The sequence below is a fragment of the Tinamus guttatus genome, unplaced genomic scaffold (genome assembly GCF_059628265.1).
Source record: "Tinamus guttatus ecotype Peru unplaced genomic scaffold, ASM5962826v1 Tinamus_guttatus_pri_ptg000509l, whole genome shotgun sequence".
NCBI classification, from domain to species: Eukaryota; Metazoa; Chordata; class Aves; order Tinamiformes; family Tinamidae; genus Tinamus; species Tinamus guttatus.
In genome coordinates this window covers 2456664-2597032 of record NW_028289043.1, presented here as the reverse complement: position 1 = coordinate 2597032, position 140369 = coordinate 2456664, and the positions used below count along the sequence as shown (strand labels likewise).

The following is a 140369-nucleotide window of genomic DNA, read 5'->3' as shown; positions in this document are numbered from 1 at the left end:
CTACTGCAGTCAGCGTCAGCTGTGGAGCAGATTCACTGTGCTACATAAATTCTGTTCTAGGCTTTATGCCATAGCTGCAGGAAGGTCCAGCTTCCCATCAGCTGTTGTGGCGATAATAGGATTGAGGTCTGCTCCCTTTTGGAGCGGCGAGGGCAGATGGATGCATCCGTGAGGAGCTTTTGCTGCAGAGAAGCTGCCTTGTTGGTCACACTGGGCTCCTTTGGGGTTTTGCTGTAATATGGGAGGTTTAACTGTAAGTGATTGCTTCACATGAGCATCAGGGACAGACGTTGCTGAGGCCACCCTGAATCAGCATTGCTCCACCAGCCCTTTTACACCCCGTCAAACAGATTGATGCTTTGCCTTGCAGCCCCTAGAGAAGCCTCAGCACCGGTGAGGTGTCCCCTGCCAGACAAGGCCAGTCTTGGAGCACACTAGGAGCGCAAAACTGCATCATCTTTATAAAGCATTATCTTAATTTTAGATCTAAATATCTAAAATTATCTTAATTTTAGATGTGCGGAAGACTACTCTTATCCAAATCAGATTTTCAGTATAAAAGGTATTCAGTGAAATATTCTCATACTAATCGGGATGGGGCTTTTTTTGCCCTGGTTATGCATTCGGAGTGAAGATCAAGTAAGCACTTGCTCAGGAGCTAACCTGTTCATGCATGTGCTTCCTTGCACATGCTGCCATGTGCATGCAAGGTACAGTCAGCACGGTTTCACATACCTGTGTACACTGATTGCCACTTGTATCCTTGTCTTCCTCTACAGCTCTTGGCCATTAACTCAAAGCTCAGCATTATTTCATTGGTTTCATTGTCAGCTGAGCTGAAGGAAAACCACATCTTCTAGTTTTTTTGCACCAAGGTTCCCCTTATAGAGTCCCAAGCTGGACAACTAGATTTTATCCATGATAATCTATAATAATTCCTTTTCCTGACAGAATTCGGTGTTCACTTTCTCAGTTAAGGTCTGACAAAGTGGTTTTATTTGCCCTAAAATTGCAATGATTCTTTCAATAACTCATATTTCTGTCCAATTCTGATGTTTATGCTGTATCAAAAATGTTACCCAGTCCCTGCATCCATGTTTGCTTTGTGTAACATTTCTTTTTGTTAAATCTGGTTTGAAATATAAGTGGGCCAAGTTTTAAAGGGAGAGAGGCCTGCGGTGGCCTTCATGGTTTTGTTTTGTTTCATTTTTTCTGTCGAGAGCTGAAACTTAATTTAGCACCCCAGGAAGTGGGAAGACTTTGGTTTTCTAGTAGCAATAGGAAGCCGAGCTTCATGATGAAGCCAAGCATAAGCGGTGGGCTCAGGCTCTCTTGTCCAGCCGTGATGAACGCTGGAGGGGACCAGGCACTTGCATAGGCAGCTTCAGGAGATCTCGGCAATCCCTGAGCACGGAGCTGATCGCAGCTTGGCTCTTGGCTCGAGTTCGAGCTGGCTGTTCTCCTTCTCTCAGGGACTGAGCATAACAGATGTGAGAGACCTTCGCATAGCTGGATGTGGCCCAGCAGGAACAGGTCGGATTCAGGGTGAGTTGGGGTTTTGGCTACCCAAAGATGTAGAGCAGCGCAAAGCAACTGCAAAAAAGGCCCAAGATTTGCTACTGGAAATTAAGACTGCTAACTAATGCCTCAGCTAACTAACGCCAATAGGTAACCAAAATGAGTGCAAAGATGCCAATTTATTGCAGCCAGTTCTGGAGGACAACGTGTGTATTCTAAGGCACAGACTCAGACTGCTGCCCCCGTCATGCTTTGTGCTGGGAATTCTCTCCTTCCTTGTAGTGGGTATTTTATTAGCTTAAGAGGCTCACAGTGGTCATTTCTTTCTACCTTTCTGGGGCTTCCAGCTCTGTGGTAGATTATTAGAATGTTTTCTCAGTCTACAAGTTTTGTTTGAGTTTTGGGTCTTGCAGCAGGCCTAAAGGGTGACTGCTCTTTTTAAAGCCCAAGAATCCCAAGAGTCCCAAGCTGGAAAACAGTAGTTTATCCATAATAATCTATAATGATTCAATTTTTCTGACAGATTCTATATTGTCTTTCTCAGTTAGGCTCTGACTCAGCGGTTGTATTTGGCCAGAAGTCTTTAAGTATCTCCCTATATAAATGCATCTGAGCAAAGCATGCAAAGCTGACCACTTCTGTAAAGAGCTGAGCTGTCCCATATTCCACAGAAGGCTGCTCTGCAGCTCAGAGGCTAATGCACAATTGCTTTGATTTTAATAAACAACAAACACTGGTAAATCTTCCTTTGACTTTTATGGGCTCTGGATTATGCACTGCAGTGTTGCTGGTACTATTTTGCTTTTTTTTTGTACGAAAACAAAACACTTTGCAAGTGAATTTTCAGGTAGTCTCTCAGAAATGTTCTCTGTATGGCATCCAAGCCAAATTCTGTGAAATATTCTGCTTAATGGAAATATATTTCCTTGTATTAGTTCTGAGATAAGTTCTAAATTCTAGCTAAAGGTTGAAGATATTACCTCATCTTAGCCAATTTTCCTTTCTAGTAGCACAGAGGCTCTTGAGGTAAAAGCCACTGTATATAGGTAAAATGTCTTCCGCTAGTATTTAATATACATGCACACACGTACACACACACACACACTCACGCTGACAACGGATGTACCTAGAAATATTCATCAGCACCATCGTATGGGGTAATGTGGTTCTTCCTAGAAATGAAAAAAAAACAAAATTCCGATTAGTTTTGTGTGTGTAAACCATCAAAGAAATGAATGGCTTCTTTATTTGTCAAGTTATATTACGGTAGATGCTAAAGCTTGTTTGTTTTGAGGCAGAAATGTTTTAATATCAAAAAGATCACATGTTAAAATAACAATCTGCTAGTGGGTGGTACATGTGGTCTCTCTTCTATAAATAGGCAATTCTTTTCTTTGATGACTTAACTAATAAAATAGTAACACAATCTTTCAATTTTTGCACAGCAGTTAATTAAGCTTACACCTAAAATTAAGACAAATATGAATGAGGAAATAAAATTGCAATTGCCTTGTGTTTTTCATGAGACCCATAACACTTGAGAGCATGGCATTTATATATGTTAAGCCTTGCCAAGAAACAAAATGCTTTCTAAAACCCACTAGGATAGTTTGGTCCTCTTTTAATGTAAAAGGGAAAATATTTTATTGTTGATATAAAAAAGGTGATAAATTTTCTCTAAGAAGCATTTTCTCCAAGCACACCTATAACTGAGATGGAACTAAAAACAGGTTAAGAGTGGAAAGACCATTACTTGGAAAAGAAATGAAAAATATGTAATAGCTTAGAGTAATATTTTCATGGGAAACTAAAGTCCTGTATTGTAGTGATTATTACTGTCACAGTTAGAAGTAGTAATAGCTCTTCAGAGATAGATTAAGGAGAATCCCAGACTTTCTTAATAAACCCAGCATGCTCAGTGGACACTTAAAGGGAAGCAAGGGGAAAATACAGTAGGGCAGTCCCGAGCAAATAAAGCCAGCACACTCCTCACCCAAACCAAGAACAAAAAATACTTTGAAGTCATTATACAAAGGCTAAGTGGGGATGCCCCGTGCCGGAGCAGAGTGGCCGGGGAGCGTCACTGTGCCCAGCTGGGTGTGTGGCTGCCCCGCTGCTGAGCTGAGCGCGGGACTCGCGTGCCTTCACCCTGCAGAAATACCACCACCTCATGCATCCCTGCCGTCCTCTGTGCACTTCACATTGCGCTTCTGCCGTGCTCCGTTACTCGTCCAGGCTGCAGAGGTGGAAACATGATTATGTAATGTAACCTGACAAGAAAAGGCTCATTCTGGTCTTTTCTGCTTTGTTTCTGCCTACTCTTGCACGAAACAAAAGTTGCAGGTACAGGATACAAACCCAAAAGGAATGCTCTTCTCTCTCTTCATGTTGTGCAATTTTTGTCATTGGTTTCTACCTGCAAATTTTAGTGACCTCCGAAGCCACAACTTTTAAGCCCAGGTGCAGCTGGTATTCCAGATTTTCTCCTGGGAAGGCAAAGGGGAAGCAAGCTGCCCGTGAGGCTCGGGCAGGAGGGGCAGTGACGCGTGGCTCTGCCACCACGACCTGTCCCCGTCCCCCCAGCGCTGCCCTCCGAGCGAGCAGCGGAGGGAGGCACAGCAAACACTTCTGTGGAATTTCCTCACACAGGCATGGCCGCTGTGCCACTGTCACATCCCCGCTTCGCCCCCATAGCTGGGCTCCGTTGAAGTGGAGCAGTCATGCAGGAGTGAAAATGTGAGGTAAACAGAGCCTCAACGCGACTGACGCAACACCCTGATGCAGTGAGCAGCTCTTTACCCCTAGTTTGGTTGCGTATCAGAAGTAGGTCACGTGAAGTGGCAGGGTTGAAGCTCCTGGGGCTGCATGGTCTCACAGATCTGTCAGGTATAATAAGGCAGGCAGCTTTATTCTAAAATAAACTTCTGTGTTTTTTTCTTCAGACCCTGGTTGCATCTGTCCATATTTCTCCCCAGGCACTTTTCCATGTTGTTCTTTCAAGGGTCAGGCCCTGCTTTGGCAGAATTTTGCAGATATTCGTTTCTTCTGTAATGACTCTCTGTTACGTATTTCATTTATTTTCATCCTGAAGTACTGCACAGATCTCTTGACATTTGAACAGTGAGAGACAGCAAGCTGCAGCTACTGATATCATCCTCATCTGATATCATCCTATCTTATCTGCGCAGTGGGGACATAAAATGTATGCTGGAAAAGGAGTATATTTTCTCCTTTAAGTCACAGCATGCAAATTAGTCTCAATCTTTTTGTATTTAGATAAATCCATGAAATACAAAATGTCACATGGTATTCCCCCGTGGCCTGGCAGAGTGTCTTGTAAAGCTGGGAGCCACATAAAGGGCTTGATGGCACCAGTTTGGCCCAGAAACATCTGGATGGAGGAGGAAGGAGAAGACGCAGTACCTGAGGCCCCGGAATACAAGGGGTGGCTGGGGAAGGCAAGGGAGGACAGGGCAAGCGGGACACACCGAGCTAGCAGACAGGCCAGGCTGAGGAGAAGGGCAGAGAAGGGATGTTTATTGCGTGGGAGGACTAAAGTACAACATGGTTGCTGAGGCCCATGACCTATGTTGGAGATTTGCATTGGTTTTAGGGTCTCTCTCGACACATAAGCGTAAACCTCTTCTCCTACTGAATAGCCATCACATGCATGAGGTGCATGTTGGATTTTCAGGGTGAGCAGGATTTGAGCAAGACATAACAGTGCAGATGCTTGCTCTTTGGATTATAAAAATGGGAGCTGGTTGTCCAGATGCCACGTCGATGGGCCGTCTCCTCGGTGTGCGAGCCCCGGCGCTGGCGACATGGCTTTACCTACACACAGCACTTTTTCATTCTAAGTCAGGGCAGCGCTAAAGAGGAAGCGATGATCTAGTTGTTCAGCCTCACCATATCCTGTGTTCAGAATAATTTTCATTTCTACTTATCTGCAAATGTTAATGGAACGTCCACAAATATTTTCTTGGTTTCTATGGTAAAAGAAGTGAGTGCGAAGCTCAGTCAAAACCACGGCATCATCTGCATCATCCTATGCTTTTCATGAGAAGACCCCTGGCTCTGGAGGAGTCATCTGTGGTATTGCTTGTATGTAAACTGACATTTAGGACATTTTGATCAGTGTCAGATTCACATCCTGAAACGCATTCTTGCACATTACGAACCATAAGGGTGTACTTGGTCACTTTTATAATTACACAGCAATGACAAAGTTTATCAAAACAGCTCAACCCAAGTTACTTCCTCTCTGACTCTAAAGCAGTCAGGCATTTGCTGGAATTGACTGTCAGCCTTTGGGAATGGCTCTTGCTCAGGTTTAGGTTTCCAAATCACTCAGCACTGAAATCTCCCGGTCCCCGGTGCACGCGTGCATGGAGCCGAGCAGGGTGCGAGCGCTGGGGGAACTGCTCCGGTGATGGTCACGTGGCGGCGGCCGTGGCATCCTGCGCGTTTCCGCAGCCCGGGGAGAGCAGCAGCGCTCCCCGTGCCAGCCGGGTCCCGCAGCTGCAGGAGCAGCTCGCACCCAGCCCATCTCCCTGGAGAAAGGAGATCTGTGGCATACGGGATCAGAGGTGTGAAGCAGGGTGGCTGCACAGATGGGGTTGTGTTTCTGCTGCTGGCAGCTCTTGTTCCTGGTGCTGCACTCTGTCCCCAGCGACTCGTATCTGGCTGGAATTGTTGTAGCTGGTTTCGCAAAGCAGCGTTTCTTCAGTTTGTTGTTGCATAGGTCCTGAAGGAACAAAAATGCAGATCAGACTTTGAAAAATACACCTGCATCATAAAAAAAAAAAAAAAAAAAAGTGTGTCTTTTGGGAGGAGGAATCCTCTCTGGTTCAGACTTCTCTTTGGGCAGCTCTAGTAAAATCCCCCTGACCTCAGGTTACATTTCTCTTCTTTCTCTGGAGTGGATCAGAGAAGAAACTGTCTTTCACAGAGACAGAGATGTCTCTAGTATAGTGTTCCTAGTATGGTCCCACGTGGGGAAAACTGCCATGCTTTATATAATGTCCAGCTTCCATAGGGGAGTCTGCTTATGTGGGCAGCTATCTGCAAGTCTGGGTTGGCTCCGCTCAGCAGTACTTTGCACTGTGTTATTGAACTGTTTCAAAGACAAATTTTATGAACAGAGATCAAAGTGTTTGAGAGGACTGTTAGCAAATATGACCACTTGTGCAAATATCCGTGAACCTCCCTTCAGTCTCCATTCAGTAGTTCCAGAGGCTGTCAGGGCATGTAATGATTGTAATAAATGTTGTATTTGCTTTTGTTTGGGCTGACTTTGACCAGTCAATTTGGCTGATTACTTCTATTGTTATTTTTGCTTAGAAGACCATTACATTGTTAGCATTAAAACAGCCACTCTCCTTAGCCTTGTCTCTGGACTGGTCTTGAAGCTCAGAACTCACTGTCATAGTTAACATATTTTTTTAAAACTTATATTTATTCTCACCTATATCCTTTCGCTTCATTTCATGCTCCTCCTGAGTGCTGCCTTCCCCAATTCTTACCTTCATGCTTATCCAAGAAACAACACAGACAATGTCGATATCCTCCCTACCCCCAGAGTGATGTCAGGGGTTTGAGCTGTGCCCTTTCACCACCGATCCTGTGTTGTTATGGCTGGGTTACACTTGTGTTCAGGAGCAGGATGCTCTGAGATGATATTCCTGAACGTAACAGCTCACGTAGGAATCCAAGGAAGCTCCTAGTGTTCTTGTGCAAATATGCCGAAGATACAGTCAGCCACATCTGTATTTGGTCTACTTGTGGGAAGCAAAAGGATGAATATAAACTGTCCCGTCTCTGCTGTGGGTCCCACGCACAGGACGTGCTCATTAAAGTACATCTATGGACCAGTGCCAGTAAAATGCACACTGGGTCCCCGCTGCAGGTTGTGACATGGCCAGGAGGACGGGGACAGCCAAACAGCAGCTGCTCTATGTGGTACATTCCCCAAGGAAGGAGGGTATCATTTGGAAATAACTGGAGAATGAAGCTGGGGCTGGTCTAACCACCAGCATGTGGGCAGAGATGGCCACTTATTACAAAGGTCAGGGATCTGCCTGGCAGCCTGTGTTCTGCTGCTTCCTTGAAAGTGCCAGAAGGTCAAGGTATCTCCAAGAGTGATTTCAGAGGAAGACTAACCTAGAGCCTCGCTGCCCACAAAGCTACGCTGGAGAGCACTGTGTGCCCCTCAGGGCGGCGGCTTGGACTTGCTTTGTATCCAGTGACAAAAAATAAGCTAAAATGTCTCCCACATAAGCAGAGAGTGTTTGAGACAGGTAGGACACATTCACTGAGGCTGGCTGAGGCACTTCAGTTAGCACCACTGCGTTCTCGTACACAAAAAAAGCCTAACTAAAGGGCTCAGGACAGACATGGGCTATGGCTCCAGGCACTGATGTGTCCTATAGGACAACATGCCTGTAGGACCAGCCTTACTGGTTTCCAGTTTGGAGGCCTGGTGACTATATTGAAGGGGTCCAGAGAGGGTGTTTAGAGAAAACAGACCCTGTTCAATAGCCTGACATCTGCGCTGCAGGATCCGAACCTCCATCAGGAATGTTTGGGATCCCCAAGCTGTGGATCTTTTCCACTGTTGCAAAAGAGGTGCTGCCTACTGTCCTGGCGTAGTACGGCAGACACCCGCGTGGCACCTCGCTCCACACGTTGTCCAATACTGTGTTACTGTGAACTGCAAACTTCTTCTTCAGAAGAAGTGACCTGACGCCCTGACTTACCCTCACTGCCCTCGTCCACACTGATCTTTTCCAGCCAGGATCCTTTTCTACTCACTGACCAAAGCAGCTTGCCTCAGTCTGCGAGATTTTACAATGTGGATTAAGATAATCTGGGGCTGCACACAACGGCTCCGAGGAGGTTGTAATTCAGTAGATAAGCATGTTCTCTCTTATGTTCCTTTTTGTTTTGCAGGTTGTTACTTTGTGGTATAGAGCTCCTGAAGTTTTGCTTCAGTCCAGCTATGCAACACCAGTTGATCTTTGGAGTGTTGGCTGCATATTTGCAGAAATGTTTCGTCGAAAGTAAGAAACATTAGTTTTCTTTTTTTTTCCATGAAATTTGAAAAAAAAAATGTGCAATAGCATCTAGTACAATACATAAGGTCATTTTTATGTTGCAGAGGACTCATAGGATGTTTTATTTACAGCACAAAATGTAAATGTCCATTGTGTATCCTTAAATGTTGCCATCAAGGAGTTTTCTTGTTTTTGTTTTGGTGGGAGTTTCGCTTGGCTCCTGGTAAAGCCTAAATGAGCTTTGTTGCACTCCCGTTACGCGTGACTCCGCATGCAGATAAGTGTGGGCCAGAGGGGCTGCTGACCAGGTTGAGTAGAGCTGGCTGCTGTGGAAGGCCGAATGTGGGGAGGGCAGGCGCAGCGCTGAGCAGTCGTCCTGCTCTGGAGTTTGTGCGTTAGAGCACCACGTGTTTGCTCCCTGTCCTCCCTTGGCATATTTGGAAAGTCACTGTAATGCTGATTTCTACAAAGAGGGGTAGGAATTTGGGGAGAAAAAGCTATTTTGACAAGGTGTAGAGTAACAGAGGTAGTAAAAGGCAGGCAAAGAAAACAGATATAAGACATCTCCTTTTTTGACCGATTCAGTGAATTTGGCTATCATCAGAGTTATTTTGCTGTGAAAGATTCCAGCTGGATGCAGCTGACTTGTGAGTGAGAGAGCAATGCCTGTCAGTGGAAGCTGTCATGGAGGTTTTACCATGCCTACGTGGTAGGTGTAGAGAGGAGCAAACCCTCAAGAACTTTGGTGAGGTAAATCTGCCTCAGTATCAACCCAATCACATGCAGTCTGGTTGGGATTACAGCAAAAAGTGCTGATGTGTGATCGTCTAGTTTGAAGTGATCTCCACAGAGAAACTGTATATATCACTTTGCAGCAGCTACCGTGAAATTATAGAACGTACATAAAGAAAATGTGAAAGAAAATGAAAAGACTAAGTACTCTAAAAACAGTCAGAAAGACTGAGTGGTCTAAAAAACAAAACAGATATAACTTACAAGAAATAGGCGTTCTGCAAGGGCCTTGAGAAACAAGTAGTAGCAGCAGATTGAGGTGAATTTATATAATGTGGAGTTCAAAATACTAATTGAAGTCTTGCAAAGGGACTTTGTGATTCCACTACTTATTAATGTTAGTATATGGAAAAATCATTTTTATTGGGCTTTTTGCCTGGTCAAATGGCCTGAGTAGAATTATTACACTCCACCCTCTGTGTGTCTGACTCAGAAATGAAGTCAGAAAATGAGAGAAAAGAAGAATGTGGATTTCAGGAGTATTAGTTAAGCCCTCCATTGCAAACTTTTAAGGATTTCATCTCATCCCATGTACTGCCAGGTTCACAATGGCATCAAGCCACTGGTATTTTTTGTATTTTAAATTGCAGCCAACAAGTTAATTTTAGCATTTGCAATAAGAACAAAACAGAACAAACAACTGATGAGAGAACTTTATTATCTTCTCAAAACTCATTATTTTTTTTCTTGTCTAATTTCCACGATTCCTGCAGATGAGTATTGCCATATACAAGCCTACCAATTTAATTTTATTTTTCCTATTATGACATTTGAGTCTTACTTGCTCTCCAAATCCCCAGATCCAACATATTAAATTGAATTAGAAACAGTTAAATTCTCTAACGCAAATATTACATTAATATCACAAAATCAGAGATTTTTTTTTAGGAAAACAAGAATTGACTGGAAAGAGAGTTTGATAAAACCAGGACTTCTATTGTCCTTGCCAAATGTAGGGTCAGTCTGACATTCTCAGTCCTAAGTTTGGGAGACAGTCAAAAACTGCAGAGGTCAGGAATCTGCCAAGTTTGTATGTACTATGTTGTTTCATTGCAAACAATATGACTTTTGGATACTTCAGTATACAGGCTGGTTTTGGAAGACTGATCTAAAGTGCCATTGCCACAAAGCAACCGTGAGCAGCACTGAGTGGTATCTCCATGGAAGGCTGTATAGGGGGTTAATTCTGCAATACTCTCTGTGCGATATATGTTGTCTTTCTGATTTTCTTGGTGAGTTGCAAAAGAAAACCCATGTTACTGTGACCTTGGTAGCAATAAACTGTAAAATTTTGCAAACTCCATGGAATATTTCCATAATATTGAATAAATGGAAGAGCCATTTCTGCTGGAAAATGGTAGTGCCCTTAGTAATCATCCATCTGCTTTTCAACTGGTGTTGATAGGATAAGAATATGAGAATGCAACTAAAGCTTAGAAGTGGATGTTAATTTGACATTAAGACAGTCTTTCCTTTTTACTGCATTCCTGAGCACTTGTTCCTCTCCTTACTCTATTTTGCCTTTTCTCTGAAAGATTTTAAAGCTCTGTTGCTTTTAACAAATTCAGTGAGACACTTCTGGACCTTTTTTGATCACAGAGATTTCACTGGAACTAGAAATAAAATGCTTCCAAACATCCCAAAGCTGTTTATGCCAGGCAGAAGGTCAGCAGTGTCTATACAGATTTGTGCAAATGCAGTCAGGGAGCTCTAGGTTCAAGCAAGTTACCTCCTACCTTGCTCACTGCCAGAAAGCTTTTGGTTACCGATAGGCACCAAATGGCACTTTATTCACACAGCCTTCACTCCAACCCACACATTTCTGTATTCGACACTATTCTATTTCTCTGTTCTAGACTACTCTGGAGGAGGAGTACACTGGGAGAGAGCTGAGCTGGAGAAATGGTCCAGTAACCCAGTGTTACAGAGTGCCATATCACCTCATTTAGTCTAAATCATCCTTAAGGCAAGCCAGTTTAAGACAAATGCAAGCAAAGTATTTGTTTAAAAAATGCATCTGAAATAAGTCTGATTGTGTATAAGAATTCTTTAAAAAGAAACAAAAAACAAAATTAAATAAATCTCTATGTAGAGTAAATCTGAAGGTTTCTCTCACCCTGCTATCCAAATGACACCTCTCACCTGAGGACTCCAGCTCTCCTGAAAACTGGGGTTTGAATAGCTTTAATTATAGCTATGTACATTTTACTCAAGCATGCACATTTTAAATCCACATCAAACATGCACATTTTAGTTGCGGTACAGATTTCCAGGCTTCACCCCTTGTGCATGTGTACCTACCACCACCCCGGCCTGGTGGGGTCGGTGGTTACCAAGCTGGGGTGTGAGGCTGTATCCTGAAACTGCCTTCATGTGTCCCCAGGATCTGCATTTACAGATCTGCAAGAAATTGCTCAATAGCCAGCACATGGGTCATACAAGCAGAGAATATCCTGTCCTGAGAATGCTTTTCTGTCCACATGCTCTGCTGATGAAAACAGCATCAAATGAAGGATTGTGTGAAAATGGCCTTATATGACAGTTTCAAATTTAAAATCTTTCTTCTAGTTAAATAGGCTGCAGTCCCTTCTAGCTACATTTGGATGGACTGTCCTTAACTAACCAAAGTGTAAATGGATTTGTTCCAGTGACTCCATTTTATTTTGATTAAAAGATATGGTGTGTTGATCACAATAACTAGTAATAAAAATTATAAGATGTCCTATTGGTTGCCACAATGTCACAGAATCCATCAGAGATGCAGCTGGCAGAGCGGACAGGGACGCAGAGGCAGGGGATACCCAATGGCAGGGGATACCCAGTGGCACGCTAAGATCAGCAACTTTCATGTCTCATCTCAATCAGCAGCCAGTACTGAGCCAGCTGCGTTAATCTCATGTATATAGTTGTAGAAGGTACCTCTAAGTAATATGATTAAGTAAAAGTAAGCATTATTTATAAAAAGCCTTCACTCCAGGGCTGAACATTTTCCTGGCCAGTGGGAAAGGGCCTTGTACCTCCAGTCTTTGGCAAATCAGTCTTCACAAACCTTACAGATGTCCACTCTCACCCAATACTTGAAAGAGAGCGCTCTCCCTAAAACCTTTCCACCTCCTCAAAACAAAAATAAAGAATTATTATCTCAGTGCCCCTACCTTCACTCAGACAAGCAAAAAATTAATTCCAAACACGTGGACTTTTACTGAGAATGGCCATGCACCAGCTCCATGGTGCTGCAGTCAGTCTGCTGTCGGTACAATCATGAGTCCCGCGAGACTGGCACAAATACTATGAGGTTATTATTTGTTCAGTTTTAAATTTTATGACATTATTTTAGTCATTTGTCTCATTTTTCAGCTTTCTCCACCAGCACTTAACATATGTGAGAGAGTTATTGCATTGCCAGCTATGCTTGAAAACCTCAGCAGAAGATAAAAGATGTGCGACAGCTAAAATACCTGTGATGGGACAAATTCCCTGTGATGGGCGAGCACAAGCAAGATAGATAAATAAGCTGGAAGAGCAGAAGTCATCTTTATAACAGTATAAATGTGTCCAGTTAGAGTAGTTACATCATTGTGTGCAGACAGCCCAGGCCTTTGTTGCTCTTGGTAGTGTATACAGATGTGATAAAATCAAAGCTTAGAGCCTAGTATGGTAACAAGGCTGTGACATGAGAACTGCATTTGGGACCTACAGGCTGTCTTTAATCATGCACAAAACATTTAACAGTTAAGTGAAAAAAAAAACTAGCAAAACATTCATATTCATTCTTAGATACAGTGTTTTACAGGATAGAATAATTGCAACAGGTCTTCCACAGCAATATCTGCTACGCATTTTTTCCACTTCCCAGACAAGCCATAGGTTATCAGCTCAGCCTGCAGTGCAGCTGTCAGATCCACTGCACACTCTTTCTCCAGTTTTCTGGCTCCAGGACCAAGGGCTGGAATGCCAGGCTGTGCCAGGAGACAGGCCACTGTCCACTTCACCATCGGATTGCACATCACTGTTGAAGAAAGGAAGAGCAGTGGGCAGTGAAAACCATGTGGCAGTTACTGCCTCGTGAAATAGAGGATGGCCTAGTGGTTTCAGAAAAAAATAGCCAGTTATGATGAAAACACCTGTTTTTAGGCTGTTTCCAAACACTGAAGCTGGATGGGAAAGTTTGAGCTTCTGTCTCAAAGTGGAAGGAATGGCTCTTTTTAGCTGGATCATATGAGACTGTAAAGCCTTGGCTTCGCTGAAATCATTGCTGAAATTAACCTTGTTTTCAAAGGGCACTGTAGTGCCCCCAGAAACAGCTCGGCATGGCAGAGTGGCACAAAGCATGGCAGAGCTAAACTCTCTTCCTGTGCATCATGCTGCACCTCAGAGGACTATTGCCTCTGCAGGACCGCGTTGCAGGGCGGAGAGGGAGCAGTCCTGGCTGCCAGGCCCTGCTCTTCCTGCAGCGACACTGTACAAGCTCTCCATTACCTTATCGAGGAAATAAGCCTTCATAGTTAACTCCCCAGGACTGTGGGACTTTCGTTCAAAATAAGATTGCAATGTATGTGGGAGATACTCAGAGCTGTCAGTTGCAGAGCTGGTACTCACAGGCCCTCCACTCTGTTCTACATGAGACTCTGCGTAGCAGAAGCTAAACTCACAAGAATTTAGACCGCTCTGTTGGTGTGATTATTGTTATCTGGCTGCCAAAGAGAAAGGAAAAGGTAGTTTCAAAGGAAATTAGGTCATCAATATTTGAGCTACTGTGTGTATGTCCTTGCACAGAGCAGGAGGTCTCTTCTCCCGTATCTTATCAGTGGACAAGGAAGTGATAACTCCTAACAGATCCTACAGGTTCTCAGCTGCTTTGAATGGGACAGGTGGCTTTTATCTCGGAGGAGATCTGCAGTCCAGAGTCCAGTTTGAGTCTTCAAACTAGCATCATTTTGGTCATGCACGCATGTGGTTTGAATTAGCTGTTCTTAAAGGTGCTAATCTCTCACAGATGTAGTCCTTTAAGGTTGCACTTTGAAAAAATTAGGTGTACATCTGGCAACACATGTTCAACAGCAGAACCACAGACTCTGAACTATCCAAGCATGCTGAAGAAGAAGTAGAGGGGACAGTGAGCTTTGGGGGAAAAAAGACTCATAGAAATTCTGCTATTACAGAGAATTGCCTGGCAATTCACCATACTATATCCCCTACTCCTGGTGTATTTTGGGTTAGCCATTCCTTGGGATTAACTGTCTTGCTGCTGAACGCTTTCAAGGAACATCCAGTCGATCTGTAGCCTTCCAAATGCACACCTGCCTAAAGGCTATATATGCATTAAGTGGCCTTCAGCTCAAACTGTGCCACAGTATGTCATCACTTTAAAATGTTTATGTTAATCTCACTGAATTATTCAAAGCACTGGAGGCACAGAAACGTTTCTTTAAAGCCTGTGATCAATACAAAATATCAGATACTGGAACAGTAGGAACAAAATACAATGCAGCTTAAAACAAAGGTGGTTTTTCTTAGACCAATCCCTAATCTTGCCATAGACCAAGTGCATCAGTATGGGCAAAGGTGTGACTGAAGAGCCTGTGGTTTGGGCAAGACTAGAAGGAAGGAGAGACCACTTATTACTATGCAATGCTCTAGACGAAACTGTCTCAAACTGAAATTAATGGGAAAACTTATAATTTACATAGGGCAGGAAATCATGGAAACATTACCACAGTTTCAGTAAGGTAGGGTTATATTCTCTGGCTTTCTGCACTGATCTTTATTAGCAGTTGTTTGGCACACAGTTATGATCTTGCTGACCAAACTGGGTTTTTAACTTCTTCCTATGTGGACAGACATTACAGATGACATACTGGTCATACTGAACACAAGCAAAAGAAAGGTAACTATGATTGATAGGGATGAAGACTTCAATTTCATTTACCTCTCTGCACATACCATATGTCAGTGCTACCACGGACAGATTTGTAAGGCATATTTCAGTGACGTTGTTTTGTCTCATATTACTTGCCTTTTAATTCTTTGTCAGTTATATTCCTGTGCTTCAGCATATCTGAGCATTTAGTACTTACAGTTTTAGGCTGGCTTTGCAGATGTGCAACAGTTGGAATATTCATTTTGCCTACTAGATCTTGTATTTCTCCATATGGTCAAGTTTCTATCTCTTTTTCAACTCTTAATCAGACCTTTTTGTGCTCCCTTCTCCTATTTTCAGTAAGATGTTTCCCAATCATCTAAATACTGAAAAGAAGAAAGAAATAGATGAAGCAGAAAGGGAATCCATAAAAGAAAAAAAAAAGGGGGTAATGAGGTATAACGAGAGGGAAGGAGTAATAAAACCAAGACGACACAGACATCCAGGCAAAAGCCACCAAAGGAAGACATCTGTGAACACTGCTTATAAGTGGAGTTTCCCTTGTAAACTGTCAAACTTCTTAAATGTGGTTTGAGAGACAACTGTTCTATCTATCACTCAGCAATTTTAAACACAGACTTTGCAATCACATTATCTGGTGTTTTCCAGTGAAACTCAAAACAACATATCTAGTGGACCAAGACCTTGAAAACATCACCATTCACTCGTCTGCCTGATCTCCATTGGATTTTGGTAGCACAAAAATTAAAACAAAGCTCTCTCCTTTCTGCTTTTTGTCTTTGTTTTAGCAAGCAAAGGTGAATGCTGCCACTCATAACTGTAAAAACTACACAGCTTAATTTGCACTCTTTGAACCAAGGTACTGTACAGTTTTGGCCTGAGTTTGTTTTTGCCATTTTTGGATATTAACTTGTTTTGTTACGAGAATGATTTAAGTTGCAAGTGCCGTAAAAGTTCACCACCGTCCAGACTGACTGCACTGGGAGAAGGTTCATACCTCGGAAAGATCTTATCAGTGTTCAAAATTCTGTGCTTTGCAGTTTTCCTCCTTTATTCTTCTGCCATTCATGTACATATGGGTGTGTGGGAGGCTGATGGTTTTTCCAAACCAGACCTAATAAAATAGGATTTTTTCTTCCTCCCCAGATAGGTGGCCAGCCTATTACAGATTTTTTTGTGTGTTACTTAAGCTGAATGGACCCAAGCTACAATTTAGCTTAGTGACCTTAGTGATCTGACAGAACACCAGTGACTTTTTGCTTCAAACTTTGCTCTGAAAGGGAGGCAGAAGACGGCACTGGTTCGTGTTATTCTAGTTTTCTGATAAGCAGAATTGTTTTCTGTTTAGTCCTATGTCAGTGGTAAGGCTCCCGTTGGCTTTGGGCAGAGGACAAGCACACATTAAGGGAGAGAAGGGCAAACAGTCACAACAATACCCATAATTACTGTGCACAAAACAGATAAGAGATCTCAAGGCAGTATCACCTCCTTAAAAATAAAGTACCTCTTTGTTTTTCAGCTCACATTTTCCTTCAAGGCTTTCTGGCCAATATCATTTTAAGTGTCTACGGTTGGGCTGACTGATAGCCGTTAGTCAGATCCAGTTACTGTATCAGCCTGTGGTTGGCGAGGGGCGGTGAGCGAGTGCCAGGCCATTCACTTGTGGTTTTCCTCCTAGTTTCCAGCTGTGCCAGACTTTCAGTGAGAGGAATAGATCTGTTGGTAAGGGAAACCGTTGATAAACCATAGAAACCAGAAACTGTCATTACCCATAGCAGAAAAACAGAAGGGAGCCGTGGGGTAGGGGCCAGGAGACCATCAGAAATGATGTTTGCTGAGAGGGCTCAGTGTGAGTGTTAAGTTCAGGTGTTGAACTGGGAGGGGGAGGTTTGGACGGGGTGTCCCAGGCCGGAGAGCAGCAGTCGTGCTCCAGCAGGGCCAGCCTGGACAAGCTCTCACCAGGATCCTCCATCCTGGGGGTGGTTCTTGGAGCTTCTGCACAGGTAGATGCTCCAGCAATAGTCTGCAATCCTCCTGAATGCATCATCTTTAAAAAAAAAGGGGAGGGAGGCAAAAAATCTATTAGAGGGGTGATGTCCCAGTCTGTGACAATGATGTGACTCATTTTTTTCCTTGGGAAGAACCTGCTGCGCACTGCTCAGTGCTGCCCATGCCGGGATGTGGCCAGGGGATGCTCTGCTTCTCGAAGCCTGGCCTCTGGCTGCAGGGAGCTCTCTGGATTTTGTTTGACTCAGAATAAACTAAGTGTTTCTTTACTGGCTTTTCTCTTCTATAAGAAAATCCCTGTGAAAGGTATTTAAACTCCGAGGTGGCGGTGACTTGTTTTTGCACTAGTGCTTCTCCATATGTAGGTGCCCACAAAAGCTGTTAGGTGTTCTTTCCATCTAAAACAAATCATGGATCTGCAAGAGAGTGGTAGGAAGTGCACCTAAAGGAGCAGCACTTCAGAAGCATCTTAGGACAGCTGAGCAAAACCTAGCAACTTTCTGCAACTTCGTGCTACCTTGTACCAAGTGAATACTTGCCTGCCAGAGGAGAGCTCGAAGTGTCAAGGAGAAAACAGTAAGAAGTTTGATATTTAGAATTCCAGAATTGCATTTCTGAGTGGGAGCCGCAGCACCTGGAGGTGGCTCCGCGCGGCCTGGGCTATGCCACAGGCCTCGGGCTGCACGGAAACGTAGAGCAGGGACAGAGCAGGGAAGCGCCGGCCCTTCCTCTCCCTGCGGAGGCAGCGCTCGCCCGGGAAGGCGCGCGGCGTCGCGGCGCCTCACGGATGTGCTCCACACAGCGCCTGCGGCGTCGGCCGCGCGCAGGGCCGGGGACGCAGCGGCCTGCGGCTGCGACGAGCCCGGCCTGCCCGTGACAGCTGCCCAGCCACCCGCACGCCTCGTTCTGCAGGGACCGCAGCCTGCCTCTGCGTGGGCAAAGCGTGGGACTTCTCCCAAGCCACGCGCGATACCCTCCGCTTTCCTTTTATAGCTGCGCGGAGCGCGCGCGGGCCGGAAGCACTGCTAACACACGCCCTGGTGCAGTGCTGCTTCTTTTGCTTCAGTGCTCTCCACATTCATGGCTTCTCTCCTCAAGTGTCCAGGCTTGTCAAAAATAAGGGCTGTGGGGATACAGACATTTGTCAGAGAGGAATTCCATCCGAGAGGGTTACTTTGTTTGCACTCATTTATTCAGCTGAGCTGGAATAAATTGACATGAAGATTCATTTACTATTGATTTTGACTGAGTTTGAATCAGCAACTAGATCAGAAGATGATTGACTCAGTCTGCTATATCGTTCAGAATTTGTCCAATTATTGTCAATTATTGGATGATTTTTATTAGATTATGCCCATGAAACGTATTTTTTATTATATCAGTACTGTATACATGCTGTTTTATACAACTGAATAATTTTAAAGTGCTTTTTATATTCGTATAATTGGAGTTCATGCTTTCAGTATCTAAATTAGTATATGTAGCAAAAGATTTTTGCAGTAATGTTGCTTTTTATAGCTTTTAAATTGAGCCTGCTTGGCTGTAATGAATCATACCCTGCTGCTGTAAGAATGAAGATGCTCAGTTACAACTAGAAGACATAGGGCCACTTCACAATGAAAGAGTGTGTATATATACGTACATGTATATATGTATATATACATATATGTATAAAGTCAGAACTCACTCCCTGCTGAATGTCCTACGCAGAGATACAACAGGTTGGCTGGCTTCTCTCCTACCTGGACATCCGTTTTCCTTTACTGGAAAATGATTGCACAGAGAGAGGGATACATTGCTCATGTGCTAGGTCTGTTAAGAGGTTGATGGTGAGGGCATTTTCTGGTGCATCAGCTCCTAGCTGGGGACACGGAGGTGGTGAGCAGCAAGTGATGTGTGGATGGAAAAGTCCAAGGGCCGGAGTGCCACAAGCAGAGGCAGGTGTTCAGCACAATTCACTCTGTAGAGATAAAGAGTTGTATCCTGTTCCCTTTGAAATAATGTCAAAAAGCGGTGGGGATTGTGCCAGTGACAGAAGCAGGTTATTTTTTCAGTAATGGCAAGAGCCAATAGCAAGAGTAGAGCAAAAAATGTCCCAAATTCATCTTGGAATTCAAGCTTTGAAATGCAAGGAAAAATCTGCAGTGGGATCTACTCATGTCAATGCTACACAGGCAGAGGGGAAGACAGCATCTGGGTAGTATTACCACAGAGAAGTTCTCTTTTTTTTTTTTTCTGGTTGGGAAAATGGGAAAGAATAATCAGTAATAGATGAACAGGATAAATAACAGGAGTGTTCCCAGTAACAGCCTGCACAATACTGTGCACTTACATGGTCCATTGCCTATAAAACCTGAAACTTGTACAGCCTGAGTATGTTGCCTGGGGAAAAAAAAGTATTATTTAGGGCAAAATTATATTTAGGTTAAGTGGCCTTTGAAAGCTGTATCAGTTTTCCTTGTATGGTTGCTATAAATACTTTCCACCTTTAATGCTTATCTCAAGTTTTTCTGCAGGTGTTTATTAATTCACCGTAAGCCAACACAGCTGCTACAAATTAAAATATTTTTTTTCACTTCATCCTTCTAATCCATTTTCATGTCTTTTGAGGCTCAACCTCCACAGCTGGAGAAAAGTCTGGAGTTGAAATTTCACCTCTGTTCACATAATAGTTTGTTGGTTAGTACTGGAAATGTTTTCCTGGCCTTTCTTGTCTGAAGGGTTGTAATCCCCTTGTGGAGATTCTTTTCTGACCAACAGTATTTGATTGCAGGTGAAGGTGATGCAGGGTATTAGTTTGCAGTGGGGAGGGCTTTTCTGATGTGTTGGGTTTGTCTGAAAAGCTCTGGGGAGGCTTAGAGCAACAGGTGCCATTAACACCTAATACGGGTAGCAGACGTGACCGTAGACCCCAGCCCACATTCCCTGCCACCTTGGAGCAGCTCAAGCCCCTTTGCAGAGATAGTCCAGCCATCCCTTCTGGTTTTTAGTGCTTTCCCAAAGAAGAAACACCTCGTTGTGGGATTTTTACTCTATATTGAGAATTTGATCATCTAGACTTTGTGAAACATTTTCAATTTGGTAGTTACCTTTTGGTGGTGGGAATTTGACATCTTTTGGATCTCTCATTTCTAAAGTCTCCGAGAGTGCCAATGTCCAACCGCACTTGCCTCACTTTCACCTCTGTCATCTCACTGCTACAGGTGACAGAAAAGGTTTTGTCTTTTGTGTTTGTTGAGCAATAAAACCCCAGAAAACCCTAAAAACATACTCTGAAGTTAATTTGCTTAGGGTCTTTGAGCAGATTGAATTGAACCAATTGGTTCAAGTGGTTGTAGTGTATGGATTAGTTTTGCATTGTTTCTCCCGGGATTTAGAAGAATCCCTCTTTCTTGGCTTGACAGTAGGTGCCTCACTGCAACTTGAAATATGGCATGAGCAAGCACCTTACGGTGACACGACCAGCTCTGAAATTTTGTGGTGATGTTTGCTAGATGCTTAATTGATGCTTAATTGAGAAGTAATGTATGAGCTGGAAAGGTGTGAAAATGCAAAGAGTGCTGGAATACAACGGTGCCATGCTCTGGGAGAAGCAGTTTGATCTTTCCAAAGCCAGGGCCTGTGCACAGTGCCCCACAGATCAGCTCTGAGGCCTGTTGCTTCAGTGGGTGAACTGGAGAAGAAGGAGCTTTCTCAGCCCCTGCCCAGCCTAATGGGGTAGCCTTAGTCTAATCCTGAATTCAGTTATTGCTTTTAAGCACTAAGACACAGCTGCACCACAACAGTGAAGAAGCGTGGCAGTTTTTGAGAGCGCAAGTTTAAAAAGGGGGATATGAAATAGGCTCATGAGAAAGAAGAGAATACAGAAAACTAAATAAGTATTTGTGGGAAGAGCACAACCATATTGTATTTGTCATATCGGTAGTTCTGTCTGGGTGCTAAAGAAATGCAGAAGCCTGCAGTTCAGCTGTATAATTAAACCTGAAACTACTGACTGACAGGAGAGAGTTTAACTGTGTGCAGCGGTGGTGTATTTAACACACACAGAGTTAAATCATCTTGCTGGTGAGAACTGTCTGTACAAATGAGAGGAATGCTTCTGGGTCTCCTCTAAACAGAAACATTTTTTTAGCCTTTCCCTTTTTCCAAGGTCAGTTGTGTATGTATTTCCAGAACTTGCTTCAGATGATGGGACGGTTTTCAAAATGCCGCTGTTGTATCATGCTCGTGAGCTGAGATAACCGCTCTAAAAGCCCTGCAACAAATCTTCTGGAGAAGCAAATGTCCACAGATAAGAGAACTGTGACGTGTGTGCTTAGGGAATAAGTGAAGGACATTCAACCTATCAAGGCTCTTCCATAAAAAAAAAATAATAATAAATGTGTTAAATGATGAATACTGAAGCAGTTTTGCCCAGGAACAGAGGAGATCTGCCCATGGTAGAGCATATTATGGATGAAGATAAAATCTACACTCACCTCACTCAGTTTTTATCAGGCATGCTATATCCTTCTGTTGAAAGACCTTTTTCTTTCTTATGAGAGGTTGTGAAACCAGAGCTTACTTAGCTGATCCTGGGGTCACTGGTGCCTGTGCTAGAGCTTTTTGAATGTAGCAGCAAGGGATGAGGCCCTTCCTTCTGCTCCAAGGCCACCTGGGACCTTGAAACACAACACCTACCTAAAGTTAGTGTTACGTTATCGCGCAAACACTAAGCATCCGGAATAAGGTCTTCCTGTGCCCACTTTCTGAGGGAGCTTTGAGAGTGCTTATACGCTTATATACTTTTCATTTAAACTTTCTCTTTTTCTGCTATATTTTTAATCTGAATCTACGCAGGGTCTGGCCCTGTTTTGCTCTTAAGGGTGCACATGGTGCCTCTGCTTGGCTTCCCTTTTACTGACCTTTCCTTTTCAGCTGGAGTTTCAAGGGAACATGTATGTCCCTCTGCAAATTGCTAGTGATTAATCCCTTTGCAATCCTGGTTCTTCACAGGTTGCCAGCCTGTATTCTAAAAGCCGTTCAGCAGTTGAGCATCTCCACACGGCATAAACCCTCACACCAGAACAGTGCAAACTTCCCACGATGAGAACCCGCACCAGGAAGCTCGCCTCTGAGCAGGAAACTTAACCGAAAGGGGATTGCCGAATTTATGCCCCATTTTAACCTGCCCTCTCTTACTCCTAACATTATTTTCCATCTTGCCTTTTACCTCCTTTTGGACACTGCTGGCTTCCAGCCGCGCGTGCAGCAGCTTCAGTCCCAGACATGATTGGAGTCCTGGAGCTTCACGGAGCTGCCGGCTGCGTTCTCCCGCCTGGCTCATCTCTGCGGGGAACGCGTGGCTCAGAGAGCATCCGGCCTGCTCAGTCCAGCCTCATGTGTCTTAGGAAATAGTCTGTGCATTCGTAGGGGAACTTTCATATTTCTTTTGGGAATTCATCTCAAATAGCACGGAGCAAACTCAACACGCTCCTGCCCTGGGAGACTGCGAAAGCCTTTCAGAAGCCACTGATTTGCCCTTCTCTGCCACTGCCTCGTGAATGAAACTTGGCAAGTCCGTGAGAATCTTCACAGGAAGTATTAATAATAATTGTAATTCTTTTAATACACTAGCTCAGATTCTGATAACAGTTTAATGCTGATATTGCCCCAATAATCTTAGAGGTGTTATCCATAATTATGATACTACCCTGCTTGAAGAATAATAGATTTGGGATAAAACTTTTGGGGGTATTAAAAACTAAAATAAGAAACTCAAGATGGCTGATCAGCTCTTTCTCAGATTTTAGCACCATCTATTTCCTCAGTCCTAACATTTACCCATGTCATTCTTCTTACATGTAGGAGAAGAGAAGGTATGTTTCTTAAAAGCCTTGAGCGATTTGTGATCAAGTATAATAAGCTCTACATGAAGTAACTTCTTCCCTGTGCTGCGCCTGGCAGCCACCCACACAGAGATATTATTAATGGGAGCGGAGAGGGCGAAGTACAAAAAAATGTTACGTTAAAATGAGAACTGGGGATTGCACAAGGGCTGAGGCAAGGCGCGTGTGACTGGAAGTGGGTAACTGTCCAGTGCGTGCAACGCTCTCAGCTGGGGCCTGCCTGCTGAAATGAGTTTCATGCTCTGCCCCACTCATGTTGCTAATCAGAAGCGGTCAAGGACCTTTGACACGTCGCAGGGATTCATATTTCTTCCTTACACCCTCCTTTAGTCTCCCGCTTCACGCCCGCAGCGCAGACGTGTCCCAGGGAGCTGTGGAAGAGAAGCAGCGGCGGGAACACGAGTGAGGAATCAGCTCAGAAATAATCCCTCTGAATAAAGGTTTCCACAGGACAGTCCAGATCATGTTATTTCGAGTCATCTCGTGATTTTAGTTTTAGGTCTTATTTGTTTTTAATTCAGAAAATGAAAATATTTTCTTCATAACAAGTAACTGAGAATCTGACAAAATTATTTGCCAGCTATTCACATTTTGTAATATGAAAAGAAAAAGAAAACATCATTTAAATATATCTCTGAGTCACAGACTATGTAGCTTGGCAGCTTTCCCGTGGCACGATGCAGGATTCCTTGGCAAATGTTTCTTGGCCTTAGTTTTCAAGTTTCTTCCCCATCACCTTGTTGCTCCCTCACACACACATACTCAGACTCCAAAATTTAACTGCTGTAGCCTTACCGATGCCTAAAATTCCCTCTTCCGCTTCCATAAACTGCTCCTTTACTCTTTTCATTTGCATTTTTCCCTCCTGCGCGTCAGGTTACCAAGGGCTTTCTCTTTGACCGTCTGCCCTGTCTTGCCTCTCCGAGGCCTTCAGCTGAGCAGCTTCCTGCTCCTCTCTGTGGCGCTGCCACTCGCCACCTTTCCAGCCCGCCCACCTCGGCCTGGCGTGCCCGGGAAAACCGGCTGCGCCTTCCCCATCCGAGCTGCTCTTCCGAGTGTATGTGGGTCTTAGGTGACTTCGTTGCCGCCATGGGAATTGCCGATACGTGGACTTTTCACCAAAAGCCCTGTCTCTATTCAAGTCAGCCACTGGGAGATGATCCGTATTGTTTTTCTGCGATAACAAGGAAGGCGACGGGATTCCCAGCTGCTGTTGTCACCACACGGAGCAAATGCGCTAGTGGACAGACTCCAGATAACTGTTTTGGAAGTTATTTCTTACGTATCTGGCTCTCTGTCTAGCCTTGCAGGCAGTTGCATTGGCAACTCTAGAGTTGTTTCTATGGCTTTGTAATATGTTTGGATTAGAAAGAATTTCTTCACTGCTTTTTTTCTTTGTTACTCTTACTTTTTCCATCTTTGTTACTATATCCTTTACCTAAGCTTTCTCCATTATCTATATTACCTGTAGTTCAGTAGCTCAAGGTCAGAAATTAAAAGGCAGTTTCCAATGAGAATGGAAGTAATTGTTTCGAAATGCCTGTCACCATCAAGGCATCGAGGAATCTTTTTCTGTACCTCCCTCCCTGATTATATTGCTAAGCAATTTTTCTCCTGTATCTAAACTGCAGTATAGACTACAGCAGTGTTTCTCAATGCCTTTTATTCCAACTTAGGAATAAATCAAAACTTTGTTACAATTTCTTCCAGAGACTCCGTGCTTTGTGGACTGTAAGCTGGAAGTAAAGTCTAGAAGTTATAGCCCAGTTTGCAGTTAAACCTCATACATCTTTTGTTTGGGTGTCATTGCATTGTCTTTGTGCACACTACTTTTAGAATTGCTTTGGCATGTTAGTGGAGTTGCACCAGGAGGATGATTTTTGTTTTCATAGAGACTTGCTTAGGAAATGTTTATAGCTCAGTTTGTACTGAGTAGCACAGATATGAAAAAGAGCATCTGAAAAATAGAGTACTTAACCTTTCGGACACAGATACCGGTTCAGCTAGACAGAACATCCAGTGTAGGTGGAAGGCAGCATGAGACAGCAACGTGAGCCGAGTATACTCCTTTGGACAAGATAAAAGAGAAATCTAATTTGTTCAGCTGCATATAAGCATGAGAGCCTTTCAGCCAGAAGATTAGTGGTGAAAGTCCTTCTAAATTATAAGCAGATGCTAACTTGTTCAGGATTTGTGTGGTTTTACATTGCACTTTTTAAGTTGTGACCTGTATTTTTATTACAATGTTATATTTATCTTTGTGTTAGATTGCCATATAAAAAGGTAGTTAGATTTATCCTGTGGAAGTAGTCACAATGCAGATTCATAGCTAATATCCACTTAATTGTGTAGCTGCATATTCTGTACCTCAGGAGCAAGGACTTGTTCCAGTATAGCTCCATGTTTTCAAAAATATATACTCTTTGAGGAGAAAATTGTGTTAGCAGGACAGAGTAGTAATGTTGTACCTCCAAATATATATGTTTTTTTTTTTTTCTGTAAGCTAAGGGCATTCTGGCCCTACAGTAGAAATAAATCTCCATTCCCTCCATCCAGTGACATTGTTCAAGAGGGACTGGCTAAAATTCTGTCTCCAAGGCCTTGGGAAGGAATTGTCATCAAGGTGGAAGGCAGGATCCTGCCAATCCCTTGTAACACTTCCCTCCTCTCTTCTCCCTAAAAAAATAATAAAACAAAACTACAAAAGTAGGAAAGCGTAGGCATGTGACAATATTTGGGACCTCTTGAGCAAACGGTTAGATTAAATTGGTCTCATCTGCACTGGAATCCTTTTTGTCCCATCTTCTTCCCTGCTCAAGTGTGTATTCTGAGACAGCAATGATGTGGGAGGCCTCAAAGCGTGGAGTTTGTAGCAGGCAAAGCCAGGGAAGGTTGAGAGGATCAAGGAGCCATAGAGAAGGCAAGTGCATCCCCAGATGCACCCCCTTTCCTCCACCAGTTGCCCCCTCTTTCCTGAGACAGACACAGATTTTTAGGAGCTCTTTGAAGTCAGAGGACAGATTCCATCTGCTGCCACACGAAGCGGATCTAGATCTAAATGAAACTCAGAGTTTAACCAGTTTTGCAGAGCTCCCCAAGTAAGGACTTCTGGATTCAGTCTGCAGAAATAAACCTCAGGGAACGAGTGGGTGAGTGAGTCAAGTAAAAGATAGGGAGAAAAAAGGTGAGATTTTACTTTTCTGCGGCTGCTAAGAGTACTTCCAGTTCAGTGGTACTGGTACCCACCCTTAAGAATGAAATTAAAAAAACAATTCCTCAAGATAAGAGTTCCCATATAAGTGTGCTGGACCTGCGGTGCTGGCAAGTCATTGCTTAAGAACAGCTAGTGCCAAAATGCGCGATGAGATTTTCGTTCAGCTGCTGATTAAGTGGATCTACTTCCCCAATCATCCGTCCAATATTCCAATTGAACCAGCAGCCAAGATTCGTGAGGCAAATTTCATTAGCTTGGCGGTGCCGAGCCTGGAGCTGGCATTCTGCTGTAGTCGCGATGGGTGGATGGATGGAAGTCTGCAAGCTGAATTAATAATGCTTCATTATGATGAAATATCAAAGTGTGCTGCAAGGTTACCTTGTGTTGTGTAATTCTATATTCAAAATAATTTAAATTCTTGCTTCAGCTCTTAGTAAATCTGAGACAGCAGCAGCGATGGGAAAAACCTCTCTTAAAAATCCCAAGAATCACACTTGTTTTGGCATGACAGTGCCTAAGGTGATTTGAGAGCAAGGCTGACTATGCCAAGCTTTCACATTAACACAGGGATCAGCATACATTTTAAAACATTAGATCTGCTTCCCGTCCGCACGGATAGGATTATTTGATTGTGCACATTTTGTTAGCTTAAAGGGTCCCGGTATTGTAATGCTGGAAGCAAAAGTGAAATGGTTGAAGTAATGGAGAAGTCTGTATGCTAATAATTTAAAGCATTAATTTAAAAATTATCTAAGGTTGTCATATTACCTGACTTTGGAAGCTATGGAGTGTGTCTTTCACCACAGAAAATAGTAGGATTGTAGATACTGAAAATCTTGAATATCAAGTTCAAAACAGACAGTGGAAGTAGATGATCATGTCAAGTTAAGCTTTGCTGGGCTTTTTATAAGCCAGTATTACTGGGTTTCCTAGCCAGTTTTCCTACCTAAAAAGTACAGAAGCCTCTAAGTGTAAGTTGAAGCAGTCTTGTGGAAGAGGCTGCAATAAAAAACATAGTGTATATCTGGGAATCCATGCATATTATTATTATTTATTTCAGAGTGAAAATAAACAGTACGTTATGGACAAGTACTAGGCTGCCTCATCTCGCAAGTTCAAATCTGGTGTCATGCAGTTTCAGATTGAACTTGGTGAAATTGTTCACTCAGTGGCCTGTGCAAAGCAGTTTGCACTGTAAATTGGTAGGACATAACCTGGCTGGCAGCAAATATGAAGAAAAATAAATGCATGCCTAGTACCTCAAAGAGCCAGCATGTGTTCCAGTTATTGCTTTGCTCTTTTTCTTGGTAGCAAAGGTTTCTGCAGAGATTGTATCTAGAGATTATGTCTAAATGAGATCTGTCCTAGTGCTCTGAACCTGGTTGGGGTATTTGATGTGGCCCTGCAAGATAGTGAAATGGAGCTGTGCTGTCCCACTGAGAGTTGCAATATGTTCCCCTCATTTTGCAGGAATAAACTCATAGAATCATAGAATCATAGAATCATAGAATGCTTAGGGTTGGAAGGGACCTCTAGAGATCATCTAGTCCAACCCCCCTGCACACGCAGGGACACCTAGAGCACGTGGCACAGGACTGCGTCCAAGCGGGTTTGGAAGATCTCCAGAGAAGGAGACTCCACAACCTCTCTGGGCAGCCTGTTCCAGTGCTCTATCACCCTCACTGTTAAGAAATTTTTCCTTAAGTTCCTATGGAATTTTTGGTGTTTCAGTTTCCGGCCATTTCCTCTAGTCCTATCAGTGGCCACCACTGAAAAGAGACCATCCCCGTCCTCTGCACTCCCTCCCTTGAGGTACTTATAGACACTGATTAGATCCCCTCTCAGCCTTCTCTTCTCCAGGCTGAACAGGCCCAGCTCCCTCAGCCTCTCCTCATAGGGCAGATGTTCCAGGCCCCTGATCATCCTTGTAGCCCTGCGCTGGACTCTCTCCAGCAGCTCCACATCCCTCTTGTACTGTGGGGCCCAGAACTGGACACAATACTCCAGATGCGGCCTCACCAGGGCTGAGTAGAGGGGCAGGATCACCTCCCTCGACCTGCTGGAGATGCTCTTCTTAATGCACCCCAGGATCCCATTGGCCTTCTTGGCCATGAGGGCACACTGCTGCCTCATGGTCAACTTGTCATCCACCATGATACCCAGGTCTTTCTCCGCAGAGCTGCTCTCCAGAAGGTCGGTCCCCAGCCTGTACTGGTGTCTGGGGTTATTCCTCCCCAGGTGCAGAACCTTGCACTTGGCCTTGTTGAAATGCATGAGGTTTTTCACCGCCCAGTTGTCCAGTCTGTCCAGGTTCCTCTGAATGGCAGCGCAGCCCTCTGGGGTATCAGCTACTCCTCCCAGTTTCGTGTCATCAGCAAACTTGCTGAGGGAGCACTCTGTGCCTTCATCCAGGTCATTGATGAATAAATTGAACAGGACTGGACCAAGGACTGACCCCTGGGGGACCCCACTAGCTACAGGCCTCCAACTAGACTCTGCACCGCTGATCACCACTCTCTGGGCCCTCATGTTTAGCAAGAGGTGATGGGAGTGCTGTGCCTGCTTCTGATAATGTGCAATGAGGGGGAGGATCATAGCTGGGTATTCCTTGCTGTCCCAGCATAGATGGAAGAGTTTTCTTTTAAGAAGTGGGACTGTGAAGCCATGGCCTTGGCGATCGCTGTTGTTCAGGGCCTTTGTCAGAGAGGAGAAAGGGAGGATGCAGGAAGAGGCAGGAGAAATGACCTTCCTAAACAAAGGATGCCAGTGAAAAGTTGGGAATATGCAGCGTTTTTCAAGCATTTCAGTTGAACAGGTAGGAAAAACGGAGCAGTAAGTTCACAGCGTGCAGCACTCTGGAGAGCTGTGCTTCAGAGAAGAGGGGCAGCCCACGCAATATTGCAGTTTGTGTGAGCCTGAATTGCCCTTCTTCAACTGATCTACCAGGTCCACCCACGTCTTACTGCACCAAAGTACTGCTCAGCATCTGAGGGCTGATCTTCACAGGCGCCCTCATTCCTGGCTGCGTCCTTTGTCATCCACCAGGAAGATGCTGGAACTCTTTGGAGTTTACACATACGATTGCACTGTGGATCACAGCTTACTGGACTACAGGAGTAGGTGGCAGTATAGGACACAAATCTGAGTTTTATATTTTACTGATTAGTCACTATGAGGTGATAGTATTTTACAAATTACAATAGTAGAAATATATTAAACTGTACTTTGAGAAGGAAAAAGTATGTACCACTCTTTTAAAGTATTTTTAGTCTTTTTTTTTTTTTTCTGAAAGCCTCTGCTCTACCTATTGTAATGTTCTTCCTATTAATTTGTTTCTTTCCTGAACATATCTTTATCTATGCAGCAGAAGTATTCCTCTCTTTCAAGGTAAATTCTGTACTGTTTCACATGCCATTGTTCACAAACCTTCATAAATCCACTGTCATTTTATACTCAAACTTAGGAGTGCCTTTCCAGTACAATATGCAAGGAATTTAATTTTCAACTTATATCCTTAATAATTCATCTTTGATTTTATTATATTAAAATGGATTGCATGACATTCACTCATTTTTTCTTTCTAATGAGCTCTTTGAGTATGTTCTTTCTAATGAAATCTATTTTGTATTTCATAGGATAATACTAGTTGAGAGGGAAAAGGTTATTTCATTCCTATTAAAGGACACAATCAATTCCCTAAAGTAACATATTCAAAGATATGTTTCATCCATCTTATTTTTCACTGATTTAAGCAGAAACTTAAAAGACAATGCGCTCACAGGCTGGATAAAACGTGAAGCAAAAGGAGTGAGGCCTCAAAAAGTAACGTATTTTCACCCTATGACTTTAATTAGAGGAAATCATTTCCTAAAAAATATTTCTTTATTCTTTCAGGCCACTCTTTCGTGGAAATTCAGATGTCGATCAGCTAGGAAAAATCTTTGAGTAAGTAATAGCAAGTTGCACTATGTCAATATCCTTTTAATACTGAAACACTGTGAAGTTTCTTTGCTCTTTGCTATGTTTTTAATGCAATAATGTGACTAGAACAAAGTATTCCTAGAACATATTTCCTATTGCTACCGAATGCAACATGATATTTCCGAGTATTCTGGGTCAGAGTGGGAGGAGGAAGCAACATGGAATATAGTTCTGCAGAACTAACAGCCATCAGCAGGAAGTCAGGAGAAACTTCTCTTTGGGGCTTTTTAAAATCTTTTAAACACATTTGCGTGATGCATGCATTCGCGCGCCTTCCCAAACAGTTAGAGAGACTCAGGAGATTCGCTTCATTTATAAACAGAGTTGTTTTCTCTGTGATTGGTATATTTCAGGAAACATTAGAATCCCTTAGATTGTTACCAAAATGAAATCTTGAAGGTGCTAACCAGTGACTTCTGTACAGAAGAAGATATTTAAAATATGTTGTGTAGCCTGTTAAAATGATTAACAATCATATTTTTGTAGTGAAAGGAACTGTGAGAACAGAAGGAATATCAGCATTATAAATGTATATTTTGTTGGAGATGGCCTAATTGGCTTTATTTTAAAACCATTTTAAAATATTCAAAATTCATATTTGTGTTCTTCAGGTATACACTGAACATTTTGGTTAGAATAATTCACTTCCAAAATATGGTTTTAGTTTTAAGAAATCACTTTAGAATGACTGATATTATCAATATGATAATTAAATGAGAATAAATCACCTCTTTTGTGTAAAAGCTCGTCAGAGCCAGGAATGTTTCTGAATTTTTAAGAAACATATGCACGCACCTCTGTCTTCCCTTCTGGTACCAGAGGGCTGCAGGGATCCAGGTGTCTGGAAGACAGAAAAGGTCAGTAGGCAAAGTGAGAGACAGACCTAGACCGAAGGTTGAGGCAGTATTCCCCTGAAGATATTCCAAAGAGAAGAGAGTAAAACTTCCAGTTAAACTGATCAAATAATGAATTTCTCTGTTTAGCCATGTTTACCACTTCTCAAATCATAACAGATCTGTTTCTAAGCATTTTCATTATTTAATATGGGGTTCCTAAATTGCAGGTCTTGATTTCGCACAGTTGACTTCCCTTTCCTGCATACCATACCAGTGTATGTGACTCACTTGCGTGGTTAATTTGTCATGCGCTGAATAGCTCTTCCTGCCCAATCCAGAAAAATCAGCCCTTAAAGTTTACTTTTTCTTCTTCTGGCAAAGCTGCTCTCCTGGTGCTAGTATATGCTGCTTTAGTAAATGAAGACAGTTCCAACACACGCAGCATGTTCTGTAAAAAAAAAAAAAGGAAAAGGAAAAAAGAAAAGAAAAGAAAAAGAAACAGATTTAGCTGTGACTTTTCTGAAGATTTTCATTTGTAATATGACATTTAAAGAAAAAATTCCAAATGATTGGAGATAGGATTAAACACACACCAGCTAGCAGCAGCCTCCAACAGGGATCTTTCCATCCCTAGGGGGCAGGATTACCTGTACAGAAAAGAATTCAACCCTTAATCAAGAAGAATAAATGCTGTGCTAATTTTAGAAGAAATTCCTCATTACACATCTACTTAAAGAGAAAGTTTGCTTCTGCTTCTCTTTGTGCAACCCCTTAAATAGTTCCAAAGTCTCTTTCCTGGGTTTGGGGGGGATTTCATGCTAAATAGTGTTTATTTTGGTGTTTTCACAGCTGGAGAGTTAGGCATAGCTCTTTTTGTAGGAGGATTGTTTCTCTCTGCAGCAGTGAGTCATTCTCCAGGCTAATTTGGACAGAAAGCTGCTCGAGGATTTTTGGGCACACCGGACCGATGTGCCCTTTTGGCCCTGAGGGCTGTGCTCTACTTTTGTTTCCCACGTGCTGCCCTTATTTGCATCAGGTAGCTCCCACGGAGCGCAAGGGCAAATCCCGAGGACGTGGTCCAGAACAATTTCCTGCTTTCCAGGGACCCTGCCAGCATGCGGGATGTCCTCCCAGATTTCAGGCTGGCTGCTGCCATGCCATGAGCAGACTTGTCTCCCCATGTGATCAGCAGCAAGGAAGACACTCGACTTTCCCAAGACCAGGCCTGAGACTGTGGCAGGAGGTGAAGCTCCTCCTAGCTTCTCCCAAGCTTAGTCCCTGACGTGGCTGTGCTACCAGAGCAGAACAGGGGCAACTACTCATTATTAAGGGTATTTTTTTTACGAAACTCCTTATTATGATTTTAAAATAGTGTGTGTGGATAACTCAAATGTCTTTCTTCTCCCTTCCTGGACTTGTCCCTGCTCCCTGAGCACCAAGCTGCCTCATGGCTCTCTGCTCGTCCTGCCTGTGCCTACTACACTTACCCTGCTCCGTATGTGTCTCTCGTGTAATATAAACAGACCTGGGACTAACAGGACCTGTTTGAATCGCAGGTTAAACGCCCTTGTCATTTAGAATATTTAACTCCCACATGGTCCTGTGATGCTCTCTGTGTGATGTTTAATCTGGGTCCAGCTCCTCACGCCGCTGATCATATGGTAGCAACCACTGTGGGCAAGGGAGTCATCCCATTCCCCACATGCCTGTGGTGGCAAAAATCACATTTAATTTTTCACGCGGCTTTAGCTCGTCTTTTCCCAACAGTGCTGATGTCTTTAGAAACTGCAAAAATAAATTGCCCTGAGACTGTAATTGCTTTGCCCTCCTGGTCATGCTGTTATTTTGAGGACAAGGTATTAGCTTTCAGAGGCATTTTAAATGAAGCAAATTTACAATCTAGAACCCATGTAAATATGAAATAATTCCACTAAGTTCAGTGAGGTGGCTTATGTTTTACATGAAAATGTTTGACCCTTGGCCTCACCCAGGCAATTATCAAACTCAATTAATTAAAAAAGGACGATGCTGCTCCCTAGTGGCATTGGATTTAGTGCAGACCTAAGCTTTTAATGCTTTTTTTTTTTTTTCATCTTCCTACCCTGGCAACATTTCTAATAAAAATCTCATTTTTACAGACCATAGAAATTGATTTTTCCCTAAAACTTAGCAAGTAACACACATATTCTTTTCCAGAATTTCCATTGAGAAATGGCATTTTATCACCACAAACATTAACATCAGACCAAAACGTGAAATGTAGGAGATGTGATGCAGAAACATTGGAAGTTTCTGGATTAGAGTTCCCCTAATGATTCGTGTATTTGGGTTTTCAGGCCTTAGCATGATTATTTCATAAATGTAAGTACCTTCTGAAATGAAAATAAAAGAGAAATAAATGATAGAGATTTAAAATACTCTAATAAATATTCTAATAAAATTGAAAGTAAAAACAAAATGGCCCTTAGCTCCTATGCCACTTTTGAACTGAGACTTTAGAACCTGTATTGCAAAGCAAATAAATTGTTTAACTTTGGGCAACAATTACTGCACACAGCTTTGAAGCATTATGAAACTTCCCTTTTATTGCCTTACCCTCATCCTGACCCATAGTCTTCTCTCAGTCCTTATTCTTGTGAATTAAGATCCTTGCATGAGATTCCCCTTTGAAGTTTCCTGCTTTTAATCATCCTGGAGTGACATATGTTGCGCCATCCAGACAAGAGCTGAGCAAATTTCTTCCAAAACATTCAACCCTTTCTCAACTCGAAGATTTAGAAAATTGAGAGCTAAGCCAGAAGACTAGGCTGGACACACAGTAATTTCTACAAAGCATGTGGAGGACCTACACCCATCTCCCTCTCTTCACAGTCCTCAGTGCATTGCTGTACAAGTAATTGCAGCTAAACTAATAGACTCACTGATAAAGCAAACTGCTGCTTCATAGAATCAATATAAAGGAGAGAGTTGGATAAATATCCAGAGTTAACGTTATATTTTTCCTTTCACAGTGTAATCGGACTCCCAGAAGAAGAGGACTGGCCTAATGATGTTGCCCTTCCCAGAAATGCTTTCACTTCCAGGCCCGCACAACCTATTGAAAAGTTTGTACCAGATATTGATGAACTGGGCAAAGATTTACTTCTGGTGAGGTTCTGATGTGCTTTTCTAAGTTCTAGGTGCTGGAAAGTTCTAGAAAGTTCTAGGCAGGTTGGGAAAAGGCTGGGATAAGGACCTGGAAAGAAGACAAGAAAAACAACTAGGAGGAGGAAGACAGGGGTTTATATTGAGGGGACACTGAGGCTTTTAGAAGGGCTTCTTAGAAAGGGAGTCTAGCATAAACAGAATATGAACACTGAAATTGATACAAAAAGCCTAAAACTGGAGATTGCAATTTAGTAAGAAACAGAAATTGATCTGATACAAGCAGATAAGAACAAAGCAGAAAATGGGTAACTTGGGAGAATGAACACAGTAGCTGTGATCATTTGAGGGCAGCTCTGGGAGAGCTGGGATGAAAAGCAAAGCAGAGAAGGTCACCATTGCTCCTGTTGCCTGCAAAAAGTGAAACCCCCTACAAAAGTATTTATCTGTCCAGGAATGTTTCCACAAGCAGTGACCAGCTTGTACTGCTCTCTTTACTGTGACAGAAAACCACGATCTAAAGGCAGCAATAAATATTCAGCAATAAATCCTGCAGCTCTTTGTGCTGCCCAAGTGCACAGGAGTCATCGTAAGTGTCCAGGACCACACTATGATGGGTCCTGAACGGACACTGAAAAAAAGACAGTATAAGCCCACATAGCTAGCACACTACATCCTGACACAACAAAACTATTGCATGCACTGGTGAAAAGACTACTGACCAGCATGATGAGCTGGGCTTTCTGCACTCTTACAGAATGGCATAGGTTAGATTTTTAGTGTACTTTTGGATTTTTTGTTTTTATTTCAACATGATGGAATCTGTTTTTCTGTGTGTGTGTTTTTTTTTTTAAGTAGGAAAAAAATGAACACAAAATCTTAGAATATAAAGGGAATAAAGTCAAGCACACAAGACACACTGAGAGAATTCAAAAACTCTTTAGGAACAGTTGTTCCCTGCAGTCTGTGAGACAGATGTCCTGTGCATCTGAATTCCAGAAAACCTGTTTTCTGGGATTTCCTAAACTAAGGATACTGGAATGTTCTAACTTGCTGTTCTCTATTAGCTTGTGAGAGGTCACATTTGTATCCTATGACCCCATTCCTTTAATATGAATGGTTATCACACAGCACCTAGTGAGATTCTTTTGTGCCTAAAACAGTTCAATATTTGACAGTGACATGCATTAGTATGCACATGCTATGTTAGCAAAGTTCACTGCACATTTTTGTTAAAACCAGCTTCTTTTCGTACTTACAGAAATGCTTAGCATTCAATCCAGCCAAGAGAATATCTGCCTATGTCGCCCTGTCTCACCCGTATTTCCACGACTTGGAGAAATGCAAGGAGAATCTGGACTCGCACATGTCATCCAGCCAAAACTCCAGTGAGGTGAATGCATCCTAATGCTGACTGAAGACAAACCTGTAAATGAACCAGACACGTAGCTGACAAGGCCACTGCCCCATATAAATCACATAGCTGTTCCACTGAAGATCATTATTTGGAGGTTTTACACGCCTGGCTCTTCTTTTGGGATTGTGATGAGCTTATCTAAGGAAATCCGTATAGTTTACTTTCATCAGAGCAATGCAAGGGCCAGGGCTTTCACCTGTTCCCATTGCAGCTTTATGTTTGTTTTGTTTTTGTTTTGTTTATCTACCTGGGAAAACTCCAGATGGAAGAGAAGCTGCTGACCAGTTTTGCTGTTTATTCTTTTAATATTGAATGCTGCCAGTGTGGAGTAAGATAATCGAGTCACTGCCAAAACATGATGCAATAATCTCTCTCTCTAGCCGGGAAACATGATTTGGTACTTTATTATTATTATTATTATTATTATTATGTGATAATTTACAGTGATATTTAAAGAATGGCATTGAAAGATATTGAATATCATATCTCTGCAACCTGCAGTTAACTGATACATATGTTAATTCATCCAGCTACTGTTTATATGCTGGTGCTTTCCCACTTGAAAACTGGGATAATTTTATTGTTTCTCTGCTCTATAAAAAATAACAGTGATAGTAGTCATCATAATAAATGTCTCAACTGTTTGTTAGGGTTTTTTTGCACACAAACAAGTCATTATCTAGCTAAGTTTGTGTGCGTACAGCAAAGAGGATTTAAAACATTTTCTAGGATTTTGTTCTCTAAAGACCCTTTTGGTTTCCAAATGCTTGGTTTGTGTTGGAATCCAGGCACATGCTACCCCATCCTCCAACCTGTCATTGCTCTCAGAAAACAGCTGCAAGCACATTTTCTTTCTCTCGCTCACAATTTACTGATATGCAGCTCAAAGATATGAAGGGAGACAGTGAAAATCAGGACAGGTTTTCCCCTTTAACCTGTTCTCATTTTCAGCCAAAAAAGGAACATAGAAAAGAAATAAAAGCATTACCAGTTTAGAAGCAGAGAATCCTCTACCTGCAAAGAAGCACAGTTACACATTTTTGCTGTACTGTATGGTGTACACTGCGCTGCCTTACCTTCACCACCTACCATGCATCACAGTGCATGATCATTAGTGTCACAAAAGTCCCTTAGATTTCACTTTTTAAGCAGATATGTTTTCTATGCAGAAATGCATGAGCTTCTCTCCTAAACCACCATGTGGGTATATTGGCACATGCTTCTCCACTAGGGTTAGTGTGCCATGACTGAATGTCAAAATACCAAGCAATTCACCTGTCTTTTTAGCACAGTTATTTTAAATATTGCTTTTTTATATTTAGTATTTTTACCTTAACTAAAATATATTTTCAGTATTTTAAAGAGACGCTTTTATTTTTTTAGTACTGTATGGGTGAAAAAAAGCGGAAAAGGAAGTATTTTAAATCCATAAAAGCTGTTCCCTACCATAACTTCAGTGCATTTACCTAGATGTAACTTAGGGGGAATTGGTGCGGTGAGTGGACCCTTGCTGTTAGCACAGAAATACTGTGCACTACTGTGATACAGCTAGCCTAAGTGCGCTTGCTAGCCCTGCCTATTCCTCTTATAGCCCTTTAGGTTGCTCTTCCGTATCGCTGTCTGGTCTTCACTAGCCACGGGGCTAGCAACACGTGCTTGCTCGCTGCAGCCTTGGCAGAGGCAGGTCCCCAGCACCAAGCTGAGCGACACGGTTTCCCCCGCTGTGACTGGAGAAGCCGGGGAGCAGCCACAGCTGCCAAGGCCTGGTGGCTGGGCTGGGCCGGGCCGCCATTGCGCTCCTGTGGCACCTGGCAGGCGCCCAGCCTTCTTCCTCCACAGCCTGATGGAGCTGAGCGCCAATGGAGCTTTAATATCGTGGAAGAGGATGGGCCCAAGTGGAATTGGCATTAACAATTTTAATAGATTGGAGCAACCATGAAAGCCAAAATTCAGGCCTGGCAACAGTAACAAGGAAGTCTTCTCCAAGCTTAGCACTTTTGAAAACCATTCTGCATTTGCGCTAGCGCCGAGCTATGGCACGTACATTATGGGGCACTCGGCTCCCAGCAGCCATCAGGGAGCTCTCCCAGAGCTCTCCAGGTGCTAACCAAGACTGATAATGTAAGTGTTGGGGTGTTTCTTTTTTCCAAATGAGCCTCAAAGTCTGTCAGACAGATAGGTGCAGCTGCTGCCTGGTAGAGCGGCTTGCTGTATTACACTCCACTAAACTAAGGCTGGAAGGAGTATGACTGCTGACTGTGAGCACATTATGAGGGCGAAACAATATGGGGGACAAGAACAATTTAAGCCAAAGGTTAGTGTTGACCCAGGAACTACTGAGAATCATTTGGGTTTGGAAATCACAGGAAACTTCATTACGGGAGCAGCGTTTCCAAAACTGTAGTATCCCAACCAGCGCTCGGGAGAGCAGCAGGGGAAGGTGCAAACTGGCGTCCAGACTCGGGCGCGAAGGTGCTGCAACATGGTGCTGCGTCCAGGCTAGTACAGGGCCAGGGCATAACCGGGGGTTGAGGAGAAGAGCCGGCCAAGGGCTGGATTCACTGTCCTGTTCTGAGCATCCTCCCAGTGGGAATGGCAGGAAGGGAGAAAAAAATCTGCCTTCTGCCTTGACAGGTTTGTTCCCAAAGGTCTATGGAAAAGATTTCCATAATCTTTGGCCCTTGTGGTAGCTCTTATCTAACCCCACATCTCTCTGGAAAGAAAGCCCACTTGTTTTTCTCCTATATGTCATAGGTCTACTCTTATTCCTTTCTCCCCCTACCAACCCATGAAGCTTCACTTATACTAGTAAAGGGAGAAGGCCTGCTTGCTGGCTGGGGAGAAATGCTGGGAGAAATGGCTAAAACCATGTCAAGGGTTGGGCTCATAGACAGATGTGGGACAGTGCCTAGGCCCATGCCCTTGCTCTTTTTATTTTACTAGTATATTTTACTATTATAGGTGTAGTCTTTGGATACCTTCACCCTTTACTGTCCTCTGTATGACATGCAGGAACAGTACATGCGGAAAAGAAAGTGCTTTTTGACATATTTCTTCCAGATTGTAATGAAAACTTTTCACACACCCTTTAAATGAGGCTTTGGAGTGCAATTCTTCTGAACAATAACTATGCTCGCATGTGTTCTGCAGGAGTGTTTCAACAGCAAAAAATGCATTAAAAATAAGCCGAGACCCTCGGCTCCGAGGGCCACGGCAGCCAGGCGCTGTGCTCTTCTCAGCAGAGAACAGGGCGTTGTGAATAACAGAGTTTCCCACCAACCTTTTGTTAATCACCGCTACATAATTCCACAGAAAAAAACATATCCAGTAACTGACAGGAAAAGAAAAGAAAAAAAAAAAACACCAAAGTTAGCTAGTGAAGTGCTAAGGGCCAAGCCACAGCCACACAGTCACACATCCCTGCAGTTGCTCTGGCCCCAGGTCCTCTCCTTCATCTGCCTTTCTGAATACAGGTTTCAGGGACATCGCCAGGTGCTATTTCCAACATGTTTCTTCCAAATTTCCAGTAGCAACCCAGCGTCAGTGTCTCCTTACCTCTGGTCCCAGGTGTTGCTTCTTTTAGCCTAGCAGCCCAGAGGAGAAGGTCAGAAAAGACACTCTGCTCCGAGCAGATCCCTAAAAGGAGGCAGATTGCAAAAACTTGCACAGATCTGTGCCCACGCTGCAGTTTTCCTTCAGCCTGTTAGTCCACACATGCTTGAGCACCTTGATCTCTCATTCCTGTCCTGAGAAACGCCAAGAAATGAGAGGGCCATGTCTGGAAAGTGCAGAAATTTGGTGCTATGTGTGTGGAGCCTTCCACATGCAAGGAAACAGTAAGTGGCAACATTGGGGCACCTTGTGTGTGAGCAGAGGTATCCAGCCTTGTGATTCTGTTGGTTTTTTTCACTTGAATTTTTTTTTTTTTTTGATGAATAAGATGAAAATTCTGTGCCCAGGCGACTTCTCATAGGTTTACTCACTCTCCTTGAGAAGCATATTTTACTAGACAAGGGGTCATTCTTGCTGCTGTTAAGTCCTGGGCGGATTTTAATATGGAAAAGAGAAAACGTGCTGGTTTGGTGTTTTCTCAAAGAAACTTACAGCACTTACCCGACGCACAACTGAAAGCACATCAGTTGGTAAATGTGTACGTGAATCATTAACCACACAGTTTGGCTTAAAAGGCCACATAAATTAATAATGTTTCATGTATAAGACACAGTTGAATAATGAGGAAGAAGTGTATTCTAATAACTCTGTTATGTAGAACCACTTTGTGCTAGTATTTTTCTTATGCAATAGTTTCAAGAATAGATAGATTTAATATACAATGTGAATTAGGAGATATTAGACTATTTGATTTTGTTGCATTGTGCGAAGCTTGAATTGATCTGGAGCTTAGGGACCTAGCATATTTATTGCATTGCTGCAAAAGTGTCTGTGCTTCTAAATATCAGGATCTTTTTTGATGTTAACAGTTTTTCACACTTCTCTTAATGTGTAAATGATTTTCTTAAAATTAGTATTTTAGAAAAACATTTTTTTCAAAACTGCCATTGTGGGGGAAAATTTAAATATATTTTTAGATTACCAGAGAACATTTTATATACTAAAGTCTTCAGTAATGTTAATAAGCTAAGCTTTATTTCTTTTTGATTATTAAATGTTAGAAAATACAGATTACTTTCGCTGAGGGAAAAAAAAACAGAAAGTATCTTTAGAAAAGTTGATGTTATTTTGTATGTCTGCTTTTCCAAGTTTCATTTTCATATCCATTCTTTTGTGCAAATACACTTCTGAGTATGAAAAAAAATATCACCATGGTTTTAACAGTATAACTCAAATAGGGTTTGTTTGTGAGACATTTATTTTATTATATCTCTATTTTGCAAATTGTTAGGTAATAATTTAATGTAATTCCAGTTTCTGGACAGACTGTAACCATCAAACCCCAGTAATTTCCTTTAAAGGAATAAGAAGCTTTTTCATTGATTTAAACAAACTAGATCATTAAAAGAGAGAAGATAGGGACATATTAACTGACAAAGGTACCTTTGCCAAGGGTTATTTCTCCTCTTTAGTTTGTAGCTTAGTATTTATTGCATACTGGTATGCAATACATGCGCAGTGAAAGAACCATAAGAATACTTAGGAACAGCATGCACATATAATATCAAAAAATTCTCAAAAATGCTCGCAGAAACTTGTTAAATTTTATTCTTTTAGCTGTAACAAATGTTTATGGGTTTATGCTTTGAAACTGGTATATTTTCCATGAAAATATCCTTCAGAAGTTATGTATTTATTTTTTATTCAGACAATGATTATCACCCAAACAGAACTGAATCAAATAGGACCTTGTTCTCAGAAACGATTCTGCAAGGCTGGGTGACAGCAGCCGGGTGACCCTCATGCGCTCAGGCGAGGCTGGCAGGAGCGAGCACCGCGCTGACACGAGCCCCTGTTCTCGGCAGAACAGCCCAGCGTTGCTGTGGGTAAAGAGAAAGGAGAAGCTGCTTTGGCCAAAACAAGGTGGGCTTTGTCCAAGGAGAGCTTCTGCAACGTTCAAATAGGTTAAATCCCCAGCCATTGTAAAAGAACTCTTCCAAAAACCTAACAACTCTGATCTCTCTGACCATATGGCATTTTTTTCCTTTGAATGGAATGTTTGGTCTGTTAGAAAATCCTCGATGGGCTCCATCCTGCTTTCTGCAGGCGCACTGAAGTCAGACTTTTGGATGGCCGGAGAAAGCAAGGAGAAACTCTGGTATGGCTCTTTAATGCTGGGTGAGCATGATAGCGTAGGTTTTTTGCTTCCAAGAAAGGTTAGGCAGAAGCTGTTGCCTTAAAAAGAAAAGTTATTTAGTGGAGATTGAAAAGAGGATTTTAAGGAACTACTGGAAAAGTGTTGTTGGGATAAGAGAAAAAGAACGTATTTATAAAGTGAAAAATGTAAATACAAAGAATGTGTATTAAATATGCATGGGAACTTGTAACTTTTCACTGAGCTTACAAAGTTGATAGAGATTTATGAAGAAAAGGATGCAGGCATGAACTCTTTCTAACTGGTATCTTAATGTTCATCAGCAGTAGAGCAAGCTATACTATTTCCCTGAAAGGAGAGAGAAAGCAGGTGATGCTAAACTTGCCGTTTGCTTTGGTGATATCTACATGGACATGCTGTAAGACTCTCAAGCTTATTGCCCATTTTTGAGAATGCAAAAATTACATCCATGCTGTTTAAGTTCTTGCACCTTAAATCCATCCACCTGCCAGGCAGATTTTCTGGATTCACACTGCTATTTGATCCTGTTGAAATGCTTGTGTTAAGCACAGCCAACCATCAGCTGTCTCTGCCATCAAGTGGAAAACGAATTTTCAGTTACTTGATTGTCAGCTTCCTTCGTGCAATTACTTCTGAAGAGTTTGCAATTAGCATTCTGTATTAGGCAGCCTTTCCTCTTATTGCCTGTTTCATACATAATTTTATACTGCATTCCCTAATAAGTTCTTCAGATCGTCAGCCTTAGAGTAATTGTGTCTTATGTTATTGACCTCCCAGCACGCCGGGCTGCAGCCTTTCCTCTTATTGCCTGTTTCATACATAATTTTATACTGCATTCCCTGATAAGTTCTTCAGATCGTCAGCCTTAGAGGAATCGTGTCTCATGTTATTGACCTCCCAGCACGCCGGGCTGTGCACAGTGCTGGCCCTTTACACTCCAAACCAAGCTGTGTCCAGCCCCGCCATCATGCCACATAATAATGGTGGGAGGCAGATAACTGCTCTCTGTTTTTCTTCGCTTTTGTAAAACACTGTCTGTTTTTCTATTTAACATACTTTCATTTGACGATCTATTTGGAGTAGCTAGATGAGGGAGGAAAATTGCTAAGTGCCACAAAGTCAGGAAAAAATGGCAGGGATTAGCAGAGTTCAGGACAGCTTGGGGGAGTAAATTTGAACATTTGGAAAATTATGTATGAGAAGTGTAGGGTTGGAGAAAGACATTTTTTTCCACATTTTGATTTCTCCTGTCATCCACTTTCATAAGAATATAATGACAAGGCAGTATTCTTGCACAGGATTTTAATCCCAGCTATTTGTTATGCCACTCAGGTTTTGAATTCAGCGCAGTTTTTCAATTCAGCAACAGCTCAGTTTTTTACATCAGATTGTTAAAGAAGCTAGAGAGGGGTTTGTATGTGTGGGTGTACAACAAGTTAATGCTGATCAGCCAGTTTGAGAGCAAGTTCAGCTGTCCATGCAGACAGACACAGCCCGTATTTCAGCAGCAGCAGCAGCAGCCATGGAGAAGTCCAGCTCGAATGCACAAGTCCCTGTGAGGGCCCATCCGTGTGCAGCCCTGACGTGCATTTTTCTGCTCGTGGGGTCAGCTGTAAATGCTGAGCCCTTCCAAAAGGGCACGAGCCACTTGGGTCTGGGTTACCCACACGTCTAGGTGTTTTGCTGGGTCCGTCCAAATGGGGCACCCTCTTACAGAGTGGAAGGGGAGAGCTTAGAGCTCTGTACGGCAGTCAGCACAGGTAGTGCTGCAGACTGCCGTGCCGAGGAAGGAGGTGGAGGGAGTCTTCCATGGGCTGTGCAGCAGGAATGGAGCTTTCTGGGCTGCTCTGCCAACCTGAGAGCTACCATTAATGACTGTTCTGACACCGCCAGGAGTACAAGACCTGTGTAGCATTTTGTTGTGATTGTCCCTGTGGGTGAATGACAGGACCAGCAGCAGAGCTGGGCTAATCTTGGTTCTTCCATTAAACATGAGCCAGCAGAGAGCAACTTTGGAGCAGAGAGCAACTTTGCGGTTCCAGGATGGGAAACCTTCTCTGGTTCTACACAGTGCTCCTTTGGCATTTGCAAAAGCATATGGTGACATCTCCCAGCTACTCCCACTGTCCTTTCCCTATCCCGCGTCATCCTACAGTGACACTGTGAAAGGAGCCCTTAACAGCCTTTCAGCCCCCTGCTTCCTCACTGCAGCAGCACCTGGAGCCTTGGATCCACATGGCAAATACTTCTAGAGCCACTTCAAAAGCTGTGAAGGAAATCGCCTCCTTGTGACTCTGCAGCCCCCAGGTGCAGGCCACTGCTCTGGACTATTGTTTTCCTTGTTCCACATTAGGAAAGGGGGATCAATAGACTCAGACCACACCAAAGTGGTTTCTATTATATCCTTTGGCTCAAGCAAAAAATTAGGAATAGTTTAGACTGAACATAATGTGTTTGATCATAAGGTTATTTACTAAATCTAAAGATACCTGGCCAAACTCCTGTGATATAAGATGTTTACAGGAGCTGCCAATGATTCTTCTGCTGTACTGAATTTTTTAACAGATTCACCCAAGCCTGGCTCTGCCAGCCTCTCACTGCTGCTCCCTCTTCCCTTCCACTTTCCAGATACCACTATTCCTAGGTTTTCTCCTACAATGAGTCAGAGCGAGTATGAAACAGATTTTATACGAAGTCTCCACCTGTCAAGCTAGCCTAGGGGCTCCTCTGGAACAGATAATACCCCCTTTTCTCCTGAAAGTCTCTACAAGATCTGCAGGGGACAGTAGGCTGCTTCTATGACAGCTGATGTTTGGCCATTTTAAACACCAGTGGTGTAAGGACATCTGGGAAAAACCTTTCTCACCACACACAGCGATGAGTGTGAATTCTCAACGTGCGCCTTTCCTGCAGAGGTTGGTGATGGAAAACAAAGGAAGTGGGACTAAAGTAAAGCTTGGGTCTGCAGCATGCGACTGAAATACAAAAGACTTTTCCCAGTAGGACTCATTTACTTACTTATTTTTTGCAGGGACTCTGTTTTAATAAAGTCCTTTTCAATAAAGGATAGTTGTAACCACGGCCCACAGGAAGAGGCACATCAGAGTTTGGATGCTGGCAAGAAATTTGCAGCTGTGCTGTTGCTGAAGATGTCTTATTGGTGAGGGCTTGCTTGGGAATAGGAAGCTGCCCATCTCCAAATACTAGGTGCCCTGCACAGGCTGAGGTGAAGATCCCTGTCACTGCACAGTGGAAGAGCTGCAAGGTCAGGAGATTAGAGGCTGAAGGGAGAGAACCAGAAGTGTGAGCAGCAGAGACTGAGCTACCCCTTTCTTTTCCTCTCTTTAGATTACATTCATTTTAGATTAGATTGCATTAGATTCCATCCCTGTAGATTACATTCCTTTAGATTACTATCTCAAAATCAGAGTGCACCAGCACTGTCAAGAAATGTTCCTCCCTCTGCGCTGGTCAATATTAGGTGCATCAGCTTTCTCAGTTTTGATTCCAGCAAAGAGAACCCAAATCTTGACACTTTCCTTGTATGCAGCACTAGTTCTGTCATTCTCTGCAGTCAATTCTCTGCAGTGTTCAAAATCTCTTTTCCTGGCAATCAAACTCCCCTCCTACAACCAGTCAGAGTCATGACAACGTGGGCAAAAGAAGTTTACACTATGGTGGTGCTTCTCGATAAAAAGCGTGAGCCAGTTCCAGCTGAAACAGGGCCGAAATGAGTCTCTAGGAATCTTAGCCACGTGCTTTCATGGGCAGGACAGTGACTTTTGTTGAAGCAAGAAACACATTACAAAATAGTGATGATAGAGAAAATGTAAAGTTGCCATTTGATTTTTCTGAAGAAACCTGCTTTCTACACAAAGCTGTATGATTTTGGCACTGAACTCAAGCCCAAAGGCACCCATTTATTCTTCCTTTGCCAGTCTTTAATTCCTTTGTAAATTCCTTTGCAAGTGTTCGGATTAATGTATTTATGGTCCACCTTGATGCATTTTTAAGTGGTCTATTTCTGACACTGAATCTCTTATGGATTTTATTTTTTATGTAATATTTAGCTGCATTACTTTGAACAGCTTTAAAAGTATTATGTCTTTGAGTGTGCTAATTAGTGAAAGATTATAGCTGCAAAACGATGTCTTAGAAGTAGGCCTGAATACGTTGCAAATGATGTTTATGGTAGAACTGCTGAAGGCCTCACAACGTGCTCGCACCCGTACATCCCTCTCCTACTTTGTGTGTAACAGTGTATTTGTATCTGCATTTCCCCATGTGCTTCGTATCAGCCTTCACCCTGAAGGCCAAGTCTGCAGACACACGGACACTGCAGCTCCCTTGAGCAGTCCCCCGGCCTGCACCGGGGTCACTCACGGCAACAGAGCTGCTCACAAGAAGTATTTGCAGAAAAAGGCTTTCACGTAGTAACTGACTGTAGTTGTGGGGACACGTGGTTAATAATAGCACCGAGTCACCAATAAGTGGGGTCAGTGTTTATTGCAAATGTGGACACATTTATTTCCACGTTAAATTCACATTAACGTAAATTATTGCTATTATAGTTCAGTATGATATTTGTAATGAAACACACTAGTCCTGTGAAAGGGTAGTGGCCAGAAAATGTGTTGCGTCTTATGTTTATTTGTATTTAGTATCCCTTTGGGTTGTTGGATTGAAGTTAGTGTCATAGAGGCAGAAAGCTACATCAGTCAAAAATTCATAAATAAGCTTCATACTGTACATTGAGTTTGCAATTAGAATACTATGCGTGTTCAGATGTATTTTTTATGCTTTGGGGTATTTTGTTTATTTTAATATGTAAAGGAATAAGGGATTACTTTGAAATGCTGTTGTAGAGCTAATCTTACACATAGTGGGGGAACATTGCCTAAAAAATGAAACTTAGAAAACATTACATAGGCTGCCTTTGGCTTTGTTTTGTTTGTAGTAGTTCCAGCAGGTATCTCAAGCCCAGATGCTTAACCAGTGCACAAGTTTGTCTGGCATCTTGCAACTTGCAAGTAAGTTTCTTGTAAGGATAAAATTGCCCTTCTTAGTTTTAAATAAGGTTGTTGGCTAAACAAAAGCTTAAAGGCAGCAAATTTAGGTATTTTTGTGCATGGACAATTGCATGAAATAGGTTTGGAGTTTCAGAGTATTTTAAATGATTTAGTGTTGTTTACTCTTGTTGTGACTCCACTGACTACAGTTAAATTAAATCAAGATTCTGACCCTGTAGGTCTAAAAAATTCAGTGTCAGGCAACTCAGGTCTGTATAACGATAATTAAGGTTAGTAAATCAACAAGAATATTATACATATGGTGACATATGACAAAAATCTTAACTCTTTTTTCAGTTTTTCTGATCATTACTTGTTGATACAAAAGCTCAGAAGTGCACTTAGTGACATTGGAATAGGTGGAGAAAGGCAAGATGCTGGTACAGAAATGTATCAGAAAGAAGCTTCAGTTCTTACTGCTCCAGACACTCCATGTGTGCCTACCCTACACGTTACAAATTCCACTCAAGTTAACAGGGGAACTGTGTAAAGCCTGTGTGAACCCCCTACAGGATATTGGTTCTGAAATCTGTATTCTCAAAAGGCATTACTAAAACCTCTCTTTTCAGGGTTACAGAGTATTCAGAACAGTGGGGCCACCATCTGGGACACATCCAGAGTAACTTTATTAGTTTATGTTACTTCAGATTAATATCCATTAGCAAATCAAAATCTGTCTCAGTATCTTTATTCCTCGGTATGATTTTACAAAGAATAACGTGGAAAGCGTTTAAAACATTGCAACAGCAGGTAATGCTGGACACTTGACTTTTTTTTCTCTTCTTTTTTTTTCTTGATAATATCATTTGCTCTGGAGATGTCTAGGATATGGTAATCAAGGAAACCATGAAAAGTGGTTCCAATTATTTAATTCACCTTAGGACATAGACTCAGTGAGTGAATATCAGTGTAGACACCATTATATCAGCTCACACCAGCAAAGCAGCTGGCACGGAGAGTTTTAGCATCACAAGTCACTTTACCTACCCATGCAGTAGGATATTATTCTGCAAAGTGGAAGGTTACCTAAGGTGCAAACTGTACTACCTAGACTACCGTTGATACCTATTCACAGGACATGATTTCACTGTATCACTTCATACTTGAAATTCATGATGTTATTTTAATCAGGGTACAAACATGAAAAGGTGCGTGTGTTACTGTCTCTTTTAAAGGTGCATCATTATTTTTTATTCTGTGTGCTTAATAATTACTATTCAGTGTTCTTTATATGCTTTTCATTCATCATTAAAATCGCCTATGCGTGAAACACAGTGTCTTTATCATCTACAGAGGTACAGAGAAACATAAAGTGATTTATTGAATTGTTACTTAAACATGCTGGTTTACTGTTTAATCATAAATATTGCGCCAAGGGGCTACAAAATGCAAACTGTGGTATATAAAAGTATTGCACCATTGCTGTACATGAAATCTTGCAGCCTCGCTTCTCTTCTTGCACAGCTGCTGGTTACCATATATGCATTGGTGGGAAAAAAAAATGTTTCTGCTGTACAGAATGGCTGGGAAATAATGCAGACACTCTGGAAAGCCTACAGCTCCCTCGGCGAGCTTTCCAACAAAGCCCTTTGAGCTAAGTGCATGCTTGCTCGGTGTCCCAAATGCCACCCTGCGAGGCTTTCTGCTTTAGGAACTCCCTCAGCGGGGGCTGCTCTACATTGGCTGCATTGAAGTTCATCGGAGCATGCACTTTCCAGCATGCACCTTACCACATAGCGTGTTCTTTAGCTTTTACAAGTTTGTAAAGACGATGGACTGCAAAAATAATCACGCATCAGTACGGCAACATTAAATTAAGGCACACGGAGAGTTATCAATATTGTATTATATCAGAATTACAGTCCTTTGGAACTGAACGTATTGCTGCTGGCAGTGCAAGAAAAGAAAAGTTGTGTATTTATTGTTGGGTGCTGAAGGTTTGGTATGAAAAAAATCAATATAATAAAAAGCTTCACAGTGTCGAGTTCTTTTAGTTGTTCTCAAATGATTGGAAAGTAAAAAACAAACAAACAAAAGTTTTGTATTTATAACTGCTTGCCTGAAGTTTACTTCACTTTTCTAGCTATACTTTTATCAAAAAATGTAAAATGAATACAAATGCAGTAAGTATTGTATATTAAATACAGAAAACTAGCAATGTTGTTCTCTAGTTTTTATGTTTACAAGTGTTTTTGTGAACGCCCTATATATTGTAAGAAAACAGATATATACCCCAAAACTGACCCAGAAACATAAGCACATGTATATGCTTTCAAGCCCCTTACCAAATAACTGGGGTTTTATAATCATTTAACCTGACTCATTTAACCTGACTGGTCATTCTCATTCATGAATTACTTTATTGCTTACTTGGGATGAATGCTGTTCATTACCACAGTGGCCACGAAGGCCGAACAGCTCGGCACTAGCCTGTCTGTACTGGGATCTTCGTTGTCTAAGTTAACTTCATCAGATAAATCGTGCTTTAATTCAGCTACGATGGATCTCAGTCATTCATGAAATGTTGTATCTTACCCATATGTTATTTCACAGCATCACAGAATGGGACTTTAAAGACCATCTGTTCAAGTGGGGTCACCTAAACCAGGCTGCCCAGGACCACATGCAGATGGCATCTGAGTATCTCCAAGGATGGAGACTGCATAAGCTCTCTGGGCAACCTATTCCAGCGCAGTCACCCTCACAGTGAAAAAGGTGGGGGGCTCAGGGGGGTTGTTTGTTTGTTTAGATTCAGACAGAACTTCCTGTGTTTCAGTTCATGCCCCTTGCCTCTCAACCAGTCACTGGGCACCGCTGAAAAGACTCTTTACACCCTCTCTCCAGACATTTAAATGCATTGAAATGGTTTCTCTTGTCTTCTATTCCCTAGACTGAGGAGTTGTTGCCGTCTCTGCCTTTCCTCACGAGGGATGCTCCAGACCCTTTACCACTTTAGTAGCCCTTCGTGGGACTGTCTCCAGTACTTTCATCCCTCTCTTGTACTGGGGAGCTCCAGTATTTTCGTGCATTTTTGAACATCTGATTTTGTTACCTAGGTTTATCTGGCTAGTGCCTCAAATCTCCTCTACAGTTGACAAAACTAACAGAAACTTAAATAAAAATGTCTGCAATGCCCACTAGAGGACTCCCTTCTCCCCATTCCTCACTGAGGAAGCTGCCACAGGGAGACGCATCAGCCACGGTTCCATGGTAGGTCTAGTCCCAATATTGCAAGAAGGCAAATGCCAGGTCAAAAATGCTGCAGCCACGGGACACTATGCGTTGGATGGATACACTCTACTGGTTCAAATTTGATCAAAACATTTTTAAAGTGCAATTCTGTCCTTCAGAAGTTGACGCAGATTAGGTATTACCTAGCCCATTGCAGAGTCTGCAGGCTCCACCAGCACCATCTTCTCTGCTGGCAGAAAAATGCAACCAGGTCCTCACGCCTGGGCAGGTCAAACGCAGACCGTGCCTTAGTGGTATAGAGAGCCTGTGTTCATGTAAGGCAGTGTCTGGTGCTAACGTAAAGGAATAGCTTTAATTGAATAAAACTACATGACATGAGTACCTGGGTACAAAGTGACACTTTTTTGAAAATAGTGCTTTGGGTGACGGTGTTACCACTTTTTGCAGCAGATATTGTGGTATTTTAGTAATACTTTTTATGTATCTCATTGCAATTTGCTGCTTCTACTTTTGAGGTTCCTCAGTGACAACATCTGCCTGTTTTCCCAAAGTCGTTATCCATAGTCTAGAATGTTCCTTTTATGTCCTGAGGAATTAGTGCTACTTCTATTTTACCTTATCTTGCAATTCCCAAGAGCTACTTTCTTTTTTCCTCCAATTCTAGTGTATTCACCCTTGCTAGTTTGTTTCTCATTTTTCATAGCCTTGGTTAGACTAAATAACGTCTTTTCGCACATTTCTGTGGGTTCCTGAGCTTGTTTCTTTCCTTTTCAGGAGTTGCTAAATATGATAAAAACAGCACTGATGTTTTTATAAAACTTCTTGTGCTTTTTATTATGAAAACATTAAAGGATCAGGGCTTTATTTTTTTTTTCTTACCAAGTTTTAACTAACACACAGAGCTTTTTTAATGGTAAAATTCTGAAAGGGGAGTTTGAAATCCAAACAGAGGGCCGATAATGGTGACTCCTGGCTTTCTTACTGCATTTGGGTTACGCTGCTGGTCATTAAAACCTTCCTGATTTCGCCAGGAGGGCGCCCGGCTGGCAGGTGATGAGCAAGCACCTTCCTCTTGGGTAACCAGGCCCCGTTTTACCGAATCCCGAACCAGGCGCGCTTGCCGTTTCCCAACACGAGGTCTTCCCAGAAAAACAAACCAACACCGCAGGCCCTCCCGTACCCGCCCGCTAGCCCAAAGCGGCGGGAAACGGCAAAGCGGCCCCCTCCGGCGCGGCGGCCGTTGGAGCGGCGCTTTCCCGCCCTCCGCGCGGCCCCGCGCGACGCTGCGCCGCAGGCACCGCCATGTCCGCGCCACGAAGCCCGTCACGAAACCGCCCCTTTCCGCGCTCCTCTGTGCCCTCGCTCTCCTCACTGCGCCACCCCGCCGTGGCGGCCGCCCCTCGCTCCCACGACGGGGGCGGCGGAGCGCTCAGGGCCGCTCCCCGCCGCCGCGCGGGGCTCGGCCGGGGGACGCGGCCCCGGCAGGCGGCGCTGCGCGGCCGCCGCCATCGCGGCTCGGACGCGCTCGCTGGCTGCGGGGGGCCGCGCCGGGCCTGGCCGCCTGCAGCTCGTGCTGCCCGGCGGCGCGGAGGGCCCCGCGCTGCGCCGGCGCCATGGGGAAGCGCGATAACCGCGTGGTGAGTGGCGCGGAGACGGGGGCCAGGCCGGCAGCGCCGGGAGGGCCGCGGGCGGGCGGCGGGGGAGCCCCGGAGAGCTGCGGGCGCCGCCTCGGTTCGGGCAGCCGCCCTGCTGCTGCGGCCCGCCCGGGCCTGGTGTCCGGGCCGCGGGCGGAGAGCGGGCGGCCGAGCAGCCCCTGGGCGGCAGCCGGGGCCGCCGCGGCCCCGCGGGGAGCAGCAGGGAGTCCCCGCGGCCGGAGCCTGCGCGGGGCCCGACAACAAAGGCGGGAGGCGGCGGCCGAGCCCCGGGCTGGGGCGGCCGGGCCGGTGCCCTGCGGAGGGGCCTGCGGGAGCCCCCGGGCGGGCCCGGGGCCACGGGCCGGGCCTGTAGTTGCCCCGTAGGATCCGCAGCCGCCGTGGCTGATACCCGCCCTGCGGCTGCTCAGGTGGCCGAGGCACCAGCCTGCTCCCTGCTGAGAAATGAACTACAAAATATATGTATTTCCACTAGTAGTTAATGCATTTCTTTAAGTAACCCTTAAATGCTTACACGTGAAACAGCCTTGCTGGTATTTTTACTTGAACTTTCCTCCTTTCTCCTTCTTGACTCCTACCAGTTAACCATTCATCTCATATTTGTGTTTTATATAAAAGTATAATAATGTACCAATTACTAATGAGTGAAAAGTAAATCGTAGATTTTTATTTTCCCCCCCCCTCTTTGTCTGTTTCTAGTATAGTCTGGAATGTTTTAAGGAGCTGTCTTTGCTTACTTTGGAGGAGTACTGTATGACACACATGATGGAAATATGCATGATACAAGTGTGTAACAAATTGCCTTTACTTTAATGAGGCACCAAAGTAATGAAGTTGGGGAGGGAAGGGAGAGGGTGTTGGACTGCAGAGCCTGGCCTGTGCTTAAAATGTTACTGCCCCGTTGTAGTGTTTGGATGTGTGTTTGGGTGACTCTTTACTTATTTTTATGTATGTTTTTTTATACTGCAGCAGGGAATGCCCTTAATCATGCTAATAACCGTTTATTTTGCCAGATGAGGCTTTCTGTGCCATAATGGCTGCTAATACAGACAGATTATACTCCTTTACTCTTCTTACATGACTGTACAACTTCCCACCTAATAACTCCTCCTCATGTCCCTTTTTGAAGGCACCATCATATGACTGCCTGGAGATTGAAATTAAACTTGTTTTTTTCACATCTTCAGGAGTCTTGCGAGGCAGTAACAGGTTGTCTTGCTTGCTCATAGATCCCTAGTTGGCTGAAGGCATCTTGTGCTTCTCATGACTATGAAAGATATAAAACAAATGTATTTTAATAACTATTTGAGCAAACTACCAAAGAAAGAGACCAAACGTTTAGACAAGCACTTTCTTTGTTGATAGTGCAATTCTGTGCTCTTTCTGGCTGGTGAAATGTAGTTTGGCAAAGTCATGTAAATACTTCCAAAAAATATTTATCAGTAAAATTGCTGTTCTTTAACAAACCTGTTTGAAATTTTAAGAACGTGTTTTAAGCCAAACACTTCTCAAACACAAAGTAAAGAATAATTTAGTCATTGTGTGCTTGCTGCCAGAAGAGAAAGTGTGCTGCTGGCTAGGAGTAGCTCACCTGGGGGCCCTTTGAGGAGGTAAGAAGAAGGAAAATATATCTAATACATTAAAATTATTCAATGTAAAGAGTACTCAAATACTGATTCCCTGCATTTCTAAAAGAACTCCTTTCCTATTCAGAATAAGTTTAATTCACACAACAATATAATTTTGTACTCCATAAAATAAGAAATCTCATTTGCAATTTTATATTATTTTTAAAAATGCTAAATGTGACTACAGGTCCGTAAGTAGGTGCTACTCAAGTGCATAATACCTGGCTACAGAAGAAAGTGCCAAGCTGAGATTAAACTAGTTCAAATTGAGAGACTTTAGTAGATACCGGCCCATGTGATGTAACCTTGGTGCGTGCCTTAGGAAAAAAAAAAAAAAGCCCCAAAACGCAGCCCTTAGAGTTGCGAAGAATTGAGTCAAAAAGTAGTCCACTTGCTTCAGCCTGGAGCTAATGGCCTGTGAGACAGGTTTGGTGTGAGGAGCGTTTCCTTCGCGCCTGCCGAAGGCTGTGTCGTCTCTAGGATCCTTCCCTGTCTGTTACTGCAGGATTTGTGAACATTTGTGAACATGCAGGAATGTGAAAGAGGCAGGAAGGAAAAAAAATCGTTGAGTGATTAAGGTAGTTGAATGTTGCCCTGGACAAGGAGACCTGGATCTTCTCTTTGTCTCTTCCAGAGTTCCTGTGATTTGAGGCAAGTTTTTCAAAATTTTCAAATTTAGTGACAAATGGTCACTAACTGTGTATTTTGGTGCTTTCTGCACTTTATGGGCTGGTAAAAAGAAAAAGTAGTGCCAGACATGTAAAAGTGACACATACAATTGAATCTTTACTTTGAAATTACGATGTTTCCAATGTTAAGAACTATTTACAAAATCATTTGTCCTCAATAAAAGCTGGTGGATATTTTCACAGTTTTATTTTTTGTTTCTCATCACTAAACTGCAGGCAGTAAAAAGAGTTTATCGTATGTCCTGCAAAAGTAAATGATGAAGTATTGGGATGCAGTAGTGCTAAAAGCCCCTGGGAAAATTAACCGGACAAGTCATCAGAGAAGGGCTTGAATAATACACAATAAGTAGGAGTGATGAGAAACCAAACTCAAGAAAGCTGTTTCTCACGACGTAGGCACTAATTCCATCTTGGTCACAGATGGAGCCAGGGTCTAAGGAAGGTTGTTGGATTATATAATGAATTGCTGGTGAAATGTATCCCGGGAACATTTCTCATCAAGTCATCTTAATTTTGTCGCTTCTGGGATGTGAACCTGTCTCTTCAATTTTCTTAGCCCATTTTTCTAATACTTACAGCAGCTTACAGGATGATAACTTTACTTACCTCTGCCTAAGATAAGAACATATGTCCCTTTTGCTTGAACACAGTATAATTGGCATATCAGGAAATCAGTGTGAGAAAAAATGTACAAACTTTTTCTAGAATAGATTTTTTTCATTAATTGCTGCTCTAGATTATGGATTTTATTTTTTAAATTTTATTTGTACAAGATACATATTTTAAAGTGAGTATGAAGGCAAAGGACAAGCTTGTAATATGGAATGCTTCATAAAATTTGGCTAATAATACTATTACTTTGATCTGTTAGATTATCTTTATTATTCAAAATACTTTTTCCATCAGGGCTTGGGCAAAGGGGTTTCTCATATGTTATCATATGAGAGCACTTATTCGTTCTAGTGTTAAAGCAAGAAACGTGTGAGATATAATTAACGTATTCAGAGTTTGTTCATTCTACTGTCTCTGATTTTCAGCAGAGCTTTAAAAGCCTAAATATAGGCTATCCCGAAGAGTAAGAGAGCTAAAATTAAATCTTATTCCATATCCCAAGAAAGGATATTTCAGCAATCATAATACTGCATTCAGTTTGCAAAAGTGTTTCTCAGTGGGGGGAAATTTTTATAAAAATGTGGATGAGTTTTTGTAGATTAGTTCTTTTTGACAATCTGTGGCTCCAAATTGAAGGTGTTTTCCCAAGTCTTTCTGACAAACTGAATCAGTTTGGTTTAGATAAATAACTTATATTTTTAGAAGCAAGTCAGAAATTCTTTTCAGTGTGTGAGAAAGGCTGTGCGAAGAAGGAAAGGTTTGTGTTTGTTTAGTGTAACCAGTTAGCTGATGGCTTTTGTTTGTGTTCTTTTATTTGCTTGTTTTTCATATTCAGGCTTATATGAATCCTATAGCTATGGCCAGAGCACGAGGTCCTGCCCAGAATTCAGGACCAACGATTCAAGACTACTTGAACAGGCCAAGACCAACGTGGTAAGTGGCAATATTTGTCTGCCTTTCTGACCTTTTGAATAAAAGCTTTGTTCTTTCTCACTAAGATGACACAGTTGCTTCCTCCCCAGAACACACAGTAATACATATTTAAAGATTCATTGTCTCTGACCAAGATGTTCTTTTCAAAATCTGTGTTCAGTCTTGTTTTTTAAAAATAATATTATTGCATTTTGAAAGACATATCTCATTTGTCTTTAGATAGTTGGCAACAGTTCTTCCGAGGAGGAGTTGTTGGTCCTTCTCTCTCTTTCATGAATTTTTATACTTAAAGAAAGCAGATGTATTCTTTTTTTTGCAGCAGTTATCTCAAGGAAAGCAATATGCCGGTATATTTTTAGAGTGAAGCTCACCCTACCCATTTGTCTCTTAACAAACATCACTGCAGTTATTTTCAACAACTTACTTTATATTTGCTCTATTTTATCTTCTTTAATGGAAAACCAGAGCACAATTTACCTAACTGTAAAGTTAGCTTTAGTTCTTAGTTCTTGCAGAAAGATTTATCTGTAGTGCTTAGGTTTTTACGGTTCGGTTTCTATACACATAACATCTAAGTGGCTTTCATTGTTCTTTCTAATAGAATCTCATCTAAAGCTGGACTTCAGGAAAAAAAACGTAGAAAAGCCTAGATTTGTATCTGAAGTGAATCAGAGAAGTATTTTTAATTGTGAAAATAAAAGTAATCCTGGTATATCATCCTTTTTTATATATATAGGGAAGAAGTAAAAGAACAACTAGAAAAGAAGAAGAAAGGATCCAGGGCTTTGGCTGAGTTTGAAGAAAAGATGAATGAGGTTTGTAATATGATTAATATCACTCTAATATTCTGTCCTTCCTATGTGATATATTGCTTTTCTTCCATTTTTGCTAACAACACTAAGTACCCATAATACTGCACTTAAGCTTTTAATGAATTAATATTTTGTTGTCTTTATATCAGATATTAAGATTACCCCTTAAGAGTGGAGAGTTGTTCTCAGTTCAGAGAGACACTTTATATATTTTGAAAAACGCAACTGAATAAAATTTGAACTTTTCATAAATAGAAATGTATGCATGTGCATAGTTATATTAATATAAGTAAATAAAACTAAGTCATTTTCCAGTATGATAAACCCTGGTCTCTTTTTCTAATCCCTACTTTCTTAAGATTACAGTCGAAAGCAGGGCATTACTGGGAGTTGAGTTCTTTGGCAGGGAATGTACAAATACGACCAAAGTAAAAGAAATACAAAGAAGGGTCTTGCATGTCCAAAGAGGAGTAAAAAGCCCTTTTCCCACTACTCTTCCAAGCTGGCTATGTTCTGTGCTGGTTCCTACTATAAATTGAGCCATTCAGTATATGTGTTCAGTACCTACTGGAGATCTGCATGATACAATAAAGTTTAATTTGTAACTTTTGTCATATGCATAGGAAGAAATCGGCGTAGAACAAATTTAGCAGTGCTGGTTTCCTTGGTGGGGTTTGATGTCTTGGAATAAGCTCTAAGCAATGGTCCTCATCATGGTATGAGAGTTTCTGGTTGAGCTCAGTTATGCTCCTTCCATGTTACTGAGAGGACGTGGTACATCTGCTCCTGTGACACCTTTTTGCCCAAGAAGCAACACAAGTATTTGCACAGTGATGGGATGCTGTTCTGGGAGAATCAGCTTCCTTTCAAAATACCACATTAGCACAGAGTGTTCCCACCTGGAGGAGCGTGTTGCTGGAGAGCCCTGAGCCAGCTCCAGGTAGCTGGATGCCAAGGTGTCCCAGCCCGCTGCAGGACCCGCAGGTGTCCCCTGGGGCAGGGGCAGCGGGCTCGCTCCTCTGCCGTGTGCCCTGGGGCACTGCACAGGGGTGATCCTTTCCCTTCAGCACAACGTGTGATTGTCAGTGCTCTGCCAGTACCTGCTAGTTGTGAGGAAAGGGAGAGTGAGAATGCTAAAAATAAGAAAATGGAGAACACAACATCTCAGAGGAGGTGGCACGCACAGGTTGAAACAGCTTTCAGTATGGAGGGGTCGGAAATGTTTCAGAGCCCCTGAAAGTGGGATGTTAAGTAGATCTAGAGAGTTTCTGATGGGCTTTTAACAGAAAGAACAGGAGGAGTCTGTTATCTGTGTGGTGTGCTTGGCCTAATGGAAACAAGAGCCTTTCTATGAAGGGACACACAATAACTTAATACTCTAATAGTTATTGACACTTGACAGAAGCACCCATGCATCAATTAAGAGTCAGGAGAAATAGTGTTTCCATTTTGCTTCAGGTGACTTTAAGACAAAGTACCAATTTTTGTGGCAGTGCCCTCACTTTGCTAAAGAGCTCTATTGGAAAATCATGATGCAAGCAGCAAACATACCATTAAGGATGGCCTTCAAATCCAAGGTAAATGGCCATCTATGAAATCCAAATAACCAGAGCATTTAAGATGCAAGCTAATATGATAAGTTCTATAAAATGAAATGTATCATAACCTTGGTTTACTAACATATGTGGTTTATTTCTACAAGTTTTATGAAAAATGTATCGCTTTAGGTATAAGACAACATTTCAGAAAGTTTCTCACAATAAAACTTGCCATAACGACAATGCCATTGTTTTGCTTTTTTGCTGTTGTTTTGTTTTTGTTTTGTTACTTTTGTTTGTTTGTTTTCAGAATTGGAGGAAGGAACTAGAAAAACATAGGGAGAAATTACTGGGTGGAAGTGAGAGCTCCTCCAAAAAGAAAGAAGTAAGTAATTTTCAACTTAGTACAGTTTATGTTGAACTGGATTTATCATCTATACTACCAATGCAGAATGTCATAAAAGCATTTTAAAAGTCAGTTTTGTAGAATATAAACCGAAATGATGCCAAAATAACTTTTTTTTTTTCTTTTTAAGAAAAAGAAAAAGGAAAAGAAGAAATCTAGTAGGGTGAGCAAAATTTTCAGTTTTCTGAACTTTTTCTGTTTTGGGGTTGTTCCTTTTTGTCATTCAAAGTCTCTTTGAAAGAGAGTGTAACTCTAATCTTGAATTTATATGATAAAATTATTGTTTTTGTTTTTTTAATTTGAGAGAGGTGGCTAACATTCTGTACAAGAATAATGTTACGTATGTTTAAATAAGGGAAAATAGCAATAAATGCTATTATATGAAAAATATTAGTAACTCACATTTTACAGTTTCATTTAAGAAAGCCTCTGCAAGATCAGCTTCTTGGAAGTTCAAATCATAATACTTTGAAGAGATTTTAAAGGGATGTGTGTGGGTGGTCTTCTGACTATTTGCTAGACAAAATGCTGCATCTCACAAGCTTCACTTTTTGTTGTGTTTGGTCAAGTTGTCTTCATCTTCTTCTTCTTCATCAAGCTCTGATTCTTCCAGCAGTGCATCTGATTCAGAAGACGAGGTAAGAACTAACCTATAAGAACCTGACATGTTTTGCATTTGCAGTGAAATTACACAATTGTAATGTTCTCAGCAAGCTAAGCTGAGGTATTTTCTGTTCATTCTTTACTATTACAAAGTTCCTTTCTCGCTCTAGGAAAAAATACAATAGATTTGTTTCAAATATAGAAAGAGCGATAAAAGGCAAATAAACATTTTAACTAATATATCAAAGTCACTAAAATTAAGCAAATATTGACCACAATTTTACATACTATGGACAGTAGGAACAGTAGGAAAAGGTAGGCTTGCAAGGATGGAACTTTAATTCACTTTGGAGTGAAAGTAACCACTCATGGCTGTACTTGTTGGCTGGTAGATCTGATTATACGAGATGTCTGGGCCCTCTCTTCAGTTATTTAAATGCACGGTTAATCCCCCCGCCCCAGGCCTTCTCCAGGCTAAACAGTCCCAGCTTTCAAATAATGAGACTTTCAGTCTCTCTTCTCTACAAAATGGCAGTATATGTGATATATCAGACAGCAAATGGATAGGAGTGCAGAATTCATTTGAATGTCAAAGAACATTTAATAGAAAAATCATATTAAACAGTAGCTCCTTTTTTTAGTGAGACATAAATAACACGTTTTAGCAATATCTTTTATAATATTTTGTGAGGTCCTGGTTTACATAAAAATACTTAGTTTTGATGCAGTTGGAATTTTAAAATTTGTGACTATAAATCCACACACAAATATATTAATATCTCTATGTATATATGTCCAGGAATTTCTAATTATGTCTGGCTGGCCCTTAGGTTGGATCCATTTTTGTTTCAACCCTGAATTGTAGGTTGTGTTCATGGGTTTGTTTGTTTGTTTTGTTTTTTAACAGAATCCCCCATCTAGGCGTGTTAATGCACAAGTAGCACTTTTTAGCGGGAATCTTTGTTGCAGATAATAAGAATCTATAGCATACATCTGTAATAGACTTTAGAGAAGCTGTTTTTTTCACCGCTTTTTTGTTCTTTTGTTTGTTGTTTGTTTTAAGCAGGAAAGTTATGAGTAGTCTCCAAAACAATCAATTATGCTATGCTTTATTCCTCAGCATGATAACCCATAGGAAATTAATCTTTGTGTGTGATTTTTTTTCCCCTAAAATATTTGTGTATAGGATAAAAAGCAAGGGAAGAAAAGAAAGAAAAAGAAGTATCGCTCTTCACGGAAGTCTTCTGCAAGCTCGACTTCTGAGCCCGAGTCGGACAGCAAGGTAAACGTGCAGTGTGAAACTCTTGGGACATGTCTTTTGGTCTGTGATATAAAAACACAAACATTTACGACTTCTGCAAGCGAATGTTTTCTATCTCCAAAATTTAAAGCCATACATTCTTGCTATAGTTGAATTATACATGTAACTTCCAGATGCTGTCAGGCAACTACCTCTATTTGTCATGATGGCTTGCAGAATTAATTTGATCTTTAGAAGATAAGGTTATTATTCTAACAATCTCTGCTATTTTCTGAATTCAGGCATATGCAGTTTTTGTGCTGCTCAAACATTTAACACATTGAATTAACACATTATCACTTCTAAAAATGAAAATACTCTGTGAACATCTTATGAATATGCTATTTTATTGAAAATGAACATACTGCAGGGTATCAGTGATACTTCCTTGCTAAGTAACTGGAAAGAGATGTTGCATGTTGGAGCAAATATTAAGCCATGTTCATTACTTTCTTTAGGTAAGCAAAAAGAAACTCTCAGTTTAGGTAATGAAAAGTAGAAAAGGTAGCTGAGGCAATCTGTCCTTTTATTTTTACTCTTTTTTTTGTTACAGTGGATATTAGTTATGCTTCTTGCCTAAGCATTAATAATACAGTGAGTTGTTAAGATTCCAAGTGTATGCTTAATTCATTTTTCACTGAAGTACCTATACCAGTGTGGTATGATTTATAATGAATCTCTCTTTGCTGCCCCTATTCATTTGTGATAATGAGAGTTTGAGCACTTGATTACAGCAGTGATAGCTGGTTTTGTTTTGAGAGGCTACATGTTCTACCCACAGCAGCTGTTAACCTGGTTCCACAGAGACCTTCGCATACTGCTGGTTCAGGACATCAGCAGTTGCCCCCCAGTTATGTGGTTTCTCTCCAGATTATGTGGTTGCGCCTGCTAACTGCAAGGTAAAAGGAGCAACTTTGAAGAATGATCTTTAGTATAGGAGAGAACGTGTTGGGTCAAATTGTCTTTGGAATTTCTACTCTTTGTTGAAATATTTTTGTCATAATGTACTTTTTCTTTCATTTAGGATGGCATTAAAAAGAAAAAATCAAAGGAGGACCATGAAAAGGAGAAGGTATATCTCCTTTTGAAGTATTTATTTCAGAACTGCTTTTCATATATACATATCTAATGGCGCTTGATTCTCTTTTTCTCTTTTTTTTTAATATTGAATGCCTAAATTTATACATACAGAAACTTACTGTCCAAGATTAGACAATTAGAAGATATTCAGCACCCCACTGTTTGGGCTAGAAATTCAGTTGAGTTCACCTCCCAAGTTAGTGTCTGGTGTTAGTGGAAACTGCAGCATTTTTGTATCACAGTAAAGCATCTGATCTGTAGTAGATCAGTGGCTTTCTAATATTTTGAATTTTAGCTTGAATAGTTACATTGATCTGAAAACAGTAGGTAGCTAGTTTCTTGCTGGGTATGTAGTAGGTAGCTAGTTTCTTGTGTTGTCAGCATTGCCTTTGATGTATCAGTTGTCCATTGAGCAAGGCAGGTGTGTTGATAATCATTTTTCCTTGCTCCGCTTCCAGTTCACCAGCAACTCCTTTAACTTTGGGTAGCTTCTCTTCGAAGAGCTAAGCATCACCCTGAGTGCTTTGACCTTGATTAGCCTGTGATGCCGTCAGGCCTCTTCTGAAGGCAAAAGGGTCTTGGGGGACTTGAGGTCATCTTCTATCTGAGGATGGCTGACTGTCAAACTGTCATTTTCTTATTTTCTGAGTACTTCAGGGAGAAGACTGTAGTACCTATAATAGACTAGATAGGAGAGTTGAGATGTGTGATCACACCTTGCAGAAAGGTGTTCAGCAAGAAATTCCTCTTCTCAGTTTCTGACCTTAGAAATTGGATGGAAGAAAGTAGCTTCAGTTTTGGAATCGCACCTGCCTCCTGCCCCTTGCCTGGTCCAGAGCAAAGGTGGCCTGAAAAGGAGGAAAGGTAAAAAGTCGTTTCTGAGCATAATCTCATATAGAAGCTACATTTTAATATTAATGAAACGGTTGCCCTTTAATTATACTGAGATTATGTAGAAAATGCTGAAGGTACAACTGTCAGGGACAGCTCACTCATTTGGACACAAATATAGAGGGAGCTTTTTTAATTTCATTAGCAAAGCAAGAGTCTGAAGCTGCAAAGTCTGTAAATGCCTGAGATCTTTTTTATTCAGTAGTACTTAAAAATCATGCAACACCTTATTTTCCAATATTCACACCTTCACAATGTTTTTATTTAAAATAAAACTCTATTGGAGCATTCTTTCTCTGATGTACAAAAAATTGTAGTATCTTTGTAAGGAAAAAAGCAATACACAGAAAAATGACTATTCACACATTTTAACAGTTATTTGGGTAATTTGGTGGTGATGATGAGTAATCAGTTTAACATCTGCAATAAAGTGTTTCATAACTTAGAATTACTATTTCCATCTAGCTTGTGAAACAAGTTTTATAAAATCTCAAAGTCTGAACTTTTCTAACAAATATAGTACTTATTTTATTTAGGATGGCAAAAATCATCACAGGAAGAGGAAGAAAGCTGATCGTGGTGATGGACCTTTATCATCAGAATCCTTATCCGAATCAGATCAAATAGAGCAGGTCAGTGTGAAACCTCAATTTCAGATATTATAGTGCTATTAGCATCTGAGTGAACAAAACTATCTTAGGTTAATCCATTGGTGGAACTAGTTTTGACTTCAACCATTAACTTTTGAGATTGCAGCAAATTCAGGAGTGTTCATGTTTTTCTCTTTAAAAACTTGTAGTAACAATTGCTCAGTACAATTCTTAACACCCACAAGTTACTCTGAATTATATTTTTTACTCGAAACTTTTCAACTATTTAGAGGTATTTTAGAACTCAAATGACATCATGCCAACTGCTTGATGGGGTGCACTTCACAAGATTTCTACTTGATGTTTGTGCATAGACAGGGTTGTTAAACTTACTGGCCTCCTTTTTCATTTGATTTTTAAAAATGGCCGTATTAATCTTATTCTCACCCTTGTTTGGCTACTTCGAAGACTTTTATTCCTGTAGGATTACAAAATGTCAGACAATGCTAGGCTATTCTTTATGAATTTTTAATTCATGATTAGCATAGTAAGTTTACATGTCTCTGCTGATTTCTTCCTTTGCTTTTTGCTAAAAGCAGAGTACAATCACAAATTGCATGTTTATAGAGTAATGCTTATTGTAGAAAATAACACAGATAACTTTATGTGTTAATTCTGTTTCTTCATACATAATTGTTCAGAGTGTTTTACCTCTTTTGTGCCATCACTCATTTATGCACAGCAAAAGTTTGAACCCTTTTCAAACCTGCTAGCCCATTAAATCTTACTTTTCTTAGGTACAAGCGAAAAAGAAGAAAAACAATGAGGAAAAAGAGAAAGCAACAGCAAGTATCCTTCCTATTGTTACTGTAGTTTTAGGATATAAATATAGTACAGCTTGTTAATTTCTACTTCCACATTTTTCAATTATACAAATGTCTTGTGGCAAAAGTGTGACTACTATAGTGTGAATTCATAATTTCTCCATTTATTTCCTGAGCTTCGTTTTTCAGTTGTGTAATTAGAAGAAGAATTTGCCCCTATTTTACCTAAATGGATATGTATGAGATGGGCTTTATATAAGTTCAACATTTATTGCCTGAAGTCAAGTATATTTTACTCTGTATCAACTAAACACACCTAGTAAATTCAATGTAATATCTGGTGGGGTAGGTCTGTGTTTTCCCTACAGACTGCAGTGCTGTTCTGTGTCAGAGCATTGTGTATAATCCTCCCTTTTTAAGCCCCCTGCATGAGAGCATGAAAAGAGCCTTAGGCCTCAATCTCTGCAGTGCCTGTCCTAGTGTAATAATAAACAAAAAGCTTTTAGCAACTTGTTACTTGTACTTTGCTGATTTGCTGCTGATAAAAGCGAGATGGAGGTTCAGCAGTGATTTTGCGGAGCCCCGGACTCATCACATTTACCTGAGCTTCTTTGGGTGAGGAGGAGAGTCATTCTGAGATCTGAGTTGCCCACTGGCAGAGATGTCTGAATGTTTCCCTCTCCGATGGCTATCAGAGAGCACCCAGCAGCACCGTTTGTAACTCGGACACCTTAGTTGTCCAATTAGGCTACTGCAAAGAGAAAGTTTACAATAGTCACCCAGCAAAAAGAAGCATAGTAATATCAGTGATATTCCATATTTAATATATTTGGAACTTAAGTGTTTGTGTTTTTCATAATCATGTAAGTTGTTTGCCATAATTTCTAGTGGCTTTCTAAAGAACTGCATGTGTGTATAATATATACAAAACAAATATTTTTTATACCTAGATTGGTTTTTTTTTTTGCATTACATAACACCTATTCAAGAATTCAAATTGAAAATCTGCTTGCCAGAATGCTGGGTTGTATCTCTTGGCTTCTATAGCACAGTGTTCAGAGTGGTAACTTCAGGACCGAATCCAAACAGCCTCACTCAAGTGTATTTGTATATACAATTGAGATGATGTTGTTTCATTTTAAATAGGCATAAGTGCTCGCAGTTCTAGCCAAGTGCACTTGAGCTGTTTAATTTTGCCCCGTAAATACAAGCACTTATTTTTTAATCTGTAAACATTCCAATCAATTCCCATATATATAAGATACCTTTGCTTATCAAAACACTTTCTTGTCTCAGAAATCTATAAAATACTGAAATAATGTAAAAGATTAATAAAGAAAATAGTTACAATGATGAGAGGCATGAAATAGCCAGACCACGATGGAGAAAGTTGAAAGCTGTTTATGATATTACAAAGTACTGGATGAAATATGGACTGTCTGATATTAGTATAACTCAATAGGCTTTCACAGAAGTCTCTTTTGAAATGGCATTGTATGAAAATTCTTTCAATGCTGTCATTTTTCATTAGATGAATGTAGCAGTCTGGTACAATAACTTCTGTTTTAACTTCTTTTTTTAGGACAAAACAAAGAAGAGAAAGAAGCATAAGAAACATGGTAAAAAGAAGAAGAAGAAGATTGCTGGTTCTAATTCAGATTCAGAGTAATATTGAAAAAAACAAGACTATCAACAAAAGTGCAATGACTAAAGGAAACTTAAACTGTGAAATGATGGCAAACTTTACCAAACTGCATGAGTTTTCCTGTGTTTTAGAAATATTCCTAATATTTCAGAAGCCAGCCAGGTGCAACTGTGCTGGGAAAGACCATTGTTGTTGCCTGCTGCTTAATATATGGGGTACAACTTTTATAAAATTCCAGTTAACAATGTTAGATGTTTGAAACAATATGAGATGGTAGTCCAACTAAGATGTAAAATATTGGAAAAATAAGAGTCAACTTTTTAGATACTAAAAGTAGTGTTTTAAAAAGCATATTAGTGATAGTCTTAATTTGTAAATCAGGACAAATAAAATCCCACATTCATCTTTCAGGTTAAGATAGTACATAAACTTTTACAAGCTGATGCCTGCTTTTGGCATTTACAAAATGAGAACTTAATGATGACATTTAAAATGCTATCTTTGTAGAAATGTTGAGCATCTGCCCCATTACCATCTTTATGCTTGTGGGAAAGGGAATGCTACCATTTTGGCTAACTGAATAGGGTGCCTTTGCCTTTGATCCTTGCAAATCTCTGCTATTTTTAATCCATGCGGCATCTCTGATTCTAGGGAGGTCACAACTATTGCTAGCAGGCTTTTTCTGAATAAGCAGTTCCGAGCCTCTAAGCATGTGCTTCTGCATTAAGCAAAAGCAATGACATTTTGCAGCATAACTGACGTTCAAAAACTAAAAACTTTACCTCTGCTTCTTTGAAACAGATCTCTGCTACTAAATACACGTTTCGTTTAATGTAATTTTGGTTTAATTGAACACTTCTGGCAAACACTGGTTGCTTTATTTCTTTGCTTTATTTTTAGAATTGTTTTGCATGTTTTGTACCATTTTTAAATTAACAAAATACAGCTAATCATTTGTTGTAACCAGTTTTATGAATTATGTTCCACATGCAGAGTTTCACATATGTATTTAGTTATTCTTAAAGTTAAGTTCATTGCTGTGTTTAAATGCACACTTGCTGAAGATATTTAGCATGTAAAAAGCGGGATTTTGATATCTAACAGCTTCATATTGAAGCTGATTTTACTCTAAGCAAGTTCAGTGGCAGACCTGTTACGTGATGTGTCTTGTTATATAAAAATACTGCCAGAATCTCATTAAAGATACTGTTTAAACAGTTTGTATTTATATTTTTGTACTTGAGAGCTACAGTATGTTTACCTAAACCATAAAAGTATTTTACTTTAAGCTCCTTCAGAAATAATAAAAAAAGCTTTTAAATTAGTTTATAAATTAAAAGCGCACATACAAAAGGACCAGCAACCGTTGGATTTTAGATTTTACCTGAAATTCTCATTATGTCTTCCATTTGAAGTACTGATTGCTAGGGCTCCTGTGTTACCCATTAACCACGGCTCTGCTATTCAGAGTGCTAAACTGCAGGTTGTACTAATGATCCACTTCTGTTTCATTGCACAGGTGCTAACTCCTAACTCATGTCTGTTGCATACAGATGTTTCAAATAGGTTATCACCAAGAATTCAAGACCACAATTAACTAACTGTTTATTTAGTTTGAAAACCATAGCTAAAAACTGGGTGAAAAAAATATTTTTGCCATTCTACAGTGAAGCTGAATTTACAAGTAAGTTCTTAGAAAAATACAAACACTGACTTGCAGCATTGACTTTCTGTCCCTCTATTTTGATCAAATATTTTATACAGTTTAGCTTGATGTTACTGATTTCGGAGATTGTTGCGTCACTGAGGTTAAAATAAAGGCAAAATGTGGCAAATGGTAGAGGTTTGATTTGGCAGGTTGCTTTTTCCTAAATTGCAGTGTTTTGTTAAAAGCAACTAGCGAAGAAACATGTGATAAATGTTCTACTCTGTGTGATAACTTCTTTCACTTCTGCACGACTACTGGCACTAGAAGGAAATACAAATGGAAATGAGTGCCCCAGTCTTCAAACACATCATAAGGTATGTAATGTTAACTGTGTAAATATAGCTGTTTGTTCCTGTCTGTTGGTGTCATTTGGCCGGCCAAATCCTGTTATGACGCTCTGAAGTGGTGTACCTGCTTAAGAGATGTACAGGCTCTGTCAGTTCACAGCAAAATTCTCTAACATTGCCAGTGAAATACTTCATTTTCAATACATGAACAAACGCAGTGCGAGCCCTCTGGCTCTCTTTTATTTGAAGGGAGGGTAAAGCCTGATGAAAGCATTTCAGGTTTCCGTGTTCGTGTGCACTCGGTCGCGGCTCGGCTGGTTTTTCACGCGAGTTCCGGGCACAGCGCGGATTAAACCGTGAGCGGGAGGTGCCCGGGTGCCGCTCAGTACCACGGCGAGGGGGCGCCGGCGCTGCCCATTGGCCCGCGCCGCCCCACGTGGCCGGTCGCCATGGAAGCGGCGCGCGCGGCGGGCGGAGGGGCCGCCGCCATGAGCCGCAAGCGGCTGCAGCAGCTGACGGAGTCGCTGCTCCGCTCCGCCAGGCACTGTGAGCCGGGAACGGGCCGGGAGTGGGGCTGGGATCGGGCTTGTGCGGCTTCAGAAGCCCCTAATGTCGGTCGTGGCCGGGCTCTGGTGCCGTAACGTGCCTCTCCCAACTGCAGATGTGACATCTTGCTTGTGTTTTGACTGGGCAGTTAATAGAAAGGAGGTGGAGCGTCTCATCAAGCTCTTCAACACGTTGGCGACCGAGTCCAGGGATCGATTTGCTGCTGCAGCTGGCTTGGATCGTAACATGTTCCGAAACATCCTGCATTGCACCTTCGGAATGATGGATGACATGATTATGGACAGAGGTGAGGGTTGTAGGTTTAAAGGTTTGTGAGGCACAACAGCTTTCCAACAGTCATCTTTAAACACTTCTTGCAGAGACTTGCCAGATCATCTGATGCTGGCTCCTTTGTTTTTGGTCTTTTTATTTGATCTTTACTTTTCTTCTGCAACAACACTGCATCCTTATCAATGACAGGATGACCCGAGAGAACAGGACAGAGGTTGCATGTGGGCAGTTGCTACATTAGCTCTAGGTTATTGCCCAGTTTAAAGTGTGATTTTAGTTGGTGAATGAATGGAGTGCACAGTTTGCAGGCAGTATCCAAATGGCCCACAGAGGGGTGAAAATTGGTGTGTTGTTGACCAGAGGGAAAATGGGAAGCTTTGGGAGCCAGCAGAGCTCCCTCTTGTCCCAGAAGCTTTGGGAGCAAGCTGTGGTGAAGCAGTGAGCTCTCATCCATGTCCATTCAGCAAAGGAGGAGTTAGGCATGGGTTCTGCTCACTAAAAAGTGCCTTTATTTACACGTAATATCTCGTTGTGTGTGTCAGGTAGCTCACACTCCTGCAGGAGGGGGAAATGCAGGAGAGGCAGCTGTAGTGCCCCGTGTGGCTGCTTTCATCCCAGCCATCCTTGGCAGAGTGACAAAAGAGGGCAGCATGGGGTCACTTGCCTTTTTTCCCCTGGTGATTCCACAGGGAGCTCTGGTCATTGCTGCCAGTCCATAGCTGGGTCCCACACTTGCAGTCCCAGAAACGTGGTCTGTTCCGAGCTTCTGGAGCAGCCCTGCAGGTTCTGCTCAGACCTTGGAGCTAGGTGAGAAGAATGGGCCACCATTACCACTTTGGAGTGTATAGTCTTCCAAGCTACATAAAATGCACACGTTTGCAAGTGCCGTGGAAGAATCACAAAACACCCTCTGATGTAAAAGCTCCTCTCCAGTGGAGGCTGTTGCAAGGAATGAGCCTGCCAGCTCTTTCAGTCTCATGCCAGGAAGTGTCTGGCTTTCTCCTTTCTTCTAACAGGGGATGTATTTAAACAAGAATGCCATTTTATGCACCAAGGCAAGTATCTCTTAGAAAACATGTTACAAGGACTCATCCCTAAAGATTACCATGATGCTTACGTACAAAGGGGGCTGTTTTGTGATTGCAAAGGGGCAAACCTGTTATTTTCAGTTCTGAAATGTCTGGCTCCTGTGTGCACAGTATTTCAGCTTTCTGTGTACAGATGTTCCTGTAGCCAGCTTACCAATTAACATTCTAGAATGTTCATTAGTAATTGATGTTACCTGGTGCTTCCATGTGTTATACCTTGGATTTGAGTTACTATTTTACAGGCTGTGCTGATACTGAATTTGCAAGGTTACATTTTTACTACAGAAAAGAGGGAGAAAAAATGGATTTTGGTATGAGTAAGAAGGTCGTTTATCTTGGTTTATTTCAAATAAACTTTGTGCATTGCTTGCAGGATTATTTTTCTCCAAGATTTTCTAAGACAAAGTGTAGTAATTAAAATCTTCTGTTATATGCGAATATTCCATAATGTAGGTTATTTGGTTTATGTCAGTGTGAAGGCAGCGTGCTGTAGTTGTGTACGTCAGAAAAGCAGCAGATCCAAGTGGCTTATCCCAGTAGGACTATGGAGTGCCAGAGTGGAAGGTCAATAGACTGAGGGGTGGGTTTCCCTTCTTAGTTGTGATTTAATCATACTTTGAAGCAAAGAAAGAGCTTTAGACAAAGAAGTGCTCATATTTTTGCTGATTTCAAGAAAAGACTGCTTTGTGTTCCTTATTGCATCGATTAAATTCTTACCCGATATGTTTCTCAGTGTTTCGTGCCTTTGATAAAGACAACGATAGCTGCATCAGCGTGGTGGAGTGGGTGGAAGGCTTGTCAGTTTTTCTCCGGGGGACGTTAGAAGAAAAGATTAAATGTAAGGCTTCTCTGCATACCAGTATTTAGAAGTAGATCATTGAATCTATTGCTATTACACTGCACTTCACTTTAATAATTATTTATTCTTCACTTATAAGGTATGTGGTAATTCGTGAGTTTTCCTCTGTAGGTTGCAGTGTCACAGAGCTGAGTTCTGAAATGGCTCCTCTGAGATAAATGTGTGCAAACTGCTGTTAGCATAGTTGCCACCTTAATTCATCACTGACAAAGCAAATTTGTCTTTTGCACTGAAGTTTCTTCTACAGTGTATAGTTTTGATAAAATGTATCTTTCCATATTCATGTACAAGTTAGAAATAAGTGGATGTAACTCAAAACTGGTGTTGGGTTAATAATCCAATCTCCTCAAGGCAAGCAAGACCCACATCACCATTCAGTCACTGGCAAGCTGAGCACACAGCAGCAGTTGCAGCACTTGCTCAGCTTGGAAGCACACTGAAAATAGTGCATCTGTTAGCAAGGCGATCATGAAAACATCCAGAGTAACAGAAAGATGGAAGACAAGGATTGCAAGAAGTCCAGACTTTTAAAAAATTAGATATGATGAAAAAGAGGAATTAGAGCATTGTTTCCTGTCTCCCTAATGCACTATGTAAATGTATCATAAAGCATTGCATGGGAAGGAAGCTTGGGATATCACAGCACTAGGAGGTTTTCTTTGGGATGTAACTCAGCACATCAGCATAACCACAAGCAATAAACTATGAAGTGCGTGCGTTACGCAGGATGTACATCTGCAGAAATAAGCAGATGTAAGTGTTCAGGAATACCGGTGTGCAATGCAATAGAAATGCTGTCTGAGATGAGTGTTAAAAATGTATGCAGGTACAGATTCTTTCAGTGTGGCTTTTGGTAGGAGAAAACCTCTGTGTTCTGAAAACTAACTTTTGTTTTCTTTTTTTTTTTTTTTTAAATCTTATGTAGTCCTCAGTTTGTTTTCCCAGAGAGGAAGAAACAAATAGAAAAAAAAGAGAAATTACCAACATGTTCAAGCATTATGTTGCAGAGATTTTCCCTTTGCATTAAAGGATACTTCACATGTCCTTTCTGAGCCAGGACAGCTCATTCTTCTTTTTCACTTTACTTTTCTAATCCAGTTTCTGAACTTCCTGGACACATTTTGTAGGTTCAGAGTCCTTACACCATGAACGCTTTATGCCATCCTTGGGAAGTCAGGCTTCTAAAGTAGAACCACTGTTTATCTGAATAATTACCCCTAAAGAAGCTAAGTCACTGTATTTTCTGTAAACTGAAGATTGTGTAGTATATTACATATCTAAACAGAAATAGATATTAACTCTGAAGGATAAATAGGAGATAATTGCCTGTAACAAACTATGATATATATTTTAAATATAAATCTTGCATATATGGCGAATGTGACTAAAACCTGGTATAAAGCACAATTTATATTTTCTAACAGCTTAAATGGTGAATGAAATTCACCATCGTTTGCATGAAATTTTAATTGAGTTATCTTTTGAAAAGACTGCTTTGAAGTTTATGATCTGAATGGTGATGGATACATTTCACGAGATGAAATGTTTCATATGCTGAAAAATAGCCTGCTCAAACAGCCATCAGAAGAAGATCCTGATGAGGGAATTAAAGACTTAGTGGACATAACACTGAAGAAAATGGTAAGTAACTTTCCATTCTGATACTTTTTCAAGTATCTGTTAATTGAACCTTAGAGCAATAAATAAACCAGTTAACTTCTTTACAGTAGGATTCTGAGGCACAGAGCTGGGTAAGTACTTCAGATAAACAAACTTTCCAAGGAACACAGAAATGTATTCCATATCTAATGAGTCCCAGTCATGTGTCCTGACACAAAACTCTACTTAATTATGTCAGTGTATTACAAACTTTTATGTAAACCTTAAGGCACGTATGTGCATACACACACGTATGCCCTGTCAGAGCAAAAGCAGACACTTCCAAAAAATAATCTGTATTCATTCCAGTGTTATGGGGCATTTCCAGTGACTTTATCATCAAGTGAACTTTTGAAGTATTTTATAATTGAAAGTATTTTTGTGGTTTATGTATTCTTCAAGTTTTATTCCTATGAAACTTGTCTCAACACTAAAATTATCTGGGACCGTGTTTCACCACAGAGTCAAGAAACATCTTTTCTCCTCCTACTACATTGCTCAAAGGTCTCTATTCAAATCAGTTCTCCAATCCCTGATCTTTTTATTTAACCCCCCCTTTCTCATTTCCCAAGCCCATTCCTTTTGCATACCCAAGCTGACCCGCAGTTCTTGCCCCTTCGTTCTTCACAGGATGAGCCCACTGTCTCATACACAAGCAAGGTATCACTTAGCAATTTGCTGATGTTTGCTAACCAGGAATAGAATCCATGTAACTTCGTCGTTGTTTGTTTAATAAATACAGCTACTTCAAGTAACCATCCTTTGCAAAATTGTCTTCCCCCTTTTGTAGGACTATGATCATGATGGCAAGCTTTCTTTTCTGGACTTTGAAAAAGCTGTAAGAGATGAAAACCTTCTCTTAGAAGCCTTTGGACCCTGTTTGCCAGACATAAAGGTAGATTACCTTTGAGTTAAAAAGAATGTGCAAATAGCTTCTCTGACACTGTTAAGGGGACACAGGTATTTTGGTATTATGTGTCATTACATGCAGCCCCCTGACTGCAACTGTTAAATTGCTCCACCTCTGAGATATATGCATATGCTGAGTTCATGTCTACCTGTTACAGGCACAAACTCTTCCTTAAACTGTCAAAAACAGCTACCACAGGATATAAAACAACCCTCTGATAAGCCAAATTGTTTCTATGAAAGATGCTAGTTTAGGACATGCTCATTTCCTCAGTATTAAGCCAAACTGGTTAAAAATTAAGTTTTTCTGCTGTATTTAGAGTAACTTTTTACAAATCCACCAACTATGACTCTATTTGAACTGCATTTCAGTTTTAAACACTGTTAAATTGTGCCTTGAGAGATGCAAAAAAATGTATTTTGAAACACATGTGGTGGTTCTCAGTTGTGTCCTGAGAGACTGTTGAAAATCAGAAGTTTACATTTGCTCCAACCCTCCGTGTGCTGCCAGCTCCCCTGCCTGGCAGGCTGGAGGAGAGCAAGAAAGTCTGGGAGCCCTGACTTGCAGCCTCTATTGGTCACCTGCAGAGCAGGCATTGACAAAATGCGACACTTCTCTTAGCAGACTGGCAAGACCTTCAGCTGTTTGGGAAATCCCAAGTTAAATACTTTTTTGATGTTGTTTCCTTTCCTCTCCAATTGAAAATCTTTTAAGTTTTCCGATCAAAATTAATATTCTGGAATAGATACAGAGAAATGACTTACCTTGGTAATAAGGTTGGTAAATCATAGCACTCATTCAGCTTGTATACTGCTTCCACACTGCGTGCCCTCTATTGCAACAACCTGCACAACTGTTGCCTGTTTCCTGGGTCTCTAATTTCATTGTTCATTGGGTTCAGCGTCACATATCTTTCCAACCCCAAATGTAACAAACAGATTTCCTTACGAAAAAAAACCCAGCCATGCCTACAACTGAACAGCAAGAATATTCCCACTCTTGACATGTAAATTAAAGCACACATATTACATAAACTTGTGGTTCAAATCTTAGTAATTTGTTAAGTTTTCTTACTGGAAAGTAGTGTCTTTGACTATTTTGACTGATCTTTCAGCAGTGGCACCACTCATTTAATCATACTGGAATTAAGATACTCCTCATGTTTAAGGATTCTATTTGCTTATGACTTTCAGTTTATCAGCATTTTCTGACTAACTTAACCCCCTTAGTTACTGGGCTTTGTTTTTTGTTTTGTTAACAGAGCAGTATGGCATTCGAAAAGAAAACTTTTCAGGAAACTCATGACCTGTAGCTCCAAGTGCTGGAATACCGTTTTAAGAATTCTTTTTCTTCATGATTCTTCCTGATGCAATAAAAGCAGGAATAACTCCAAACTTTCTGAACTTTAATACTCCTTTACTGTAAAAGCTTCTGAATAAATAGAGGTTGCTTAACATTATATACAGTTCTTTTGTGATAAGCTCTAGCTATGTAAGCAGTAGTACTGTAGCTCCTCACTCCAGGAGAAAAAAATAAATACAAATTTAACAGGAAAGTGTTGTGAAATACAATACAAAATCTTATTTTTAACATTCCAAAACATTATGTATATACATATATAACTATTCTTTAAAGAAGATTATAGAAAGATGCTGCCAGCAGTATCTATATTCTTCTTCTTTGCTTTACAAGTGGCTTGGCTGTGCTATCCTGGAGCTTTTCCACAGATGTCCCTGAAACAGAATCTGCCACCTAGATCACAGAGAGAAAAAAAAATCTACTTTTAGTAAACTGCAACTATCCCTTCTTTATGTTACGTTTGGGTCACCAATCTCATATTTGGGTTGGGGAGGAATGAACCATTGCAGCTATGTTAGTATTGAGATTTAGTGTAAAAAAGGGGGGAGAGGTGCAAAAAACTCCAACAAAACAAACCAACCCCTGAAAACAGCATTAAACACGAGATAAAGGAGGTGAAACCCTCAGAAAGCACAAGTCTGTTAGCAATACCATTTTCTGTTTTAGCCCCACAAACTGAATTCAGAGACTCGATGATGGACTATTATTATCTGATGGACAGATGGTCATGGATAGTTTCCAAAGTGAAGTTTAGCATAAAGTCAGTTTGACCAAAGGTTTTCCACATTCACATCAGTCGAGTTAATTCTAGTCAAGAAGACTCTTCTTAATATCTTACTATAAACACAAGTTTGACTTGCAAATGGGTTCACTACTATCCTCCACAAAAGACTTTATACCATGAAATTTCTCAGCACAGTAGGTGTACTTCTCTAAGGCCATAACTCTGACTTGTTTTTCAATCAAATCCAAGATACAAAGACCACGCTAGAATCAGTAGGGCTACCTGCAGGATTATCATGCTTCCCCCTCTGAAAAAAAAGTGTTATTTACTAAGGACCATTTAGCACTACCCTGATACCTTCAAAGCTAAAGCACTAATATTTGTACTTTTGGAAACTGGGAATGATGTAAGAGGTATGGAGTAAAATGGCTAGTTAGCATTCAGCATGATGAGTTAAATAGGCAAAGCACTGCCTTTTAAGTTCTAAGTGAGCTGGTAATACTGGATGAAGTTATCTTAGGACCGTTGTTTTTACAGACAAAAAGCACAGAATGCAGATGTTTGACAGTGAAAAATACCGCAAGTTTCAGAATCCATACCTGCTTCAGCTTATTTCGAATTAAGGCAGCTGAAGTATTCAATGAATCATCATCCATATCCACCTTGGGAACTGCCGGTAGCTGCGGACCAATGGGGACTTCCGTGCTGTCCACGTATGTTCCCAGGAGTGCAGATCTGTTACCTTCCTCTCTCCTCCTCTTACGCTCCTGCAGGCGAGTTGTACGAGGCAGAAACCTGTCAATTCCGTTGTCCATGGGAGCTGTTCGGTCCTGCACTGAAGGAATGGGTGGAAAACGTCCTGCTTGAACGTTCCGAGTTTGACCAAAGCAGCCAGAAGTTTCAGCACAGTTACTGGCGTTCCGGGGAAGCACAAACTGGCTCTGATTATGACTCCCAGAAGGATATCCGTTGTTTTGCGGGACCAACTGAGAATCTGGAAAGCAAGGAGCTGGCTCCCAGTTACCAGCTCCAGGGAATTCCGATGGAGTCTGCCGGCCATCGTACTCGGAGTTTGCTGAGATGATCCTCTTAGGTCCCTCTGCTCTTTTTGCAAGAAAGTGATCTTGAAAAAGAAGAAAATGCAGCTTGTCTATTTGTGTCATTACTAGTTTTACCATATAAGAAAAACACCTTAATGCACAGCAATTTTAGAAGCAACACCAACGATTCCCAGTTACCTTTCAGTGATTCTTTTTTCCCCTACATTTCAAACTGAAGTTTTCCAACCTAGACTCTACTTGTTTATGAGGAAAGCCTGAGCAGCAACATTTCAGCAGTTTTGAAAAGAAGGTGGGAGTAGTTCCAATTTTTACCTCCAGTTATGATTTCAAGAGACACAGCCCATATTTTGAAACATAAGAAATCCAATATTCTGATCCTAAAAATAGTGATTTTAACACCCTTTAACTATGGTCAGCTACAATTATATTGCAGTATAAAAGCACCAGAAGCCTGTTCTCTGCAGTTTGCATGCATCTTAACTTGCCCTGCTTAAGTGCTGCCTGGGAACTCTCAGCGTTGCAGCCCCTCTGCCTGTGCTGCAAACCCAGCCCACTTTCAGCTTCCCTCAGCGCCAAATGCAGAGGCTGGAGAAGTTTTTTTGTTAAAAGTTTATGGTGTGGTCACCTTAAAATACTTTTTTTTTCCTTTTTGGTCTGCTTGCATAAGTTGGAACAAGGATGAAAAGACGACCTCAAATTTTCCTGGCCAGTGTTGGGAATTTGTGATAACACATGGAGCAGGGAATGGAAAGGGAATTAAACAATGCCGTATGCATTGCTTCTTGTGCATTCTTATTTTTGTATCAATCAAAGACTAAAAAATGCATCAGAAATATAGAGCCCTCTAAATACTGAAAGACGCCTCTGTTCTGCTGCTGGCACATTGAAAATACCTTTTTAGAACAGCTGAACAGAAAGTATTTGCTTTTATTGATGGCACTTCTAGCCCACCCACCACAGATCCATAGGAAATTGGCTACAAACCTCTTTGGTTTGTTGCTTTTGCTATATACTTCCTTCTATCCTGCAGCTTCTCCCGAGTTTCTTGGACTGTTTCAAACTCTGGAGCGTAGCACACATGGAGCAAACTACCAAAGAAGCTCCGTTCATCCATTTTCTTCTTGGCCACCCTGAAAGAAATTAAATTGCATCAGCAAAAGCCAGGCTGTCTCTTGAAATCTGCAGAACTGTAACAGATTGCAAATGATTACGTTGTAAAGGGTAGCGAAAGGCCGACGTTGCCCTGCACAGTACCTTGCACAATGCAGCTTCTGGAGTTTTATGAGGTAAACTTCAGTGAACGGCTCCGCCGGGTATTCGTCTAGAGCGTGATACTCCTCGACGGCACCGTAGAGCGCGAACTGCTCCACCAGCTCCCTCATGACGCCCAGCGCGGGGACGCCCTGCACCAGCAGGTAGCGCGACTCCAGGTTGATGGTGTACACCTGCAAGGGAACAGCGCGGCCCGTCAGCGCCGCCGGAGGCCCCGCGCCCTGCGCGGCCCCGGCCCCGCCGCCGCCCGCACCTTCACGGCGCGGGGCCGCCGGCCCTCGCGGTACTTGGCGCGCGAGGCGCAGGCCCCGCCGCCGCCCGCACCTTCACGGCGCGGGGCCGCCGGCCCTCGCGGTACTTGGCGCGCGAGGCGCAGGCCCCGCGCGGCGCGTGGTGCCCGCACGGCGCCCCCGGCGCCCCCGGCGCCGCCGCCATGGCCCGCGCCGCCCCGCGCCGCGCGCAGGCAGCGCCAGCCGCTGCCCGAGCGCACCGCCCGCCGCCTTCCGGCGGGCCGCGCCCCGCGCCAGGCAGAACGAGCCGAGGCGCTCGATGGAGCGGCCAATGGGGAGGCGGGGCGGGGAGCCCGCCGCGCGCGTTGGCTGCTGGCGGTCACGCCACTGCCGGGGGCGCCGCGGCGGGACGCGACGCGACGCGCCGCCATGTGGGGCCGCGGCAGCCCCGGCGGCGCCACGGCCGCCGCCGCGACCGTGGTCCTCGGCGGGAGCCGCGACTGCTTCCTGCGCCTGCCGGCCCGGCTGGCCTCCCGCCTCGGCCTGCAGCAGGTACCGCGCCGCGGCCCGGGGCCTTGTGCGACCGCGGCGCCCCGGCCCCCGTTACTATGGTGATGCGCGGCGCTGCATCATCAGCGCTGACGTCATCTCCCCGCGCTGTCCCCATGGTGACACGGAACGACCCCCCACGCCCTCCGCAGGGGTTCATAGCACTCCAGCAAGGCCGAGGGACGTCGGCGGCCCGTGGGGATGGCAGGAGAGCGTGGTACACTTATGAGTGTTACACTTACTGAGTGTAAATGCGCTTGCTTATTTGTACAGCAGTCTGGCCAAAGTCAGTATAACTTTTTTTTTTTTTTTTTAATGTTGCCCAGCTCATGAAAGCCCTCTTTAAAGCCCCCATTGAATGTATTAAAGTGCGCGTGATCTTAGTTGTATGCATATGGCTCTCCACACACACACAAATGGGAAATAGAAATGTATAATTACGTATTTCTGTGGGATATTTGGTTGGTAGATTATTATGCAGAATATACTAGATAGAGAATGCTAAAAATGAGTATAAACATTGAAAGCTGTTTAATCATTGAAAGCAACAAGAGATCCTGTGTTGAGAGGTGCACATAGGGAACAGCGTGAAGACTTCAGAGAAAAGTCTTGATGGTGAAGAAATTTGTGGACCACTCCACCAGAACCAAAACATTTCCATTAATAGAAACATTGTATATTATGGTTTTGGAATATTCATTAAAATTGGGCAGGTAAAATCCAGAAAATATTTGATTAGAGAACTGAATGGAATTCAAAATACGTGCTTTAGTTTGAATAATCATCATTTTGTTTGTGTTATGTGTGATACTAGTTTATTTTATTTCCCTGAAACTAATAGGGCCAAGCTGTGAAGGTTTCCGGCAGTCACCAGCCTGTATTTTTGGGATGGATGGAAATGAGGCATCGAGGACACCAGGATGAAAATATTGCAGAGATTAACAGACAGTTGGCCGAGAAACTTGGCATTACAGATGGAGAACAGGTTTGAAATGCAAACTCTCTCTCTCCTTTTCTTTTTTCTCTTTTAAAGCATGGAGAGTGTAACGCAAGATCCTTGAAATGTTAATGATTTACAGGTCAGCTGTGACATGGCATCTTGTTTCATGCGTTTGCGCAACTCAAGTTGCTTCATTAATGTCTGTCAGATATGAAACGTTCAGCTTCACGAAACAGTTTTCAGCCGTGAAAAGATTTGTTCATAAAATCATTACAATTACTTTATGTGGGAGTAGATTTGTGTTAGGTTTTTGCAGGGTTGGAGCCAATCTTTGCAATGACATTTTTAGGAAAACAAAATTTGAAGTAATTAAATGAGTTGGGAATTCTTTCATAAAAATACTCTGACTGAAGTTTCCGTCATCAGGTGACCCTGCATGTGCAGGGGAGTTGGACTGGATGACCTCTAGAGGTCCCTTCCAACCTTGAGCATTCTATGATTCTATGATTCTATGTGTCCTCTTTCTCTGAATATTTCTTTGATTTGGGCTGCTGTTTTCTTACTCTTGGACAGTGTGTGCAAGTTCTTGTTTAAATGATTCTTTTAGCGTAAAGCAGTTGGACATTTTAAAATGTATGGCAAGATATTGTTTGAAAATTGTTGTCTTCTGTCAAAGGGATAAAATTAGCTTTTAGAATATGTGTTTAAGGTACTCTAAAAAAGCTTATTTTCCCCTAGTCACAGCATCTTCTATCATTCTTCCTAATGCGCAGGACTGTAAAGCTGCCAGCTCTTTGTGAAATTGGGGTTGCTATCTGTGAACTTGCTGATAAGAGCTTGGTTTGGTTTTGGTTTTCCCTCGTCTGCAGCTATTTCTGCCTCGTGTGTGCACAGTTGGATGAATTTTTCTACCGTGGTACCTTTTTAAAAATTAAAAATAAAGTTCAAAGGAGCTTTTGTGATGAGAATGTTTTAAAACTGATTGTTTTGCAAATGAGGCAGCTGCTAGACTGCCTGATGTGCTTGACATTCACTTGTGTTTATGGGGTGTTGAAATGCCCATATACCCCGGACACTGTATTTCTGATAACGCTGAAATTTGGTCTCCTACTAACAAGCTTATCTATTGTCATTAAGAGAGTGTATTTTTGAAGAAATGGAAGTATTTAACAGAGATCTGGCTTGTCTGTCCGAGTTAAAGATGGATTTTATTTATTTATTTTAAAATAGAGATTTAAATAGATCAAAATGCTTCTGCTTTTTCTCAGGTGTTCATTGAGCCCTGTTCACATGTCTCTTCCTGTCAGCAAGTAGAAGTGGAGCCACTCTCAGCAGATGATTGGGAAATACTGGTAATAAAATTCTTTCTGTTTTTCACGTCTCTTCCCTTACAAACAAAAGATTACAGGCATGTGTAGTTTCTAGCATAATGCCCTCTTCTTTACTTCCCCTGATAAATGTTTGGGGTTTTTCACAGTAGCTTCTATTTCACATGGTTTATTAGAAACAGTTATAGAGTTTCATAGACATCTTAAATATATGAAGGTTCTAATTTCTAATGATACTAATTTTACCTAGGAACTGCATGCTTCCTCACTTGAAAAAAGCCTTCTTGACCAGATCCGAATTGTCTTCCCCAAAGCCGTCTTTCCTGTGTGGGTTGAACAGCATACTCACGTTTACATCAAAATTAGTAAGCAACAGTCAAAGATTTTGTGGTATCTTCAGAGAGCTGTTTTGCAAGAGTGGGTGACTTCAGCTGTGTGTTTTGCTTACATTCAGGTGCTCTTATCCCAGCTGCCCCTTACGGAAGGTTAGAACCTCGCACGGAACTTCTGATATGCCCTAAAACCCGCCAGCTTGAGGCAAATCTCACCAGTATGCCTTCTGCAGAAAGGGACGCTTTGCTCAAAAGAGTTGTGAAAAATAACTGGGGCCAAGAAGCAGCAGTAAAGGAGCCCTTGGCCGAGCAACCTCATGTAAAACCAGGAGTCCCTGAGCAACGTGAGGCTGATGCAAACGTGACCCTCAGCTCAGATGTTCTGCCAAATATTTGGAGTTTCATTGGGAGCGTATTCTCTCGCTCATCTGAGCAGAAGCAAAAGACTTTGTGCGACACAGATCAAGTGAAAGCCTTCAAAGACGAGCTGCTCAGCTTAATTCACATGGATTCCATTTTTAGAGTATGTGGTTCCCCGCCGCCCAGCGCGCAGAGCGCGCCGCCCGCGCGCGCGTTCCTGAAACACAGCGCGGTTCATGTTTTCCCTTGGAGTTTGGATTTTGTTGATCTGGAGCCAACTGCCGTGGTCTCTTACGGGAAAATTAGCGAGCTGCTGTCCCCGAGACAGAGGCATCAGGAAGCCAAGCAAAACCTGCTGCTTGAAAAGCAAAAGTCTACAGCGAGCACGCAACTCAAAAATCATCCTGGCAGCAGCCAGCCAGCCACAGAGGAGGCGGTTGTTCGGATCGTTTGGAATGGATTTGAAGATCTCAAGAGTGTCATTGAGTATGGCAGCAGTGGGGAAACCCTACACGTTGGAAGAGTTTGGGTCAGTTTAAACATACTATTCTTAGGGCTTTTCTTCAGATATTTTCTCGATGGATAGTAGTGGAATTGGCTAGCTAACATGTAATTTTGGGGTACAGGCTTTGTGTTTTCAAGTAGATAATGACAGAATCTAGGGATATTTAGCAGAGTTACACTGTGCTAAGTTTTCTCATTCCGGGCTTCCTCTTATTTGCCTTCATCCTCTTCAATGTGCCATGTACCCTGGGTTTCTGCACCTGTGGCATTCCAGGGGAAAATTCTTCAGTGTTTCTGGAGGATACCTGTGCTTTCTTCAAAACCTTTTGGCAGTCACTGCATTTATGAGGATGTGGAAATACCTATATATGTTCATATGTCTTCGTATAGTAAGGTGCATTTTGCATAAGATACCACTTTAAGTATGTTTTGGACTCTAGCTGTCCTCAAATTCTAAAATAATAGGATTACACATGCTAGTGTTACAATAAGAAGTGTGCACAAGGAGAAGATTTGAATAACGCCATCAATTTTATGGTTTCCTCTTCCCTTCCTTAAATTCTATTGCAGATTAGAACAAAGAAATAGGAGCTGTGATCAAATGCAGAGATTCTTTTAGTGACAAAGAAACTGAAATTGTTTGCAATGTTATTCAATGCAGCTGTTTTATTTTTCTGATATTTCTTCTCTCTTCATGTTTAATTATTTCAGATTCCAGACGGTCTGAGAAAGAAACTGCGCATAGAAATGCATTCAGCAGTCCGAATTAAGTCACTAGACTGTATTCCTAAGATTCCCACATCTCTTACACTACAACCCAGACAGAACTTAGTGAGTTGATGTTCTTGGTCACACACTTGTTCATATATTGAAAAATGATCATGTTGTTCTGATCACGAGTTATTTTTCAATGTTTCTTTGGTTTTTACTTGTTAGTTTGGAAGTTGTTTACAATGTATGGCTAATATTTGAGGAGTATATCATTCCAAAGGCATTTCTCTTCTGAATAATAATTTACTTTCTCTTTTTACTGTGCAGTGTATTTAAATTAAGAAAATGCTGTGATGTATTTGAAGTTTGTCTAGTAATAGTATTTTGTATTTCAATCAGTGATAGTGTACACATCAACCACTGATCTGTTCTGCATTTTATCTTCTAATGATTTTTCTGTGTAGTAGAAGTGACAAAGGTGTCACAGTGTAGGAGATAAAACTTCTACTTTCCTCACACTATTCAAGGAATGCTGTGTAGAACTGATAAAATCACAGGGTTTCCATGTATTCTGAAAATGTGAAAATTTCTTTTTCCCTCTTCCCTTCTTTTTGTCCTTGCTGATGGTATCCTTTTTAACATGTTGTCATTGATAAGGCAGAAGGTGCATTTGTTGTTTGATTAGGTCTCCAATAAGGTCTCACATGTAAATAGTTGTGCTCAATAAGGGGTGCTAGCAGTGTTTTTGCACCAGATCCTTATCTAAAATACAGGGATTCCAACCTAGCAAATTTTAAGGGTATAAGTTTAAATCTTTAAAATGAAAAGGAAAATCCTAAATTTGAGAAATAATTTCAAGTCTTCCAGAAGAAGACAGGTTTATGCTCTTCAAATATGATAGTGCTCAGTGAAATTTCTTTAAAAAATCCTTTCAGTGCTGACGTTTTTTTCCTCATGATAAAAAAAAATAGTTTTCTAGAGTTATACAAATAGCTTCAGTCTCCTGCAAGTGACAAACATCCAATCCTGTGATTGGGAATTTTTATCAAATAAAGTCTCATACTTAGTCGCACCATTGCAGAGTATATGTATAATCAGTTCTTTATCCTTGATATTATTCTTTTTTTTTTTCCTCTTATTTAGCATCAAGATATACATGAAGATGATGTTAAATCTGCCTTCAGTTCTTGGCTGCGGAATTCTACTACTGATGATCTTCCCTGGATAACGACCAGCACAGACTGTGTACAGCTTTCTGTTAAAGAAAGTAAGGATCACACTATTTCTGCTCTTACTATAGCTTTTTTATCTGACTATTAAGAAATTTCTTAGGCAATATACCTTTAAATTCCTTTATTTATTATTTGGTGTTTTAACAGTTGTTTGTTTATGTTTCTGCAGGCATGGAGGAGTTTGTCCTTGGTATAGTACATTCTACTCACACTGAAGAAAATAAGTCTGAGAATATTTTTATACTGAGTCCCATTTTGCTGCAAAAGACAAATATACAAGTAAATATCACATAATATCAGGTATCAAGTAACTTAAATTGTTACATTTGATTAAAAATATTAATTTTTATATATGAATTATATATAATGCTCATTGGTCAGTTCACTAAATTCGATCTGTATTTTCTGTGTTACTTTGTTACATGAGGCCTTGTGAGGAGTCCATGCATGCCAGGCCAATCACTGAGTTTCATAGTCCCTATCAAACTCTCAATGAAATAAACTGAAAGGATGAAACTGAATGAAATAGTCACTTACATACAAGTTTGGTTATCCTATCCTTGATTTATTTTTAACTTGATACATTAATCACTGTAAAATCACAATGCATTTGGCAAGAACAGTGGCTTGTCCTGTCAGAGATGAATCAAAGTCTCCATCTGAGCTTACCAAGCTCCTAATGTTTTTTTTTAATATATATATAGTTTCTTTGTCCTCTGTGTCTTAATTTTTTCCTTTCTCTCTCAGAAGAGTAGGTGCTTCTATTTAATACTAGACTTACTGTTTCCATTAATAATTCTAATTGAACACATGCCCATGACTCCAGGGTTGTGCTTACTGTAGAGAGATAACATTTTTCCCCTTTTAAATTGGTGCAGTCAAATTTTAGTAGAGAATGAGTCTTATTTGAGTATGCAGAATTCCTCTGCAAAATTTAAGATTCCTGTTACAGAAGTGCAAGAAAACTCATACAAAGGATAAAACATGCTATGACTGGCAGTAAGATGAAAGGGCAATATGTATTTTTAATAGCAGTGCCAACTTTAAGTATCTCCTACCAGCCTGTTCCTATCTGCAAGCCCCTCTGTTAGTCCAATTTGCCTGCCCAACTTTTCATGCTAGCTCCCTGGTGAACTAAACTAAAAAATTCATTTGCAAATGCACACATGCACCATTTTTTTTCCATACAGATTCCAAAAAAATGCTAGGTACTTCTATGTCCCTTTTTTTTCTTTTCAAGATACTGTTAATGCAGAGTGATTTTTTTCCTTTGTAGGTTCTTTTACATCCTGTGACCGGAAAAGCTGATGGTGATAGCCAGCTACCTGTGCGTGATATAGACAGGAACCTTCCTTATCACAAACTGAACCATCTTGGGTGAGACACTTTCATAGTAGAAAATACTGGAGGGAATAGCAATGAAAAAGAATTTGGCGAAAGTGCACATTTTTTGAAAACTTAAGCCAGAACTTAAACTGTGCATCTTTAGGCATCTTAGCATCTGTCACTCAGTTTGTCCTTAAATTGAATATATAAGTACTGAATTTTGTCCTCTAAAGAGCCTCACTGAAGTGAATGGAGAACTTCACATGGTGGTTGCTGTCGCACTGGAACATTCAGTGTTTGACAGTAGGGTGTGACGTCTCAGAACTGCTTAGGTTTCGGAGACAGAGTTCGCTGGCTCATGGTGTGCTCTTGTGAAACAACAAACAATGCTCTGTGGCGTTAAGGAACACTGAGAATGTTGCAGAGGATTTTAGCTGGATTTCCAAACGAAACAAAACTTATGAAATGCAGCAGTATGTCAATCCCCTTCCCACAATAACTGAAATTTGGTTAAAACTGGCCTATAGTAGGTGTCTGAAAGCAATTAAGTCCTTATGGCTTTATCAAAGCTGACAGGTAGAGGAGAGGAATTCAGAATAGTATCACCACTGGTGAAAACGATGTAATAGTGTAAGCTCTACGGCTACTTTTGGATTATCCTGCTGGGCAGCCAGTGGCAGAGGTATCTTTTGAGAATAGCCATGATGGCTCTTTCCTGGACAGTAACTCACTGATACGGAGAGTGGTTATCATTAGTATAAGGAAAAATAGTGGTGCTATGTAGCTAGCTTGAGACAGGGGGAGAGGGGACATGAGATTTGGAGTGTCGCACTAGTGTGTTGTAGGGATGGGGAAAATCAACTCAGGATATTTCATCCATGAAGGGTTGAGAAATTTTCTGACCTAGGTTTGTTCCATGTTTACCCATTTGTTACATTCCTTAGTAACTTGTTACTTAAACATTCAAACGTCTTAAAGCACTGAAAGGCTGAAGTTAGCTCCCTCTTCTGAAATCACCTCATATTGGGGTGGTGAGAAATGACTTAGCCCATCACTGATGGGGATGTTCTGCAGTGTCTGTCTGTGCCCCGTATGTGTCAATATTGCACAGTAAAGGTGTTGTCTCTTCAGACTGAGCTGTCTATACCTTTTCTTTAAAACAAAATACTTCGTGTCAGCACTGAAATCTCACTATACTGCACGTGGATACTCTCGAGGTTACGTGTCCTGATGCTGCCACAGACCATTTGATGCTTTATTTGCTCTGCAGGGGAGTGGGCAGATTAGGAACCTCTTCCTTCGAGCACATAAGTCACAGCCTTTTGGGTCGTCCTTTGTCCCAAAAGCTGGCGGCTCTCGCCGTGGGGCTGCGAAACGGAGGAGTGCTGCTCACAGGAGGAAAGGTACAGGCTTTACTGCTTCCATTGCAAACCCTGCCAGAATTTTGTTCCTGCAGTTACGAAAAAGGATCATATATATTATTATTACGTATGCATTATGATACGTATATAATGCATAAATAATATATAATATGATGCGTAATAATCATGCAATAATATATGACACACTTTACTGTGAGTTAAAGTGGGTTCATATTTCATGTGTGTATTTCACATATGTGTATATAATGTTGATGAGGAAAAAAAAAACAGTGTGTGTATAACTTTGCCAGCATCTCAGCTTGTGTGTGCTATGACAAGAAGTGTGCAGAAACAGAAGGAAGTAGTCCTGTTACTTTTTGTTAGCCTCTGATTTTTCATTTTGTAGGGAAGTGGAAAGTCAACATTAGCAAAGGCCATCTGCAAAGAAGCATTTGATAGATTGGATGCTCATGTCGAGGTAATTGACTGTAAAGCTTTAAGAGGTATGATAATATCCTTTCATTCTCAAACATCTGCTCTGTGATGAAGCATAATTATAATATTGTCATATTTAATCTGTCGGAATATTTTTTCCAAGTTTATTATTTCCTCTGTAATGAGCATCTTTAAGTCAAAAAACATAAGTACATTTACAGTAGGTATATTTTCATTATTTTGTGCTTCACTGGAATTTATCCTTCACACCACCAACAGCAAATTATCAAATTATTGTCTTTGCCATGTTTATTCCAATGTGTTACGAAAGAGAAAGCAGTTGAACTTCATGGTTTTTTTCAGCTGTACTAGCTGAAAAAAATAAGTTAACAAATCTTAAATTTTGAAGAATACCTGTGTTATTCAGTGAAAGGATGGCATAGAGAAGAATTGAGCAGCAAGCTGAAATTTCATTTAAAATGATGTATTCACTGACCTAATGTATGGCAGCAATATAATGGTGACTATTAGCTGAATCGATGATGGTGATGATGAACATATGATAGTAAAATGAACATGTAGATTTTGTGAGTTCAAAATAAGTATGTTGCACCATGACAGAGGAGGATTTCTTTACTTTTTCATTTGCAGGACTTTTCTCAACAACTTTGTTGTTGCAGATCCAGAGATTGCTCAGCTCTTCATTTGACGTGTATTTATTTAATTTGAAACAGACACCTAATATTGCATGATTCTACTCCTTTACTCTTTTATAGTCCCTGCTAAAGATTTCTGCTCCAGAGGAGAAAGAGAGACTAGGAAAGAGCTAGATCCTTCTCTCTAACACTGAAGCCTCCCTTTAACTGAAGAACTCTAGCTGATTTCGAGTGCCATGCTGCTTTTTACTGTCTAGAATTAAGACCTCTATGTTCTTCCAGTGGTTAGTGAAAGGTGACTAATCCCGTTGTAGGACAGGTGGGACCTTCTGAGTTGAAGAAGAATTGCTGGAGGATGTGGATGCCTTTCTTTGTAGATTGTAAACAGCTAGATACCCACAGTTATAGGAGTAAGCCAGATTAAACCAAACATGGGAGTACTATCTGAGTAAGTCGTAAATCAAAGTCAGAGTTTCTAATTTGTTTTTTTTTTTCTTGATATGTTTTGTCACTAAGATTGTGCTTTTGTTTTAGGAAAAAGGTTAGGAAACATATGGAAAAATATGGAAGAAGCTTTTTTAGAGGCAGCATGGAGACAACCATCCGTTCTTTTAATGGATGACCTTGATCACGTTGTTGGAATATCTTCTACACCAGAGCATGAGACCAGCCCTGAAGCGATTCAAAGCAATCGACTCGCTTATGGTAATACAGTGCTGCCAGTGCCCGGATAAAAACGGGCAGCTGAGAGCTTCTTGCACCTAAATTGTACCGCCCTACGCGGCCAATTCTGTTCGTAGCAGTATTGCCTCTCAGCCCCCTAGGACTCCCTGGCAGGTTCACAAATCATGCTACGTGCATCTTTTGTAAACCAGATGTGCACCCCGTCTGAATCCTTGGCTCCACCGCCGGAGCTAGGGGTGGTTATTGGGAATGATGTTTATACCTCTGGGCCTGGGCACGTTGCTGCTCGGCACTGCCAGCACCAGAGATAGAAACTTGTCGGTTCCTTTTCGTCATTCGTGTCTCAAATAAGTAGCAATTACTTTAAAATCGTGGATACATCTTTATCAGGTAATTATTGAGGCGATCAATATGATAATTGACAAACTGATCGTTAGAATAACACTTTTTATAATTCATACTTATAATTCTTGCTTATAATGATACAGAAATATAAAAATGCCATTTGTTATATTTAGAACCAATTTCTAGCTGACTGTGTGACTTCTTTGTCATGCTACGTTATCATCCTACAAGATAAAAGCTTCTCTTTTATTTTACAGTGTTGCAATCCATAGATTTTTAAAAATAAGTATAACATAGACTTAAAGAATGTATTTGGCTTTTTATTCTTTAAAATCTAGCCAGAGATAAGTTGAAAAACAAAATGTTCTGTAGGAAAAAGAATTTAAGTATAAATGATCAAGATTTATACCTTTATTTTTTAAGTTGTGTTTAATTTTGCATTCAGTTATGCCCCTATAGAATTACCATATACAGGAGCCATTATTTACATTATAATGCATACAGAAGAGTTAGAAAAATAATTCCTTCATCGTCTACCTTACACCCATAAATTTGTTTGACTTCTCTATGTTATTTTTTCCTCAATCACATACTTTCTAGGCTTAAGATTTATTTAGTATTCTTCTAAATTTACTTTTCTTTCTTCAAGGAGAAGAGAAGGATATTTCCAGAGTAGAGTTAATAGCTGAGAAAAATGACGTTTAATATCTGGTGAAAGACATTATTAGTGATGTTATAAACTTAGTCTTTAAAGAACATTTCTGTTGGCATTTTAATAATGTCATATTTAATACATACTTAGAAAAAGTAACTATTTTTTAAACAGCCTTTAAAGCATGGAAATAAATATATAATAAGATTTTATTTTGTATGCTCTAATACTGCTCCCCAGTGCTGTAGAAATGCCGAGTATCAAACACAGAGTCTTTTTGTTATTTTGCATTTCATGGAACAATGTCTTATCTGTCTAGTTTTAAAAGATCTGGTAAAAGAAGTTATGTCCATGGGGAGCATGATTGCATTAATTGCCACAAGCCAGTCTGAACATTCCCTACATCCTTCACTGGTTTCAGCTCAAGGAACTCACATATTTCAGTGCTTCCAATGTATCCAATCTCCAAATCAGGTAAATTCAGTCATTTAGTAATTTAGTTAAGATATTGTTTGCCTTTTTTGCAGCCTCAAGTACAGGACTGGAGCAGCTACAAAAATAGTAGTTTACAACTGAACTTTAGAAGAAATCTGGAAGTCTTAAAGTTCTTTCCTAATGCTTAGATATCACAGAGGTTTTTTTTTTATTTTATTTTAGTAATTACATATGCAAAAGTAATCCAGTGAAAGCTCCTAATCTTTAATTAGCCATCTAAAAGTAAGACATCCAGTCTAAATTACTGGAGAAAGAAGAATTACTAGAGAAAGAAGAATGTATCCAGAGGACATTTCAGTCCAGCGTGAAACAGTTTAGCTGAGATTAATTGCTACCTGGAAGTACTTGTCTTCTTGCTACTTACCAGAGGATTCTAGACAAGCGACTTTGAAAAGATGTGTAGATCACTACAGCTAGGTAAATAAATTAAATTTTAGGTGCATCTTTCAGCCCTCAGAGGAATAAGCACTTCCCCGTGATGTGTATTTTTTGAAATGTTATTGGAACTAAGTGTTAATTTATGACAAGGTTTTCTGTTGCAGTGTAAAAGTCAGGATCTCGGTGGATATCAAATTGGTATATTTTGTATGCAATACAATGAATCCTGAATTCACTAGATTTATTGGCAGAAGTGAAAGACTCATTTTTGTGAATCAAAAAACAACAGATAGAAAACAGTAGCTTCTAGCAGGGGAAAGGGATATTTTATTATTGTTGGATTTAATGTAACCTTGGTGAGGTAAATATTTCAAGATATGAAACTTGAATTTATTGAAAAACCGAGCTTCCTTTATGCTTATTCTTGCTTAAATTTTGTTATTTGAGAGTTTGCTGGCATGTAAAATGTTGAAAGAAATTTTAGTTCCTTGTATGTGTATATTTTCTGAACATATGAAGTCCTGATGGCTAGAAAAGTTGATATACCTTTGTTATGTAACTATTTTTTTCAGAATCAAAGATCTGAAATGCTGTGTTCCATATTAAAAAATAAACTGAATTGTGATGTAAAGAAGTTCTCTGATCTTGACATCCAATATATTGCAAAGGAAACGGAAGGTTTTGTTGCTAGAGATTTTACTATGCTGGTTGATCGTGCCATTCATGCTTGTATTTCTAACCAGACTGTATATGAAAATGGAGGTATGTTCACAAAAAAAAAGTCTATTTCATAGTTTTACTTCTGTTGATAACCTGTGGAATAGCAAATAAATAAAAAAGAGTTTTTGTGTTTCTCACTTAAAATGTATTTAAATGTTACTGTTAATTATGTGGGTTTTTTCATGTACATTGTTTTTTCATGTACATTCATGTACATTGATTTTTTGTTTTATCATTCTTAAAGCAGAATTGATTCTGACAACTGTGGATTTTCAGAAGGCTTTAAAAGATTTTACTCCATCAGCTCTGAGAAATGTCAACCTTCATAAACCTAAAGACATAGGCTGGGACAAAATTGGTGGCTTAAAAGATGTACAGCAAATACTCATGGATACTATCATGTTACCTGCCAAGGTACCTGCTTCTTTTAAGCCAGTTAATTTCTATATATATTGCCTTTATGGGAGAGTGGATTTTCATGGTGCAGCATAGTGTTTTACAGCAAAAAGGACTGGTTTAATTATCAGCTACTTTTGTAGCTTCCCGATCTTCAACAGTCTAGAGCTGGAAAACTTTCTTCTTCCTCTTCCTTCTCCCAGATTCTAGAAACAATGGCTTGTGTCTTTCTCCAGGTGAACAAGAATATTGCAGTGTTGCATTTTCTGCCTGGCATATTCTTAACACCATCCTTTGCTCTGCAGAGCTTGTTTAGGCTCTCTAAAGATAACATTTCAAACTGTCCTCAGGACTTTTGGGGGAGGAGTGCCCATTTTGGACTGAATACCAATTCATTAGTTCTGCCTTATACCACTTTGGCCTGTCTGCCTTGTAGAGAGCTCAGCACTGAGTCATCCATTTCAGTTTTCGGAGAAATGAGTGAGCAGTTTTCTTCATAATCAACAGGAATTTTATTCCAGAGTTATATACTTTGATCATAGCAGCTGGTTATCTAAGCAGGAGGTAAGAAGCACCAGTCTGAACGTTTCAGAGCTCTGGTACATCTCTATTCTGTTTTGTTTCCTCTTGGCAGAAAATGCCAGTTTTTATATTTTAAGTGCCAGTGAAGCCTAGAAAGCCACCCAAGGAAAGTAACAAGAGTCTGGAAAAGCTCTTGTGATAACACAAATAAAAGAAATTAAGGACATTCTTTTGAGGCAGAAATTAGCTCTAGTCAGTGACATTACAGTACACTGCAGGATAATCATGTATTTTAGAGCATCTTGTTAACATTCTTTTCCAGTATCCAGAATTATTTGCAAACCTGCCCATACGACAGAGATCAGGAATCTTGCTGTATGGAGCACCTGGAACAGGCAAAACGCTGGTAGCAGGAGCAGTTGCTCGAGAGAGTGGAATGAATTTCATCAGCATTAAGGTAACAAGCGACTGAGTGGCAAATTTGATTTATTTTAGTAACTAAATAGAGTAGTAGATGCATAGTAGATGTGGGCGTGTGGTTGTGAGTGCAAAACAGCAAACTGCATTTAAAGTGCAGTGTGTTGGATATCCAAGTAATAGTCTTCTGGAACTTAACAGTATTATCACAAGGACTTCCTTTGTATATTTACTAGGTAGAATTATACAGTCTTGTTAGATATGTTAGATATATTCCAAGAGCAAATCTTGCAAAAAGATTCTCTCTGGTTTCACAGGGCAATGTAGTTGGGTGATGTGTTTTAAATGTGTTTTCAAAACAGTGTGGATCACTGCCTTGTGACACTGTAACACGTCTTTTGTTATAGTTAAGAGAGGCAAAAAAAGGGGGGAGGGAGGAATTGATTACCTAAGAACTAGTTGAGATGATTCAAAAGTTCTTTTGCTCATCTGGCAGCCTCTGCTCTCCTGTGCTCATATTCCGCTCCTTTGGTTACAACAAAATTTACTCTAGCATGTAAAGCCTTTGCTGATAATGAATTACATGTTGAAACTAAGAAGTATATGATGAATGTTTCCTTTTTTTTCGTTTTTAGGGACCAGAGTTGCTCAGCAAATACATTGGAGCAAGTGAGCAAGCAGTCCGAGATGTCTTTAACAGGTTAGCGCTGTAAAGATTGGTAATCTTATCAATAGATGTTATTGGTTGAAGCTACATGTTGTGCTAAGAAATACATGGACTTAGATCACAGACACTAGATCTTTTTTCCCTTCCCTTGCCCTTCCCTTCCTTATTCCTTTCAGATGAATCCAGGATCCCTCCTAATGCGCTCTATCCATTAATGAGCATTAGTGTTAGGGTCCTCAGTACCAGCTGTACTTTACAAATCTGTCCTGCTGGGGCTCTGCTTGCTAGTATAAATATACCCTACACATCCTTTGCTCGTCATGTAGTTTACAGTGTAGACTGTCATGGTCAGATGCACTTCAGCTAGTAACTCACCTGCAGTGATTTGATTTTAAAGTTTCCAGCTTTGTTAATACAGCTGTTATAAAAATGAACAGTGTTCAATAGGAATCCACCTCTTCACACTATCTGATTTCTACAGGAAACATGTTTCCTGTCCTCTGTCTCAGAACACGTCTAGCTGACATTCTTTTCCAGTATCTACAATGATTTCCAAATCAAAAGCAATTGTCTGTAGTGTTTTTAAGCAGTTCTACTGGTGAGCCAAGCCTAAGCAGAGTTTCAGTGCTGTGTTTTCCTCCAGAGCCCAGGCAGCCAGGCCCTGCATCGTTTTCTTCGATGAGTTTGACTCGATTGCTCCTCGCCGAGGCCACGACAGCACAGGAGTCACAGACCGGGTGGTTAACCAGCTGCTCACCCAGTTAGATGGCGTAGAGGGCTTGCAAGGTAGAAATCCATCTGTGCTGCCCCCTTTATAGGCAGGAGGTTGGCAGGTGCTGATGATATTTTTCTGTTTTTTCAAAGGAGTTTATGTGCTTGCTGCCACCAGTCGCCCCGATTTGATTGATCCTGCTTTGTTAAGGCCAGGTCGCCTGGATAAATGCCTGTACTGTCCACCCCCGGATCAGGTAAGGAAATGAGGTGTTTTCCATTAAATGTGGAAGGATGGGGAGTGTAATTAACATCACAAGATTTATTCTACTTCTCTCTGTGTTTCGTGTAATTACAAAACCTCAACCAGGTGGATTTGATCACATAGCTCCATAGTATAAATTTACTGATTTAAGTGGTATGTGCCAATGTGTTGGCATAAAACTGGGGAAGGAAAAGGCTGTTTACCACAGTCCTTGGGATCACTGATCCTAGGCAGAGTTTGGGTCAGGCCTTTAAGGGCTGTACAGTGTGTCTCTGATTCAAAATGACCACTGTTCATTTTAAGATTATTTGGCAGTTTATGTTAAACCACGTGATTTCATTCTGAAATGTTATATATAAAGAAGTCAATCCCGTGCACAAAGAAAACATATGAATTATAACTATTCTCTTTTTTGCCGCTAGTTTAGAATATTATTCTTCAGGTGAACAGAATTGTTTTCCAATCTAGGTATACATCTTTTTGAAGGAAATATGAGCAGCAACGTTCAGATTTTATGGCATTTATAAAAATTCCACATATTCTTTGTATAACTGGAGAAACATTTCTCTGCATATAGTGTTCAATAGCATTTGTCTTAGACACGTAATGGAAATGTAACAAAATGTATGTCTATATCTTGAAAATTGATTCCTTAATAGTACACGGAGGAGTTACTATAAAGAGGGCATCATTTAAATACATTCCCTCAGATAAGAGGTTGCAGAGGGTCAAAGCACTATCTAGGAATCAGGAGGGGGAAAATAACAGGTTGATACTGACTCTTTTTTTTTCTCCCTCTTGCAGACTTCACGTTATGAAATCTTAAAAGCTCTCAGTCACTCTCTGTCTTTGGCAAATGATGTGGACTTTCAGTATTTGGCAGCAAAAACAGAACATTTCACAGGGGCTGACCTAAAAGCCTTACTGTACAATGCCCAGCTAGAGGCAGTACATGCTGCTATGGGTTCAGGTTTATCACAGGTGAGTGAAACTGGTGTCAATGATGTCTCTGTTTTGGTTTTAACATAGATATGCTTGAAAGGGTTGAGTTCATCCATAGCTTTTTAGCAAAATTAAGATTTCATTTTCCTATATTTTGATACACAGGATTAAAATCTTACTATATATTTGGAGGTTAATGTGAGAATACTGTCAAAAATGAGTTTAAATGCTTCTTAAGTACAGCTTTGGTCATTTTATGAATAGAATGTAATGCTAAATAGATTTATTTTAGCTAAACCTACTTGTTGCAAGGAATGACTGGCAAGACAGATCCCTACATTCCTTTTTGTGTGAAAATGCCTTGTGAAGGATGCCCCTCAAAGGCTTTAGGAGCATTTAGCTAATTCAGTTTTGACACGTTTTTGAGGGGTAGAGAAGAAGGACATCAGTGAGTTTTTTGGAGTTGTGAACTGATGTCAGATGGCCAATCTCTTACCAGGTCTCCTCTGGCAGTTCTCCCAGGCACCAGCGAGTTCCACATTTCTGAAGTGGAGCATCCCACCTTTTTCTCTCCTTGGCCAACTCCCTTCACTGTATCAGCACCTTAAAGGTGTTGACCATGACTAAAGATGTGCAGCAATTAAGGCCTGTAAAAGCAAACTCACCACAATTCCCTAGACCACTTTACACAAGATACTAAAGCAGTTGATAGGGAATGGTCCAGGCAGGAGTGATACAGTTCTACAATGGAAAATGTAACTAGAATTTCTTAGTGTTCCTGCTGCTGTAAGTGAGACAGTTCACAGCAAATAGAGAACTTTAAGATTATCTCCTCTAGCTGTTATTCTACCATAAAAACAGAAATTTCTGCTTAAAGATAGTGGACTTTTTTCAGCAAAATACTTGGGAATGTTTTCTCATAGAAGGAAGGATTGCTAGAATCAACTGCAAGATTTTCATCTGGGTAATATAGGAAATAATTTCACATATTTCATAATGCAGTTTGTTACTCTATTCTGTTCTTGCTTTGTCACAGGATTTTGGTTCCAGTTCTGACAGCGATGTCAGTCTCTCTTCCATGGTTTTTCTAAACCACAGCAGTGGCTCAGATGATTCAGCAACAGATGCAGAAACAGGGCTAGAGCACTCTCTTGTTTCTCTAGACATGTCCGAGTTGCTTCATGAAGATTCAAGGTCTAACATGTATCGTCTTTATTTTGGAAGCTCTTACGAATCAGAACTAGGCAATGGAACTCCTTCAGAACTGGTAAGTTAAGCTCTTCTTCATGTAGCTTGCTTTCATTTTCAAACTTTCATGGTAGGGAAGAAAATATTTTGTGTTTTCTAAATGCTTTAGTATCAGTTATGAAGTAGAAAAAATGAAGTGAGCAAGTGGTTTGGATTTAAAAACACAGCTACGTGTGCTTTGTGCTTCAGACTGTTTTCATTCTATACCTGTGGGCTAAGGCAGGGGTGAAGAGGACAGGATGTTCTCTAGCAAAATATTTGGAGTTCTCTACAGCTGTACAGGATTTTAACATTAAAATCCAAAAATACTGCTTAATACTTCATTATTAGGCAAACAATATTCTTACTAGATCTTACTGTCTCACCTAATGGCTTGTTCCCTTCCAAAGCCTATTCGTAAAATGTTTGGGTTTTTTTTCTTACTTAAAAAGCTTGAACTTTTGTTCAGGCCACTGAACAGCCTTTACTCAGTTCTCTAAAAGTAAGACATAACGCCAAGAATCAACAAACATCTTTCAGTTTCCTGTAGACTGCGTGTTAATGGAATAATCTGTGACCACCCAAAAAACCCTTCGCTCCCACTGTTGCTCCTAAGAAGCCCAGTTTCTGTTGCAGAACTGCACAGAGACGAGCAGGTTCCGTGGCTGTTGTGGAGGTGGGTGTCAGCCAGGAGGGATCAGGATTTGGGGGGAATTTGGCTGCCAGGGGCAGCTCCAAGCAGAGCGGAGCCGCCTGCCCCGGGGCGCTGGGCACTGGACAGGGGCTGCAGAGCTGGTTGTTCCAGAGATGTGTTCAGAACTTCGGTTCGTTGCAAACAGTTATCAGGGGTGTCCGGATGCTCCCTCAAAACTGGCTCACACGGATTCTTAGAGCCAAAAACAGCATCTCAACATCAGCCACCCACTGACTGCTGCGTCTTGCATGAGGTTTTATCTTGCATTACTCACGACAGTGTTTCATTAATGTATCCTTAATAGACTTCACTTCAGCAAAGTTCTCCAGCAAGGCAGCAGGGATGTTACCTGTTGTTGAACTTTCAAGTTGCCTCTTTTATCAAGTGCATGGAGAGTTTGCAATTGATAAATATTTAAATTGAGTCATTCCACAGCTCACTGCACACACTTTTCTAGATTTCAGAACTATTGATTTTCATATGGAAATAAAAGATAAAACTCAATAAACCCTGATTCTTTTTGAGACAGGCCATTGCAAGAATATGCTGCCTTTTTTTTTTTTTTTTTCTGAAGATGGACTGTTTTACGTTCAAAGTTTCTTGTTCCCCCAATACCTTTATAAAATTAACCTAAAACTTTCCTCAAAAACCTAACTTGCCTCAAAAACGCAGGTATATGACAATTTTAAGAGAACATGCTCTGGTGGGAACAAGCTTTTCCTGAAGTAAGTTGGTATAAAAAGTGAGCCAAATTTGGGGCTGCTACTTTCGATCCATAGTGAGTTAATGCATTTCTCCATGCTGTCAATGCAGAGCTCTTTGTGTCTGTCTGGACCAAACTCCATAATTCAAGATTTAAGCAGCACGAGTCAAAGAGACACAGGATCATCACAACCTTCAATGCTTAGAACAGCTTCTCAAGAAGGCTCCCAGGAAACTACCCAGGACCAAACAGAGCACCTGAGGAGAGAAATCAATGCTGTCAAAGCCAATTACAGAAACAAGAATGGAGTATGGCTTTTTTTTTTATATTACTTAGTAATATGTTTTGTTGTTTCCCCACATTTCTTGGTATCTTATATCTGCAATAACACTGAATAAAATATGACAAAAATAGCTAAGATAATTGATATTTAATTTGAGGAAATAACCCAGATGTTAACATTCATGTAATTTTTTTTTTAAAAAAAAGATTATTTCTGTATTGTTAATATGGAGCGGGGGCAATGGGGAACCTGTGATTTTGTTTATAATACATTTTACTATACACATAATGGCAAAGTTTGAAAGTTACTGATCTTCATGTCACTGTTTTTTTTCCCTTGGTAACTTCGTTGCTGTTGCCTATTCATGGCTCTGTTTTCAAGGAGGACAGCAGCCTTAATCAGCCTGTGCTAACGAAGAACACTTTAATTATTACCCAGTCCCATCTGGTGACTGCTCTTGAGGGGATAAGACCATCCATTAGCCAAAGTGACTGGAAGAATTTTACTGAGCTGTGAGTATAAAAATTTTTAGCAATGTGGATTCAGTGAAGGCTTGATCATTTTACCTTTCTTACCCATTAGACTGGGAACGGCAGAGGAGCTGAACAGCTTTTTTTGTTTGTTCCTATCCCAAACAGTATTCAGGCTAATTAGGCAAGAGAGAGGCAGGAGAGCATAAGGGAACAATCACAGAATATTCCTCATCTTCCTGGCTGCTTTATAAAGCTAAGCTATACCTTAATTTATACTATTTTGTGTTAATACTCTCTCTATAATCTAGATGGTGATTTCCAAGGTTGCTAAGGGAAGATGTATATTTTTCTCAAAGGCACAGTAGATCTTTAATGATGAAAATAACTGTCATTCATGAGACAGAAGTTGATGAAGACAAATCCAGGGTAGCAGCAGACTTGCTTTACATCACGTAGCTCCTGTCAGTACTCCCCACAGTAGCTTAAAGTAACTGTTTGGCTCAGTCTTCTGGTTTCCCATACGAATGCTTCATTGTTCTTTAGTAGATCAATGTTGCTGTTTGGTGCTTGTGTGGTATTTGTCTCCCATGTACAAATACTACTTGCAGACCATTGCTGCCACCCACTAGGTTCTTGCACTTCCCTGTGAAAGGCTCAAAACTGCAGGAATTTGCACTCGATCTTCCCCATATCTGTGACTTCAGATTATGAAAACTCCAGTGACTGATTTGCTGGCTACACGGCCCTCTCGTTATTGTGTTAATGAAATGGATGTAGCTTCACAAGATTACTGTAACTTGTTTTAGGTGACTCTAAGGCCTAATGCCAGCTCCTGCCTGCTGCCGTGGCGCAGAGGTTGTAGCTGCAGCAGTGCAGCTTCGAAGCAGTGCAGCTTCGACTCGCAGCAGTGGCCGTCGTAGTGCGGCGTTTGAGAAAAGGCACCTTGTCTTTGAGCCCTCAGCATGTGTTCCCCAGAAATACAGAAGTAATCTGCAAAAGCAGGGGCACACTGTTACTGAAAAGGAGAATGTGTCTCTTTAGATTACACTTAGATAACTGGAGTGGAAAAAAAAAAAAAAAAGTTGGTATCAGCATGTTCTGAGATCTCACCTGCTTGTTGTTTGGACAGAAAAACTCTTAAAGAGTGGTCTTCCTCAGCTTGAAAATTCTTACAGCAGGGGAAAGAAAGGACAGGAAAGAGAACTAGACATGCTTCCCAGGAGCCTGTGTCGCCATGTTTTATCTATGCTATTCCCTCACCTCCAAACACAGAGCAGAAAAGACTCTGGATTAAATTAGGGGATGAAAAGTCTCACAGGTTTTTAGCTCCAGTGATCATCTGGTGTGAGCAGACTCACAGTTGTTTGTTCATGGAGATTGTGCAGTTCTGTGTTGTGTTCATGTGCATCTGAAGGGGCACTTGCAAACAAAGGTGATTCCTAATAATGTGCTAATATCGTTTTCTCTTTCCAGGTATGATAACTTTCAGAATCCCAAGAAGAGGAAAGGGCAAGCTGGTTCAACATTCAGACCAGGACAAAAAGTGACTCTAGCATAGTAACTTCTAAAATGCTTTTAATTGCTAAACTGTGACTGGAACAATAAATGTCAGCCTGATCTTTAAATGAATAGATCAGATTATTTATATCTATATAGATATAATGCACCAATAGAAAATAAGTTTCTTTTAAATGCTGTAAAATTATTTCACATTTTATTTTGAAGAAAATTCCTTCCTACAGATTGATATTAAATTTCTTGAGACAATATTGACTATGTCTAGTTATTTGAATTTTTAAGTTTGCTTTTTTTTTTTAAATCAATATACACTTACCAGACATCAATAGCGATTTCCCATCGCTGCTTCTTTCCTCACAGCAAATACATATTTTCTTCAAATCTGTTTTCCAAATCTATGCGGTAAACTTATCTTCACAAGTTGCACATCGTTTATATGTTCTGTCTTTTTTTAAAAAAAAAGATGAACCAAGATCACTGCATCTTGTCTTCTGCCACTATTTATTATTCAAAAGAATATCATAATTGCAGTGAGATCCAGCTAGCATTTCACCATCATTTATTTTGGAGGCTGTCCAAAACCATCTTTGTTTGGAAACTAGCTGATTTTCATTCTAAATTTATTCAGCACTATATATATATATATAAATATATAAATATATATATATTTACCAGTATTGGGGTGGGAGAGGGAAAGAGGGAATTGGTTGGCTGGTTTGACTGATCTTACCAAGTATTTACCTCCCTGAGGTAATTAGATAGTGTGATCAAATATTAGGCCCAGTTTTTCCTCAGAGCACTGCTTCAGTTACACTACTAGTAGTAGCCTTCCTCAAACCTCTTCTCAGTGTTTGGTTACTGAGTCCCACTGTATGCTCTGGTTCCTTATTTCATTCATTTAAATATGTCAGCAATTACAAGAACACATGAATGTATTGAACATATGATCATATTACTTCCTGCTCTTCACATCTAGAATCGTTTAGAATAGCATGCTGTATTTCAATGCCAGAAACTATCTTGAAAAGTTGAACGTCTGCTCTAGGCTACACGCAGAGGTCATGCCAGTACTCAATAAAAATTAGGAGCTGTGTTGTCTTGCAAAATGTTTTTGACAAGTAGGTTGTGTAAGTCCAAAATCTGGCCTCCAAATCTGAGCTCTTCCTTGTACATGCAGAGACTTTACCCAGTGTGCTGAACTAGGTCAGGTATGGACATAACCTTGACTGGTGCCTTGGGTCATTTGATCCATGAAAGGAGGTCTCTATAAATAACGAGTTGTTGCCACATAACCTCCGTGGTACTTCTGAATTATATTAGTATCACTTCCTTAAACATGCAGAGTATTTAAATGGAGCATAACTAAGCTCTGTTAGACTCATATCATTCCCATGCGCAGGGATTGTAATGTCTGTAGCTAAATGGATAGTAATTCCCTCTGTGCAAGGGTTGTAGGGGAAACATCAGTTGGACAGTGGAGACTTTTTCACACTGCCCTGTTTTAGAAGATATGCCAGGAGTGAAGAGGGGCAGTAAGAAAGTTTCTGTTTTATATCATATAAAGCAGTGAGGCTCTCTGGTGCAGTGGTTCATGGAAATATCCCGAGCAGAATGTGGATATGTAATGTGAGCCTTTGGCTCCACAAAGCCTCCTCCACCTCGTGGAGAAAATAAAAGAGGTGCAGTAGTGGTTATACTGTCATGAAATAATTACCAGTGGCGTGGTCAACAAAAACAATTTTTTGTTGAACGGTGTTGAGTAGAACTAGACTAAGACCATGAACCTTTTTTTGGAATAAGTCACCCATGGTGACTTCTGACACCTCCCTACTAATCTCATCTCTCATTTCCAACTTGGTGACGGGATGCAGAGTTCTGCTTTTGTGGATATTTGCTGCAAAGAGCACGAGGTTGGTAACCTCGGCCGGCTTTGCTTTTCTCTCTTCTGCTGTCCGCGATAGCTGCTGTCACTGACCCCTCCTCAACTGCCAACCAGCCTTTCCTCGAAGCTGAGGGACTTCTTCAGAAATGAGTGATAAATATAGATGTGAACACATGCACCTGAGTATAGTGTGGAAAAACAGGAACCGTCATGCCCATATTGCTTTCTTAAAAGGTGCTTAGGCAAATTTAAATGTAAAAGCTATTTATATTTGGAGCTATTTCTTTACTGCTACGTAGCTGATAATACTGACTTGGAAAAATGGACCTATTACTGACTGATCCAAAGTTACAGATTGAATCTGTTGATTATACTAAAAAAAAAAAAAGTGGTTTCACTGCATTCTAGTAAGTGTTTTGAAATCATGATGTTGCAAATAAGTTTCTGTGAAAAGATTACATAAATGGGGCCAATTCTGTGAAATGCAGATTCAATCGTGCACTTTACTGAAAAGCTCAGGGATTTGAATATTGAGGGAATTGGTAGTGCCTCAGATCATAATCTTTCAGACTTGCCTTTCCAAGAATTAGAGACACTGAATATCACCCACTGTGTTAAGTCCTTTATTTTATTATTATTGTTATTATTATTATGCTATTTTGCCATAAATCACACTTTGTTTGGAAAGCAATTTCAGTTTCACAGTAAAAATTCCCAAATGTTTATTGTAAAGCGTTGTTCTTTTTGCAAAGAAAAAGATGTATAGGAGCAATTTCCTAACCTACTTACAGCGAAATTAAAAGATAAACATCTGAGCTCAGGCTTAGATTACATCAGTGTTATGTTTCATAACAGACGTCACCAGCGAGAACTCAGTTTGACAGTATTTTAAGCATGACAGTTAACAGCCTGGTTGCAACTTGCATAATTTTTTTTTGCTTTACTTTAGATTTGAAAAGTACTCAGCCAAACAAATCTAAATTTGGTGTGGAACAACATAAACTTACAGTGATACAGGGAGTTTTCCTTCACTTCTGGCACTGGAGAAGCAAACTAAAATTCCACCAGCCCTCAAGTAAATCTTTTGAAATAAAATGCCAAGACTTGCATTGTTTGAGAGTAATTTTTCATAGAATATTTTACTGAAGTTAACAGGAGGGTGCGTTTGTGTAAAATGAAATATTACATAGTTAACTCATCTTTATTATTTTACTTGCTACCTAATTTATTGCATAACTCTAAGTCATTATAAAAATAGCTTTAAAAGACTGCATTGCTATATAATGATTTAGTAATATCTGCTAAACTCGTGCTGTAGTGCTTGTGTAGCAGGGTGAGGGCCAGGCCTTTCCAGGGAGCCAGAATAACGATTACAATTTTACGCGATGTAGGAGTTTGGAAATGACCAGCATCAGAAGGGAAACGCATGAATTATAGATTGGTATTTGCAGCATTAACCCCATGGAATGAAGTCAGGAGACCGGACTGCAGTTTGTTAGCATTGATTGATGAGTAGGAATTCACTTGGCTCTGCTATAGGAATCATGGGGGAATGCCCGTTTATAGCTCCAAATCAAAAACCACAGCTGATGGTGGGGCTAAGGTGGTGTTTGGCAGAGGTATTTTAAATTAGTGCTTCTTCCAAGTACATTTCATTACGACGGTTTTTTAGAGCCTTTGCTGCAGTTATGTGCCCTCCCTTAAAAGTGAGCCATCTGTTGACATAGTCTTGGCTTCAGATTTAAGTGTGGGTTAAGTGAAGTATTTAACTCCCTTGGAAGCACAAGGGAGATGGGAACTTGGCCACATGATAATGTGTTCTATTTCAGTACAACTGCTCTCATATATATTGTGTTTAATGGCTATTAACTAATACCAAACTCTGCGTCGGTTACAAAATTTTGGGGACATTAATTCTATCATAATTCTGGTTTAGACTTTAAGTCATTTATCTGAGTATCTATCTCTTTGCATTAGCATACGTGACTGGAATTGTAAAAATCTTGCTTCAAGGAGCAATTGCCTTGGTTTTCCTCTTTCTAGAGTAGGCCAAAGGATAACATAAATAACTATATTGAAGCAAAAATGTATTGACAAATGTGTAGCAGTGCAGTCTCAGCGATGCAGCAGAGAGGCTTGGGGTAAAATACTTCGAGATCCTTGAATGGTGCCTGGTAAATGCTGAATCAGTTGACTGGTATTGAGGTCACAAGTGTAACAAAAATGATGTGTGAAAATTCATCCCCCATATCCTTTAGCAGCTGGTGGAGCTTTTGTAGCACTTCCAGGAATGCTGCCTTCCTGAAATACTACACAGCAGCTGTATCATATTAGCTGCTGTTAGATAACCAGGGTAGATCTGAATCTCTTAGCAGTGCTGAATCTTTCTGTTTTCCAAAAACACTTTAATAACTTGAATTGGGTGAAATGATTTAGCCATGAGAGAGCGCTCAGGAGAAAGATTCCTTGTTCGCATACACTCAGCTCTCGGTGCCTCACAGCAGTGATGGTTACCTGACCTGATGGTTCTGACCACCACAGAAGACCCACGGGATAAGTGGATGTTGGCACCAGGATTTGATCAAAACTGCCTAGTAGGGGCATGTAGCTGTTGAGTGATTTCCCTTTCTGTCAAAGATCTGCAGTTCGCTAGAAGACCAGGGACTACAAAAACCTGTCAGTGTCAGTCAGATCTAATTCCAGCAAAAACACAGCTAGGATTAAAACCATCCTTGTGGTTGTGGCATTTTTTTTTTTCTGGTGGGAAAATACTTGGATCCTTCACCCAAACCAGCTAAAAACTCTGTGTCCCTAGTCTGCCAAGTTTCAGAGAACAGAAATCTAAATTATGTCTTGATAATACATATTGCTTTGATACTAAAATAAAAACTGCTTGTATCTTGTCAAAGCACTGTATCTTGTCAAAGGCGTATAGCTAGAATAGCATGACCTTGTTCAATATTAAAAAAGCTGCCCCAGGAGCGTGTGGTGTAGAAGGGTTGCCAGCAGTGAACAAGCAGCCCATTTTCTCACACCCATTTTGCTAGATGTTACTTGCCATTTCATCAGCGTCAAAAATATCTGAGAGACGCGATTTGAACAAAATGTCCCTATTGAAAAAAAATAAAAAATAAAAAAAGCAGCATGTGAAACATAGGAAGAACCACTGAGAAGTCGGTCTGCTGGGGCCTCCTTGCCGGGGCAGTGGGAGGGAGCGCTCGGTCTGCGCCCGCCGCTCTCCCGCCGCCCCCGCGCTCCTCTCCTCGCTGTAACCGATCCCGAGGCCTCCTCCCGGCCGCAGGCCCTGGCGCAGGCGGCAGCCGCTTCCCGGTGGGAGGATGAGCGTCGGCGGCGCCCGGCCGGGCCCAGCGCCGGCTCTGTCTGCCCGCGGCGCCCGCATCGCCGCCGCGGCGCCCGCGCTGCTGGACGAGGCCTTCACCCTGTACGTCGCGGACCCCTTCGATCGCCTCCGCAACCCGCAGGTGCTGCAGGGCCCGGGGGGCCCACGGTGGGCATCGTCGCACCCAAAACTCCCCATCAGCACCCAGGGGTTCCTGTGGGCGCTGCTGGCCGGGGGAGATGCTTCAAGTGCATCCGAGAGAGCCACGTGGGTGCTTTTCTAGCCATGTAATGCTGCTGTTTGTAATTTCTTTCAGGGCATTCTGAATTTGGGAACAAGCGAGAACAAACTTTGCTTTGATTTAATAGAGGAGAGAGTAAGTGTTGCCGTCTTCTGGCTGATGTGGATTTAGCTGCCAGTTGGTTCTTGATGATTTTGTGGTGCCTGGTTAGCAAAAAAATTATCACGGTTCGGGTAGCAGCCGCTGTGGCACAAGAGAGTGCTGGGATGAGTGGCTCTCACAAATAAGCATCCTTTGCATGGGCTGCTCAAGTTTCAGGTTTGAAAATGCTTTGCAAAATAATACTTACTCTGAAAGCTTGCCTCTGGTTGAACGCCAAAATCATTTTGTTTTTGCTTAAACCTCACTCAGGTTTGATTGAACATGTTCTCTAACCTTGAAGCAGAATTCCTGTATGATTCTGCTCCTGTTCTACCAAAAAAAGGGTTGTTTGGGTATGGAAATTTTCAAGGAGTGTATTTCTGAGGGTAGAATTGTGCCCTAGTAGGTGACTTGCATTTCTGCAAAGCCAAAAGTCAAGGTTACTGTCATTTTTTTTTCCTGCTCTTTGAGATGCAAATCAAAATTGATGCTTGAACTAAAAATCAATGTTGTAAATATTGACAGATTTGATTGTTGTTGTCTTTTTGACATATCTCAAAAGTAATGCATAATCTCCTAGCTGGTATGCTTTTCTTCAATGTGATGTTTAGGGTTTGTTTTAATTCACGACGGAACAGTTAAAAATAGTTCTTTCATGACTTTCTTCCCTTGCTTTGATGATGTTTTAATGTTGTTGCTGTCTAATAGAACAAAACAAGAGAAGTGCAAAATACGAGAATAATTGCAACTCAGGAATTTTGATATTCTCCACTTCTTTAATGTTACTGAATACTGATTTTTTTAAATAAATATGGTAGAACAGAAGAGAAACATGCAAGAAAATAGTGTTCTGCCATGTGTCTCTCTGATGTAACTAGCTCGGAAGACCTGACATGAATTATCTGGAGCCTGATCTGTTCCGCTATTCCGACACGCAAGGTACTAAAAGGTAAGCAGCCAGTTTTCCCTTTTCCACCCTGCTCCTGTTCAGTGCTAGTGGGGCTCGTGTCCAGCCGGCTGAGCTTTCACTACTGCTGAGCCCAAGGGCTAGGTGAGTTACTGCTTGTGGCTTGGTGACACCTTTTCTGATTCCTACTCAGGATTTGCTTTTCTGGATTTTTTGGTTTTGCCTTTTATTTTTCCTACCTTTCTTTACTGCAAAAGAAAAAAAAATTAAAATCCAGAGCTCATTACAGCTTCTTGGAATTGTTTATTCTAGACGTAGTGAGGGATAAACTGAAACTGTGTCTGCTGCAAAGAGTGCAGGTAAAACACTGGCTCCATGAAATTCAGCAGGAGCTCTAACATTGCCCGCACCAGGGTTGAAGATCTGTCGTGATCTGATGTTCATTTACTCAAGTTTCACTATTCCCAGTTCCCACTATTCCACTATTCACGATGCCCAGATTCTTGGCCAGTCTCCAAAAAGTCAAAAGATGCTTCTTTACTGGCTAGTTTTTTGATGGAAATCCTAGTTGAGTCACAGTTGCTGTTGCTCAAGGCGACAGATGGCTCCTGTGTTCTTTCACCTTAAGAATGCTGGATATCTGTGGAAATAATATCGTTCAATCTGTAGGAAGAACAAAACCTTCAAAGCTTTTATAAGTCTTGTATTACATATGGATCATGCATTTGTTCTCATCTTGGTAAACTTTCTTCTGTGTTTGTTTGTTGTGTTTTTCTGAGATATAGGTGGTTGTATAGTTGACTTTAATACTGTATTTCAGGTTCAGAGAAGAAATTGCCAAATTTCTGACTGACTATGCCAGAGCTGCAGAAGCACTGAATCCAGACCATGTAAGACAAGTGCTTTAGCTTTGCCTTCTCTTTTTCTTAAATTCATAAAAACTGAGTAAATCTGTACACAAATGCCGACAAGATACCACAGGAGGAATTGCTGTAGGACAGAAGCCGTCTTAGTGTATATTTTTGTTGAAAAAATGGGAATCTTGAAATTATTGAGCACTTAATATGGAGAGGGTTTTCTTTTTTTCCTTTGTTTTCTTGTTTGTTTGTTTGCTTTTGAATGACAGTCCAGGATTTATATGCCATGAGTTATAAACTGAAAATTGCCAAAGTCATGGGGAAAAGGTGTAGGGAGAAATTCTCAAGTACTTCCAGAAAGTTGTTCTATCCTTCTGTTCCCACAACAATGCAGAAAGCAAAATTAAAAGCTATGAACTGTATGTGTGATAGCTGTAGTGCAGCTGTAGTGTCTTCTGCTCAGTTGCTCCAGAAGTTGGAAGGCAGAAACATGTTTCTCTTCTTTGAGTATCTCTCTCCAACCTTTCTTTGACTTTCACTTTTAAACTGGGAAGGGAAAGAAAGACAGATCGTATTGCAATCCTAGACATTTTGGAAAAAGTGGAGAATAGATTTAAATGTTTGGCAAACTACTGGATTCACCAACGGAGCGTGATTGTGAACCCAGACACCTTAAAAATACTGTGGACTTCGCTTGGCTTTTAATCTGCAGAAATGTAGGCAAACCTTTTCATTTTGGGAAAACTTAGAGGTGGGAAGAGAGAGGCAAGACCTTAACTTTAGTAGAATGACTGGTTTAAGTTTTGCATGTAATGCTTATTTTACCAGAAAGTGTAGTTCCAAGACTATTTCTTTTAATAAAAACTCTTACTACAGCTTTTACTAATCTACTTTAGTCATCTGAATGTTACCTTCAAACAAGACAGGTCCTGGTATTTCTGCTATTATACGTTTGTACTCTGTTTTTTAGATCACTGTGATGAGTGGTTGTTGTGCTGTTTTCGCTACCCTGTCAACTGTATTATGTGACCCTGGTGGTGAGTAAAAGCTGATAAATCTTATTTGAAAACTTTAGTTAGCAGTGAATATAAAAGTATTGTGCCTTATGACAGCCTGTTTGTATTATGCATCACTGAATGAAGTGATACATAGTATTTCTTGTCATTAGCAGGGTGTCTTCTTTGCTTTCAGACTGCAGTAAAGGCTTCGAGATTAAGTCAAATGCTCTGTTCTTATGTTGCCAGTTTAGTTCCTTATAGTGCACTGGAAACAATTGCTCGTGAGAAATGTTAATTCTATCTTTCATATTTTTAGATGGATATCTTATTCCAACTCCGTGCTATGGTGGTATACACTCGAAAACCTGGTTGTATGGTGGAATTCAGCCTGTCCACGTGCCCCTGGCCAGTGAGGTAAAGCTGCCCGGGAGCCCCTCGAGGGGCAGTCTGGGTTTTTCTGCAGCCTGCAGCACAGGAGGGACCTGGTGTGCTCAGCTGTGCAGGTCACGTTTGCTCTTGCACAGAGCCCTCCTGCACTGGTGTGCTCACTTGTAATAGGTGAGCTGCAAATCTGTAACTCCTGCAAGAAGTAAGTTTGCTTTGCAACCCTTTTTTCTCTTAGTTACTGCAACATTTATTGCTGTGTGGGCTAACACAAGTTTCCCCTCTGAAAGCTCGGTGGTCTGAGGAGAAAAGCAGAAGGAGGCAGAATCTGCTGTAAAATCAAGTGATGCTGTCAGAGGGGAAGAAGAACCCACAAATGCCTAGCACACAAATTCCTCTGCAAGTCATTGAAAAACAGCCCTGTATAAGGACAACATAGAAAAATAATTGAGTTACATATGAAAGGCTATTCCTGATTTCAGATTATGAGGTTATGATAATATTGCTGGATTGCTCTTTTCCCTCCTTGAGCTAGTGAGATCAAAATTTGCTTCATTTAACTTACTTGCTAAAAGCCAATGGCAAATATATTTTTGCTGGGTAAGAGCATTTCTTCACATTGCTTTTTTGTTTGTTTGTTTGTTTGTTCTTGTTGATTTTTTATTCTTCTTCTACAGGTGACAGATGAAGAAAGTCACCCTTTCCAGTTAACTGTTGAAAAACTAGAAGCTGCACTAGATAGAGCTAAAAAACAGGTAAGAATAACATTCAGTAATTTCTGATTTTCTGTTTTCTTAGTTATTTTGTAAGCAACATAACTTCCCAGTACTGAACTACTTACATATTTTCATGTTTACAAATTTTTCCAATCTTATAACTGAAGCAGGACCAATTCTCACAACTGGAATTTAACTAATTTTGTAACATGGGCAATATAATAAAATATAGAGAAAAATCCTTTCCTGTTTTATGAAGAACAGATCTTAATTTGGTTTTAGACCAATTTTCTTCCACAGTGGATTTTTATGGAACTCCAGTGAAGGAGCTATTGCTCAGACTTTGAGCAGACCCTGTACCATGTAGTATCATTGGAAAGTCAGAGAGGTGGGGTAAGAATTGTTCCACTATGAAGGCTCCTTGCAAAACGTATTTTTTTTCAGAATTCAGGACACTGCAATAGTTCAAAATATTTAACCTATCATTTCCAGTGATTTTATTTGCGTCAGCACTGCATGATATTATTTGCCTCATTGTATGTCCTCTTTTTTTTTTTTTTAACACTTCCCTCTCCTTTTGCAACTGGATTACTTAAGGAATGATTTGGAGTTTTTTTAGTGTCCATTACAACTGAATAGTGTTCAATAGTTTTTAGTTCAGCCAATAAACACCTGAAACATTCTCATCATCTTGAAGTTCATTATCCACAGACTTCATGGAAAATTGGAAATGGTCAACTGTCTGCAATCCTCCTCATAAAGATCCATCCAGAGACAGCATAGGATGGACAGCGAAACAATTTATGAAAAAAACAAAATGGTGTGGTAGTGGTATTAATAATGGTTTCAAAACAAGAGGTCAAATAGAGTTGTGTCCTAGTCCAGGATTGAAAATGAGATTTGACCATAGGTAAAGCATAAAAGTAAGGTCAGTTCCAAAGGGAAGTTTGATGAGTAAGGTCACATATAAACAAAAGTAGGTATTTTGGATGCATGCAAACATGCAGTAAAACTGTTATTGGATGGGGGCTTTGTTCATTTTGATTTTTGAGGGTTTTGTTGTTTTGATTTGATCGAGATATGTGGAAACTCCTAGTTAGCTGAGCTGCTCTGTGCTCAGACAAGATCTGTATGTTCAGGTCAGCTTCTGCGCCCGTGCCAGTCTGTGTGGGATGGAGCATTCAGGCAAATGGCAACTTGATCTTAGCCAAGGTTTTCAGCTAGCCCCCAAGTTCCCTTCCTGTGGCTGCCAAGTGTGAGCTGGACAAAGCGTGGATCACAGGGCACATTAACTCTGTAGAGACCTGCACGTCTCCGCCATCCTCCAGGAGGTGAAGCTGTTCTCATGGTTAATATTACAAACATTTCTGTGCATGTAATATAATAAATAGCTGGAGCAACAATTAATTAGGAACTGAGAACCCCCCATCCCACAGCAGCTGTTCCTATGATCACTAACTGTTCCCTCAGCATCTTCTGCTACTGAAGACGTCAGATGTGAAACAGGCTAAATACGAGGACATCCATGCAAGAAATTCTTGTGGAAAAGCTGTTACTGCTTTGTATTTACATCTTAGCTTGTTTCCAAGTAGTTTCTTCCTCCTCTATATGGAACCAAAGGGAAAAAAACAAAGTATTCTTTTTTCTCACAGTACCCATAACATTTAGAAAAAAAAATACCTATTGAGGGGGAGAGTAAGTATCAGTGCCCCCTCATAGATGATTTTCTTTTTCTTCTGGAGTTCCTCTAGAGTTACTCTTTGTAAATAATCCTCCTTAGATTAGAGGAATTAAAAATACTTATTTAAAGTTTATCCCAAATATGAAATAATAAGGCCATTCCTCATGCTGGCAGAGTTTATCTCTTGAAAGTTCCTGCTGTGCAGTATTTAACTGTACACCATGAATATATCTATGTTGAGTATAGCTTATGTTAACACACATTAAAGATTTTTTTTTTAGCAAATAGAAAATAGATGAATTTGAGATATACCTGTAGAGTTAAAAATATGGATGATACTTGTACTTCTAATCTATTTTTTCACCATGTAGGACTCTTCTCATTACACAGTAGAATTTTTATAATCTCATACAGGAGTGCGGAGAAAATTCTTCATCCAGATCTCCTTTCATCCCTCTGCACCTCTCTTAGAACACCAAATAATTAAATCTTCAACCTTTTGACTTCTGCACAGTCTCTTACTTATTTAAAAAAAAAAATGAAATGATCAGCAATGAGAAATTATTTAGTTAGCTGGTTGTAGTATGTGAAAGTCAAAATTCTGTTCAACTCACAGTAACATGCTCAGTTCTTGCGAAAATATTTCGGAAGTGTGTATGGCTGTAGGACCAGGAATAAATGTCAATCCATACAACATCATGACCTCACTGGCTGACATTGATTTTCATTTTCATTTCCTTTTTTTTTTTTTTTTTAAGCAGGAGTGTTAACTTGATTTTCATTTGCAAACTATCTAGTATGTTTCTGGAGTTAAGTTTCTATAAATTCTGAAGTGAATTAATATAAAAAATATATATAAATGAATAAATTTATTCAGTTATTAAAACATCTATTTATGTGTAGTTACGATTTTTCTAAAGGTAGCTCTTCACTGAAGAGCTGTCTAACCTACATCCTTGGCAATCCTCTCTTTGATGTCATTGGCATCTCTGAGTATCAACTTTTCTCTTTTCAGGGTCGCCGAGTCAGAGCGTTAATCCTGATCAACCCCCACAATCCATTAGGGGACATTTACCCACCCCAGCTGCTGAAAGAGTGTCTGGAGTTTGCACACAGGTCTGAGTCCTAGAGCTCTCTGCTCATTACTAATTTTCCATTACTCAACAGAGCGGTAATGAAAACTCACCCTTGGGTGATCCCCTGTTCTTTGGTTTGTATATGTTCCAGGATGCTGTTCTGCAACGTCCTGCTCATGTTTCTTGTAGAGCTGTCCCTTTTATTTGGCCTTTCTGAGGACACTAAAATATGTTACTTAAATTATGGTCCAGCAATGTGTTTCTGAATGAAACTTCTTGGGGACTTTTAATGTGTGGATTAAGCTACTAAAGCTTTTTGTTTGCTTATTGAAATTTCGCTATTAACCTGCTCTGAGGAATGGCTCAGCAGTACGGCAACAGGTGATTACCCAAGTCTTTAGCACTAAACAATGTAAATATGCCTAGTGCTGTCACTTGAAATATTAGCAAAGTAAGAGAATATTGAAATTTGATGGGAAGGGCAGTAATTTAATTGACCAAGAGTAGTTTAACAGTCTGAAGTGTCTTAGTATCTTTTATTTGTTTTGAGATTTATAAGCAATTCTCTTTCCTTCAAAGGAAGATACCCCCAAGATGTCTCTTTCTCATTCCCCGTCTTTTACCTTTGCCCAGCTCAGCACTCGCATTTCAAGACTTAACAGTCTCCCGAATCCTTTCGGTACTGACAGAGAAAAAAAGCTTCCTTTATTATTTCAATGAGCTTTTGCCAAATGGCTGTAAAATTCTGAACATACTTCAGAATCTGATTGTGCTTGGTATTTTCTGATAATCTTAAATAGAGTAGGTTAGTATTAATTGTTCGTTATCTACCAAAGCCTCCTGTTTGTTAGTTTATTTTACTTTGAAACAGAATAATATAGTGTTCCTGCATTTTTGTCATGTTCTTTCTTGTCACAGAAACAGCAGCGGAGGCTGAGAGTTCAGTGCACTATTTCAGTCAGCAGTTTATTTAAATGGCAAATGTATCGTTTTACCCAGCATGGTGCCCAGATTTCAGGATGCAATCCAGTTGGTACGAAAACGTTATGAGGACAAGGGTTAGAAAAAAACATAAAAGCTTTTTTGAAACCCAATTTCCTTTTCTACAAAGAATATAGAAATCAACCATCAAATTAAATGAGGGTATACAGTTCTGTTTGTTTGAAATTTTAAATAGGGTTTGAGTAAAGACCACACATAATCCTGAGAACCACTGGATTAAACATGCAGTCAAGTTTTATTTCAGATATTATGGAATGGAATTCTATTTCTGCTGAGAAATATCAGATAAATAGCTGGTGATGCACAGGTGCTTACAGTACACCTCACCACCTTAAAAAGAATTGATTTTGGGGTAAAACTTATAGGACGAGTATACTAGCAAATAGGCAAGTTTATAGGTACTTTGACATACATATATACGCAAAGATCTTTCTTTTCAATATGTTCATATGCCTGCATTTCTCTGTGCATAGACACGAACTTCATGTGATCATGGATGAAATATATATGCTGTCTGTTTATGGTGATGCCACCTTCACCAGTGTCCTTAGCTTAGACTGGTAAGTGTGATTTCTTAGCAGAGATTGGAAGACACTTAATCCTAAACAGAATCTATGCTATTTTTTTATGCTGGCTAGTCAATATAACTAAGTCACATCCAGACCTTCGCAACTAGGAGACTAGTTAGTAGGAGAGATGTTCCTCACAGGTTGCTTTAAAGGGCAAGTCCCTTGCTTCCAGCTGGTGTGCATAGCATAGAAATAACAGTCAAAGACAGACAGAGACCTCTGTCATCTTTCCACTTTGCTTTTTTATTATTATTATTATTTTCTGTTATGCCATGTATGCAAATTAAACTGCTAGAAGTTGTGCAGGTTACTTACTATAGTGAGTGTCTGATTAGTATCCTGTTGGGCTGTTAGTTTCCTGGGTGAGATGATGAAAAAACAAATGTTCAAATAATATTTAAAGCTATTGGCATGTGACTAACGAAACTTCTTTCCCAAAAGTAAGTTACTGTCTTTGTGTAACTGCCTTAAGTGTCACACTGATGGTAAATTCCCAAGTCCGTGAAAGTGCCAGCAAGCAAGAGTGACCAGCGCTTGTCTTATCCATCCAAAAACATAAACCAGAAATGAACCATACAGAAGCCAGTACAAACCATGAAACCAGAATAGGCTCATTACTGTGAGAATTCACCCAGTTTCAAGTGTCTGAGGGAGGAAATCTTCAGCCTTGGAGCTGCTTACAAAAAGTTACACAAAGGAGAAAAGCCAACTTCTTCAAATGTCCAACTTCTTCTCTTTCCTCTGAGATGTATTTAGTTTAGTTGCATCACGTAATTTAAATACATGCCCTAAAACATTTAATTCTCTCTTTCACAGCCTGAAATGTAGTACAGATGAGCAAAGCATTATTTTCACTCAACGACCATTTTCCACCATTTATTTTGTTTCAGTATGAATTTGATCACTGTAATGAGAATCTGTGTGAATCTTAAACAGACCATTATGTCTTAGTGCAAATCATTTTCTTTTCCGTTTTGTGTGTGTGTGTTGTAAGATAGCTTTGTTACAACAGCTCTGAAAAAACATCGTAATATTTTAAGGGTTTATATACAAATTTTACAAAAAAATGTATTATAGTTTTATGTATTTTATTTCTTTTTTGTAACCCATATAATTTGTTCCTCTGTAACAGCAGTTCTTTTAACACTTCTCATTCAGTGTACCAGACCCAGAACGGATACATTTTATGTGGGGTTTTAGCAAGGTAGGTCAATATATTATGTTTATGTTTTAAATGATGATATTTCTCCCCACAAATTCTGACATAATTTGTATTACAGGTGCCAAACTGAGTTCATTCTTGTTTACTTTTTTTCTTTAGTGGTCTCAAATTTGTTACAGTAGAGTTTGCTTTGTGATACACTTAACAGAAAAAAAGTAATGCTTATGTATGAAAGGCTTTGCTTGTGGTGTGGGAAAGCATAGTGAAAGTTGAAACATTCCATTTCGTTTTGGATCTTCATTTTGAAGCCTTCTGCCTTTTCTTGTCTTGGAGGGAATTGCAAACTGATGACTGCTCCGAAACAGGGCTCACATCACTGACTTCTCTTTCACTATTGCTGTCTCCATCTGGAGATAATTAACATGCATAAAATGTTACCAGTTTATCTAAGAACTCCGTAATAATTGTAATGATTCAAAACTGGGTTAACTATTCTTTCCATCAAGCTGCTAGGACAGGTTAAGCAACTTGTGAGGATAGAAAGCTGGATTTTATGCCTTGCACTGTGACACAATTTGGCTTCCTGCTTAAGGACACAGGGAAAGTTTCCGTTAATACATTTTTGCTGTTGTACACTTAGGTAGATTTGGAATCACTTATGAAGAATGCCTGCTGCAGATCACAGGTTTAAATAGCCAGTATTGGTGATTCCAAATTTAGTCTCTGTATTCACTCATCTGTTCTTCTTTCTATGTCATCAAATGTTATTATTACAGGATAAGAAAATCTTATTTTGCCACACAGTTGATACGGCAATCTAATTTTTCTGAGAATTTCTATTCTATATATCATAATGACTGCAGATGGCGGTTTGATAAAATACAAGCATAAAGTAAAATTTTACTTCTCTCTCTTCTTTTCGTCCTACAAGGATTTTGGTATGAGTGGTATCAGAGTGGGAGTGCTGTATACCAGGAATCATGAGATTCGGAAAGCTGTGAATCAGCTGGCTGTCTTCCACGGCTGTCCTGGGCCCGTGCAGCATGTTCTCAGTCAATTCATTAGTGACAGAGGTTAGACACGCTAGAAATGTGTCCATTGGACTTTCCTTTATAGGCAGAAATAAAACAGAATGCTGTTTTTCTTGCTGTGGTAGATTGGTTGGACAACGTGTTTTTTCCTACCAACAAAAAGCGACTTAGAGAAGCACAGAATATTCTTGTGGATGGACTTGCAGATGTTGGAATACCTGTGCTCAAAAGTTCGGGAGGACTGTACGTGTGGGCAGACTTCAGAAAAGTATGTAAGAAGTTTGAAAAGGGGTAGGGATGTTAAATAACAATAATCGTGTATGTTGGTACACACTACAATATCGGGTCCCTGAAAATCCTTTAAAGAATTTATGAATTTGTTCAGTCTTTAACAAAGTTTTATTTTCTTCTTTTAGTTCTTGAAATCACAGACATTTGAAGCTGAACTTGAATTATGGCAGAAGCTCCTTGATGAAAAACTCCTGATTAGTCCTGGAAAAGCTTTTCATTGTTATGAACCTGGATGGTTTAGATTTGTTTTTGCTGATTCTGTAGATAAGATTTATTTGTGTAAGTTTGTGTTACTTTTGATGTACCACAAAGCAGCATTCAAGTTTTAAGAATATGTAACATTGCAAAATGATAAGTTCTAATTTGATTGTTCCATCCAAGTTTGTGAGGGGACTATAACATACAAACTGGGAAGTATTATACTGGCCTCGAGTGTAGATTGCAAAGTATTTGTTTTGGATTATATCAATTCTTTGAAGTTTGCAGAGCTTCGTTTCAAACATCATCTTCAACTCTATCAGGAGTCCGTGAATCAAATTTTATGTAGCATGTTCTTTCCTCTCTCAAATTACCCTTTATAATTTCATGTGAGAATTCCTCAGCACCACTCATTTTTATGCAACTCTTGTGTTGTTTATGAAAAACTCACCCATCATCTCCTATGTCATAAAATTCTCAATCTTGAATCAGTGCAGTGCACCGTTGTCAAAACATTTGTTTGTGAATTAATGGGAGTAATGAGAATATAGAATCATACAAAAAAAAATGTATGTTGAAGGGGAACAGCATCCTCCTCAAAGCAAGGCCAGTTTGTGAGTCAGAGCAGGTTTCTCAAGGCCTTCTTCAGTCAAGTTTTGAGACTGTCAAAAGATGGAGGTTACCCAGAGAGATTGCTCTGAGCAACCTGTCCCTGTATTTAACCACTCCCACTGTGCAAATTATTTCTATGTGTCCAGTCAGTTTTCACTGTTTCTTTTGGCAAAGAGACTTTTGTAGTGAACTCCATTTCTTTTTTACAGGTATTCAGAGACTCAAGCACGTGCTGCACACTGATGCTGCTGGATCAGCTGCAAACAGCACATCTTCTAATGAAGATGCTGTGTGCACTCCAGAAGAAGGTTCTTCATGCAACCCTTCAAATGCAACAGGAGATGATGCCTCCCAGTTAAAAAATATACCACTTTATTATAATCATATATGCATTTAATGCCTTGACACAATTCAGCATGCTGATGTTTACTAAGGGAATGTATGGACAGTGTTCTTGCTGGAACCTTGCACAGCGATCTCACTTTTTGCTGTCACCTGGCATTACTAAATTTACAGCTGGGGCTGCTAAAAATCAATCTTGGGAAAATAGACATCAAGGATATTATGAATTTACCCTCTCCTCAGCACAGTACTCAATTTCTCTCAACTTTAAGCATGCAAAATGTCAATAAAATCAGAGAGACTCATGTGTATGCTTGCACAGTTGTTGAATTATTAATTTTTAACACTTTGGTAAAAATGTGCATATGAATATATATTTTGGACTGTATATTTTAAACAGAAGCCTAAAAGTACTGAAAGAACAAATTTGTGTATCCATGCCAAGATTTGGAAAAAATGAGGACATGGTTGTTACACTACAACAAGTCTTTGCAGGGGATTCATCACAGGATCCACCTTGAAGAATCATTATCATTGCACATTCCCCTTTAAGAAGTAGTAGGTATCAAAGAAAGCTAGCAAACTACAAGTTCAAACAAAAAAAAACAAGGTGTTTCCCCTCCTCCCCCTACAACATACTGTGCAGTTTAGCTGGGGAATTCTCTGCTCCAAGATATTTTAGCTTGCATAGGTCCAAACAGGTTCAAGCATGCATCTCTGAACTGTAAGTTCAGAAAATGAATCTATGTTTCAGAGAATAAATCTGTTTTTAACCACTATTGCAGATAGGTTAATCAATGTTATGTAAACAGTTATGTTAACTCTTATGTTAATCAATCTGAAAGTCTGCTTCCGAGTGTTAGGAAGTAAAACTATGCTGAGTTTTGTAACAGAAATATTAAGACTGCTATGAAGGAAAGGGCTTGTGTGTGTGTGTGTTTGTGTGTGTGCAAGCACTAGAAGAAGGTTAAAGGAAAGGCCTGTATAGATAAAGAAGGACAATCTGCTCCCAGTCATCCAGGGAATGGGGGCAACCCCAGAAGGCCTGCTGCCTGATAAGACCACAGCACAGATATCTCCTTAATGGAAGATGGCAAAGCCAGCAAACCACACGGGACATTCCCTCTTCTGCGACTGCAGCAGGAAGATAATCGCAACGGAAGAGTCTTAAAGCACATAAGAGACCAGGACTCAGTAGTCAGTGCCCCTTGTCTTCTGTGCTGTACACAAGGGACCCTGGCCAGGGCACGGGCACATGCTGTTAGAAAAGGGCCAGTTTGGCTTGAGAGCTTACAGATGAAGGACATTGCATTATAACTGCCCATAATCACCCCACAGACCTTTTCATCCCACAGACCTTCTACAAATATGTTGATTTCCCAGCCATACCACTTCTGCTGATCTCACCAAAGGAATCATTGAGCTGGATCCTGGATCTCCAGACTTTGTACAGGGTGGTGGTAGGTACGACTCGCTTGCTTTCAGTTTCAGTCTTGCTCAAGCTGCAGCACGTACGACTTCTTGGAAAAAGGGACATTTGGTGGGAAAATCTTCTGTCTTACATAGCGGCAATCTATTCCTAATCAATTTAGAAGAAAAAAAGACATAAGGAAGGTGGGAGAGTGAAGGAGAAGGCTGTTCAGTCTCCACTTCTCAGTGGAGAAGCCCAGGAAAAGGGTGTCTCTCCTATTGATACCTCTGGCTGGCTTTGTCTCACACCTCAAGGACTGCCCACCTTGGTTATAAGGAAGGGATTAACAAAAGGTAAGTTTCTGAGTGCGCTTTAATAGCTGCAGTTTGTCTATAACTGTTGCTGCTCTACTGAACTTTATCGACTTTCAAGCATGTACGTCATTATGTTAGATTTTACAGCTAGCTTATCCATCATGTGCATCAAATAAGTAGGTGACTGCAGATCCCTGGGCTCTCCCCGATAAAGACCTCGGTTTTTGAGAAGGACTACAGAGGTTTCCTTTGGACATTCATTTTGCTGCAGTAAGATTCTTGCTCTGGAGCGAAGAGCCTCTCATTGATTTCTTTGTGATGTTTTGGAAGGTGAAGGATACCTGGACAAAAGAAGCCAGCACAGAACTAACACTACTATGCAGAAAACATGTTTTCAGTCAAAGAAAACCATCCAGGAGGAAAAATTCATCAAAAGAGTAGGGAGGGAACCTCTCCTCACATACTGCCTACGTATGTTGGAAGCAAAAGAGAGCGGTCCTGGAAGCGGGCAGAGCAGCATCGCCATGGCACAATGCAAGGACTCCTTGATGAAAGGTAATAGGAAAATGCTGTGTGTGGACTCCCACGGCGTGGGAAATGCATCTTCTGGAGAAAGCCAGGCCGATGAACAGGGCACAACAGGGTGTTTTATTGTTGGTGGACTGCTGAAATTTGAGAGTTTGAGAGACAAGAAGTTCCCAAATCCTGCTTACGTTTCAGATGTCACAAGCTGCCTTATGCTGTGATGTTATTAAGATATAGGATCTGACCAGAAAGTAAATGATTGTTAAGATCTCTATTACGGATCCTCTGTAGCTTGGAGAGAATTTTCAGACTATGACCTCCTGAAGACAAACAGAAAACTTGCCATTGATATCACCTAGAGAAGAATGCGTGTTAAGACAAAAAAAAAAGTGCTTTGTTTTGAGTCTGGGCCTGTTAAGAGATCCAATTTATAGCAAGGCTCAAAAGATTACACTGGTATGTGTAATCACTGAGGTGATGTTCTTCAGCAACGTAGCAGGAACTGGGACCACCCCACAGATTGTGAGTGGGGTGGCAAGCAGGAACTGCTGGAAGGAGCTTTGCACCTGAAGAAAACCTCAAACATAGTGTTTGACCACTTCCTGAGAGAAGAGCGATACTCTTCCCATGTTCTCCCTGAAGGAAAGGTTTTACAAGGTTTGGATGGAGCAATTGCAGTAGGTAAGGACGCAGAAACTTGGGTGAGCTTTTCTGAGTCAGTTACAGGGTCAGCAGCCAGGCCAGTATATTTGGGGCTTTTTCAGATAGACACCACCTTCCTATCCACCCATCAATTCCAGTTGTAATTATTTTTTCCCTAAACAGACATCCGATACCTTGAGGATTTCATGAAGATGCATGAACCTCCACATGCTGTTGTTGCCCGTGAAGAAGTTGTTATTGTCAATGAAAGCATTACTGTTTGCAAACGCAGGCCGCTAAAGAGATATAAACTCTCTGAAACAGTAGACCAAATGCGAGAACACAGAATGTCTGAATCTTCTGTGCGTGAACCAAACTATATGTATCATCTTGCTGAAGGTAAGTGTGACTGTGTGAGTTTGTGAAAAGAGAGAAAGGGAGAAGCACCAGTACAATACTCTGCTGTTGACCATTGTGGGCTTCTGTACAGGATTGTCTTTATTGTTCACAGTGTAGTTCTAAAAGCATTTGGGCTCTGAGAGCATGTTAATTTTCCAGGTGTTCATGTACATATGGTGTATGCTGCGCGTGCGGTGGTGGCTCTTGCTTGCAGAGTTCTGGTCAATGCTGTGCAGCCAGCAGGTACACTGCTAGTCTCTTCAGCCAAACTTTGGCTGGAAGGGGACCAAATGCATCAAATGCAAAATCATTGCTAGTTTTGGAAGTTTTAGCTGGAACAACACCTTCCCCTTATTGTCATCCTTTGAGTATACGCTAGATATACCCTTGGGTTGTGTTTCCAACCTGAAGATTCCCAAGATCTGAAATTCAGTCTTCTCTCTGTTTTACCTTGCATTTGCTCTAACCTGCCTATGCAAATTAATCTCATTTAACAACAGGAAGGAAAATATAATTTATAAGTGCTCCTAACTCTTTTCACGTGCAAGTTGTTGCACTGAAGACCTTGCTCAGGCTAGAGCTGTGGAAGTATATTTGCCAAACAGACCTGTGCTCCCAGTTCAGTGAGTGCATGCCTGATCAGGAGTCACACAGGTGTCTAGTTTGAGTTACTTTCATGGTTTTAGAGAGAAAGATTCACTTAGCTAAGAGAGGTACCAGTTCTGTCTGAATGGTAATAGCTAAAAACTATACTTGATTTGTGTAGGTTTCTTATTGCATAAGGTATTAAAAGAGATGAAACCACAGTACTATGTCTATTTCTACATTTGTTCTCACTCTCGTAAGACCATTTAAGGCCTTCGTTAATGATTATGCGCAATATAGCAGCAACCACAATAAAAGTGATCTTTGTTCCTTATGTAATGTGTATTGTAAATATAAGGACTAAAATATGCACTAACTCAAGCATGAGGCACAGATACTCACCTCCTGATTTATCACAGAAGGGTTGAGGTTGGAAGGGACCTCTAGAGGTCATCTAGTCCAACCCCCTGCTCCAGCAGAGACACCTAGAGGGACACCTCATGGTTATCTTGTTGTCAATCAGGACTCCCAAGTCCCTCTCTGCAGAGCTGCTTTCCAACAGGCCAAGCCCTAATCTTGAGGGGTTATTCCTTTCCAGGTGCAGAACCCCGCACTTGTCCTTGTTGAACCCCGTAAGGTTCCTCTCTGCCCAATTCTCCAACCTGTCTAGGTCCCTCAATGGCAGCACAGCCCTCCGGAGTGTCGGCCACTCCTCCCAGTTTGGTATCATCCACAAACTTGCTGAGGGTGCCCTCTGTGCCCTCGTCCAAGTCATTTATGAACATGTTGAGCAGTACCAGGCCCAGTACTGACCCCTGTGGGACACCAGTGGCCACAGGCCTCCAACCAGACTCCGTCCCATTTACCACAACCCTCTGGGCTTTGCCATCCAGCCAGTTCTCAATCCACCTCACTGTCTGCTCATCTAACCCACACTTCCTGAGCTTCCCCACGAAGAGAGTGTGTTGAAAGCCTTGCTGAAGTCAAGGTAGACAACATCCATGGCTTTCCCATCATCCATCCAGACAGTCATCCCATCGTAGAAGGCTGTCAGGTTCGTCAGACGCAACTTCCCCTTGGTGAATCCATGCTGACTACTTCTGATCACCTTCTTTTCCTTGACATGCTTAAAGACGGTCTCTAGGATGAGCTGCTCCATCACCTTTCCAGGGATGGACGTGAGGCTGACCGGTTTGTAGTTTCCTGGCTCCTTCCTCTTGCCTTTTTGGAAGACTGGAGTGACTTTCTTCCAGTCTTCTCGTACCTCCCCCGCTCTCCATGACCTCTCAAAGATCATGGAGAGCGCCTGAGCAATGACCCCTCCCGGTTCCCTTAGCACTCTTGGGTGCATCCCATCTGGGCCCATAGATGTATGGGTGTCCAGTTTGTCTAAATAATCCCTAACGCAGTCCTCCTTGACCAGCAGAAAGTCCTCCTCTCTCTTGGTTCTCTGTCTTGTCTCTGGGCTCTGGAGTTCATGGAGACTAACCTTAGCAGCAAAGACAGAAGCAAAGAAGGCATTTAGTAACTCTGCCTTCTCTGCATTCTCCATCACCAAGGCACCCTACCCATTCAGCAGTAGACCAGTGTTTTCCCTAGTCTTCCTCTTGCTGCTGATGTATTTATAGAAGCCCTTCCTGTTGTCCCTGACATCTCTTGCTATCTCTTATAGCTATCTATCTCTTGCTATTTGTGAGCACATTGAGTGTTCGTCAGGGTGAGCTATTTGTCGATAGCAGAAGCCATGCTCTACAACCACACTATGTTCTGTATGTTGTATGTGCAACTACTGAATGAGAAATCTACCCACAGTTGGCATCTTTTGGTGTCAATGTGTCTTTTTCCTTAGTGGACTGTCCTTTAGAGAGAGAGACATTTCACCCCTTCAGCATTCATTCTCAGCACCAGGTGATTTTATGCACGAGTCTTATTATTAGTGTTGATGAAATAACATTGTCTACACTCTCTCTTCAGGTTTTGACAGGAAAGTGTATCGCATTACTGCATTTCATCTAGCTCTGTCACTGGGAGTTGTGCTCTGGTAAGTTGAAGTGCCTACTCAATCACTCATTGAACAGTGCCTCTTAGTAGCATTAATTTAGCGTCCTGGCTGCCTGAGGACTGCAATGTGTTTTCCCCTTACACAGTCATGAGGGAAAGGAAAGAAAGGGCTTTGAGCTCTTCATTATTCTGCAGTTGTGGCAGAGCACACTACTGTGTTCGCACCACAGCGGCATTTGTCCGATCTGTGTTCTCAGAGGTTCTCAGAGGTTCTCAGAGGTTCGTGGCCCTGGAGTCATTTTTCCTTTGTAGCTAAAAGACTGGAAGACTGCGATCCAGGAGCACATAGCTAACAGTTGAAAAAAATAGGGAAGATGAGGAGCTGCATGAAGTGCACAGGACAGGCTGCCTGTCCTCATCCATAGTGTGTGTACAGCTAGCAGGGAACAGCCATTTTTCAGCAATGTAAGGGAAATGAGACTGCTTGCCAAATATTTTGAGGGCATTAAATGGGCATTTTAAATGAGGAGGGGCTAAACTCTGCCTGAACTTTTTGATGTTTAGCACAATGGCTCCAGATAGCATCAAAGGTCATCACCAGCACAGATTTTTTAATCTAGGCATCATAAATCCCATGCTCGATTAAAAAAAAAAAAAAAAAGTTATTGTCCGTCACTGTTATTTGTCTGTTGGTCTTCATCATTCCTCTTTAGGAGAGCATTTGGCGTTTGAGGGGCATTCAAAGAAATCTCAGGCAAACTATAGCAAGCATAGTGGGAGGCGGGGGGGGCAGTTTTTGTTCATTTAAATTCTGGCAATGCTGTTGGGGTCAGGAGTCATGCTGAGAAGCATATATTTATGTGTATTTATATGTAAGATGCTGTAACTGCAGCTTTGTCCTTCTCTAGGACCAGATTTTTCTGGAAGCCTCGGGACTATTTGTGGATTTTTCTTCCACCCATGTAAGTACCTAGAAAGGACACAGCAGACTACTAGTTCAGATAAATGATCTGAACCAAGAGCTAATTAACAGAACTTGGTACCTTTTCCAGAGTGGATCAGGTCAGTATTTTACTCCCTCAGGGTTCCACACGCTCAGTTAGCTCTCACTCTAGCATTTGGTAGAGTTGAATGTAAGAGAAAAATAAACCTAAATAACTGCTGGAGGGGGAAAAGGAGAAGTGGGAAAAGTAAAAGTTGCTCTTCTTAAGGCAGGATCTGTTACCTGTGTCCTGTTCTGCAATGAGTTCGCATCCCACCTGCCCTCGGCTGCCCGTGCTGGGCCATGTGGCTCTGATTGATAGCAGTGCTAAGCTATTGGAAGGAGACGCAGGAGTACAGAAGCAGAAACAGAAAATCTTTGTTAGAATGTAAAACCCAAAGATATGCTGGCATGCTGCTTGTCAGAAATCTCAGAGGCATAAACAGCATCTTCAGCATCTTCTGGGAAAGCTGGCCCTACGTTTCCACTCGTCGCTTTTCTCTTTGGTCCAGCCTTCTGCTACAGATCTTCTAGTCTTTTTAACCATCTTCACTCAGGCAGATTGAAACTAAAAAAGCTGTTTAGTTCACACCAAAATATGTTCTTAATGCACCTACAAATATATGATAGATGTCTAAGAACATATAACCTTTGTTTATTTACATGATTTAGCACATATTTTTCAAGTCATTTCTCTATTTTGGCTAGTACTTCTTTGTATAACCAAGACTCTACTTTTATAACATGAAAATATGTTGAACAAATAATTGAATATTCAGTAGACATATGAAATTTCAATATTTTCCTTTGAATAGTAAAACATTTTATTATATGTTATATTTACTTATATTATCAATCACTACAAGTGTTTTTTTTTTCTTTCTTTCTTTTTCACATGGGACAAGTATTGCTATTCTTAGCCTGCTTGCAATTTTCAACAAGACTATTTTGGATAATGCTGCTTACACCTTCCTGGGGGTGAGTATATTGTTGAATTCCATTATTTTTACCTTTTCAAACTCCTGAATATTATTATTTAATCACTATTTTATTTTATTCTTCTATCTTACTATAATATTATTCCTCTTAAATAGACACAAAAGTAAACCTTCACCTCAGTCAAAGATTGGTTCTAAAAAGAATGTGTGCATTACATCTTGGAAACTTTTATGTTGTGCAAGGCAAATGTATTGAATAATACTGATTTCCTACAATTAGAAAAAAGGGTATTTTCTTGCTACAGGCAGATGGATGTTCTGTATATTGCTCAGTATATCAGCAACTTCAAGTCTTAACTTCATGTTCCAACTTTAGAACTGCTTAAGAAAAAAGTGTGTTGACTGGTCACTGTGCTGAATCCCAAGCAATATGTCTAGTAGTAATATATCCATTCAAAGTACTACAGTGATGCAAAATGAAACCTGCCTAGATTTTGGCGTGGGAGAGTAGCGGTGTACAAAGGGGAAAAGAGAGTGTCATACGTGGTGAACTCAGGTCTTCCAAGTGCAGACCATCAAATCTGGCCCCTGTGGCCCCCTATGACAGCCCTTCCATTGCTGAATCCATTTTCTAAGAAGTCCTGTATTTTCCTAAAACAAGAAGTCCTCAGAAATTTCTCTCAGACATCTCCTTCTTCCAGCAGTGTCTATAAGAAGCTCCCTGGCAAATCATTCATTATTCCTTGGCTACTGTTTGATATTCTGAATGTGAAGAAATGGGACGAGGGAATTGTTCACATACATATAAAGTTATCGTGATTTAGTAAGACAGTAACTAGGGATCTAAGCTGTTTATGGACCTTGTCATCAGAGTTCTTGCTATTTTGAAGCATTTTTAGCACATTCCAGTATAATCAAAAACAAAAGTAAGAATATTTAATAATTACTAAGGGAGGTTGTTCTACAACACGCTAAAAAAAATCATCTTTTTGTCTTTTTAGACAGTAGCTGGCAGCATAGTACTTGGAATTATTTCAGAGTAAGTTTCTTTTAAGTATTTTTATTTCATTGTCTTCCATTCTCCTTGAGCACTTTGCAATAATAAACTGTATCTTATGTCTTAGTTTCCATGATGGGACTTTCATTGCAGTTGGAGGAGTAACTGCATTTTTAACCCTGCTACTGATTGTACTTGCTGCGATGTCAAAAGTAAGTACCATTAATGGACTATTGAATAACAAATAATCTGTATTTTCATGATTCGAATGACATTTTAAAATCTGTTTATCCTTCTGAGTCACTCAATGTCTCGCCATCATGTCTGCCAGTTTTGTTTGCATCATCAAGACTAAGAACACTCATAGTTTTTTAAAAAGAAAGGAAAATGTAAAAGCTGAGAGCAGTCAGACCTAAGAACTGTGGTGCTAGTGAAGAGATCCTGCTCTCCTGCACGTGTCTGTAGCAGCTCCATTTTTCTCTGCACAGATGTGCTATACTAAGGGTGACGGAATCCAGATGTGTGTAGGTGGAGGTTGCCTGCTGGGACTCGTGAACGCATTAGCTTTTAGCTATTCTTCCCTTAGAGCATCACTCAGAAATGTTGAAGAGTATCAAAAGGACAGCAGTGGCAGCAGCTGAGAGTCAGTTGAGGAAGCCAACACAGACAGACCCTTGATAGAGTTGGAAATCAAGTGAACCTGTTTTAGGGAATCATTCAGTTTATTAGCAGACCAGAAGAGGGAGCAGAAGATTGAATTGGCTATAGTAATCTCAGGATTTACCGTTCCTCTATATCATTATTGTTACTTTCTTAATCAGTAACCCTAGTAACATGTAGGTTTTGGTTTTCTTTTGTTTTGAATTCAAAGATGTTTTGGCCGTTGGCAACTAAAGACACTCTTATTGTGCTTGCTGTCCTCAGAGAACCTGGACAAGCATGAGCCTGTCAGTCGGATCAAGCAACCTGCTGGTTATGGGAGCGCTTTTTCATGCCCTATTAAGTTCCTCTGTAAGTAGTTCACTTGATGTGCACTTATAAGATGCACTGCTGGGTGCTAGCTTATAATCACTGTAGCAGTTTTGGGTAGTATCAGTATCTTCTTATTATACTGTAGTAAATGATACAAAAATTTTTAAATGCAGAAATTCTTTATTAGGGTTCTTTTCTGTATTAAGGAAAGTGGCAAAAAATGTTTAGATGGAACGTTTTGTGTTTAATCAGTCTGATTATACTTAATCACTTTTCAAAGTGATTGTTTCCTATTTCATGCCTAGTACATATAGCCATATGTTTAAATAGGTTTCTGAAGTTCCTGTGGGTTGTCCCACTAGAAAACTGTTGAGTTTTACACCTTTCCAATCTGAGTAATTACCTACCATGGTTAGAACCAGAACCCAGGTGGACTAACATTTGTTTTAGACTACTAACTACCAGAGTATTTTACTGCATTGTTTGGTAGTCTTATCTTTATTGCATCTTTTCTTAACCCGACCAGATTATGCACTTCTTAGATTTACTGCTGCTATTGATTTATATACAGTGAGGGATGCCATTTTTATGGATTCTAGCCTGTATTTCATAGTGGCTATGATCATAAATTGTTTTTTCTTACAGGTGTTTACAGCTGTATATGCTGCATTTGGAACTCTGTTCTTTGCTACTGTAAGTAGAACATTTCTACGGCACACACTTTTGTTTCTTTCCTAAGAGCAAAACATTGCTCCAATGGTACTCTGGCTATCACTTTTTTCAACTTTTAAACTTTATGTCTAATGTGAGGTTCCTCGACCCCACATTCAGACATCCAGCTCAGCATGACCTGTTGTTTGACATGGGAAGATGCTGAAATCTTTGCATCTGCAAAATCGGCCACTTAGACCTGTTCTGTAGAAGGGCAAACCTCTCCTCCCTGGAATTTTTCAATACAGAATTTGGTGAAGCAAATAACAAGGTGTTCTTCTTAATCTGCCAAAGCAGGTAGATATCTTGCTTTACTACTAAATTTTTAGTTATTTGCTACTAAAATTATTAGCTATTTCTGACCATTAACAGTTGTTTCCAAACTGTGTGTATCTCACTGCTGATAGTAAGATGCCATGAAAATTAGAAAATTAGATACACGGGCTGCTCCTTTGGTGGCAGTGAGAGGGGAAGGTGTGTGTCTAACCCTGTGAGAACTGTGAAGGGCCACAGAGACTGCAGGTATGAAGCACCCTGTGGCCTCCAAGGAAGGCAATGGAGCAGCACGGGCAGCCTTCCAGCTGGGTAGACGTCTTAGAAGGTTGCAAGTTCTTCATCATCATCCTATTCATGTCACTCATAGGCAAGGAGCTGCATCAGAAAATAACAGATTGTGAGTAGGGACCATTAATGAAACGACTGAGGCAAGAAAGAAAAATAGCACTTGAAAAATAGCACAAATGGAGAAATCTGAACCTCCTTACAGCGGCCCATCTGTCACTGCTTCCGTCATGCTCAGGTCTGCTCGTAGAGTTACCATCTCCTCCAGTAGCATCATTTTGTTTTCTCCTCTTAACAGTCTCTCTCTGTCACTACCATTTGTTGGTTGTGATCAACTGTCTAACAGCAATTTTGCAGTCGAGAACTCCACAACTAACTATTGCCCCTGCTGCAGCACCGTTATGACTTTGGCCTTGTCATTAATAGGGAATTTCAGTCATTCTGTGAAACAGAAACTTCCAGCTGCAAATCATACCTAGAAATTCCTTTAAATTGTCCCTTTTATTGAACATTTATCCCTAAGTAAGGGTAAATAGCAAGGACTTAAAATTTGGTATAAATTGTAGAAACCCAAAAGGCAAAAATGAACATTCTTTCTGCTTTTTTCACTTTTTTCTCTCCTCTCCCTACAAGGATCTGATGCAGACAGTAGCTGAGCTTAAAAGACAGCCCACCAAAGATCCTTCCTCCGCGATCACTAGGACAGCGTGGACACTTTACATAGACATCGCTATGTTGTTCTTCTTTACCTTGCTGTTGGTGGGTAACACACCTTTCCACTCTCTTCTTTCATTCATCTCCTAAAGGAGGGTATGTGTCAGCTCGGACTAACCACAGTCTGTCAGGGAGATTTCAGAATGCCTTTTTGTGTACTAATCTTCTCACAGACAAAGTCGTATCTCGGGAAATTGCTGAAACAGGTGTTAAAAGGACAGTAGGAGGAAGTTGAGTGCAGCGTAATATACTGTGCTAATCTATAAAATGATGCTGATGAGATGGTTTCACCCTCACGAATGAATGAACAAATGAATGATGGCCCATTTCAAATCTGCAAGTCAAGATGAGGAATAGTGAGAGGAGCCCACGTGAGCAGCTTGCAGCCTGCACAGAGAAGACACAAAGCTTCTGAGGGGGGACACTCTGGTCACTGTCATGCAGAGCTCTCCGTGCTGTTGACCGTTAACACCGGGGCAACTTTTACAGCCTTTCACACCAAGCTGATGCTAAGGCTGATCTGTGGGTTTTGGACGCTACAGTCACATAAGTCAAAAATAGCTATAATAGGAACTACACAGTTTCTAAACAATTAAATACCTTTATATAAACTCTGGTATTTTTCCAGTTTAGCTATTTAAATTTTCATTCATATACTGAGAGTAGCCAAGTAAAAGATTAGCCTTTCTCCTTCTTTAAAAACTGCCTGATGATTTTGCTTTTTACCCTCATTAACTGCAAAGACTGAAATTAAAATAATTGAACTCAAATTTAAGAGACCAAGCTAATGCAACTAGTAACAACATTGGACTCAAATCAGCCAGCACTGGCCTGCTCTGGAAATAAGATAAAATTCTGCTAGGCGGAGGGCAGGATCGTGAAGTCAGAAACACGAGTTCCTTTACCTGTATCCAGCTTAGCAAGAAGTGTATCCCCACGTGGAGACCAAGTTCAGCAGAAAGCTACACGGGTCCACACTTCTTAGGTTCGGCCAAACGAGCCTCCTTTAAAAGAGGAAACGGCCTCAAGTTGCGCCAGGAGAGGATCAGGTTAGACGATAGGGAGAATTTCTACCCGGAAAGAGTGGTGAAGCACTGGGACAGGCTGCCCAGGGAAGCGCTGGAGTCCCCGTCCCTGGCAGTGCTCAAGGACCGTGCAGACCAGGCGCTCGGGGACACGGGTTAGCAGGGGTGATGTCGAAGGGCTTAGGGTTGGACTTGATGTTCTCGAGGGTCTTTCCCAACCACAGTGATTCTGTGGCAATCAGACAGACTGCAGCTGTACCGCACACACTGCCGGGAAAGCGGATTGTACTTAAAAGAACAACCGAAAGGAGATCCCTTCTCCCTAATGCAACAGGAAACTGCTATCGGCATCACTGATCAAGTTTAGACCCTCAAAGTGTTTATTTGAAAGCAATCCTAGGTTACTAAGTAATTTTTAAGAAACAAACAGAAATTTCACTCACAGTTAACTATGTTAAAAAAAGTGTATAAAGTGCTGGATGATTCAAAGTATGGATTGTAACTCAAGTTTCTGGAAATAAATTAGAATATAACAACACTAAAGGCAACTGTAAGTCATTCATTTGCACACTGACTTGGAGGATGGCATGAAATTTGTACCTTTTTTTCCCCAAACTGGGCAATATCAGCTGAAGAATGGAACATGGAAAAGACGCGTCAAATAAAAAGAGAACTTCCACTTTAGAGATCATATAAAACTTTAAACAAGTACCACAATCCATGAAGTAACCTGAATATCTTACATTTTTTAATTTCTTGTACGGAGTTTTCAGACCTGAGAATGTACCCATAGTAGGTCCAGAGCATTCCTTTAAAAAAAAATTATAAATTATTGGTAACAGTTTCTTTAATGGAGATTGCTGGAGTAGGTCCCACATGAGTCCATATATAACCTTTCTCTGGTCTTGTAGGAACAGTAGGGAAGGGAGATGATCGAGACTTGAAATATTCTGAAGGTGCATGACAAACAAATTCTAAATATTCCATTTTCCTTGGGAGATCTTCTTCTGGTCCTAGGAAGAAACAAATATAATCCCTCATGTCAAAATTTTAAGGCTTAAAACTGAAGCAACACCCCAAATCCCTTGCAGAATATCCCATTTCAGTCAATAACATGGTCAACGAAGTAGCCTCAAATACTACGTAAGAAACCTCTATATTTCTTCTCGGTAGGATTTCCCTTTCTTTTTGAAGGCCTTCCCATCAAAAGGATTTTCCTCCAATATTACTAATTTTATAATCAGTTGCAGAGCATTTTGTATGCTAGTGCTTATGCCCTATCCATTCCAAATGCCCAGGATAAAGTCCATCTAACTCAGATCCCTTTAAAAGAAACAGCTTTTCTAGTATATCAGGTTTATACTGCAATAACTTGTACTCTAGCTGTAGAGAAATAATTTGATCCTCAAAGTTGCAAGAATGTAAGTGTGCTTGTGAGCACACGTAAGTAAATAATCCCACTCACTGCAGCAGTACCATTACACACACATATACATATGTATATATATATGTATAAATGTTTACAGGATTAGAGTCTAAAATGTGGCAATTATAAAATGATTCTGACAAAAAAAGTTAATTTAAAAATTGCAGCTCCGCTTGCAGCAGCTGAGGCATGCAGAAGCGGCAGCAGACGATGGCTGCTGGATTACCTATGATATAGGATGCAGCATCAAAGCAATCTTTGGGGCTGGCTTGCGTTGGGATGAGCCAGGTCAGCGCGGCGCTCTTTTCGCAGTACTGGTCCTGAATAAAGCCCCGGATCTGAGCATAGTATGTTCTTCCGTCCTGCTCATCAACCACCGAGACGACGTCTCCAATTTGATAGTACACGCCCTGGAAGATGTACAAAGAAGAAATAAAACAGCCTGGGTTTAGAAGCCTCACGCTAACTCTGGTCCAGGAGCATCTTAAATTATCTCAAGCTCTCTCCTGTCAGGAGAGCGGCCTGATGCTGTCTAAGCATGGCAGTAAGTTGAGGGTGCAGGAAAAGCAGCTTTCTGCTCATGACATGTCCCCCTGTGGAGACAATCGAGCCCCAAAACACAGACCCGTGTCCTGCTAGTGCCAAAGCTCAACTGTTCTACGCAGGGCTCTGTAACGCGCACGCGGCTGCGCAGGACAGCGTTGGTTCACGTTATAACAGTGTCACACAGCCTTTGCACAGCCCGGGCCAGAGTTTGACAGGAATCATTCGGCAGGGTTTTGAAGCATGAAGCAACCCACTGCTTCCTACTTGAGCAAGTGGAGGTTTTGAAAATCCTGATGGCAACAGGGTGCGAGATGCATCTTGCTCTGAGGAGGAACAAGAGGGACAGGGCCAACTCCTGCAATGCGCTCCTTGCCAGTGCAGCGCGGTGCAAAGCGCAGCAGAGCGCTACACCTACTGCTAGGGAAGGAACGACAGTTTCTGTAAGCAGTTCCCGGTTGGCAAAAGTAACTTTTGAGGCGGGAATCAGCCAGCGGCCCCGCGGGCGCCGTTACCTTGTAGAAGATGGACTCTGCTGTGATGATGGTGGACACGGACTCGGGGGCCTTGATGGGCTGCGGGAAGACGGGAGAAACGTCGCTCAACGCAGGCACCGCCACCCAAATCCCTTTGTTTTCGCCTCCAGAAAGCGCGGCAGGATCTTCCCGGAAAACCACGGAAGAGGAAACGCGCGTTGCGCCCCGGCGGCTCCGCTCCCCCCCGCCAAGCTTTGCCCCCGCCGCCGCCTCCTTACGTTTTTCAGCTTAAAAATGTGCCTCCTGCCCTTGCCCTTGGTGGAGACCTTCTTCTCCGCGGCGGGCGCCGACTTGTACTTGGTGTTGCGCAGCCGGGCCGAGCGCCGGTGGATCTCCTGCTTGCTCTGCGGGGCAGAGGCGGAGGCGGCGGTGGCGCCGGGGCCGCAGCAGCGCCCGGGGCAGCCCCGCCGCCGCCGCCCCCGGCCCCGGCCCCGCTCCGGCGCGGCGGCCGCCTCACCTGCTTCCCGCCGCCGCCGCCGCCGTTGCTGTGCGGCGCGGCGGCCGACGTGGTGGCGAAGGCGGCGGGCGGCGGCGGCGCGGAGCGCGCCGTGCAGTTGTTGCACAGGATCTCGCCCTGGCCGCCCTTCTTCCACATGGAGGACGAGGTGCTGCGGCACACGCTGCACGTGGGCTTCAGCCCCAGCGGCATCCTGCGGGCCGCACGCCGGCCTGGCCGGCTCGGGGCACGGCGGAACGCGGCGCCGCGGCCGCCCGCGGCCTCCTCCCGCCGCCGGCGGATGTCGCAGCGCGGCGGCGGCGGCAGGAGCGGCCCGAACCGGCCCGGCCCGGCCCGCGGGGCGCTGCCCTCTGCTGGCGGCGCCCGCGCGGCGCCGCGGGGCGGTGCCGGGGCTGCCCGGGCCGGCCCCGCTCCCGCTCCCGCCGCCCGCCCGCCCGCGGCTCCCGCTCCCGCCGCCCGGCCCGGCGCGGCCGCCGCTTCCTGCCGCTCCCCTGGGAGAGCCTGCGAGCACGGCCAGTTTCGAATAGGTGTCTTGTTGAAAGCATAACAAAAAGGAGATATATAAACATATATATTTCAGCCGAAATTCCACAGCCAAAATCCCGAAATTTGGGCGTGGTAGAGCGTCCCAAAGGTAAAGCTGCTAGAAAGCAGCTCCATGGTTCGCCAGTGCTCCTTATCCACTACGGCTGGGAGAAACCCGAGCCCTTCGTGTTTCCCCTTGGCCCCATGTTACTTCCCCCCCGACCCCGTGTGGGAGGACTGGACTGTGTGTTTGCCTCTCTATTCCTGTAGCTAAAACCTGCTTTGAAACGATGGCATTGGCACAGTGTGCTGCAGGATGGGTTAATGGCACGAATAACACATGTTGAGTCTTTGCAGCTCCTTACTTACCTTGTTCAGGTGTGTGGCAGAGCCAGGACCGCACGCCAGCTGTGCTGAGCTGCTCGGTTTTTGGACCTGTGGGACATGGTGAGGCCAAGTTACAGCAGAAATACTACAGCAGGATTGAAGCCACCTTCACACACTTCCTTTCCCTTCTTTCAATGCATGCTAAAGCTTTTTCTAGAACTACTTTGTATCTAAAATGCTTATGTTACGCAGTAATAACAAAAATACACCCTTCAACAAAAGCTCATGTTCCCGTACTTGTCATATTTCATCAGTTCAGGTTCTTCTTTTTAATGACAGTTTCTCACCATTACCTCTTCTTGCAAATGGGAATTGTGTGGTTCAGGCTTTCGGCTTAGCAGGTTATATCTTTACTATTTCTGCTTTGTTTTACACAGTTTTTGAGGGCCTGATGTTTGGAGCAGTTTTAGCCCAAGTCTTTGAACAGAATTTGGATTGGTGGTGCCAAAAAAAAACCCTGTGTATCACTAAAAATAAGATTTGTACTTCATTTTTAGCCTCTGTGGTATTGATGAAGTGACGGGGTCCTTATGTGCAGCTTTGTTTGTGGCTTTGGGATTGTCTCTCTCTTATCACTACTGACAAAAACAGCATTTACTGCCGAACTGTGGCTAAGGAAACTCGTTTTTGTTATGTTTTTAGTTAATGCTCTCACAGCTCTGTTGTCAGCTAGTGAGACAACTTCAGGTCAACGCTGATTCCTAAGGGTACAACATTCCCACCGTGCATGCAAATTTACTGTTAATTACCTGAACTTTTACCTCCATTAATAACAATGTATTTAATTGCTAAAAAACCATAATGGAGGCCTGCTAGTTCTTGTTATATGAAAAGCAAGTTCAGTTATTTGCCATTGCTGCTTTTCAGTCAGCTGCACTTAAAAGATTACTTGGTGTTATCAGTTAATGTATTTTTTGATGATATTTTCCCCTGGAGTAGGCATCTCTGTCTGCCACACGCTTCTGATGCATCCTCAGGTGATGTTTTTCCACACTGCCTAGAGCTGCCTTTTTGCCCCCTGCTGCTGGACTTTACCCCATTTGCTGGCATGTGTCTCCTGGCAAAAGTACAGATTATTGGGAAGAGCTGGCTACAGAGCTAGTCGGACCACTCAAGAAAAAGGATGAAGCATTTTCATAATCATCTACAAATACTTTGTACCATAGCTGGAACACTGGTCTTTAGTATAGTATTTTTAGTAGTCTATTCAAAATGCATCCTTGACATGATCTCGCACGTTTATCTAATTTAAAGCTCTAACACTATGTGGGCAAAAGCTTATAGCAAAAGGAAGAAAAATGTGTCAATACTGGCTCTGTATGAAGGGGAAGTTACTTCATCTTGATAGCTAACACCTTTCTATAATCACAGAATCACAGAATGCTTAGGGTTGGAAGGGACCTCTAGGGATCATCTAGTCCAACCCCCTGCTCCAGCAGGGACACCTAGAGCACGGGGCACAGGGTGGCATCCAGTCGGGTTTTGAAGATCTCCGGAGAAGGAGACTCCACAGCCTCTCTGGGCAGCCTGTTCCAGGGCTCTGTCACCCTCACAGGAAAGAAGTTCCTCCTCATATGAAGGTGGAACTTCCTGTGTTTCAACTTGCACCTGTTACCCTTTGTCCTGTCACCGGCCACCACGGAGAAGATCCTGGCCCCATCCTCCCTACAATCAACCCTCAGGTACTTGAACATGTTGATCAAATCTCCTCTCAGCCTTCTCTTCTCCAGGCTAAACAGGCCCAGCTTGCTTAGTCTTTCCTCATATGACAAATGCTCCAGGCCCTTAATCATCTTCGTGGCTCTACGCTGGACCCTCTCTAGAAGCTCAATGTCCTTGTACAGGGGAGCCCAGAACTGGACACAATACTCCAGGTGCAGCCTCACCAGAGCTGAGCAGAGGGGCAGGATCCCCTCCCTCGACCTGCTGGCAACGCTCCTCCTGATGCAGGCCAGGATCCCATTGACGTTCCTGACCATGAGGGCACATTGCTGACTCATGGTTAACTTGTTGTCAATCAGGATTCCCAAATCCCTCTCTGCAGGCAGGTAAACCCCTAATCTGTACTAGTGCCTGGGGTTATTCGTCCCCAGGTGCAGGACCCTGCACTTGTCTTTGTTGAACCTTATAAGGTTCCTCTCTGCCCAACTCTCCATCCTGTCTAGGTCTCTCTGAATGGCAGCGCAGCCCTCGGGAGTGTCGGCCGCTCCTCTCAGTTTGGTATCATCCACAAGCTTGCTGAGGGTACACCCTGTGCGCTCGCCCAGGCCCAGTCATTGTTGAACAAGTTGAACAGCACCAGGGCCAGTACTGACCCCTGGGGGACACCATCGGCCACAGGCCTCCAACTAGACTCTGTCGCATTTATCACCACCCTCTGGGCTCTGCCATCCAACCAGTCCTCAATCCACTTCACAGTCCACTCATCCAGTTCACATTTCCTAAACTTTCCTATGAGGATGTTACAGGAGACCATGGCGAAAGCTTTGCTGAAGTCAAGGTAGACAACATCCACAGCTCTCCCATCGTCCATCCAGTCAGTCACCTCATCACAGAAGGCTATCAGGTTCGTCAGACATGACTTCCCCTGGGTGAATCCATGCTGACTAGTCCTGATCACCTTCTTTTCCTTGACATTCCTAGAGATGGTATATAGATGGTATATACAGATGGTATACCTAGAGATAGATAGTGAATAAACATTATGTACGTCATAAAGGTCTTCGTCCTGATGGGTCTTTTTCTGTGCTATGTATATTGCACTCATTTTGTACAACTGAGCCAGAGTGGTTTTCACTTAAAGTCTATTTCATCTGTCTTCTGGGACAAAATTCATCTAAAATTGTGAGAAATGGGCATTTGAGAAATTGTTGAGAAATATGGCTGAATTATAGTCAAGCAGAATTTGGAATATAGTACTCTATAACACTGTGTGTGCGTATATATACATACATATAAATGCTCATAAAAATGGAATGATAATTTAAAGTGGCTGTTAGCTAATGCCTCATAAGGGCATAATGGTTAGAAGGCAGCCACAAACTCCACAGACACCTGGATAGAAAATAAAGGGATTTAATGGGACTATTTTCAAAATAATATTTCTTGTTTTAATTGCAGAAAGTAAATGTTTCTGCTATAACATTAATGTAGTTTTCAATATATATAAATATTATTCTAAATTCTAAAATTCTAAAATATTAAATATTTAATTATTGATAAAATATTAAATATTCACAATTTTACAGTAACTATTTACAGTATTTACTGGTAAATTTATATCACACTGCTATTTGTATACACCCCCAAGAGGATGATGATGATGGCTACATGGACGGCCATGCCGAAGCATATCCAGGTAGATATCAGGATTAACTGTAGTGGCTGTAGAAGTAATAATGCTAATGTCTGAATCTGAGATTTTTTTTTTCCCCAAGAGATTATTTTATGAATAAACTTGATCTAGTAATCAGAGCAGAAGGTGGAATAGCCAAAATATAACCATTTCAGCAGCGTTCATTTCTTGTAGAGTCATAGAATCCTTAAGATTGGAAGGGCCCTTTAGAGATCATCTAGTCCAACCCCCCTGCACACGCAGGGTCACCTAGAGCACGTGGCACAGGACTGCGTCCAAGCAGGTTTTGAAGATCTCCAGAGAAGGAGACTCCACAACCTCTCTGGGCAGCCTGTTCCAGGGCTCTGTCACCCTCACTACCAATATTTTTTTCTTTAGATTCCTGTGCATTTTTTCATGCTTCAGTCTGTGGCCATTTCCTCTTGTTCTGTAGCTGGCCACCACCGAAAAGAGGCTGGCCCCCTTCTCCTCACTGCCTCCCTTGAGGTACTTATAGACACTGATTAGATCCCCTCTCAGCCTTCTCTTCTCCAGGCTGAACAGGCCCAGCTCCCTCAGCCTCTCCTCATAGGGCAGATGTTCCAGGCCCCTGAACAGCCTTGTAGTCCTGCACTGGACTCTCTCCAGCAGCTCCACATCCCTCTTGTACTGTGGGGCCCAGAACTGGACACAATACTCCAGATGTGGCCTCACCAGGGCTGAGTAGAGGGGCACGATCCCCTCCCTCGACCTGCTGGAGACGCTCTTCTTAACACACCCCAGCATCCCATTGGCCTTCTTGGCCACAAGGGCACACTGCTGCCTCATGGTCAACTTGTTGTCCACCATGACGCCCAAGTCCTTGGGGTTATTCCTTCCTGGGTGCAGGACCTTGCACTTGCCCTTGTTCAATTTCATGAGATTTCTCACCATCCAGTTCTTCAATCTGTTCAGGTCCCTCTGGATGGCAGCACAGCCCTCTGGGGCAACAGCGACTCCTCCCAGTTTGGTATCATCAGCAAACTTGCTGAGGGAGCACTCTGTGCCTCCATCCAGGTCATTGATGAATAAATTGAACAGGACTGAACCAAGAACTGACCCCTGGGGACACTGCTAACTACAGGCCTCCAATTGGAGTCTGCACCGCTGATCACCACTCTCTGAGCTCTGCCATCAGCCAGTTGTTAATCCACCTCAGCGTCCACTCATCTATCTCACACTTCTGGAACTTGCCCAGGAGGACGCTGTGAGGGATAGTGTCAAAAGCCTTGCTGAAATCCAGATATATGACATCCACTGCTCTCCCCTCATTTATCCAGCTGGTCATTCCATCACAGAAGCCTATCAGGTTAGTCAAGCACGATTTCCCCTTGGTGAATCCATGCTGACTACTCCTGAGCACCTTCTTGTCCTCCACATGTTTGGAGACAACAGCCAGGATGAGCTGCTCCATGACTTTTCCAGGGATGGAGGTGAGGCTGACTGGCTTGTAGTTGCCTGGGTCCTCCTTCTTGCCATTTTTGAAGACGAGTGTGACATTGGCCTTCTTCCAGTCCTCTGGCACCTCCCCCATTCTCCAGGATCTTTCAAATATGGTAGAGAGCGGCTGAGCGATAACATCCACCAGCTCATGCAGCACTCTCGGGTGCATCCCATCAGGGCCCGTGGATTTGTGGGTATGAAGTTTACCTGAGTGCTCTCTAACCCAATCTTCCTCTACCCAGGGCAAGTCTTCCTCTCTCCAGGCCTCTACTCTTGATCTAGCGTCTGGGATTCCAGAGGGCTGCCCTTGGCAAACACTGAAGCGAAGAAGGCATTCAGTAACTCTGCTTTTTCTGTGTCTTTTGTGACCAGGGCACCCGCCCCGTTCACCACTGGACCCACATTTTCCCTTATCTTCCTTTGGCCACTGATATATTTGAAGAAGCTCTTGTTGTTATCTTTAACGTCTCCTGCCAGATTTAATTCCAAATGCACCTTAGCCTTCCTTGTCATATCCCTGCATTCCCTGACAACATTCCTATATGCCTCCCAAGGAGCCTGTCCTTTTTTCCACTGTCTGTAAACTGCCTTCTTCTCTTTAAATTTTGCCAGCAGCTCCTTGCTCATCCACGCAGGCCTCCTGCCCACCCTGCCTGACTTCTTGCTTAAAGGGACGCACTGCTCCTGAGTGTGGAGGAAGTGCTGCTTGATATGGACCAGCTCTTTTGGGCCCCCCTTCCTTCTAGAGCACTAGCCCATGGGATTCTTCCAAGTAGGTCTCTGAAGGGGCCAAAGTTGGCCCTCCTGAAGTCCATGGTTGCAAGGCTACTTACAGCCCTGCCTCCTCCTCGTTGGATCCTGAACTCCACCAACTCATGGTCACTGCAGCCGAGGCTATCCCCTACCTTCACATCTCCTACAAGTCCCTCTCTATTTGATGGCACGAGGTCCAGTAGCCCACCTCTCCTCGTTGGCTCCTCCACAACCTGCGTCAAAAAGTTATCATTGACGCTCTGCAGGAACCTCCGGGACTGTTTGTGCCTGGCTGTGTTGTCTTTCCAGCTGACGTCAGGGTGGTTGACGTCCCCCATGAGAACCAGGGCCTGTGACCATGAGGCTACTTCCAGCTGTCTGTAAAAGGTCCTGATCAGGTGGCCTGTAGCAAATGCATAGAAAAGCACCTGGGCTCATAAGCATGCCTCAGTTTAGTGGAAAGATGAATCATTTTTGTGTAGTTACAGGTCTTATGAAAAACCGTAAGAGAACCTCTGTCATCTATCTTTTTGCATTAGCTTGTGGTGGATACTTGGCTCATGCTTAGAGGAAAATATGACCACCCTGAATTATGTGTCTGCAGTGCAGAACCTCTAAAATCATAAATATTGTCTTGCTTATATTCTGCTTATTTAGATTTGCATGCAAATGACCTAAAAAGGGAACTGTGGCATAATTCAAAGTGTAGAGCTAAAGAGAAATATGTACCAAAAACCTTGTCAGAATAATATTTCACTATAGAAAGGAGCTCTGTAAAGATGAAGACATATTTCACTACAGAAAGCAGTTTTGTAAAGATCAAGACCTGCATAATTCAAAATGACACCATCCTGTCAACAGTTGGCTTTAACATTTTGCCAGTGAGATGTAACCTAAAGTATCTACGAAGAATAGTGGCAAAAAAGACTTTGTAGTTAAGAAGTCAGGAAGCATTTTTATTCAGTCCATTACTGTATTTTGAATAAGTTTTTATGAACTGGTTATATTGCTTTAGGTTGTTATATATTTCGACGGAAGTATATATGCTGCACTTGCATATTTATAAAATTGACTGACAGCATATCATTGCAGAAAGTCAAGACTTCACTCATTCCTTTGCCCTTCTGCAAAGAGTGACAGAAAACCCATCTTCAGCAGCAATCCCAGGGGATCCACCGCCTCTTTTCAGTGCATATCCCATGCTTTATGAACTCCTCAGGTAACAGGACTAGATGGCAAATGGATACTCCATTTTGCATCTGCACTAGCCTCTCTGCATCTTTCAGGTCTTACCTGCAACAGTAACGGACACATTATCATTATGTTGTCTAAGCCAGACAGATTCGATTGTCTGCACAGTTTTTAGTAACTAGTTACCCCTGTATCTGTGGTTGAGCTCCCTTCTCACCACCCCTGTGAGCATTACTTTGGGCTGCCTGATGTAGGCTGGGAAAAGGAAAGAGAGGGATGTGAAACTTCTGGAGAGGATCCAGCGTGGAGCAACGAGGATGATTTAGGGACTGGAACATCTATCGTGTAAGGAAAGACTAAGCGAGCTGGGCCTGTTTAGCCTGGAGAAGACTGAGAGGGGATTTGAACAATATGTACAAATACCTGAGGGAGAATGTAAACATGGGCCAAACTCTTCTCCGTGGTGGCCAGTGACAGGACAAGGGGTAATGGGTGCAAGTTGAAACCCATATGAGAAATAACTTCTTTACTGTGAGGGTGACAGAGCCCTGAACAGGCTGCCCAGAGAGGCTGTGGAGTCTCCTTCTCTGGAGATCTTCAAACCCGCCTGATGCCGCCCTGTGCCACGTGCTCTAGGTGACTCTGCTGGAGCAGGGGGTTGGACTAGATGATCTCGAGAGGTCCCTTCCAACCTCAACCATTCTGTGATTCTGTGATACAACA

The 140369-nt window shown here is 41.4% G+C and overlaps 8 protein-coding genes across 11 annotated transcripts; 6 read left to right on the top strand and 2 right to left on the bottom strand.

Moving 5' to 3' along the window:
• The first annotated feature begins 8366 nt into the window (after window positions 1-8366).
• On the top strand, window positions 8367-36236 carry CDK6 (cyclin dependent kinase 6). The gene is made up of 4 exons (XM_088533539.1): window positions 8367-8579; window positions 30250-30300; window positions 34184-34319; window positions 35578-36236. Exons 1-4 carry the CDS (start codon window positions 8437-8439, stop codon window positions 35722-35724), a joined length of 477 nt encoding a protein of 158 aa, XP_088389665.1. The 5' UTR covers window positions 8367-8436; the 3' UTR covers window positions 35725-36236.
• A 15041-nt stretch (window positions 36237-51277) lies between these two features.
• On the top strand, window positions 51278-66205 carry FAM133B (family with sequence similarity 133 member B). 2 transcript variants are annotated; one of them, XM_088533538.1, is made up of 11 exons: window positions 51278-51419; window positions 55199-55296; window positions 56033-56111; window positions 57957-58031; window positions 58183-58215; window positions 58622-58690; window positions 59842-59937; window positions 60980-61027; window positions 62463-62558; window positions 63314-63361; window positions 64923-66205. In XM_088533538.1, the coding sequence occupies exons 1-11, from the start codon at window positions 51396-51398 to the stop codon at window positions 65007-65009; spliced, it is 753 nt and encodes a 250-aa protein (XP_088389664.1). In that variant the 5' UTR covers window positions 51278-51395; the 3' UTR covers window positions 65010-66205. The 2 variants fall into 2 exon arrangements, with proteins under 2 accessions (XP_088389664.1, XP_088389663.1); XM_088533537.1 differs by lacking the exons at window positions 60980-61027; window positions 64923-66205 and having other exon boundaries at window positions 63314-63436.
• Window positions 66206-67437: 1232 nt separating this feature from the next.
• CLXN (calaxin) lies at window positions 67438-73786 on the top strand. Its single transcript, XM_088533564.1, has 6 exons — window positions 67438-67526; window positions 67675-67833; window positions 69639-69743; window positions 71254-71405; window positions 72214-72318; window positions 73595-73786. The coding sequence occupies exons 1-6, from the start codon at window positions 67469-67471 to the stop codon at window positions 73643-73645; spliced, it is 630 nt and encodes a 209-aa protein (XP_088389690.1). The 5' UTR covers window positions 67438-67468; the 3' UTR covers window positions 73646-73786.
• A 173-nt stretch (window positions 73787-73959) lies between these two features.
• On the bottom strand, window positions 73960-77185 carry RBM48 (RNA binding motif protein 48). The gene is made up of 5 exons (XM_088533580.1): window positions 77074-77185; window positions 76732-76922; window positions 76462-76607; window positions 75016-75539; window positions 73960-74085 (listed from the first exon to the last, which is right to left on the bottom strand). Exons 1-5 carry the CDS (start codon window positions 77182-77184, stop codon window positions 73999-74001), a joined length of 1059 nt encoding a protein of 352 aa, XP_088389706.1. The 5' UTR covers window position 77185; the 3' UTR covers window positions 73960-73998.
• A 222-nt stretch (window positions 77186-77407) lies between these two features.
• PEX1 (peroxisomal biogenesis factor 1) lies at window positions 77408-99054 on the top strand. Of its 2 annotated transcripts, none has more exons than XM_088533559.1 (24): window positions 77408-77531; window positions 78370-78513; window positions 79737-79820; window positions 80047-80161; window positions 80251-81017; window positions 81704-81823; window positions 82847-82970; window positions 83105-83214; window positions 84212-84312; window positions 85532-85664; window positions 86029-86125; window positions 87248-87418; window positions 88714-88868; window positions 89840-90029; window positions 90235-90401; window positions 91228-91362; window positions 91958-92022; window positions 92633-92775; window positions 92854-92957; window positions 93770-93946; window positions 94944-95174; window positions 96642-96839; window positions 97196-97326; window positions 98761-99054. In XM_088533559.1, the coding sequence occupies exons 1-24, from the start codon at window positions 77409-77411 to the stop codon at window positions 98843-98845; spliced, it is 3870 nt and encodes a 1289-aa protein (XP_088389685.1). In that variant the 5' UTR covers window position 77408; the 3' UTR covers window positions 98846-99054. The 2 variants fall into 2 exon arrangements, with proteins under 2 accessions (XP_088389685.1, XP_088389684.1); XM_088533558.1 differs by having other exon boundaries at window positions 90232-90401.
• Window positions 99055-104025: 4971 nt separating this feature from the next.
• On the top strand, window positions 104026-116468 carry LOC104580676 (1-aminocyclopropane-1-carboxylate synthase-like protein 1). The gene is made up of 14 exons (XM_088533535.1): window positions 104026-104169; window positions 104344-104403; window positions 105288-105358; window positions 106137-106206; window positions 107144-107210; window positions 107488-107585; window positions 108233-108310; window positions 110968-111068; window positions 112504-112590; window positions 113758-113803; window positions 114693-114834; window positions 114918-115060; window positions 115209-115362; window positions 116103-116468. The coding sequence occupies exons 1-14, from the start codon at window positions 104026-104028 to the stop codon at window positions 116288-116290; spliced, it is 1449 nt and encodes a 482-aa protein (XP_088389661.1). The 3' UTR covers window positions 116291-116468.
• Window positions 116469-118337: 1869 nt separating this feature from the next.
• LOC148592833 (uncharacterized) lies at window positions 118338-128222 on the top strand. The gene is made up of 10 exons (XM_088533571.1): window positions 118338-118515; window positions 119311-119526; window positions 122086-122152; window positions 123910-124072; window positions 125034-125071; window positions 125157-125241; window positions 125954-126047; window positions 126615-126694; window positions 127907-128036; window positions 128161-128222. Exons 1-10 carry the CDS (start codon window positions 118338-118340, stop codon window positions 128220-128222), a joined length of 1113 nt encoding a protein of 370 aa, XP_088389697.1.
• Window positions 128223-129676: 1454 nt separating this feature from the next.
• Window positions 129677-132166, bottom strand: GATAD1 (GATA zinc finger domain containing 1). Of its 2 annotated transcripts, none has more exons than XM_088533577.1 (5): window positions 131975-132166; window positions 131736-131861; window positions 131497-131556; window positions 130665-130848; window positions 129677-130025 (listed from the first exon to the last, which is right to left on the bottom strand). In XM_088533577.1, the coding sequence occupies exons 1-5, from the start codon at window positions 132164-132166 to the stop codon at window positions 129835-129837; spliced, it is 753 nt and encodes a 250-aa protein (XP_088389703.1). In that variant the 3' UTR covers window positions 129677-129834. The 2 variants fall into 2 exon arrangements, with proteins under 2 accessions (XP_088389703.1, XP_088389704.1); XM_088533578.1 differs by having other exon boundaries at window positions 131736-131855.
• Window positions 132167-140369: the final 8203 nt, after the last annotated feature.

What these genes read in the sequence shown, in the direction of transcription:
- LOC104580676 (XM_088533535.1), top strand. Translation starts at nt 104,026, where the DNA reads ATGAGCGTCGGCGGCGCCCGGCCGGGCCCAGCGCCGGCTCTGTCTGCC. An exon ending in TGTGGGCAGACTTCAGAAAA is followed by an intron (nt 115,061 to 115,208) that starts GTATGTAAGAAG and finishes TTCTTCTTTTAG; the next exon opens with TTCTTGAAATCACAGACATT. An exon ending in TGTAGATAAGATTTATTTGT is followed by an intron (nt 115,363 to 116,102) that starts GTAAGTTTGTGT and finishes TCTTTTTTACAG; the next exon opens with GTATTCAGAGACTCAAGCAC.
- GATAD1 (XM_088533577.1), bottom strand. Translation starts at nt 132,166, where the DNA reads ATGCCGCTGGGGCTGAAGCCCACGTGCAGCGTGTGCCGCAGCACCTCG. An exon ending in ACATTTTTAAGCTGAAAAAC is followed by an intron (nt 131,557 to 131,735) that starts GTAAGGAGGCGG and finishes GTCTTCCCGCAG; the next exon opens with CCCATCAAGGCCCCCGAGTC. An exon ending in TGCTGCATCCTATATCATAG is followed by an intron (nt 130,026 to 130,664) that starts GTAATCCAGCAG and finishes GTTTCTTCCTAG; the next exon opens with GACCAGAAGAAGATCTCCCA.
- FAM133B (XM_088533538.1), top strand. Translation starts at nt 51,396, where the DNA reads ATGGGGAAGCGCGATAACCGCGTG. An exon ending in TTGAAGAAAAGATGAATGAG is followed by an intron (nt 56,112 to 57,956) that starts GTTTGTAATATG and finishes GTTTGTTTTCAG; the next exon opens with AATTGGAGGAAGGAACTAGA. An exon ending in CATCTGATTCAGAAGACGAG is followed by an intron (nt 58,691 to 59,841) that starts GTAAGAACTAAC and finishes ATTTGTGTATAG; the next exon opens with GATAAAAAGCAAGGGAAGAA.
- RBM48 (XM_088533580.1), bottom strand. Translation starts at nt 77,184, where the DNA reads ATGGCGGCGGCGCCGGGGGCGCCGGGGGCGCCGTGCGGGCACCACGCG. An exon ending in GGCGGCCCCGCGCCGTGAAG is followed by an intron (nt 76,923 to 77,073) that starts GTGCGGGCGGCG and finishes GTTCCCTTGCAG; the next exon opens with GTGTACACCATCAACCTGGA. An exon ending in CAGAAGCTGCATTGTGCAAG is followed by an intron (nt 76,608 to 76,731) that starts GTACTGTGCAGG and finishes AATTTCTTTCAG; the next exon opens with GGTGGCCAAGAAGAAAATGG.
- CDK6 (XM_088533539.1), top strand. Translation starts at nt 8,437, where the DNA reads ATGTTCTCTCTTATGTTCCTTTTTGTTTTGCAGGTTGTTACTTTGTGG. An exon ending in CAGCTAGGAAAAATCTTTGA is followed by an intron (nt 30,301 to 34,183) that starts GTAAGTAATAGC and finishes TTCCTTTCACAG; the next exon opens with TGTAATCGGACTCCCAGAAG. An exon ending in TGGGCAAAGATTTACTTCTG is followed by an intron (nt 34,320 to 35,577) that starts GTGAGGTTCTGA and finishes TCGTACTTACAG; the next exon opens with AAATGCTTAGCATTCAATCC.
- LOC148592833 (XM_088533571.1), top strand. Translation starts at nt 118,338, where the DNA reads ATGCAGAAAACATGTTTTCAGTCAAAGAAAACCATCCAGGAGGAAAAA. An exon ending in CAAGGACTCCTTGATGAAAG is followed by an intron (nt 118,516 to 119,310) that starts GTAATAGGAAAA and finishes TTCCCTAAACAG; the next exon opens with ACATCCGATACCTTGAGGAT. An exon ending in CTTTACCTTGCTGTTGGTGG is followed by an intron (nt 128,037 to 128,160) that starts GTAACACACCTT and finishes ATCTTCTCACAG; the next exon opens with ACAAAGTCGTATCTCGGGAA.
- PEX1 (XM_088533558.1), top strand. Translation starts at nt 77,409, where the DNA reads ATGTGGGGCCGCGGCAGCCCCGGCGGCGCCACGGCCGCCGCCGCGACC. An exon ending in TACACGTTGGAAGAGTTTGG is followed by an intron (nt 81,018 to 81,703) that starts GTCAGTTTAAAC and finishes TAATTATTTCAG; the next exon opens with ATTCCAGACGGTCTGAGAAA. An exon ending in TGCAAAAGACAAATATACAA is followed by an intron (nt 83,215 to 84,211) that starts GTAAATATCACA and finishes TTTCCTTTGTAG; the next exon opens with GTTCTTTTACATCCTGTGAC.
- CLXN (XM_088533564.1), top strand. Translation starts at nt 67,469, where the DNA reads ATGAGCCGCAAGCGGCTGCAGCAGCTGACGGAGTCGCTGCTCCGCTCC. An exon ending in TGACATGATTATGGACAGAG is followed by an intron (nt 67,834 to 69,638) that starts GTGAGGGTTGTA and finishes TATGTTTCTCAG; the next exon opens with TGTTTCGTGCCTTTGATAAA. An exon ending in ACATAACACTGAAGAAAATG is followed by an intron (nt 71,406 to 72,213) that starts GTAAGTAACTTT and finishes CCCCTTTTGTAG; the next exon opens with GACTATGATCATGATGGCAA.